This window comes from Podarcis pityusensis (genome assembly GCF_964106645.2).
Source record: "Podarcis pityusensis genome assembly, chromosome: 3".
NCBI lineage: Eukaryota > Metazoa > Chordata > Lepidosauria > Squamata > Lacertidae > Podarcis > Podarcis pityusensis.
The window spans coordinates 43,996,879-44,141,057 of record NC_138026.1 but is presented as its reverse complement, the minus strand read 5'-3'; the positions used below and the strand labels follow the sequence as shown (position 1 = coordinate 44,141,057).

General features: G+C 41.5%; 1 protein-coding gene across 1 annotated transcript; it reads left to right on the top strand.

Moving 5' to 3' along the window:
- Positions 1-100,073: 100,073 nt before the first annotated feature.
- LOC308473035 (integrase/recombinase xerD homolog) lies at positions 100,074-100,907 on the top strand (the record flags this gene model as incomplete). The annotated part of the gene is made up of 1 exon (XM_080998284.1): positions 100,074-100,907. The coding sequence occupies one exon, from the start codon at positions 100,074-100,076 to the stop codon at positions 100,905-100,907; it is 834 nt and encodes a 277-aa protein (XP_080854410.1).
- Positions 100,908-144,179: the final 43,272 nt, after the last annotated feature.

The following is a 144,179-nucleotide window of genomic DNA, read 5'->3' as shown; positions in this document are numbered from 1 at the left end:
AATAATTCATCAATCCCAAATTATCCCTTCCCTCCCATCCCCCCGGACATCCCTCAACCTACCTCTCTGGTTTATTTTAACATAATATCACTTCCTGCATAATACCTTCTCAAACATTTTTTTATATTTGATCTTACAATTTATATACATTTTGTTACTTGTAAATGTCTACTCAAAACCTGCTAATGAGTTCAGTTCTTTGCACTGTTTCTGTAGACAGTTTATTTTGTTTTCTGTTCAGCATGTGTTTTTGTTTGTTTTACTTTATTTCCACCATTTCTAGACTGTTTTTCACCATAGACAGTGATAAAGCAATCCATACAACAATCAAGAAACAATACGTAATACATTTTTTACAATAAAAAACCACAGGTAGAAACAGAAGTTAAAAAAATAGCCATAATACAGCTTACTGAAAGTGCCTGCTGAAATAGAGAGGTCCTTGTCAAGTGCCTGGAGTTCAATAGGGAGGGGGCCTGTCTGATCTCAGCTGGGAGTGAGTTCTACACAACTGGGATCTCTATACTCAGTGCATGACTCTTCATACATATGAACTGTTTGTTTATTTTTCATAATTGTGTTGTGAGTTGCCTTGTAGAGTCTACAAATATAAAGGCAGGGTAAAAATCCTGGAGATAAGCAAGGAAACAAATAAATGTTTGGAACAAAGACCAGAACTATGGGAGGTGAAAATTTAACTGTCCTGCCACAATTAGCCATTCCTTTATTCAGTCATGAGTGTACACAGAATGGAAGATGGCAGATCTCCATGGATGTGGAGCTGGTTTCAGGCACAAAGTCTGTTGGCAGACCAACTCTGTGTTGCGTGTCGAGGTGCCCAAGACACCCACCAATAAAACACAATTGACACTTAATTTTTGTTTAAGGTTTTTGGCATAATTTTGGCCACAACTTTATTAAAATACAAGAAATGTGAGTGGTTGGTTAGGCATTGGTTGTGACTATCTGACGGGGACAGACTGACATTCACCCGCCCGTGAAGTCAGAAAGGGAAAACATTTTGGGGAGAGAGACAGAGCTGGGTACCATGCCCTCACCTCTCCCCAAATGCTCCCAGGGGCTCTTGCGTGGCCCTAGCCCCTTGACAGGGGTTCGGACAAAAGCATGGCGAGCCCCTGGATTCCTTTAACGGAATACCCTTGCAGCAGCAGCATTTGGAGGGGCAGGCACAGCCAATCCATACCCCTCCACCAACCATTTCATAAAACCAATGCCTAACTGAAACCTTACAAGTTGTGACGATTTGCTACGCAGTAGGCAAAAACCAAATGGCACCAGCCAATCAGCCAAATGGACAAAATTCCTACTGGGTCCCTGCCCCAAAAGCAGATGACCCCGTGACAGGCATAGCAAGGTCAAGTGAACAACCCTGAACCAAGGGAGGGAGGGAGGGTGATCCGATGCACACAGACTTGATGCCAGCAATGAGTGAGGCGTTTCTCATAGCTGAATTTAAGACAACAATATTTAAGAGAGGAATTCTTATTAAGGTGTTCTACAGCAATAAATTGCTAAGCTTCAGATCACACTGTGGGGAAAATAAATTATCACAATCTACAATCTGTAAGGTTGTATGAGGATTTTTGTATTTGTATTCAGTTTGAATAGAGATTATATCTTCTATTTTTTAATCAAATGATTTTTATCAACCTGAATTGTAATCTTGGTTTCTTTGGACATGAAGAATCAGTGTTTGTTCTTGACTGACATGAGAAACAGGCCTGGCATTCAGATATTCATTATAGTCTCCCACCATTTGACCTAAATTGGAATAACTGACGTTGTTTAGCTTCAAGCGATTAGAAAGCCATTAATTATCTTTATAGTTAATCCTCTCTCTAGACATATAGAACTATAAAGTATCTATATAACTAAAAGTACCTCTATTAATTTCCCACAAAACACTAGAAAATATGAAGAATACTAATGATAAAATATAATATTGGTAGCCTAAAATAATATGGCTTGGAATATGCAATGGATCATGACCCAATGTCAATGCCCCCGTCCCATTGGTTGAGGTGTGGATTCTGGTGTAATATTGAATCTCAAAGAGAAATACACCTTGTGTCTCCTCCATCCACCTCTCTCTCTCTCTCTCTCTCTCTCTCTCTCTCTCTCTCACACACACACACACACACACACCCTAACCTGAATCTAATGTACAGGATATGTAAATATTGTTTCTGGTAATAGCAATAGGTCTTTGTGAGAATATGGAATTAAGTGAGGAAATGGTGAAGCTACATTGGATGTCACACATTTTATGACTTTTACCTTACCCCCTGCATTACATGGGATAGGACTGGCCTGCCCTAGAAGTCAAGCATTTAGTGTTGTCAGTCCCATGTTGTAGATGGGATTCAACAGCAGAGATTCAACAGGCATCATCACTCTTGACTTTCAGGCATCTCTGGAAGACCTTTTCTAGGCTGACAGCTGTTTGTAGCTGTTTAATTTTGTGATGAGCCAGTCACCTTGAAGATTGTTCTGTATTGATTTAGAAAGCTTGTTTAGGTTGCTGTACACTACCCCAATGTTTTGCAAGAGGGCATTCTGTAAATGCTTTCACAGATAAATATAATAAATAAATTTGTTGTTGTTGTTTAGTCGTTTAGTCGTGTCCGACTCTTCGTCACCCCATGGACCAGAGCAAGCCAGGCACTTCTGTCTTCCAGAAGATAAATAAATAGTCCACTCTAACCAAATTTTCTTCTTTGTCACAACTTTTTCTATCCCTGATCCACCCATGGATGGAGATGATAGATAGATGATAGATAGATAGATAGATAGATAGATAGATAGATGATAGATAGATCTAGCCCAAGATAGATAGATAGATAGATGATAAAAAAATAGATAGATGATAGATAGATGTATATTCTAATAAATGAAAATCATAGATCCTTTGAGCAGAGTTAACAAGTGAAAGAAACGGAGGAAATGGCCCTTTCTAAGTAAAGTACAGTATGATTAATATTGATTGGCTCTTTGTTAAACTCTGCCCAAGACTTGGTGCTTAGCAAGTAATACTTTGCCCAAATGTGTCACACTTCTCAGAAGCAGCATTTTCATCCATGCTGTGATGGGGAAAATTCTCTTTTCAGAATCAGTTCAGTGATCATGACCTATCCTGGTGAGCCGTACCAGTGTGTTTTGTGCTTTATCACGTCTATTGAACCTAGGGATTGGGGGAGAAATTTGATTCAGTTCACATTTAAAAGCAAGCCAATTTGCATTTTCTTAAACAATACAAGAACTGAAACTCAGCCATTCTATAAAACCCACTAGATGACCTTGGGCTAGTCACAGTAAGCCTGATCTACCTCACAGTGTTTTGAGTAAAAATGCAGAGGAGGGACTACATTGAAAACCACATTGAACTTGAATTCTAAATAAATAAAACTAATGACATGCAATTCCAAGACAAAAGAACAGAGCGACACACCGGCAGCTCCTAAGGGAGTGCTGTTTAGGCAGGATCATGTCCAGTGATTCACATGGAACATTCACCAAGTGTGTAGCCTATTTGTGTAGAGGTACACAAATCTACAAGTGTATCCTGTATCAGACAAACCTATGTGGAAGTACAGAGACAGTTTGTATCTGTATTCAGTGTAGTGTGGACAAGGCTACTCTGATACCTGGATGAGTGAAGAAGCCAGAGGAAAGGAAGGTCAAAGAAAGGGATTGAAATATCAAGGGATGCCAAGAGACAGTGCACAAGCAAAGAAACTATAACTTAAAAGGTTTAATGTTGCGATAATGAAGGAAAGCTTGGCCATGCCTTACGATATGGCACACAGGAAGAGGAAGAGATGCTCCCCACGCATTCCACTTGGCACATGTTACAAGTCCCTCCACACTGAAGCTATGCCATACCTTTGAACCCTCTTAAAGATGGGTGTCTATGCAAGGAGCCCGTGGCCATTTATACTTAACTCAGATGTCCGGATGGCTACTTCTTAATCGTCTTCACCGTTTTCTTCTGATGTTTTCTGGTTTGTCTTCCTATACTTTATATTAGATCATATGTGTGAGGGTTGCTTCATGATTTTGTACCAAAACACTTAGCAAAGATTTAGCTTCTGCCTCTCTCAAATGTGTTGCTGATGCTGCCGGCTGTGTTGGTGTTAACCGTGTCGCTTTAAATAAAATGTCAGAAATAACTGAAGTGGCAGATGGAGACATTTATAGGCTGCTATAAATTACAATAAATAAAGATTCAGTTCTGTGCGCAAATGCTGTGTGTATAGTAACTGCAAACTCTTCATAAACACGAAACTCTCTTGTCTAAGTTGATTCCTTCCCCTCCAGTTTCCCTAAATCACAGCCATATTAATTCTCTTTTACTGTATAATATAGGATGCAATTTCAAGAGACATTTAGCCAGTTTTTCTGCACAACCGGATGCAGAAGAAGAGAAATTTTATTTTGGCACAAACGCTTTTAATCCCCTTTTATTCATAGAAGTTTTTAAAAGCCTGCATGCTGCAAGTGGATTTAAAGCATTTGAACTGTAATTACGATCATTGCAGCTGCACCATCTGCATCTTTCAGGAACCAGCAAATTGAACTAATCACCAATAATTGTTTCCAAGATATTTAGCATATCTTATATTTAAACATCAATGCATAACAAAAGTTTATATTTGGCCATTCATCACCACTCTTTGCTTTTTCCAGCATCCAAAGTCTCCACTAGGGGGCTAGTTTGAAACAGGAAGATAATCTTATCCAGTGCAGCAGGACTCCTTTGAAGTACTGTTTCAATTTGCTTGTTTTAAAAACTGTTTGAAAGTCTTGGGTCTTGACTTTCCCTATAACCATCTACGGTGTAAACTCATCACATAGCACTGAGTGTTTTACACTAATCATTCTCAGAATACGACGTGAGAAAGGGAAGTATTTTCTAAATGAAAGAAAATTCCCTCCCTTATCAGCTCTAAAGCAGTTAGAGAAGAATGGGAACACTTTATTGCTTCAAAGTTCCACCACACCTGATGCAGAAACCAAAAGATAGACCCCGGTTTTTAGCATAATGTTCCTCACACACAGCTTGGTTCTGGTGTTTAAGAGCCTGAGTTCTAAGAGATGGAAGAGAAATATGCTTGTGTTTTAATGACAAACTACTTTATTCTTACTGGGACACGGGTGGCGCTGTGGGTAAAAGCCTCAGCGCCTAGGACTTGCCGATCGAAAGGTCGGCGGTTCGAATCCCTGCGGCGGGGTGCGCTCCCGTCGCTCAGTCCCAGCACCTGCCAACCTAGCAGTTCGAAAGCACCCCCAGGTGCAAGTAGATAAATAGGGACCGCTTACTGGCGGGAAGGTAAACGGCGTTTCCGTGTGCTGCTCTGGTGCCGGTTCGCCAAAGCAGCTTTGTCATGCTGGCCACGTGACCCGGAAGTGTCTGCGGACAGCGCTGGCTCCCGGCCTCTAGAGTGAGATGAGCGCACAACCCTAGAGTCTGTCAAGACTGGCCCGTACGGGCAGGGGTACTTTTACCTTTACCTTTTTACTTTATTCTTAGTTCAACTGAACCAAGGTGCAAACTGAAGTTGCAATGAAATCCTCCAGCCAAACTGTGTGTACAAAAAGACACACAGAGGGAAGTGCCATTATGATGCATAAACTGGTGAAAGGAATATACAAAAATGCATTGTAGTATGGAAAATTGCTTGCACACAAAATGTTGTATTAGGGGAAATTTGCTGATGAATTTCAATTAGGATTTTTTAAATGGCAAATTGCTGTGGAATATGGAGATCTGAAGAGTAGAAAGTAACATTACTCTCACTTGGACTTTTGAAAAAACAAAAGCAAAACCCCAAACAAACCAAAGCACTATGGTACAATATTGTGCACATTAAAGAAGTGTTAGATGCCTTTTAGATGTTCTCCCAGATGTTCAGAATCCCATTATCTTTGGACAGCTTCCATTCGTTTTGGAGAATGCTTAAATCACCCAGGCACAAGTGAGGTTATTTATGTGGCTCTTCCCCACAGAATCAGCACCCCCTTGGTGTACTCCTACTCCCACGAGGAAGGTCCATGTGACTGCCTACCTTATTGATCATGGACGTGAACTCCTGGGTCAGCCTTTTCTAATCTGGAAGCCTTCCGGTTGATGTTGACTACAACTCACATCATAATTGTTCATGCCAGCTGCATCTGATGGGATCAACGAAAGCTGGAGGGCCCCAATTTATAACAGCAGTTCGTCACATCTAAGTGTCTATCACACAACTAGCTCCGCAGTCCTACCCAGATACGGCATTGACACAGCTCATTGTTGTCAGATGTTACCTGTAGCGGTAGCTGGATTTCACTAACCAAAGGCATTCATAATAACTCCTATCTTTAGGTTTGGAAGGAAAAAAATTATCATAATCTCCAACTAAAGAAAGCAACAAAACCCCTTTCTTCATTCATGATAAGCCTACTTAATTCATAGGCACTGATAAGGTTATTTATAAAACCCTTTTAATACAAAAATTCTTTTAACAAAGCCACTGCCTTTAATTTGATATTTTAATAAAAAATATAAGCTAACTTGGGTTAATACTCTCCTAGGTAGGATTTTCTATTGAAATCTGACTTGTGCTCTGTGCCTCCTTTGACCATACATGGGAAAAATCTGTCAAGCATGACCTAAAATTATAAAGTACTGATTTTGTCAGTGCATAGCAGGGAAAAAGAGTTGCCTGAATCTATCATTAAACATCATCATGTGATGTAACAAACAAACATGGTTGCCCCATCACATCTACTTTGACCCTAACAAAAAGCAAATCATAGAATTGCTCATATCACAACTATGCCAAACAAGGATCAGTTATATGCACAAGTACAGGATGCCATAGGTCAAAGCTATGTTGGCTAAGACCTATTCTGTTGGTAAAGTTATCCTGTGCTTTAATATAACTCAGCTTTTCTCAGTGCTATTTTTCTAGAAAATGAGGTGCCAGAACTCACCATCAACACCTCCCCTCTTCTCTTATCATGGCAATGGTGCCCACCTGAGAGGTGCCAGAACTGAGTTCCTGCAAGTTCTGGCTTTTCTGAAGAAGGAATAAGAACTAGAATTTTATCATCTGTGCAGATTTTTTTTTTAAAAAAACCACCTTGGCCTGACAAGATCTCCTTTCCATTTGATAGCGGGAAACTGTAAAGCAAACTTCCATTTTGTGACTTAGCTTTACATTTTCTGGGTTAAACTTGCTTTGCAGTTTAGTTTTGTTTCTTTTATGAACACATTCCTTCCTTTGACTTTCCCATTCAGGTTTTCAGTATTCACTGACTAAGCTGATGATGTGTACCAATTGGAGGCGTATCTATTGTTGGTGAAAAATCACTTCTTGTTCCTTAGATGAAAATCTTTGGTTCCCACCCCCTGCCCACCCCCAGCTTCTCCACCAGACGTGCTCCAGATGAGTCTCATGTCTGATTGCCTTTGGTTACAAATTCCACACACTTTGCATAATGTAACATTCTCCTGACGTACCAGACAATGCCTTAATAGTTGCATTGATTTATCATGGACTTAGACAATGGTAGAATGGGTGGGAGACAAGGAGGGTAAATTTATTGCATGGTTTGCAAACTATTCATCCCTGACCAAAGACATTAGTGTTTAATTCATGCTCTACATTATCAGCATTGTCTAGAGTAGTATGACACAGTGTTTCAGAAACATATGTTTAAATAGTCTTTGAAACATATGCAAGATGTCTTTCAGAGTTGTCCTGTGAAAGGGCTGGGAAACCTGTGGACCTTCAGATGTTGCTAGACTGTCACTGCCACCAGCACCTGGCAGCCAGGCCAGTGGTTAGGAATTATAGGAGCTGCAGTCCAGCAATCTCCAAAGGGCTCCAGTTTCCCCACCTCCTTTCCTACAAGGGCCCAAGGGGTCAAAGAAGGGTGAGGGTTCATCGTAGCTTTATGAGCATCTCTTCCTCTGAACACTCCTACTGGTTAAGATCAATGACATGATTTGGGTGCTGATCTTTATTGATATTAACTTGACATCCAAAACAGGTACATTTCTTTGGTGGTGTCCCAGTAATGGGATACTCTTCCTAGGGAAGTCTGTCAGGCTAGCAATTTGTGGAGATTTAGAAGGCTGGATATATATATACACACACACACACACACACACACACACACACACACACACACAGTTCTGATTACTTCACTTGGCCTTTGGTGCTGTCTGATCTTATTATAGTGGTTGCGTCATGTTCCCCCCGCCCTCCTTTTAATTCTTTTACCTGCTGCTGCTGTTATTAATTAGTGGTAGATTGAGATTTGTTGTTATGGTTTCAACTGTTTTTAATTGGATTACTTTGTTCTAAACTGCTTTGAGTGCCTATGGCGGAAAAGTGACTCATAAATATTTTAAGTGAATAAAGGGAAAAATTGGCTTTCCGCAATTCTTTCCTATTCAAGTAGAGGCTTCCTTAATCACTGATCAACAATATATAGGCACAGTGTAAGAATAAGGCTCTTAAATTAGGTTACATATTCTGCACAAAGTAGTGGGGTATCTTTTCTGAGGAGCCTTTTACAATGGAAATAACATTAGAGGTGAACCACCAGCTTGAACTGCATTGAACTCTAAAATTATGTGTTCCATGTCCTGTGCAGAAATTCAGCTGAACTTGTGAAGGCATAAATTGTGGAAAGGAGCAAGTGTGCTGAGCCCATCCCCAATGTTCCTGTCCTCATCTACTCCACCTTCAGCTTTTTCTTATTGAGTGGCCTGAAGGAGGCTTCTAAACACGACTGTGAATAGAAACCTCCCCATGGTCAGGAGCTTTCTGTTAGCGAGGTAGCTGATCATGGGGACTATTCAAAGTGCCTCTGTTAGACCTTTCCATTCAATGTGGGAAAGTTGCAGTTGAACAGGAGGGAGCAGCATGCCTGGGGATGTTGGGGCAGAGCTGGCACATGGCTCTCCTACTCAGTCACCACATGTTTAGCTGAACATCTAAAGAGGGCATATTTCTTTATTTCATAGGGGGAATGAGAGGCGCCTAGGCATGTTCCATGTTCATCTGTGCACATTTCCATGCTAGGTTTAGGCTGATTGAGTTTATACATCACAGAATAAGTCCTGAAGCAATTTACAGCCAAAGTAAATAAAATAAAGGGAAATAAACATATTCAAACCTGCAGCGTTTGGCCATGTAGTTGGGGCTGTGTTGCTGACCTGCCTTTCCAATGCTGCATGTCACTGCCACTTATGAAGAGGGTGAGGGGCAAGGCAGCAGGAGCAGAGCATAGTGTGGGCACCAAAGCAGAGCCAATCCACTGCTCTCACTGCTTTGTTGTTGTTACAGATTCTTTGATTAGGGCTCGAACCTAAAACTGACCCAGCTGCAAAAGGGTAAATTGATCAATTAGGACTTTCTGATTGGCTAGCAAGTTACGACGCAAAGTAAGAATTGTAAATAAAAGGATCAAGGAATTGTTTGTGAATTGCTCTCTGCCATTGCTCTGCAACTTGCAAAGATGCCCGGCTGTAACATCCATCTATAGCCGTCGTTTCGTCCTTTGAGATGGAAATCTTCACACATCTTCAGTACGCAGATGCTTGAAAAGACTTTGACTACCCTAACTGAGTATTGTTGTGAGTATGTAAAGCTAGTTAGATTATACAACGTTTTTATTTTCTTGTTTGTAAGACTCAAAAGAAGTGCCTGTTGATTTTCAACATGTTTTGTGTTATTCTTTTAAAATAAACTTTTAAAGATGAACCTGTTTGGTATTTGTGCCTTTTCCGAGGGAATAGCTAAATCCTAGCCTTCCGCTTAGTTACGCTCTACCGTAGAATTTCTGTCTGCAAGTCTGTGGATTCAGCTTGTAGAGGGGGGGAATTGCCAGGTTAATGAGACACACCCTTCTCCCTGGGTTGTGACTCTGGGTTCCCCTGGAACAAAGGGAGTGGTGGCAGCCCTACCGGTGTTATTTCGGTCTGTGTTTGTGAAAAGTAAACCCTCGCCAACCTGCGCAAGAAACCTGGTCTGGCCGGAGAGCAAAGACAGGTGATGGAGGGGCAGTTGGGGGCGAGCGGCTTTACTACATGCTTTGTTGTTGTTTAGTCGTTTAGTCGTGTCTGACTCTTCGTGACCCCATGGACCAGAGCACACCAGGCACTCCTGTCTTCCACTGCCTCCCGCAGTTTGGTCAGACTCATGTTTGTAGCTTCAAAGACACTATCCAACCATCTCGTCCTCTGTCGTCCCCTTCTCCTTGTGCCCTCCATCTTTCCCAACATCAGGGTCTTTTCCAGGGAGTCTTCTCTTCTCATGAGGTGGCCAAAGTATTGGAGCCTCAGCTTCACGATCTGTCCTTACAGTGAGCACTCAGGGCTGATTTCTTTAAGAATGAATAGGTTTGATCATCTTGCAGTCCATGGGGCTCTCAAGAGTCTCCTACACCCCTGCTATTTCTGCACCACACTGAGTTCCCACTGGCTTGCCCTTCCCACCTCTCTTGGCAAGGGGCAATTACCCATGGTGTTGGGAAGGCAGGCCAGCCACACAGCTCAACCTGCAGCACCCTGCCAGCTACTACTGGATTTTGTAATGCAGTGTATCATTGGCACTGCCCAAATGCCCAACAAAACAAAATTAACTTTGATCACAAGGTTGGCACCAGGTGGGCCTCCCTGGCGACAGCCTTCCATAAATGGAAGGTTACTACAGAAAAACATATTCTATCACATTCTTTCTCAGGAATGGAATATTTGCAGCTGACCTATACTTGTTTAAATCTTCTGACTTTAAGGGTGGTTTCTTAAAGAGTGGTCTCACTGCTGTCTCTATCAGATGGTCTGGAACCGCTCTGTCTCTGAGAGAGGCATTCATTATCTCCTCGGTTCAGCTAAAAGTCCTCTCCCTGCCAGATGTCCTTGACCACAAGGGTCAAGAACAAAAGTCATCACGTACCTGTCCAAGAACCTATGTAACATATGGAATATTGTGTTGCCTACGTAGATCCTGTGTGGTTATTTTCCAACCCCAATTATATCCTAGCTTCTACTGAAGCCTGCTTTTGTGTCTTTTGACAGATTTCTCCTCTGCTACCCAAACAGAAAGTTGCTCATATGGGAATGATTTATGGTAATGTCTGAGTAAGCTTCAGAGCATGTATATTGAAAATGGGTTGTTTCCACAAGCCTTGGCACAGGCACAGCTAAGCTTCGTGATCCTGCTGTTAGTTCTTTGTCTTATCTCAAAACAAGTTTTGACACTTCAGGTCTACAACTCTCATGGGAGAAAATCTTAGAAATCTGTAAATAAGTTGTTGCCCCCATGATAACCACCACCCACAAAATGTTAAACATTTCTGAATCTTCTTAGATCATTTCATTCTTGGTTCTTTCTTTCTTTTTTTCTTCAGAATCCTCCAGTCTCAGATCTTTGTTCATGTTACTTTTTGAATCCCATTATGGGCTTGACCTATAGCCCTTATATGGACAAGCGTTTCCATTAAGAGTCTTGTTAACATAAAGGAAATTTGAAGTTCTGCACCTGTAGCCCACCTGTTAGTAGCTAGAATTAGTAGCTTTGATTTTCAGGAGAAATATTGTTATACACACACACAGCCTCCTATCCCCTTAAATGCCTATTTACTTACTTACTTACTTACTTACTTACTTAGTTGAATCATGACTGAGAAAACATTATTTAAAGTACTATAGAATAGGTAATGGGAAAGAATTTCAGAAAAAGGCAGTTCTTGCCACCCACACTTTTATACTTCAGCCATAACCTCTTGGACATGCCCCCACCCCAGAAGGGTAGACCATGGGTCAATGTGACCCTTGGCCTGGGAAATATTTTCCAAATGCCATTATTGCATTTATTTCTGACATTTATTTCTGTCACTGTGGCAGCAGCATTCATTGTTATTTGAATTCTCTCATGCACACCAGGCTGTGAGAGTGGATCATGCACTCTTTATAACTTTCTCTTTCGGTCTCAGTTGATGAAGACTTTTACTGTTACGTCTGACATCATAGAAAATCATCTGAATTTTGCACCGTTACAAAGGAAGCATGGCTCTTATATGATCTGCTTTTTAAAACTAACGAATTTACTATAAACTTTAATTCCAGAAATGCTTGACTGACTCACAGATGTGGGGAGTATGAACATTTTTTTATTCCTTAATGTGGATTATTTGGTCCTTTCAACAACAACAAAATAAATAGAAAAAGCAGAAGAATTCCCTTTTGTGCACCTCTAATGATTTTCTACATGAAATATATACATTTCAAAAATCACTACACATATATATCTAAAAATCATTACTTTTAATCCATAAGTGCCGGTGGGTATTTAAAGAAAACAAAATAAATGTAGAACAGCAGAAACACTAGGGTTTTAAAACAGCTGCAGGGCATAAGCAATAACTGCTGTTCACTAGGCACTGTGACACACGTTTAATAGCCATTTAGCTTATGAAATTCAGATTAAAAACAAACACAGTTGGGTTTTTTAATTTTAAAAAACACAACTGTCAATTATTACCAGAGGCCAGTGACTCTTTCAAAACATGGCAGGAAAGGGTCCCGGCACTGCCTGCATTCCAAGCCTTTACAGAGTAGATGAAAATATCAGATGACTTTTTCACAAATTCAGCTAATGAATGCTTTTTTGGATACAGGGCTGCACACACACTGAACATTTAAAACACATGGCTTTCCCCTCAGAATCCTGGGAGCTGTGGTTTCCCCCTAACAGAGCTATAATTTCCAGCACCCTTACTTAACAAGCTACAGTTCCCAGGATTCTTTGGGGAAAGCCATGTGCTTTCAATATACAGTGGTACCTCAGGTTACATACGCTTCAGGTTACATATGCTTCAGGTTACAGACTCCGCTAACCCAGAAATAGTACCTTGGGTTAAGAACTTTGCTTCAGGGTGAGAACAGAAATTGTGCGGCGGCGGTGCGGCAGCAGTGGGAGGCCCCATTCGCTAAAGTGGTACCTCAGGTTAAGAACAGTTTCAGGTTAAGAGCGGACCTCCAGAACGAATTAAATTCTTAACCCGAGGTACCACTGTATGGTGTATATGCAGCCTAAGTCTACTGCATGGACATTGCTCCCTGGTAAGCATGCCTAGGGTTGCATCCGTAGAAGAGATTTTACTTTCTTATTAGTATCATCCCTTGGTTTATTTTTCCCCATTTTAGCTCTGCCTTGTATGGAATAAAATGTTTGCAAAAGTCATAATCCATTATTATTTCTCATTCTGACATACAAACCACAGCGTGTTTGAAAGTGAGCAGGGATGAACAGACATTGAGTAATAGCTTTTAAGAAAAGAAAAGAAAAGAAAAGAAAAGAAAAGAAAAGAAAAGAAAAGAAAAGAAAAGAAAAGAAAAGAAAGCAAACTAGTTTAAACAAGCAGAAAAAGCAGAGATGGGTACAACTCAGAAGCTAACTCCTAAAAGCTAATGCTCTGAGTCTTTTCTAACTCTTTACTCACTCTGCTCATATCTCTGCCTTTGTTTAAAATTGTCACTTTCCTCCCTCTCAGTGTCTCTCCATCCCTGATTTACTGAAACCTCAGTCATTGCTTAAGATGTCCACTTTTGCCCTCTCAGTGAAGCACCATTTCTGCTTTACTCAAACCTCTGCCATTGTTTAAAACCACAGTTTTCCTCTCAATTTTTTCCCATCCCTGTTTTACTCAAACCTCTGCCATTGTTTTAAACCACTACTTTCCACCTCTCAGTGTTTCTCCTTTGTCATGGCCACTGCTGTTGTGCAGCCTGCCTTCACTTTTGCTCCTCTCCCCTCCCCTTAATGCAAATCCAGGATTGTGACATGGCACAGCAAGTCCTCCAATGAGGGTTGCTTAATGGCATCCTTACATGTTTCTTATATAGATGATTATATAAAGAGTTACGCCATGACCTTTATGTTTAACTAAGCTCTCTTTCTTTACTATCCTGTATGCAAATGGAGAACTCATTTTCCAATCATTGATCCTTATGTAGCTAAAAGAGCACCATCCAATCATAAGAGTGAAATATCAGCAGGGTTTACAGAAGTACCAAAAAAAAAACAACTTGGGGAAGAATCCTAATAGGGGAACCCAAAGCACCCCAATAAGGATTGAGTATAATAAGTGACCACAAAATGCTGAGTGAGAAGAATGAACAATCAAGAGGAGGGGAAATGGAATGAAGCATCCTGGAAAATGCAAGGCAGGCTGGCTGCAACCCTAAATGGGAGCTCTCCACCCTGCAACATTTTGTCGCAGGTCTTACTTATAAAATGTGTGCACCCGAGCCGTGGCATGGTGTGGTGAGGCACAGGGTTGGTTGCCCTGGGCGCAAAATTGTTAGGGGCGCAAAATTTCAACACCTGGTGCTACCTCAGTACAGCTGTGCGCTTCCATCGCTGGGCTCCACTGAAACAGCTTCTTCATGCCAACCAGGAAGTGACCTCTCCAGACAACAGAATGACTCTTCTTAACTCTGCAGCTGCAATCTCCTGGGTGATGCATGCATGCTCTGTCCGTTTCCCTTCTTCCCACCCTCCTCCATGTGGCCCTGACCTCTGGCAACCCATGTTATGCCACTGCACCAAAGCAGGAAAGACAGGAAGTGAAAACAGGAAGACATTCTCATTGAATTACTCTCATTCTAGAGTTTCTCTACAATGGAGATTTACCAAAGACCAAGCTAATTTGTCTTCTGAAAGTGGTGAGAAGACATTATTATCCACACTGGGGGACCATGAACAGGGTATAATAGGTAGTATATTCTTGTTACCTGCCTTGGGTGCTTTTGATGGGAAGGGCTGGGCTTAAGCCCAAAGAAAGAAATAATTTGCTGTTGCTCCTGTTCTTTCTATGCACCATTTCCCCCCATGGTTTTAAGTGTGTTGACAAACATTTTATTTTAAGCCCTTTGTCAATATATGTGCACAGGAAGCCAAGATACCATTGTGTTATCCCTCCTGAGCTTTCCAAATCACTTTCTGACTCAGGGAATTAAACTGGAGAAATCAGTCAGTCGTTTGAGAGGTTGCAGATGTTAGAAAGATAAAGGTTGTAATGCCACCTATCTATGTACCACAATGCAAAGCCCCTAGACACCCTGCTGATATTGCCACGTTATAATGACTTACTAAGATCAATAGTGAAGTATAGCTGCATCAGTCCTCTATATCAGTAAAGCAAAAGTAGGTGATCACTACATAACTGAAGCTTTTTTAAAAGCAAGTTCTGTATAATAAGTTTGGCTAAAGCCATGGTTCTAACGTTACAGCTGAAGTTTTCTTCTTCTTCTTTTTATATAAAAAAAACCAGCATTCTAAGTTCAAAGGTAAAGATCATTTTCAAAGATGTGAAATATGAATAATCTATACCAGCTTGCCCTCATATGGGGGAGAGGCAAAGAAAGCTACTGGTGGCTAAGAAGGATTAAGGTGGTGGGACCACATAGAATAATAGAATTGCATAGTTGGAAGATACCTCAAGGATCATCTAGTCCAACCCTCTGCAATACAGGAATAGCTGACTAATGTTGGTATAGCTTCCTGGTGGAACACATGCTTTTCACACAGAAGGCCTCTGAGAAAATGTTCATACTCTTAACAACATTATTTCCCCTCCACTACAAACTTATTTCAGTCAAGCAGTAACCTTCAAAATCAGTTCAAAACACTGTTTTGATCAAAATTCAGAGATCCCACTGCCAAGGAATTACACCAGCTTTATTAATATTCTTTGCTTAACTCAAAACCCCTTGGTTATTTTGCCTGAACTGGAGTCTCCAAATCTGCCTTGAAATTTTGCTGGAGGTGAAATTCGGGGGCAGTTCTATTTAACTGGCTGTAAACCACATGAAAATGTTACACCAAGGGTTTCCTTTCATTTGTGGAAAGGGCTGTGATCGGGGTGAGTGCGTGTGCTTCTCCTGGAGGAAGAGGGGCAAAATAATTTGCACCAATTCCCCCTGTAGTCCCCTGCGCCACTCCTACACTGTTCAGGATGGTTCCCCAACCATCTAGAACTATTTTTTGTAATGGTGTACAGGGGGCTGAAACAAGAGGCATCAATAGATGAGCATCACCTCCCCACTATCCTTCATTCCATGAAGAGGAAGAGTTTGGATTTGATATCCCACTTTATCATTACCTGAAGGAGTCTCAAAGCGGCTAACATTCTCCTTTCCCTTCCTCCCCCACAACAAACACTCTGTGAGGTGAGTGGGGCTGAGAGACTTCAGAGAAGTGTGACTAGCCCAAGGTCACCCAGCAGCTGCATGTGGAGGAGCGGAGACGCGAACCCGGTTCCCCAGATTACGAGTCTATCGCTCTTAACCACTACACCACACTGGCTCTCTGGCAGAATTCCACTAATGGAGACTCTGATCCAAGCATCTCTAGATTAGCAACAAATGTTGGGCCAGTTCAATCCAATACGATACCTTCTACTCTTTATCAGGCCATGAGATCATTGTAAGATGTGCCGCAAACATATTCTAAAAGGATAGTAATTGGAATGGGATTATTTGATGAAATGGTCTCTAGGAATTGCATAGGGTTTCGTGGGTGTATTTTTATTTTTATTTTTTTGCTGTTGTTAATCCCATATGTGTGTATTATGTAAAAATATTCCTCCCCCTGTCACCGATGTATCCTTTTAACAGGCTTCACTTGTAACGACAACAATGAAACCATATGGATGGAATAAACAAGTGCTCCTATTGAGTTCCCCAGTGGGCAATTCACATCAGCCTCTGTGTCTAAATGACATAAAATAAAATTCAGATGCTTGAAATGTACAGGCAAAGGCAGCCAAGGAAGAAAGAAGGAGGCACTGATAAAATATATACGGAAGAGGATGCTTATAACTACTCCATGCAATGTCTGTTGCTGCCACTTTATAAAACTAAGTGGGCAGGCAGCAACCTCATTCTGTTTCTTAGGCCTATAATGTTTGGGAAATAGGCTGCGTTGCAAGGCATGCTTTGGTACAAAATCCATATGAATTCTGCCATGCAGTAGTGTAGAATACAGCTATCAAGCATAGCTTGATAAAAGGTTAGCTTGAGAATTCTGTTCTCGGCTTCCAAGTTTAAAATCAAGCATACACTAGACTTCCAGGTGGAAAGTAGACCTCCATGTTTGCTGTTAGATTGTTTGGGTTCACAGGACCTGCAGTCTGAAAAGGCACCAGGCTAGGGAAGGCTTATCTAAACTATCAACGCTCTGAAGATTTACAAATGCTTCTTTTGAGGGTAAAAAATCACACAGAATATAAAAGGATGAATGAGGTGGCAGGCAATTCCAAGCATACATTCCGGTTGTCCACAAAGAATTTCCAGGATATCTACCTTTTGTCTCCCAAGTCACAAGACATCTGTAATCATTAAGCGTTTGCCTCTTTTAATGAATCATCAAAGAAAAGCCATAACAAAGAAAGAAAAATATACAAAAGCGTATTAAACAGGGGGCTTTGCAGATGTAATTAGAGAGTAGGTCGTGGCCTTCATACTGAAGCATCAGGCCAAGTTACCCTTCTGGCTTCTTGAACTCAGACAGAGAACTTTGACCTCTGCTGACCAGCACAAGAGCTTAGCGTACTTATTAGAAGTAAAGAATGATTTTTGTGTGTTTAATGTGAACAATATATAAAGTACAGGGACACAAATACATTCTAAGCACTGTTACGGTTAGCCTGTGTCAAGTAGTTGTCCTTTATTATGCTCCATAATAGTAATTAAGTAATAGTTTTTGGAGTTTAAACTGTTTCAGAGTTTATTACTATGCTCCAAAGCCAATTACAATCTTATGGTATTTCCTGTATAAATAGGGTAGCAGTGCTGCACATATATTAAATATATAATTGCTTTACGTTTTGTAACGTACAAATATTTTATTACAGCAACTAATATCCTCCTCCTATTCTTGCTATTACCATTTAGAAATTATTTAGTGCCAGCATTGCACAAGAGGCTCTTAAGTGATGCAGTTCCTCGTCAGGGGGTTTTCAAGCTGCAGGAGATTGACAATACAAAATAGCCAGTTTCCTTTACAGTACAAATCAGCCAAATAACTTCTATTCTATTTCATAACTGCAGAGCAGGTCAGCACATGACCAGGACCAGGATAACTATTATAGTTAAACATTTCCTTATAATTTATTGTTACCAATACCACCATACAAATGGGGTGTCCTCAAAATTGAAGAGGTCCTTCGAAAACCAGCAGAGGTTCTTCTTAGGACACCAGGTATTAATTGTTGATGGTGTCATTTGAGATATTGGAATATTCACCCACTGAGCAGAACCCAGATTAGTGAGCTTTATTTGAGTAGCCACTCAGAGGCAGAACTCTCAAAGAAGCCCCCTACCCCATATAGCTTGGAGGTTTGGGTGAAGGTAAGCTACGCAGGTGGGAAGGGTTTGAAGGCATAATTCACCTTCTCCTATGGATGTAGGAGTATGTCAATTTCAGTTTTTCTCCTTTCTTGTTTTTCCAGCCTTAAGTTCAGTTTTCCACATAAGCTTGTGATTTTTTTTAAAGTGCTCATAAAAATTATAATGTGAATATCTCCTAATGCACACATTTAGGGAAGCTTTTAATGTCTGATGTATTACAGTAATTTTAATATTTTTTTGGAAGCCGCCCAGAGTGGCTGGGGAAGCCCAGCCAGATGGGCGGGGTAGAAATAATATATTATTTTTATTTTATTTTATTTTATTTTTCTATGAACTTTTGCCTGATATAACATTTTCCCAAGCTAATTTCCCCTAACATCATGCATTTTTGCAAGTTATTTTCACTCATATATGCCCTTATATGCACACTTTACCCTACACATTACTTTTCTGGAGAGCTGCATTACAAAAGTCTGAGAAATGCAAATTTTGAAGGATGGCTGTGCTTCATGTATTGCTTTGGATAGTGTGATTCAGGTAGGTTTGCCTTCAAACGTGAACTGAATCAAATTTCTGTCTGATCCCTACCTTCTGCCAAGGACGGTCTTATTTCAGCTGCTGCTTTTTGATTCTCTGCCACTGGCGCTACCAGTCAGGACAGGACGAGCAGAATGGAACAGAGGCTGCCTTCCTGCCAGGTCCTTCTTCCTCTACAGCAGCATCTGTCACCTGCAAGTGGGAAATTCCAGCACTTGCCAACAGCTCAATCAAATATTGACACAGCAGCTCTCTCTACTCTACCATATCCCTTTCTCCCTAGCAGTTACCCAAGACTCCTGTCTCTAATCTTTTCCTGCAGCTGCCCACATATGCCTAAAATGTGGCCTGCATTGACCTCTGTTAGACATGGCTCTTTTTCCAAAATGCTAAAGCCTATCAAGAAGCTTTCATATGGATCATTGTTAAAATTGAGAGAATGGTGAACTCTGCCAAAAATATAACCCCGAGAAATACCCAGGTTACACTAATAAGAAGCAGGAGGCAAAAGATTTGCTAAGAAAGAGAACATACGGTGTATTCTGTCTAACTTCAGATCCTTACAATATTCTGGGGAGGGGGGAGCAAGATTTGCAACCCAAATGTATGAATGTGCTTACTCAGAAATAAAGTCAATAAAAAAAACGCACCAGCAGTAAAGCAATGCAAGTATAAAAACAGGAGGGTGAAAGTGGTAAGCTAGCAGCAGTAAGATGTCTTCACAAATTAAGGGTGGAAAAGAATTAAATAACTTTTGCCTCTTCCCCAAAGACAACAAAGCATTCACAGGCAAAATTCACCAAGGAGGGGCAGTTCTTTAATTCAGATTCTTTCTTTTATATCTCCCTTTCTCTCAAAATCTTAATCCATGCAACTCACTGAGCCACATCTGCTTAATCTCAACAAGAGCTGTTGCTTCATAATAGGGTAATTTACATAGGGGTTATGTTCCAGGGATCACACTGAAAGCCAAAATTGTGTATAGTATAGTATAGTTATGTTCCAGGGATCACACCGAAAGCCAAAATTGTGTATAGTCAGGTGCAATGGTGGGTGGGATTGCCAAAGTCTTTTTTCATGGATGCCCGCCTCCTTTCCACCCCTCTTTTTTGCCAGGTGCATAAAGCTGAATGCACACAAGTTAAATTTGTGCAAGTGGTGGGCTTACTGTAGTCTCTGCCGACCAGGGGTTGGCAACCTGAGCCGCTCTGGATGTTGTCGGGCTGCAACTTTCCTCAACCCTGACCTCAAGCCATGCTGGTTGGGGCTGATGACTTGGAGTTCAGAACATCGGGAGGGGCACAGGTTCCCCACTCCTGCTCCACACTGTCCAAAAGTGCATACTGTCCCCTGGAGATATTGCTGGAGTCCTGGCAGTCCCCACCAGCATGGCCAATGGATAGGGATAATGGGAATTTTAGTCAGACAACATCTGGAAGGCACCACTTTGGCCTTTAAGTAAAAGCAATTGTTCTAGGGATTCTAAAAGGCTTTCCTGGACAGGAACCCCATTTCTGCCCTTTGGAAATGACATCAATGGGAAATGTAAGTTCTCCACAGGAAGGAGTACTCAGTCCAATTTCTTTCAGTACTCACAAGCAAGCAAGAGCTGAAAATCTGGGGAAGATTTCCAAGAGATAGAAGGGCAGAACTACCATTTTTTACAGGCATATAATGGCAAAGAGCAGGAAATGTGAGTTTAACTGAAATGCTGTTCAGGTACCAGGTCCAGATTAATACTCCTGATTCCCACTTTCCCACCCAAGGGAACAGAAATTGAAATGCCATTGGCCAAAAAAGGAAAAAGTATTATGGCTCAACAAGAGTGATGTGCTACTGATCTGCAGAGTGCTTGCAATCAAGTTCCTTCATTATACCGCTATATAGTAAAATATAGTAGTTGGAGATTAATTTTATTTAAAAGTGACAAAGATATAAGGTTGCCAACTTGAATTTTACTGATCAGGTTCCTGAACCCTTTACAACAGATAATCAATAATTAACAGCACCTGACATGCTGAAATGAGCTGGTGGGGGGTCCTGATTGATAAACAGCAGTCTGGGTGATTGGAGATTTAATACAGAGCTTCTTTTGGATATCTCTTTCATATCATGCTCTTTTCTAACATTGCCCAAAATGATGAGTTTGCAGTGCTGATCTCTGGGAAATCAGTACCCAGAGCAATCATTAGCAGATCATCTGTACCATGCAGTTAGTACAGCATAAGTGGAAATAGATATATTGATAGTGTAATCCTATACAACAAAAATGAGAAATAGTGCTCCAGATACTGTTGGACTACAACTCCCATCATCTCTGATCATTAGCCATGCTGGAGGGCTGCAGGTTCCCCAGTCCAGCTACATGCCTACTGAGAAGTAAATTCCAGGTAAATATGTACAGAATTGCAGCCAGAGCCCCTCAGAGATAAATCAACTTCATATAAAATTACTGTTGATCCCAAAGCATTAACCCCTTTCCATTGATTTCTTTCCCCCGGTTTTCAATTTCTGCATATGGGAGTCTTTTCCACATGTGTTCTATAGTCACACTGTGCTAAGATATATCATTTGTCTGATAATAAATGTTGGAAATGTAAGGAGGCTGAAGGGACATTCTTTCACCTCTGGTGGACTTGCCCAAAAGTGAAGGCCTTCTGGGAAAGGATCTATAATGAGTTAAAAAAGGTGTTTAAGTACACCTTTCCCAAGAAACCAGAGGCCTTCCTACTGGGCATTGTCGGCCAGAAGGTGTTAAAGAAGGATAGAACCTTTTTTATGTATGCAACTACAGCAGCAAGAATTCTTATCGCAAAATACTGGAAGACTCAAGATTTACCCACACTGGAAGAGTGGCAGACGCAATTGATGGACTACATGGAATTGGCCGAGATGACTGCCAGGATCCGAGATTTGGGAGAAGAAGCAATGGAGGAGGATTGGAAAAAATTTAAAGATTATTTACAAAAATTTTATAAGTTATATGAATGTTAAGAATTCGCATGATTAGGGAAATTCAGCTCCAGCAATAAGATTAAGGTATGGGAAACTAAGCTATATTAATGAAAGGACTAATGTTTAAAAGAACATTATATATGTTATTTGTGTAAATTGACAATAAGCATTTTAAACGTAAACCACAAGTATTTGAAAGAACAAAAGAATGCACGAAATAAGGTTATAATTTGCTGAAAAACTTTATTGTAAAGAACGCAAGGTGAGGGAGACGTGGGGAAGTCCGGTTGGTTATGGAAAAATGCTTTGAAAAGATGATTTTCTTCTTTTTCTTTTTCTTTTCTGTTTTTTCTTTGTATATCTGACTTTGTATTTCTATTTGGAAAAAATGCAATAAAATATATATATAAAAAAAAAATATAGTCACACTGGTTTGCAGACAGATGCTTGAATTTCTTGATTTACATGTGTTACATATAGGAAAACCAGCACAGTGATGAGGAAATGGTTCTTATAGTACCACAGCTGGTTGATTCATACTGTAACCAAAGCATTATAGAGCGCATAATTCTGTCCCTTATCCATATATGTGAATAGATATATTTCATGCAGATATCATTTTGAAAAGATACCAATCAATGACAAGGGAATATTTTTTCAGCCTAATTACACACAATCTAAGCCTTTGTTGCTGGGGAAATCATGATCATTGCAATCCATTTCAATATAAGAAGACACAGTTTGAATTGATTTTATGGAAGGAGGTGGGTTTTTATTACTAAAAACAGTTGGGCGGTGAAATCCTATATTCTAATTTAACTAATGTTTGTGCATTAGCTGGTTTGTCTACAGTGATGAGGCTGCTGATTAGTATGGGATGTGGAATGCATTGCTATCTTACCACTGCTATCCTGGGTAGTGGGGTAAAAAGAAGAAGACAAGTGAGGTTTTTTGGTCAGGTCCACCATAGCTGTGACAGCCTGGTTGGGGAGACATAGAATTCTCCAAAGTACAATACCTGTTTCTGGCTACAAGCAATGGTATTATTACAGCAGTTAAGGAATACATTAGTGTATAATTGCAACAACAATAATCATTTTCAAACTTCCAGTTGTGACTTTCACAGTAGCACAATTTTCAAAATTGAGAAACAGAAGCATTATTGATAAATTCTATCTCTTATTTCTATGATGCATCTCTGTGTAGTGTGAAGAACAGATGTTACTAACATAGCCTGCGGATTGTAGCTCCTCATATATTTCATATAATTTCTTTATAAAGATAGGTAACAAGTGGAAATCTGAGAAAACTTGCTATAATACTTCCATTTTCGTTGGTTATAGGTAAGGATAGATGAATATGCCAATGTTTGTTTCCCTTGGTGTCTAATTTTTCCGATTGCAAATTCAGTTCTTCACATTTTTGCAACAATTTCTCATTTAAAATTTGCAGCAATTTCTCATTCAAAACAAATCTTCATGAAAAGTACCAGCATTTTAGCATGAATTTCTTCTAATGTATACATATGTACAACAATTGCTCCAGGAAACAACAACACTCGGTATGATAAAAAATGAGATGGAAGAATGCAGCGACTAAAAATATTGAGAGAGAAGAAAAAGAAGAAAGTGATGAGTAATTATGGTAATGCCAGCTTTTGAATTAAATCTCTGGTGAGCTTTAATAAAGCAGTTTCAGTTGAGCAGTATGTGGCCCCATAAAGAATATAGGACACCTCCTGGTTACACTAATCCTGCCCATTGCCCAATGTTGAATTGTTCAGTTTTCCAGCCTCCCCACCCCCACCCCGTTTTCTGGCCCCATGAGCTTCATATTATAATATAAACGGTATCCCTTACTGCAGCTTCGTAAACTCATGTTGTCTGCTGTTTAATGGCTCTAATAATGTATAGCAGTCCACATATTTTCCGTTATCTGGCAGAGAGAGACTATCTGCCCCTCGATCAAATTTGCTCAGACAACAACTGTGAATGTTCACACTCAGAACAGCTTGCTGTCCCATGCTGAAATTGCAATATAGCCTAAAGATGATACAGGTGACAGTTATGATCCTGATTCCCTGGCCCCTGTGGCCATAGCACCAGATAACTTGCTGAGCAGAAAGCTCTGACAGAAAAATTGGAAGTCGCTGAGGTGTGTTGCTGTTTATTAAACATCATGTGCAATGGCAAGTGTTCTGTTCATGTGTGTTTCAGTTACAATCACAACAGAGTCTGAAGCAGCAAAGCTGTTCAGTTACTGGACTAAGGGATCGGAAAATGGGACTCGGTGATGTCCTGAGGTCTCAATCTGGCAGCGGGCTGTAGATTTAGGGGAAAAGTAAGAAACATATGGAATCATAGAATTCTGAAGTTGGAAGAGAGTTGGAAGGGTCACCTAATCCAAAAGGCTGCAATGGAGGAATCTCAACATGCACACACAGTCCCTGGTGCTGCTTAGCTTTGCTAGCAGCTTTATTGCTGCACCACTTATGTGTTTAGGAGACAATGCATGTGGAGAATGCATGGCAAGGTACGTACTGCAAGTCTGGGAGACCTTTTGGGGCCAGCAGTTCAGATCTTATATCCCCACCCCTGGAGGGTGGGCAGGTGGACATGGCCACCCACCTGTCAACTACCTGAGGTCATAGTGACATCAGGTGATGCTGCACTTTGAAGACCCAGTTGCTGCGACTTCAAAAGTCAGTGATGGGAATTTGAAATTCTTTTTGAAAACAACCTCATACTGCTCTTTAAACCTCCAGTGATTCCTGCCCACAGGAACTTAGTGTCTTTGGCTACATTCACCCCATTTAAAGCACTATTACACTACTTTAGCATTGGTTCCCCCAAAGAATTCTGGGAGCTGTTGTTTGTTAAGCTTGTTGAGAGATGTTAGGAGACCCCCTACTCCCTATTCCTCTCACAGAGCTACAATTGCCAAAATTTCCCTTGAAGATGGATTGATTGTTAAACCAATCTGGAAACTGTAGCTCTGTGAGGGTAACAAGGGTCTCCTATCAGCTCTCAGCAACCTTAAGTCTTCCTCATCTCCCATAAGTCTTTGGTGGGAGCTTTGGCTGTTTAAAGTGATACCACAGTGCTTTAAATTTATGGTGTGAATGTAGCCTCTATGTCAGTAGTAAAGAAGACAAAATGCTCAAAATGGTTGGAAGTAAAGAAAAGAGAGGAAGGCACTTAGCAGGTCAAGATATTACTTTTTCAGCAGGAAAAAATTGAAACAACTACTTGACTTGCTTAAAGCAAGTAGGAAAGAGGAGGGAAGATTAAAGCTGTGAAGCAGAAAACAGCGGACAGGAGCAAAACAGATCAGTAGCCAAGAGGAGACTGGGTTAAGAGAGAAGGTTATTAGTTGGAGGAGTACAAAAGAGAAGGCACATCACGATCAAAGTCTGAAGAAAGGAAGAAGAGGAAAATGAGGGAGGAGTAAGTCTTGGCATGATGTTTGAACTCCAGTGATGGGAAAGAGGTGCATATTGATGGTGTTTTAGAACTCAACATATTTCAATTCATTCTGCGTCTATTTGAAGTAAAAATAACTTTGAATTAGCTGGTGTAGGCACAGTCCTATCATCAATTATTTTTCTTCTCAAAGAAGGATAATGTTACATACACTGATGGGCAAAAGGAAAATTATCACTAAATGTGTGTAATACATGAAACTTCAGCACCCTTTACTTCTATAAGGCAGCTGGCTGTGCGCACCATTGATAGATTAGCATTACACAAAATTTGTTCCTTTCATGTGTAATTTATCCAACACTGCATTTATCCAACTGGGATTTATTCCTACGGGGGAAGGGGGGATATGTGTCTTATCCCAGTGGGGAGGGGAGTAAATTGGCAAGAAGGGAAATGGCAAGTGTTGCAGATTGCAAACCAAAAGAGAAACATTCATTAGGTGGCCTCTGTTCAAAAAGTTCAAAACAAAAAGTTGAGAAGACTTTCTCCCTTTGATAAGCTTTGTCTTTCAATCCATAGTTCCTTTGTACGAAAGATAAAATGTCCCTCAAAAGAATCACAGAACAACCTATAACATGTCAGTCTCTGCAGTTGAACGATAAGGATATGTAATAGCAGGTCAATATAGTACTATTGATTTGGGTTGATCCTGCATGTAACCATTGGTCAATAAGTTTTTTCCATTAATGACTTTATGAGTGTATATTGCACAGCCCTTCATTCCATATCTTCCAACTTGGAAGGCATTGCTATTGTTACTACCATACATTTTTTGTGAGCAAAGTGCCTTATATGGTTCATCCTCACAACATCTGTAAGATAGGATGAAAAAGAAAGAGAAGAGCAAGACCATCTAATGAGTCCATATCTAATCGGAGGATCCCAGACTAATTTGCTGTTTGGAACATAACTATTGCACATCTCTGATTTTTATATTTTGGACTTTACAAATGTGCCAAAATGCATTAAAATATGTATTTGGGGATAAAGGATAAAAGACACTTAGAAATGTTTTGTGGTATATTTAAATATGAATTTTTATATGTAATTGAAGACTAATGAGAAAATAGGATAGGATGGATTTCATCTATAAGTCTATTCCATCCCATTTCTTAATTAATCTATGATTTTCCACAGAAAAGAACATGCAAAATGGACATGGACCAGAGATAGACTGATACTGCCTTCCTTAAATGAAATTATCCTCTATCCATTACACTTTATTGTCTCAGATGTGATAGATTCCCCAATAGCTGCAGAGTGCAGTTGCTTAGACAAATAAAATTTCTGCAAAGAAAACATCTTCAGAGTTCATTTATCTATCTAAAATTCTTGTATACCACATTTTCATTAAACACATCAAAGTCGTTTACAACAATTATATATACACACAATTAAAACCACATAAGACCACCAGCTACCTATTACACTTAACTATGTATACCTCTAATGTATAAGTAATGTATAACCTCTATGTATAACTAAGTAGAGACATCACCTTGCCAACAAAGGTCTGTATAGTAAAAGCGATGGTTTTCCCAGTAGTGATGTATGGAAGTGAGAGCTGGACCATAAAGAAGGCTGATCGCCGAAGAATTGATGCTTTTGAATTATGGTGCTGGAGGAGACTCTTGAGAGTCCCATGGACTGCAAGAAGATCAAACCTATCCATTCTTAAGGAAATCAGCCCTGAGTGCTCACTGGAAGGACAGATCGTGAAGCTGAGGCTCCAATACTTTGGCCACCTCATGAGAAGAGAAGACTCCCTGGAAAAGACCCTGATGTTGGGAAAGATGGAGGGCACAAGGAGAAGGGGATGACAGAGGACAAGATGGTTGGATAGTGTTCTCGAAGCTACCAGCATGAGTTTGACCAAACTGCGGGAGGCAGTGGAAGACAGAAGTGCTGGCGTGCTCTGGTCCATGGGGTCACGAAGAGTCGGACACGACTAAAGGACTAAACAACAACATGTATACTTCAGAAGGTGGTGGGCTCTCATTCATTGGACGTTTTTAATGGTGGTTGGATTGCCATTGGTCAGGGCATCTTAACTATATTTCCTGTATTCCTGGTGGTTGGACTGGATGGCCTTTGGGTCCCCTTCCAAGTCTACAATTCTATGATTCTATGACTTGGCAGTTATAAATGGATTTGTTTTTTTCTTTTCTTGAGAAGTTCTAAGTATAATTATGAGTTTAATAGCACAACAAACTGTTGGAAATCTGAGAGGCATTTCAGATCCTTCAGATTCCATTAAGTCCATGCTTTCCTGGTCAATACAGCCTAGCATTGATAATTCTGCTTTCCTTTGTTGCTCAATAGCTATCATCATTAATTCATGCATGTAAATATATTCAATTCCTATTATTAACCATAATGATGTTTCTCAGTCATAAAAGAAAGCAATTAGTATATGTAGTCTATGAATCACTACTTTTTACAGCATTTTTAGAATTCACGTCTCAGGCGTTTTAATCCTAAATAAAGATATCACATTGCAGCTCTCTGAATGGGTCCTAAAAAAAGATCTCATTTGCAAATGCCATCACACTTGAGTTTCAATGTCAGATGTGGTATTTTTCTTAACCATTAGCAATGCAGTTGGCTACATCAGAGAGAGAGTGTGTGTGTTATGTGTTTTTTATGGTTTAATGAGCATGTTCTCAGAATGTAGCAAGCTTCTGGAATAATGATGGAATGTGCTTCTGTGTTCCTTTCCTTGACTCTTTGTGGAATGAATGAACAGGGAAGCAACTTTAAACCTGACTTTCTGCCCTGAGACAGAAGGCAGCTGGAACGTTATATGATGGCGATGATGATAAGGAGGAAAATTTGGGGAGTTGACTGTTTAAGGTTATGCTCTACCTCCTCTCTTTCAGTCAAACTGGCCTGGAACCCATTCACCCTTGGTAGGATCTTGCTGGTCCTCCACTCCCACATCACTGTAGGATCTGGCCCAGGATCTGATAGGGCTCCTTCAATTATGTCACCATGTCCAGGGTAAGAGGAACTTGTTAGGTAGGCTAGTAATAAGTGAGTAGTGGCAGGTTCAGTGCAGGTTAAAAGTGGGCAGAAGAGAGAAAATTGTTGAGCACCTCAAGACACCTTGAGGAGGTGAAGAGGGAAAGACCTACTCAGGCTCAGGTTTGGGGGCATGAGCTCACTTGAGATCTTTCTGACTCCCTCAATGAAAGCTTCAAGGGTAATGTAATGGTTATCAGGAGCTAAGAACAGGGAGACAACTACTTTTGGGACCCAAGTCAAAGGAGGCAACCCTGCATTCTGAAAGCATAAAGGGAACATTCTAGCACCTCATATGAATAGAGAGTTTGGGGTAATAACACTATAGATCCAGTTGAATTATCATTAATACAAGTTGTTGCTCATTTCAATTCCAACAACAACAGCCAATCTCTCATCCCTTCATTTAAAAATGTAAAATATTATGTCGTGCGCCTCAATCTAGCAAAAAATCAGGTTCTGTCAATGCAAGATAAATGAATACAGAAACTCATCTGTGCACTATCGACATGGCAATATGAAGTGGCTTGCCATCTGCCTTCAGGACTGATAGTTGTTGTGCATGGTTACAGTTGAATCAGTTGGATCCCTAGAGGAATACAAGCAAGAAGCAGTTTTGTCACCCTCTTTATTATAAGAGCTGGTCCAGTTTCAACTTCCTGGGGTGAAATTAGGATTTATGTAGTACTAGTGATTCTATGTGTACAAGCTTTTATCTATGCATAGATTACAGTACCTTCTTCATTAATTTATTTTTGAATTGATGTTCCTTACTTATTATTTGCAAATACTTTGAGATGCATGGAGTTGCTTTTAAAAACACGTTTCTTGGTAAATGGTTACAGACTGCTCTATCAGAACCTAATTATGATTGTGGAGCCGGAGAATAGATTGCATTCCCTGTACATTACTAATGCTCTTCAAATCCTCATTTGTCATGTTCAAGGTTATGTAGAGATGATGTATAAGAAACTCAAATGCTTTTACTGCAATCATTCCCACAGTTCCTGTCTATAACAGACAGCCTTCTTAAACCCCTGGATAATGTCAAAATTAAAGTACCATTCAGATGGGATTATACAGAAGGTATTAAACCTGAAAGAAAAACCCTGAAGATGAAAATGGACTGCCTAACCATAAATAATAATTTAATGAAATGTCTCTTAACTAGATACAAACTAGCAGCATGGGACTATGGAGCAATACATACCTAACACCAAAGTCTGTATAGTTTTTGGCACACTTGGGAACAGTTCCAACAGAGAAGCTATAGGTCTCTTCAAATATGTACCAAAAACATGCATAGATCCAATAGACCTTCTCCACCATTTATCTTTGAAATGCTAAAATCTAATGCTTGTGTTTTAGCCTTAAGTCACTGGAACTAAAATATATTGAGGTCCTAAGATAACACTGGGGATTATTCTGTCAATGGTGGTGACACCACCGATAGGGATGAGCGGATCAGCCTATGTCGAGTCCAAGTCACTAATGCAATTGTTTGCCCTAATTCCATTCCATCCCATTTCTGAATTAATCTGCATTCAGAACAACAACAGGCACAAATAATTTAAATTTATATTTCTTCTCAAAATAGATTTTTTAAAGTCTATCTGCAATTTTTAAAAAGTATTTCTAATAATGTATTTATCAAATTTATATCCTGACCTCCTTCCCAAAGAAGCCCAAGGTAGAGATGAGATGTTTTCCCATCTCCATCAGTTGGGGGGGGGGCGGGGCAGGGGGAGGGGAAGCTGCAGCAGAACTAAGACTTGTGATGTTAATTGTATAGCCCTGTACCTGAGATCTTTAATCCAAATCAGAAAGGCTGAATGCCTTACAGCACCGTGAGGTTTCAGTGAATAGTGGGAAAGGTTTGCAAAATTGTAAACAGTGTGTTTCCTTTTGCTTGCATTTGTCCTGCCCATATACATATACTGCCACTATATTGGAACTCTGGGTTTACTTCATATTTCTGTGTGCCCCTTGCTGGACTTGAGCAAAGGCCTCCATGCTCACAGCAATGGAAGGTGCAGGCTGTGTGTGCACTTATGTGTATCTGAACCTCTCTCTTTTGCTTAAGTAACATGGTAAAACTTACTGAAGGAGACTGTGAACCTCCAGCCGCCAAACCATCCTGCCATGTTTGACCCACAAAGCCAGTTGGGCAAAGCATAGCACCAAGCATTGGGCTTGTAAAGCCTTTGTTCCGTGCATCTGAAAGTGCCCAACAGCCAGCTGGTTGTCATGGAAATTGTCAGAGGCTTTGACAGGTGTCAATCACCTGGTGTGATTATTACATCAAATGATTGACAGGGGGTCGACCCTTGCTATCTGTCAAAGTTGGCCCATGGTGAGATAGGGATTTGGCCTGCACAGCCAAAAAGATTTTTCCACCCATGCCTTGCTGTGTATGTGAGGTCCAGGGGATCCATGGGTATACGATGTAGATTTCGTATAGAGAATAATTTACCAGAAATGTGCAGAATGATCCCTATTGCTCAACAGAATTAAAACATCATAATTCACCAAGTTTTGGTGTTTGGGTTGGGGGGACCCTCTGGATCAGATTTTGGAGGTCCATTGGGAGAGAAGGAGGAATCCATGATACATGAGTGGACTCTAGTATGTGACCCTAGACACCCTACTGCCTCTCAGTGTCGGCCCCACATCTACCACTTTAATGGTTTCATGATATCATACTTACTTTATAGGGTTGTTGTAAGGGTTCCCGACAGAATGTATGTGAATAAGTTGAAAACTCAGTTTGTGGTTCGAGGACCCGATCCCCGCTTTGTGGAATAAAGACACACAGACACAGAGTATAAGGTTAATGGGCAAGAAAAGGCCATAACTTTATTGATTACAGCAAGTGAGAAGGTATTGGCTTAGGCATTGGACCATGACAGATTGACTCCACCCACTCAAAGAGGGGTGAGCCCAAAGACGGTTTATTCACCAGAAGGTGGAGCCTGTTGATGCTAATACAACTATAAGCTCTCCCCTGATGTTACCGAGGGTCGTGCCATGGCCCCCCGCCACACAGGCATCGGACAGGATCCACGACCGCCGGATTCCTTTAACGGAATACCCAAATTTGAAGGGGTAGGTGATGGCTGCACCTAGGTAGCCCTTCCACACACCAACAACAGGGAATGATGACTCCTAGCTGACTCGCGACGAGAAGGCGGAAAATGAGGCGGAATGGCTGGCGCAGCAGTATCTTAAACTGCAAACCACACCCCCTCCAAGCCGCCCGGTTGGGGGCTTACCTGTGGGCCTGGTGTGCCAGCCAAGGTGAGTGGGGCAGAGAGCATAACGCCCCCTGCGTGACGCAGAAATCGCATCCTGCCCACAACACCTCCCCTCTTGGATGAGGAGAGGCTGTATCCAACTAAATTCTACTCAGAGTAGAGCCATTAAAAGTAATGAGCCCAAGTTACTCATGTTCATGTGTAGAACTTAGTTGGATTCATGCTGCAGAAGAATATGAAAGATTATGTTGATGCTGGTTGCAAGTTATAAAACCATTTTGTGTTTTCCTTTACTTGCTGAAAATTGTTTCAGAAAGGGTTCTTAAAATCCAAAATTGCTTCAGAAAGGGTTCTTAAAAACCAAAATAAGAGAATGAACCATTGAAACGTAGCCAACACAAGGATGTAAGAGGAAGCATAATTTGTCACCTTTGCTGGACAAAACAACAACAGGTAGAGCTATTTCAAGTTCTTTTTGTTGTTGTTAGATTTCCTGTGTTAATTACAAACTTGGGTGATAGAATTAAAAGCCTTTCCTTCACAATAGCTCTGCCTCATTTCTCAGTGCCTCTTGTAGTCTCTGCCTCGCATTACAAAATTATTATGCTGTTCTCATGAATTTCCACATTCATTGGATTTCTCATCGCCCGTGTAAACCTCACCTGCCATTGTAGACGGTAAAGCAATTAGGTGAAAAACCTCAATAGTAAATTAAATGAATTGGAATTTTTAAATCTCTGAAAAGATAAATAGCTATGAAAGGACAGCAAATCAATACAGAAGACACAAAGCTGAGGAGAAATAAATAGGGGGAAAGTCATGGTGTTTTGTATAAGAAAATGGCTTTCAGCTAAGTTGTTTTTGGGTTTTTTGTATCACATCATTTTATACTGAAAAACAAAAAAAGATCCCAGCCATGTAATTTAGATGTTTTGCTTGATACTCAGCATTCAGTTTTAGTTGCTATGAGCCACAGCTTTTGCCCTCTTCAGGCATTCTTTCCTCTGTACAATTACCATGGCATGAGGGGTAGAGCGAGGGTGCATTTCCTAATCCTGCCCCCTCTGTTGCATCATTGTCCTGGCTCCTACAGTGTGTTGGGAGTTGAACTTCTTCTATGGATACCCTTTCTGACGCATGCAGTGGGTTCCCTGCATGGTTTAGGGCCCTGATACAGCTATCCACTCATGACATATTGGTTATGATACACATTGTTAAGCTATGGGATATGTTTCTACAAGGTGCAATGGTGGCCACTAACTTGAATGGCCTTAAACAAGGATTAGACACATTCATGGAAGATATGGCCATCAATGACTACCCCCACTGTTAGAGTCAGGAAGTGTCTATACTAGTTGCTGGGGATCATGAGTGTGGGGAGCGCTGTGGTACTTGGGCCCTGCTTGTGGGCTTCCCACAGTTATCTGGATGGCCACTGTGGGAACAGGATACTGGGCTAGATGCACCTGTCACCTGATCCAGCAAGGCTCTTCTTATGTTCCAAAGATAAGAACTTAAGACGTGTAGGAATTATTGCTGGGTGTGGAGCACACTCCCTGCCTTCGGGCAGCCTCAGCTGTCTGCACGCATGACCTTGGGGTGCAGAGCACATTCTCCCTCACAGATAAAGCCACAGCTGTCTGAACATCTTGCCCTCTGTCTAACCTTTTGTGGTCTTAGTAGTCTGCCGTGCCCTGTCTGTAACCTTTGTCTCTGAGACCTTTGTCTCCTTCGTCATACACTGTGCAAGGGGAAAATGACACGGTGGAAACAGGTGCCAAAATAACTTTGTACCACCCCACGATCTTGGGACTGGAAGATGTGTAAAGGTCACAGCCCAAAATGTATCTGCCTGGGTTTGCATATTGTGTCAATAAAAGGAGCCTCCACAGAGCTGGCCGGCAGCTTGCTTGCAGCTTGCTTGTGCAAAGCTCACCTGCATTATCAACTCCTGCCTCATGTCCTTCACTTTAAGATGTGCCCTGCTTAATCAAACCAAAGACCCCAAGGAACTCAGAGGAGCATACATGATCCATAATACTTCAGCGTTGTTCAGGTTGTCCCTTCTGCCTTCCTTATTCTCTAGCCTTTAATAAACCAAACCATGACGGCCCATTTAAACAGTAAAGGGGGGGGGGTAGAATCTAACCATAGCCAACCAGAAACTCAACAACCAAGAAGGGCAGAGTAGGCAGTAAACAAACAAAAATTCCCTTACAGAAGTGATTTAGTAGTGGGAATTTAGGAATGTGAAGTGTTGGCGCAGTGGCAGCTTACCTACCCATTCAGCTTAAAAAGCAGGACAAGCTAGTTGTCCATAGAGTTGAGTGACAAGGACTTCGTTTTGTTCCTGTTCCTAAATTGTTTGTAAGACGAAGCTTTCCCCCGCTCCCTTATTCTACTCCATTGAGGAATTATGTGTGGCTATAACAGGACTTCATATTCCTTTAAGGTTTACCTGACATCTAACGGGCAGGTTGTTGCCTCTGCAGCCTCTTACGTTTCCCCCATGAAATCTAATGGAGCGATGTGACTTCACAACATAGGATATGGCAAGCTGTCCGGAGAAGGATTTGAGGCTTTAAATCTCAACTCTCCTCTTAGATGGGCTTTAATGAGTGGCTTTCCAAACATGACTTGAAAGAATTTTGTTAGCATCTATTGAGGATGGGATGCCAGGATAACAATAACATAATACTTTTAACTGAATCATCACAAAGTAGCAAGCAAGTGTTTGGGTTCCTTGGAAGTCTTCAGATGATGCCCACTAACAGCAAATAACCATTAAATACCACATCCCCACCACTGCCCCTCCAGGCAATTTGCTCCAAGCAATTGCTGATGCATGAAAGAACAGAGAGGTCTTACCAACCAGTCCACTGTTGCATGTGTCCCTGCAAGTCCTCCCTCCACCATCCATGTGCTGGGAGGAAAGTATGAAGAGGGGAACCTGTCTGACCTGCATATCCTCTGCTGTGAGTTAGACCCTTGCATATGCTATCCATAAGGGAGTTGTTTGGGTGGTGTACAGACCATTAAAAATACAAAATGTTCTACAACAGAGGGAAGGGATAGCAAGGGTAGCACCAACAGTTATAAACCTACTCCCTTTTTCTGCATAGTTATGATCACATGGAGAAGAATACCCGAGGGGTGCTCTGATCGGCTCTAAAGGTGGATGTAAAAATCTGGATTACTGTTGGCTTGTACATTTTTTTTGGCATCTTCCTCAGTAGCCCTCTATGGAACTTAAATCTGCTATCCATCAATCTCAGTCTAGTTTAATTGACAGAGCAATCCTATCGATATTTGCTCAGAAGTAAGTCCTGCTGTGGTCCCAGGAAAGAGTGGCCTAGATTGCATAATATTTTGTAGCTGTTTATGGCATGAAAGCTGCTGTAAACAGATTCGCCCGGCACACTTCCGACCAGGCTTTTAGCAGAGTTGAAATACAGTCCGCAACAAAGTGTCGGGAAATCGGCCCTGAGTCTTGATTGATGAGCAACACACAATTGTTCTAGGCAGATTACTTTATTGTCTGTCATGCTATTTACAGAGATTGCTATGGATCCCTACAGCTCTGTTTGCATCCTCTCAGCAGATCAAAACCGAAACTAGGTCATTCTCACATAAGGCACCGCAAATGTCCATGACTTCACTGTCTTATCTTTGTACCTGTGTAAACAATCCATCTTACATGCAGAAACTCACGAAGACAGTTTTCTGAAAGCAAATGACCAATACACCCAACATCTTTCCCCTTCTTCATTTTATGACACTTCAAACCATACACTTTTGCATGCCCCTTCTCATTGCTTGAAACTTGAACATCTAGCCTGAAGAGAAGTTATTGGAAACTCGCTAACTACTTGGTGACATTTTTTTGCCTATCCGAGATATATTGCATTCCTGGTGCGCCAATTTCAGTAAACCTCCCTAAGTGATAAGATGGCTGAGAAAAGTACCAATTACCATTGCCTGATAAGCTATTGGCCCCAAACTTAATATTAATCCTCTGGGAAGGTGCTTGTTATCTGGACAGTAGTTTGGCACCTTGGGATATGAATCTCACACAAATGTATGTTGCAAGGAAAATAGCTGTTGCTTTTAAAGTCAAATAAGTATTTTAAGGAGCAAATCTGCCTCAAATGCAAGAGAATGAAATGACCATCCCATTGCCTTTCTTTCTGGCAGGTTCTCCAGAAGGTTTTATGAACAGTTCATCAAGATTTTTTGGTTAGATTTAGTATGTGTAAGCTTCCCCACCTTTAACCTTATCCCTTAATTTCTCCCCTTCCTACCTTTCTTTTAACCAGTTTCATTTGTTGAAGTTAAATATCTCTGTTCCATTCTCCTCTGACTGTACGTCACAAGCCAGACAAGAAGTATTACAGGTCCAACCTGTCCTATATATTATTTATATATAGAAGCATTTAATGGCTCCATATCCAACACACACGGACACACACACAAATGTTACTTAGTTCTTTAGTTCAGTGAAAATGGATACCACTTTCTAATGGAAAAGGTGAGCTTTCATACCTCTTTGACAAGAATAACAAGAGAGAAAATGGATTATAAAAGCAAACGTTATCAAAACCATCTGAAATGAAGAAAGCCCTCCTGCTTGATTGGCCAACATGTGCATTTACTGAAGTAAAACATTATCTGCAAAGGAAACTATATAGCGGTTGAGCTTCTGACACATGGTTGGTGGTCACTTGCCGCAGCTAAACCAACACCAGTCCTTTACACTTTTATAGTACCTTATCATGAGGTGCCATCACAAAGTACTTTTCAATATACCATTAAAGCTCCAGGTTAATCCATTTTGCAGAGGGGTTGCTTCACTCAGATCTGATAAAATTCACCCCCAAAACAATTTACCTAAATGAATCAAGTTACAGCAGAGGTGTACAGCAGAGATGCTCAAAACAAATGCACCTTATTGTTTGTCCTAAACAAGTAGAGGAATGTACGTGGGAACAAAACGTAATAGTTTGTTTGGCTTTGGCAACTGTCTGTTGGAACTTATGTTCATTACGTTGCTCAGTGTAAGGATTTGCTATTTCTGCAAGACATCTGTTAGCGCATCAACTTTATCTTGCTCCAAGATGTGTTTGCATCTGTGAGAGAGCATAAAAAGAAACAAAATTTGTTATCTTAAAGCTTATCATCTCAATAAAGCCTCATTCATAACCTTGCCTGTTTGATATTTAGTGTTATCATTGGAGCAGGGCAGGCTGGTCTAGTAAAGCAAGCAGGGCTCAGCCCTATCAGGTGAAATGGTCAGCATTTTTGTTAAGTCCCCCTCCCCCTTATCTCAAAGCCACATGCTTTCCTGTCCCACACATTGTTCAATGTAGAGAAAGTCCTGGATACTTTCCTATCAATTTCCCATTCTCTGGCTAATCAGCTCTCTGAACCACACAGCCAATCACAATCCAAAAGTCGTGCTATGGTTGATTTTAGTGGTGTGTGTTTTTAACGTTCATTGTTAATGTTTTTGAAATCCACAGTGAAAAATCTTGAAGTTATACAGCAATATAGAAAATGTGCTTTACCCCCTTAAAAAATAATTAATAGATAATTTGCTCATTATCTATTCAGGGAAGTTTTTACTGTGTGACATTTTAATGTACTTTTAATCTTTGTTGGTAGCCACCCAAAGTGGCTGGGGAAACCCAGCCAGATGGGCGTGGTACAATTATTATTATTATTATTATTATTATTATTAGTTATCTAAGCATTATGAAAATACCCAGCATTGGGTGCACTAAGAATAAGATTGCAATAAAAAAACAGCAAAATACCAGTCCAAAATAAAACAATATGGCATCAGATATAGAATGAAAGTAATTAAATATTATATTTCCTCTCAGAGCTGAGGATTTTACCCTTCCAAGGAAGAACTAGAGTCATTCTGCTTAGGATACTTAGTAGCAATAGCTATAGCAGTTTCCATCCTGTCGTTAATCTGTTGAGAAGAGGTTTCTAGAACTCATTCAAGTTTCACTTCATATGCGCTTCTAATATGTGTCCAAATCAACCACAGCATAGATTTGCCTTTTGGAAAAGATATATTCCATATTTTTCCAAGATATATTCCTTATTTTTTGCAGACAGGAAACTTTTCTCGAGCCATACAACAGGAATACCTCTGGATTGCGTTAATTCAGAAGCTGTCACAATTCATTCCAGTAAAACGCACTGGCAAAAAGGTAGACTTTAAACTGCAGGCCTTCATGGATCACTGCCTTGCCGTGGCGAAGGGGCTTGAAGAACTCAGAGAAGCTATGAACTATGCCGAGCAGGGCACCCAAGATGAACAGGTCATAGTGGAGAGTTTTGACCAAACGTGATCCACCTGGAGGAGGAACCGGCAAGCCACTCCAGTATCACTGCCAAGAAAACTCCATGGACAAAGACAACAGGCATATAAAAGTTATGACGCTGGAAGATGAGCCCCTCAGGTCGGAAGGCGTCCAACATGCTACTGGGGAAGAGCGGAGGACAAGTACAAGTAGATCCAGAGCTGATGAAGCGGCTGGGCTAAAGCCGAAAGGACGTTCAGTTGCGGATATGCCTGGCAGCGAAAGGAAAGTCCAATGCTGTAAAGAAAAATATTGCATAGGAACCTGGAATGTAAGAACCATGAACCTGGGTAAGTTGGATGTGGTAAAAAATGAGATGGCAAGAATAAATATTGACATCCTGGGCATCAGTGAACTAAAATGGACGGGAATGGGCGAATTCAGTTCGGATGACCATCATATCTACTACTGTGGGCAAGAAACCCACAAAAGAAATGGAGTGGCCCTCATAGTCAACAAAACAGTGGCGAAAGCAGTACTGGGATGCAATCTCAAAAATGATAGAATGATCTCAATACGAATCCAAGGCAGACCTTTTAACATAACAGTAATCCAAGTTTATGCACCAACTACTGGTGCTGAAGAAACTGAAATTGACCAATTCTATGAAGACTTACAACACCTTATAGAAGTGACACCAAAGAAGGATGTTCTTCTCATTATAGGGGATTGGAATGCTAAAGTAGGGAATCAAGAGATAAAAGGAACAACTGGCAAGTTTGTCCTTGGAGAGCAAAATGAAGCAGGGCAAAGGCTAATAGAGTTCTGTCAAGAGAACAAGCTGGTCATCACAAACACGCTTTTCCAACAACACAAGAGACGACTCTACACGTGGACATCACCAGATGGGCAGCATCGAAATCAGATTGATTATATTATCTGCAGCCAAAGATGGAGAAGCTCAATATAGTCAGCAAAAACAAGACCTGGAGCTGACTGTGGCTCAGATCATCAGCTTCTTATAGCAAAATTCAAGCTTAAACTGAAGAAAGTAGGAAAAACCACTGGGCCGGTAAGATACAATCTAAATCAAATCCCTTATGAATACACAGTGGAAGTGAGGAACAGGTTTAAGGATTTAGATTTGCTAGACAGAGTGCCTGAAGAACTATGGATGGAGGCTCGCAACATTATACAGGAGGCAGCAACGAAAACCATCCCAATGAAAAGGAAATGCAAGAAAGCAAAGTGGGTGTCCAATGAGGTCTTACAAATAGCGGGGGAGAGAAGGCAAGCAAAATGCGAGGGAGATAGAGAAAGATACAGGAAATTGAATGCAGATTTCCAAAAAATAGCAAGGAGAGATAAGAAGGCCTTCTTAAACGAGCAATGCAAAGAAATAGAGGAAAACAACAGAATGGGAAGAACCAGAGATCTGTTCAAGAAAATTGGAGATATGAAAGGAACATTTCGTTCAAAGATTGCCATAATAAAGGACAAAAGTGGTAAGGACCTAACAGAAGCAGAAGACATCAAGAAGAGGTGGCAAGAATACACAGAGGAATTATACCAGAAAGATATGGATGTCTCGTACACCCCAGGAAGTGGGGTTGCTCACCTTGAGCCAGACATCCTGGAGAGTGAAGTCAAATGGGCCTTAGAAAGCACTGCAAATAACAAGGCCAGTGGAAGTGATGGTATTCCAGCTGAACTATTTAAAATTTTAAAAGATGATGCTGTTAAGGTGCTACACTCAATATGCCAGCAAATTTGGAAAACTCAGTAATGGCCAGAGGATTGGAGAAGATCAGTCTACATCCCAATCCCAAAGAAGGGCAGTGCTAAAGAATGCTCCAACTACTGCACAATTGCACTCATTTCACATGCTAGCAAGGTTATGCTTAAAATTCTACAAGGAAGGCTCAAGCAGTATGTGGACCGAGAACTCCCAGAAGTGCAAGCTGGATTTAGAAGAGGCAGAGGAACCAGAGACCAAATTGCAAACATGCGCTGGATTATGGAGAAAGCTAGAGAGTTCCAGAAAGACATCTACTTTTGCTTCATTGACTATGCAAAAGCCTTTGACTGTGTCAACCACAGCAAACTATGGCAAGTTCTTAAAGAAATGGGAGTGCCTGATCACCTCATCTGTCTCCTGAGAAATCTCTATGTGGGACAAGAAGCTACAGTTAGAACTGGATATGGAACAACTGATTGGTTCAAAATTGGGAAAGGAGTACGACAAGGCTGTATATTGTCTCCCTGGTTATTTAACTTATATGCAGAATTCATCATGCGAAAGGCTGGGCTGGATGAATCCCTAGCCGAAATTAAGATTGCTGGATGAAATATCAACAACCTCAGATATGCAGATGACACAACCTTGATGGCAGAAAGTGAGGAGGAATTAAAGAACCTTTTATTGAGGGTGAAAGAGGAGAGCGCAAAATATGGTCTGAAGCTCAACATCAAAAAAATGAAGATCATGGCCACTGGTCCTATCACCTCCTGGCAAATAGAAGGAGAAGAAATGGAGGCAGTGAGAGATTTTACTTTCTTGGGCTCCATGATCACTGCAGATGGTGACAGCAGCCACGAAATTAAGAGATGCCTGCTTCTTGGGAGGAAAGCAATGACCAACCTAGACAGCATCTGAAAAAGTAGAGACATCACCTTGCCAACAAAGGTCCGTATAGTAAAAGCTATAGTTTTCCCAATAGTGATGTATGGAAGTGAGAGCTGGACCATAAAGAAGGCTGATCGCCGAAGAATTGATGCTTTTGAATTATGGTGCTGGAGGAGACTCTTGAGAGTCCCGTGGACTGCAAGAAGATCAAACCTATCTATTCTTAAGGAAATCAGCCCTAAGTGCTCACTGGAAGGACAGATCGTGAAGCTGAGGCTCCAATACTTTGGCCACCTCATGAGAAGAGAAGACTCCCTGGAAAAGACCCTGATGTTGGGAAAGATGGAGGGCACAAGGAGAAGGGGACGACAGAGGACGAGATGGTTGGATAGTGTCTTTGAAGCTACAAACATGAGTCTGACCAAACTGCAGGAGGCAGGGGAAGACAGAAGTGCCTGGCGTGCTCTGGTCCATGGGGTCACGAAGAGTCGGACACGACTAAATGAGTAAACAACAATAACAACAAACTGCAGGCTAATGCTGCAATCCTAACCCCACCCTCCAAGACTCAGAAGAGGTTAGTCTCTCTATTGCACCAGATATCCCAGCTGTGCCCAACTGGGTAAAAAGCTGCTGCTGCTGGCAGTTCTCCCTCTGTCAGCTGCAGGCCAAAATAGGACATTTGGAGGGCAGGATGCAGGAGGTTTTGGATTCACTGGATTCAAAGTCCAATGAATCCTCAGGAAGGATAAGTTACGATTGGAATACAGCACGGGGAAAAGTTATCCCTTCCTTCCCCGCTGCCTGCCATAGTTCTGATCACACACAGTGGCTGCTTTTAAAAGAGAGTGAGAGGTGGGAGATCCAATCCCAGAACTTCAAAGTCTTATCTACTTCAACCCTGACTTATGTTGCTTTTCTAATATGAAGGATTTCAGGAGGTGTAGGAAAGAGTGTGGCCACATTCCCGACCTCAGTTGAGACCTACTTCTAAAAGACAAGCTTATGCGAGGGTGATCAGATGATTGCTGAAGTCTCTCTTGAATTTGAGGCAAGGTGAGATTTCGAAGAAATTTTTCAGAGGCTGTGCTGCAGGGCTGGAACCATTGCTAGGTATCCATATGGTGTCATTTGGAATACTTTTCTTAGTTTTTATCATTTTTATTAGGCATGACAACCTCATCCCTGATAGGTAGTGAGAAGCTACTGCTTATTACATAGAAAGCTACATTAAAAAGCATGACTATCATAGCAATATTGGTTGCTACCAACCTGAACCTTATTCTGACCTGTAATCTACAGGTTAAATGCTCACACATCCTATTAACAGGGCTCTGTACAACAGAATGTATTCTAATTAATTATGGTTTGATGGGAGACCATTCTGTTTCACTTTTTTTTAAAAGGGCTTTCTGATGAGGACTCACAATAGGAATCAGATTTAATTCTTTAAACTGCAAGATTGATTACTGCAGGTTTTTTATAACTCAGTGGAATACAACATTTTTATTAATGATCCGGAAGAAGGGATAAACAGGGCATTAATTACATTTACAGATGATACTAAATTAAGAGGCGCTTGACTCACCAGTGAGAAATGAGAAATAGAAAGGGCTCTGAGAAGGTGAGAAATAAAGTATGAGCAGGAAATAACAACAACAAAAAAGCCAGCCTGCAAAATTCCAAAGAAATGCATTGGGGGATTACTAATCCAAAATGCAGATATAGCCAATAGGTGTGATACCCATGGAATGTGGGAGCATAAGTCTTGAAATGCATAGAAAATTGGTATGTAGGTGCATATCATGATTGCTTTAAAGCAATAATCAGGTGATTTTGAATATGTCCCATATGCACATGCTTTTGCAAGATGATAGCCCCTTTCCATATGGCAATGTGAGATTGCACATCTAGAATACTCAAGCAGCTCTGGGCACCTCATTATCAAGAGGACATCAAAAGTTGGAAGGGATTCAAAGGAGGCCAATACAAGTGATTAAGCAGCTGGGGGAAATGATTTATGATGGAGATTAAAAGGACATAAATGTACCAGATATACCATATAGCAAAATTATGACTAAAGCTACGATCCATAATGCATGTACTCCTGAGACCCACCCATAGATTATGTATTCCGGCTTCTTTTTGCAGACAACTGTCATATGGCTTTTCCCAGACATTCAAGACAAATGAGTTCCTTGATTTCATGCATGCATGGTGTTCTTCATTCAATGACTGCAATTACAAATTACTTTTTAGGTGACATTATTGTGACAAGCGGCATGCCCAAGCGATGTGCATGCATTAGATGACTCATAAACTTTACATTAATGTAGACTTAGCAGTGCAGAGAAACCTCTCAGGCAAATCTTTCAGGCACTTTCCCCCCAAGCTTTATAGGGCTTTATACACCAGAATGAGCTTCTTGAACTTAGCTTGGCAGGAAATTGGCAGCCAGTGCAATTCTTTCAGCTGGAGATTACAAGCAAATGAACAGCAATGGACTACCCATGCCCACAATGAAATGTCACACCCATATTGGTTAAAATTAACATACTCTTCCTGCTAGCTTCCAAGTGCCAGTCTGAATGTTTGGTTTAGTGTTGATGCTGACCTTTAAAACCCTAAACAGCTATGGCCCTGCAAACCTCAAGGAGCATCCCCATCCCCATCATTCAGCCCAGACACTGAGATCTAGCTCTTAGGGCCTTATTGCAGTTCTCTCACTGCTAAGTTACAGGGAACCAGGCAGAGGGCATTCTTGGTAGTGGCACACACCCTGTGGAATGCCCTCCTGTCAGATGTCAAGGAGATAAAAAAATTACAACCTTTCAAAGACATCTGAAGGCAGCCCTGTATCAGGAAGTTTTTGATATTGGATGCATAGTTGTGTTTTTTATACTATGTTGGAAGCTGCCCAGCATAGGTGCCAACACTCTGGGGCCCTGGGTGCCCAAGCATCCACAAAATTCCCCATGAAGGGGCCAGGCACCCACAAATTTTGGTGCCAGAGCCATGCACGCTGCATGACACCCACAGCCCCAAACACCCATGGTCGCAGGGCCAAGCTGTCACTCCTGCTGCCCAGAGTGGCTGGGGCAATCAAGTCAGATGGGTGGGGTATTAATATCATCATCATCAGTGGAACCTTTAATTCTAAAACAGTTTTCTTCCCTTGTTGGGTGCTGGTTGCTACTCAGTTTATAGCATGGATAAGACAGAAAAAGACATGCTCTTTGTAAATATTGCTTTCAGCCAGATAACCACAAAGGAAACACTGAAGCTTTATTTAAAAGGTTTGCTCCATTGGGCAGCATCCATCTGTCTCAAAGGACAATGGAGGAGTACACCTTTGGGGGTGAGGTCAAGCTGTTGGAAGGTTGCAGCACCCGCTGTAGCTGTAGAAACAGATGTGGGAGAGACATGCTTTGTTGGAGCTGAGGCAGATGAAGGAGCCCCATTGTGTTGCTGCAGGTGCACCACAGTGTTTATTCTAAGCAAAAAGTCCTATTACTTGAGTTGACTATGTTGGGGGTTCATTCATGGGATATTCATTCATATCCATGTGAAAACTCGCTGCTTCTTTTTAAGTTTACATCCGTATTGCCACTCTTATACTGTGAGGAAAGCAAGTCAATGCCCTGCTTGATGCCAACTGCAATGGTTGGCAACCAAACACTTGAAGCAAAGTCTCCTGCTTGACAAACTTGGTGCAATAAATCACTGTCAACAAATTACGCTGCCAAGCATCGTTTGCCATGAATTAATATTGCTCCTACAGACAGGCGTTTGTCATTTCGAATTATACAGTTCTGAGAACTGAGCTCTTGTTGTTTTCTTTCTGCTGAAAATCACAAGATTAGGAAATGCAGCTCAGTCCCAAACATATATAAAACACCCCTCCCTTAAAAATATCTGACCATTTTAGACTTGTTAGCCATACAGGAAGGGGGCTTGCATAGTCACGAAGGGTATAAGCGGGGAGATCTCTGTACGCCCAATCACACAAATGATGTCATTGGGATTGAAACAGGAGACCCTTGCTGATGTGGAAACATTGTCTGTGGTTTCTAAATGGCTTCCAGTATATGTCCTTTCAATTCATCCATCTGTACTGGATCATTTCCTAATTGAGCCCGGCAGGGTGGTGGGTGCTTGCTGATTCCTCTTTCTTTGTGCTAACTCTGCTAGTTATTTCTTCTTCCATTTTATCTAATAGAATCTTTTGCTTTGGCATTGAAAGACATGATTAGCCTGGAGCTGCCTACCAATCACTTCTGTATCTCTGCAGATTAAATCGAAACCCCAACACAATGACCAGAATGCTGCACAGCACTAGTGTCATGAATAAAGCCAAAAGCATTGCATAAAAAAAAATTGGCATATATCAGTGCCACTATGCCAGAAACAACCATCATCTGCCAGTGACCTTTTATTTAGTCCAAGGTTGCACAAGATTTGGTCAGCAGACAGTAGCAGCTGGTGGGGCAGCATGGCTCACCTATCTTCTGAACCCCAAGCATCTATGCTGGTTCCTGAAAAAAGAAGGGACAAGGCATGTAGAGCAAGCTATGGGTGTGGCAGTAAAGCCAACCTGGCACTCCTACTGCCATGCCCATACCCTACCCTGCTCCATGAACCTCTGCCACTCAGCATCTGGCAGCAACACCACCCCATCTGCTCTGCCCTAACAACTGCTACAGGCAACAAACCATCTGGTGGATGTGACTCAGTTATTTATTGGCCTTATTTAGTAGCTCTAGCAGATTTCATTACATCCCTAGCATGATAGGCCTCACTGCACTCTCACAGTGTGGCATCACTTACCAGCTTGCACATTTGAACTGGGCTGGTGCAGCATGTAGTAGAGTCAATTTTCATCATTTGGCTTACTCAGAGTGCTCCATTGGTCACATAACTCTTCATGCTTTTCCTGTAGGATATACGTGTACAGTTAGCATGTTACTTATGCACATGGCATTAGGTACATGAGCTGAATAACCGCCCTATCCTATTGCCTCCAGTGACTCAGAAGTACCGAATAAATGTGCAGCTGTAGAAGCAGCAGCTGCAGCAGCAAATGGCTAAAATTGAAAGCACTGGATTTTATATCACAGGCATGAAATTTTCCTGCTCGCATAGACTTTTTAATATAACACAGCACACAACAAGAGTGGAAAATACAGTAATACACGTTGGCCTCGGCTAGTGTGGCTTCCTGTGATATGCATGTATTGTTGCAGATGCCTATTTAAACCAACTATAAAATATTCGAGAGAATTAATTATGACACAATGCTTTTCTACAAATCAACATTTGTCTGTCACACATCAGCGCTCTTAATTGGCATGGCTGTGAGAAGGGTCATCCAAAAACTGGAGGTTTTCAATAGCTGCTGTTGAAAACCTACAGCTGGTGAGCTGACGGGGATTGTACAACTGAAGCATACTGCACCTCTCTTCTGCTTTCTACAGAAACTGTCAAGGAATTCTTAAGTATATATTTCTTGTCTTATTTGGGAAATTGGCTAGTCATGGAAAGTTTAAAAATATTTCTTCACCACAGAGCAAGAGATGGGGGTGATGAGAGTTTCCTGTAAATTATTCTCTCCTGACTATTATTCCAAGTATTCAGAGAAGATTTATAATATTTCACCATGACACAACACAAAAGCTATTTTTAATTATTATTATTATTATTATTATTATTATTATTATTATTATTGCAGGCCCACAGAACAAATGCAAGAGGGGCAATCTTAACATAAAGGTAAAAAAGGTAAAGGACCCCTGGACAGTTAAGTCCAGTCAAAGGCGACTATGGGGTTGCTGCGCTCGTCTCGTTTTCAGGCCAAGGGAGCTGGAGTTTATCCACAGACAGCTTTCCAGGTCATGTGGCCTGCATGACTAAACTGCTTCTGGTGCAATGGAACACCGTGATGGAAGCCAGAGCACACGGAAACACCGTTTACCTTCCCACCACAGCGGTACCTATTTGCACTGGCATGCTTTTGAACTTCTAGGTTGGCAGGAGCTGAGATAGAGCCACACAAGCTCACCCCATTGTGGCAATTTGGTCCACCAGCCTTCTGATTGGCAAACCCAAGAGGCTCAGTGGTTTAGACCGCAGCACAACCCACATCCCTAATCTTAACATAACCTACAATAGTAAATATATTATGTGTACAACTTCAGATAACTTCTGTACTTTATAGAGAAAAGCACAAACACACAAACGTCTCATTCAGAGTTCGTTCCTTACATTACTGGCAACCAGCTGCATACAATACAGCATCTGGTAAACGATACTCACCCAGATGTCACCTACATGAAGGAGAAAAACAGGCAAAGATTTCTTTTGTACCTCTTCATACTAATTGTAAAGGAGCAGGTCAGTCTCACAGAGGTAAGCACCATAAAGCCTGTGATCCCCCTCTGGCCCACTAATGTATCATCTCAGAAAAGTCTCCCTGAGGCTTTGCCCCACTTGGTTTCTCAATCACCATGGTTGCATGTGCAAAGTTAGTCAGGTAAGGTAACTTGAGCGAAGGCTGAACTCAACTTGCTACATCAAAGCGGGCTGGGAGGTGGGGAGATCTAGCTATGCTTTCCTGCACAGCTGCAAAAAATTGACACCTTACTTGTACATATCTTGCCAACGAGGCCATATGACAATTCTGCCTATACCGCCCTCACTTCTATATGCAAGAAAGGGAGCAAATGCTAGTTACGGCTAGTAGGAAAAGATGGGTCATTTCATCAGTAGCTGACAAAAGAATGGTTCAGTTCACATCCTTAGCTCTGCTTTCCTTGCCTGCTTCTAGTTTTCTGTCTCTGAAGGTAATGGATCAATCAGTTGTATTTACATCTGACACACACACACACACACACACACACACACACACTGCTTGCTTTGCCACATCACATCTTTGGATCTAGGTGTCATGTTAGGAACTGGAGGAGGAAGCTGAATCTTGTAACACAATCATTTATATTGACATACAGGACAGCAGGCCTGTCTCTCTGAAGAACGTGGAGAACTGAGGAGGCAAGATCACTCTCAAAACCCATTCCATCTTAAAAGCCAAGGCTAAGACTTGGCTTGCTGCCATCGCTGCTGCTGTTGTTACAGATGTAGAATTTGTCTGAAGTTTCAGGCTTGGAATTAAATTGGGTATCGGTCTTTCTTCTGGTTCTTTCGCACCTTCCTTGAAATCTAAGAGAGAGAGAGCTTTCCCCTAGTCATAATTCTGTTGCTTGCTACATTGAAATGCTACTATTTATGCATGGACTAAGTAAATCAGGGAGTGGCCAGTCTGGTGCCCTTCAGATGTTGTAGATCACAGCTGCCACCATCCCTGACCATTGGCCGTGTTGGCTGGGGGTGATGTGAGTAGTAGTCCTCAATATCTGGAGGGCACCATTTTGGCTGCCCCTGTACTAAAGTATCACAAACTAGGATTCTTGAATGAATGTTCGTATGGTATCAGCCTGAGTTGAGAACTCATTTTAGCTCCCTCTCCCTCGTTGGAATTTCAATTAAGCCACACCTTTTAAGACTACTAAACTGCTTTGAATCAATAGCACGGTGAGGCTTCATTTATTCCCAAATACTGTTTCAACCTTTATTTAGCTTGGTGAGTCATTACATTGGGTTCTGCAGTGTCTCCCATTGAAGATGTACAAGTATTGATTTTTGGGTGTTTATCTTTTTTAGAATTCTCTACCAGTGTCAAGAGAGCATGTCAAATGTTTTTTCTTCTTTCATTTTTGTTCTTGATGTGATGTATATGTTTCTTTGGACAGTTTACTTCAATTCTTTAATACAACTGTGGATAGAATGCATTAATCATGCCCAGCAACCCATAAATTTGTCTTATATAGCTCTGATGTTTCAGGGCAGTAAGTAGCAGCCATTATCCTTAATGCCCAAACAGATTTATTCAACTGGCTAGTGAAAAGTTGCAGTCATTAAGCTTGTTTTCTTTAGAATAAAAAGCTAATCCTGTTAGCTATTATGTCTCCATAGAGGACTGCAGAAATGCAAATACTCAATATGCTGGACAGGTATCCAGTATCTATCTTGACCTGGTTTTGGATCTTGTAGATGGGATTCCTTATTAACATTAATTTGAAAAGAAGCATCACATTTGCTTTGGCAAGGAAACCCCATGGAAATGGGCAAATTTTGAAAGATAAGATCATGTGGAACATACTGATTTTCCCAGAACAAACTAAAAAGGAAAGGTCTGTTTGCCTAAATCCCCTTGAATTCAAAGGGATCTAAATGTCAGCTGCATACTGAAGTTCTATTGGTTTTCTTTAAAAGGGATTCTGTTGCACCTAACATTGTTTGGATTGCCCCCAAAGCATTTAAAATCTGGATTGACATAAAAAGTATGTATACCTTGCAGTTTGAAATGCCTTGCAGGCTGGGAACAACAGCTACCTTCCTAATTTCTGGGCAGGCAAAATCATTCTTAAAAATAAAAATAAAAAATCAAGTAGAAGAAACCTAAATGTTTCCACTACTTTGAGCCAAAGCCTCCAATTTGGGAGCAGAATTTGGGGGTTCATGAATCTCCAGTACAAAATATATGTTACAGTACAAAATATCTGGTGACCTCCAGGTGTTTTGGACTACAAATCCCACCATCCCTGATTATTGTCTATGCTGCCCAAGGTTGATGGAAGCTGCAATCCAAACTACAGTCACACCTTGGAAGTTGAACAGCCTAGTTCTCGAGCGTTTTGGCTCCTGAATGATCGAAACCCAGAAGTGACTGTTCCAGTTTTCAAACATTCTTTTGGAATCTGAACATCTGACAAGGCTTCTGCAGCTTCTGTTTGGCTGCAGGAGCTTCCTGAAGCCAATCAGAAGCACACTTTGGTTTTCGAATGTTCTGAAAGTCAGACGGACTTCTGGAACGGATTCTGTTTAATTTCTAAGGTACGACTGTATCTGGACTGTTATGTAGTGTAGTTTCACCCTGGGCCAACAGGGGGATACTGTATATAGTTTTCACTCAGGTCTGTAGATAGTTTTCACTCAGGTCCGCGCCAGTTATTTTTGGCGGGAACTCTGGGCTGTTGTGGTTACAATGTTGATAGCCGGCTGCCTATAAATACAGGCCGACTGAGCTGTTCGCAGTCAGTTCTATTCCAGCTTGCCATAATAAAGAGCTACTTGAAGAAATCGCTGTGCCGGCTGCTATGTCAACCCACGACCTAACACTGGCGACGAGGATGGGATCGATGGACATCAGAGCACAGCCAGATGCGGCCAGCCTCTGAACTGAGCTGAATCACTGAGCTGAATCACAGAGCGAAATCACTGAGCGAAATCACTGGGCAGAACCAATTCAGAGCTGACTGTTCTGGCTGGAGCACTGTGTTCCATCCATCGCCCTTCACGCCGGCATCGGAATCATGGCTTCACTTGTGCCTCTACCGCCGTTTGCGCCAGCCTCTGAATCATGGGACTCCTACCTCGCTCGGTTCGACTGCTACCTCCAAGCCAACGAGCTGACAGCAGTATCACAGGATCGGAAGCGGGGCCTATTCCTCAGCCTCTGTGGGCCTGAGGTGTTTGAGACGGCCCGAGCGTTGGTTGCGCCTGAAGCAGTCCAGGCAACACCATGGGACACGATCCAAGAGAAGCTCCGCAACCACTACGCACCAAAGCCGTCCAAGATTGCTGCCCGCCATGCGTTCTACCACCGGAACCAGGCAGAGGGGGAGTCAATCAACAACTACACCACCGCCCTGCGACAGGCTGCAATGCACTGTGAGTTCCGAGACTTAGACGATGCCCTGATGGATCGAATCGTCTGCGGGGTCCGGGACATCCTTCTGCAACGGCGCCTCCTAGCCAAGCCAGACCTCACGCTACAGAAAGCCATTGAGGAGGCTGTGGCCTCAGAAGCTGCTGAACGCTCCGCCCAGGAGATCCGCAAGTCCAGCAGCCCGCGTCTTGCTAGGGAGCCAGTTCCGGTGCATCATGAAGAGGCCAGCAGTGAGGAGGCATCCTCCAGTGAAGACGATGACGTGCACCAGACAAAGCGGGAGCGCAGGAAGTTCCAACTGAAGTCCAAGGGCCAACCGGAATGTGCTGGCTGCGGAGGCAACCATTCCCGTGCCCAGTGTCGATTCAGAGACGCCATCTGTAGGAAGTGTTCCAGAAGGGGCCACATCGCTAAGGTCTGCCGATCGGCTCCGTCTGACACCCCCCCTTCATCGACTCGCAAGTCCAAGTCTTCACTCCAGTCTGCCAAGGAAAGTTGTTTCGCTCTCACCAACTGCCACTGCCCGTCTGGAACCACGATTGGCCAAACCGACTCGCCTACGCGACGCAAGCTGAACGTCACGGTGCTCATTGAAGGAGCTCCATGTGACATGGAGATCGACACCGGGTCTGCCCTGTCCATCGTGTCATGGAGCACCATCAAAAGACTGGTACCCAGAGTGTCCAAAAGGCAACTCGACTCTCACCGCGTACACCTGAGAGACTACCAGGGAAACGACATTCCCGTGGTAGGCGTTGGCCGGTTCCGGATCGCCTTCAGGGATTTTTCGGGCCTGCTCCCGTTGGTGGTGGTCGAAGGTCAGCGGCCAAGCCTCCTAGGGCTAGACTGGTTTGATGCCCTCGGCCTGGAAGTCACCGGCATCAACTGCATCTCTAACGCAGAGACTGAGGGTCTGGTCAAAGACTTTGCCGAGGTTTTTGACGGCACCTTGGGCCAATATACAGGTACGCCCATCTCCTTTAGCCTTGATCCACAAGTCGCCCCCATCAAGCTAAAGCCACGCCGGGTTCCCTTTGCTCTCAAGGCTAAGGTGGACGAACAACTGGACAAACTGATCGCCCAAGGAGTTTTGGAGCCGGTTGACCACGCAAAGTGGGAAACCCCCATCGTCACGCCTGTCAAGCCAGATGGGTCGGTGAGAATCTGCGCTGACTACAAGTGCACGATCAACAAGGCACTTCAGCAGCACGCTTATCCGGTTCCTGTTGTCCAACACCTGCTGCATTCTCTGGGTGAGGGTAAGGTCTTCGCTAAGCTGGACCTTGCCCAAGCCTATCAACAACTGCCAGTCGATGATGCCACTGCTGTAGCCCAGACGATCGTCACCCACCGGGGGGCATTCCGTTGCCGCCGGTTGCAGTTCGGGGTGAGTGTGGCTCCTGGCATCTTCCAAAGCCTTATGGAGCGTCTCCTGCAAGGGCTTCCAGGCGTGGTACCATATTTTGATGACGTCTTGGTGTCTGCAGACTCACACCAGCAGCTGTTCGAGCGCCTCCGTGCCGTGCTGACCAGGTTCCAGGAGGCCGGGCTCAAGGTAAAGAGGGAGAAGTGCCAGATCGCCGTTCCACAGGTAGAGTTCCTGGGCTATCTTATCGATGCCTCCGGTCTTCATCCAACCACATCCAAGATCCGCGCTATCCAGCAGGCCCCCACTCCAAAGAACAAAACGGAGTTGCAGGCATTCCTGGGGCTGCTGAACTTTTATAACATGTTCCTGCCCCACAAAGCCACAGTGGCTGAGCCTCTTCACCGACTCCTTAGCACTAAGACGCCTTGGGCCTGGGGTCATCGGGAGACGGCGGCCTTCAACGCGGTCAAGGCTCTCCTTTCTTCAGACAGTGTGCTGGTACAGTACAGTGAATCCAGGCCGCTGGTCCTTGCCTGCGACGCCTCACCTTTTGGCATCGGTGCTGTCCTTAGTCACCGTTTTCCAGATGGAAGAGAAGCACCGCTCGCCTACTTTTCCAGGACACTATCTCCGACGGAACGGAATTACAGCCAGCTCGACAAGGAGGCATTGGCACTTGTGGCTGGAGTGAAGAGGTTCCATGAATACCTCTATGGCAGGACTTTTGACCTCATCACTGACCACAAGCCACTCCTGGGCCTCCTCGCCGGTGATCGTCCAACTCCACCGGTCCTCTCACCACGCATGCTGCGATGGACTGTTTTCCTGGCTGCCTACCACTACCGGCTCATCCATCGCCCGGGGAAATCGATGGGCCATGCCGACGCCCTCAGCCGTTGCCCTCTTCCAGCATTTGTGGAGGACCCGGCTCCAGCTTCATCGCTCCTTCTGATTGAGGATCTTCCGGCAGCGCCTGTATCGGCTGCCACTGTGGCCTCCGCATCTGCCCAGGATCACACCATCAGCCGGGTGCTCAACTGGGTGTGGAGGGGGTGGCCACAAGGGCCCTTTGCATCGGAGTTCCAGCCCTTCGCAACCAGACAACATGAACTCTCAGCTCATCGCGGCTGTCTGCTGTGGGGAGACCGCGTCGTGATTCCCCAGGGACTCCGTCAGCGCGTCCTGGAGGCTCTGCACGTTGGCCACCCGGGAATTGTCAAAATGAAGGCGTTGGCTCGGTGTTACGTCTGGTGGCCTAATATGGACGATGCCATCACTGCCTGGGTGTCCGCCTGTCAAGCGTGCCAGGAGTCGAGGCCTGCACCACCGGCAGCTAAGGGACACACCTGGGAGACGCCAAAGACACCCTGGTCGAGGGTGCACATCGATCTGGCTGGCCCCTTTCACGGCCGGACCTTTATGGTAGTGGTGGACGCCTATTCCAAATGGCTGGAGGTCGCCCTGATGCCCTCCACCACTACCGAAGCTGTCATCCGGGTGCTGCGGGGCCTGTTTGCAACGCATGGGTGTCCTGATGTCCTTGTCTCTGACAACGGACCGCAGTTCACGTCAGGCACGTTTGAGCGGTATCTTTTGGGACTGGGCATCCGCCATGCCCTAACGGCACCCTTTCATCCATCCAGCAACGGGCAAGCGGAAAGAATGGTGCGCTCGACAAAAGAGGCACTGGCGCGCCTGGACCGGGGAGACTGGCATGAGCGGGTCGCCGAATACTTGTTCGTGCAACACATCACCCCTCATGCGGCCACAGGGAGGAGTCCTGCTGAACTGCTTATGGGCCGCCGCCTCAGGTCACCGCTCGACCGGCTACACCCAGACTTTGCCGTGGCTGAACCCCCAGGCTGTGCCAACGCACCACGGTCATTTGTCCCAGGAAACCAGGTCTTTGCCCGGAACTATGTGGGGGACATCCCTTGGGTGCCGGCCACAGTAGTGGGAGTCACTGGACCTCGCTCGTACCAGGTGGCACTCGAAGACGGACGCTTGTGGCGACGGCACATAGACCAGCTTAGGCGCAGGGTTGGGGACTTGGACACTACCGAGGTGCCCCCAACTGCGCTTGCGGCTCCAGAAGAGACACGTACAGATGGCGAGGCCCCACCTACACCTCCCTCGCAAACTGCCAGCGTGGAGCCGAACCAAGCCGTTTCAGAACAGACTCAGACCACTCCACTTGCGGAGGCTCCACTCACAGCAGCGGATCCAGGGGAGTTGGTTCCAACGCCACCTAGGGTCGCACCACAGCCTTCAGCGAGAACTGTGTGGCCCTCCGGACTTGGCTACCAGTCCCCGGCGGTCTGGCAGAGTTTCCAAGCGCCCAACTCATTTAAAGGACTATGTTGTTGGACAGGTATCACTGTTGGTCTAAGTATGGGAAATGTAACCGATATGCTTTTGTGCCTAATTGAACCATTACGCGTAGTGCTGTATATAAGGAAACCATTACGATTGTAACTAACGCCTTATCTTGGTGGGGAGGGGTGTTATGTAGTGTAGTTTCACCCTGGGCCAACAGGGGGATACTGTATATAGTTTTCACTCAGGTCTGTAGATAGTTTTCACTCAGGTCCGCGCCAGTTATTTTTGGCGGGAACTCTGGGCTGTTGTGGTTACAATGTTGATAGCCGGCTGCCTATAAATACAGGCCGACTGAGCTGTTCGCAGTCAGTTCTATTCCAGCTTGCCATAATAAAGAGCTACTTGAAGAAATCGCTGTGCCGGCTGCTATGTCAACCCACGACCTAACATGGACGTTGTCAGGTTGGGGAAGGTTGCCTTACATAACTGCAACACCTATGCCATCACCTCAGAAGTGCTTGGTGGTGCATGGCTCTACACAGTTGGATTCTTATGGTGAACATCAGACAAGAGACACTCACCACTCAGAGCAAGCAACTTCCAGTTGTAAAAGATGGGGAAAATATAAGCTGTGCTTTCAGGATACAGGAGACTAACCTATGTTCTCATCATTACAGCTGAGAGAGATTAAGAAACCCGCCTGGTGAGCAAGCTTGTTTCCTTTAAAAGGAAAAGTTCATCAAACTCAGGGAAAGTGGTGTGAGTTTATAATTAAAGTCAATGAAGAATTTAGAAGGTGGCAGGGAAATTAGACAGCAGGGGCTGAATACAAATCCTAAACACAGTGCCTTGGCAATGGTCCTGTAGAAACGAGAAGATTAAGGCATTGATTCTACAAAGACCGTAAGCATGCATTTAGCTCTAAATATGTAAGTCTATCTCTATTTAGCAAAGCACTTAGGCATGTGTTTAACTTCAGTATAGGATATTCAGGTGTTTAATACTAATTGTGTGCTTAAGTATGCTGCTCAATGAGGATATGTGATGCTAACAACTGGTGAAATCGATCTTATCACCCAGGACTTAGACTTTTGACATCACAAATAAGATTGGCCGGCCAGCTGTGTAGTCTCTTCCAGTCCGCTGGTGAATATTGTTTGTAATATTCAAAAGTAAACTTGCATACATTAGGGATGTCAGGAATTTTGTCTGATCTGTGTTTTTTAAAGTGGGCAGTCCTTATTCACACTTCCCAAACTAGTATGTGGACTGCAGTTATCGTTTGCTTTTCATGACAGTACAGTTCTCAGCTCAAAAAACCATATCAAAATGCACATAAAAATGCATTGATGAAAAATATATATAATGTGCATTTCAGGGCAAAACGTGAGGGGGAAAGCATATTCTGTACAAAAAAGAGTTAACAATAATATGCATTTTCTTTTCTTTTTTTCCTTGTATAAATTGCAGACTAATGCCAAATGAGATGGGATTAATATATAAACATACTCCAGTCTTGTTAGTGGGGAAAGCAAAAAGAGATAGATGAAAGAAAGGAAACAAAGGATAACTATGAGTACATTCTGCTACACTTACTTGGAATTCTCCTTGGATGGGAATGAAGAAGCTACTGAGCTAAAACATAACAATAACAATAATAATGTTATTATTTATATCCCACCAATTTGGCTGGGTTTCCCCAGCCATTCTGGGCAGCTTACAGCATATCTGAAAACATAAAACATCAAGTGTTAAAAACTTCCTGATACAGGGCTGCCTTCTGATGCCATCAAAAAGTTGTGTAATTCTTTATCTCCTTGACATCTGAAGGGAGGGCATTCCACAGGGAGGGTGCCACTACCGAGAAGGCCCTCTGCCTGGTTCCCTGTAACTTCGCTTCTCACAGTGAGAGAACCAGCAGAAAACATTTGGAGGAGGACCTCAGTGTCTGGGCTGAGTGATGAGGGTGGAGACGCACCTTCAGGTATACAAGGCCGATGCCATTTACGGCTTTAAAGGTCAGCACCAACACTTTGTTTTTTTTTTTTTTTAAATATTTTTTATTGCTTTTTTTCCAAATAGAAATACAAAGTCAGTTATACAAAGAAAAAACAGAAAAGAAAAAGAAAAAGAAAAAAATCATCCTTTCAAAGCATTTTTTCATAACCAACCGGACTTCCCCACGTCTCCCTCACCGTGCGTTCTTTACAATAAAATTTTTCAGCAAATTATGACCTTATTTCGTACATTCTTTTGTTCTTTCAAATACTTATGGTTTACGTTTAAAATACTTATTTTCAATTTACACTAATAACATATATAATATTCTTTTAAACATTTGTCCTTCCTTTATATCACTTAGTTTCCCATACCTTAATCTTATTGCTGGAGCTGAATTTCCCTAATCATGCGAATTCTTAACATTCATATAACTTGTAAAATTTTTGTAAATAATCTTTAAATTTTTTCCAATCCTCCTCTATTGCTTCTTCTCCCAAATCTCGGATCCTGGCAGTCATCTCGGCCAATTCCATGTAGTCCATCAATTGCGTCTGCCACTCTTCCAGTGTGGGTAAATCTTGGGTCTTCCAGTATTTTGCGATGAGAATCCTTGCTGCTGTAGTTGCATACATAAAAAAGGTTCTATCCTTCTTTAACACCTTCTGGCCGACAATGCCCAATAGGAAGGCCTCTGGTTTCTTAGGAAAGGTGTACTTAAACACCTTCTTTAACTCATTATATATCATTTCCCAGAAGGCCTTCACTTTTGGACAAGTCCACCAGAGGTGAAAGAATGTCCCTTCAGCCTCCTTACATTTCCAACATTTATTATCAGACAAGTGATATATCTTAGCAAGCTTGACTGGGGTCATGTACCACCTATATATCATTTTCATAATATTCTCTTTCAAGGCATTACATGCCGTGAATTTCATACCAGTGGTCCATAACCTTTCCCAGTCCTCAAACATAATGTTGTACCCAATGTCCTGAGCCCATTTTATCATGGCTGATTTGACTGTCTCATCCTGAGTGTTCCATTTAAGCAGCAAGTTATACATTCTCGAGCACCAACACTTTGAGTTGTGCTTGGAAACATACTGAGAGCCAGTAAAGATCCTTTAGAAACGTGTTAAATGGTCCCTGTAGCCGTTCCCAGTCACCAGACTATTTGCTGCATTCTGGATTAGTTGTCATTTCCAAGTCACCTTCAAAGGTAGCCCCACATAGAGTTCATTGCAGTAGTCCAAGCAGGAGATAACTGGGGCATGCACCACTCTGGCGAGACAGTTTGAATTTGGGGAGTGGATTTGAAAGAAGATCAGGCAATGGCACCGTGCAGGTGATCTGGTGGGGAGGAGATAAGAGTGAATAGGTGTTGTCTTCTAAAAGAGAGAGAGAGACCCATGGGCTGCTGAAAATAGTGTTAAGAAGGATGTGTTCATGTGCCAAGCACATTTGCAGCCTCATTTGCCCAACAGGCACTCCTAGTCTGGAGATTTAATGGCTCTACACTAAAAAATAGCTTGGAGAAAAAGCAACAGTAGTGGCACAGTTTTCATCCCCAGGACTATACATGAATTGGATAACATAATGCACTGGATTGAGTGAAACTGATTCATTCAATAGAATAATGAAGAACACAAGCTGAGAAACAGGTGATGCAGTTTTTGTTTCTTCTTGGCTGGGATTCATAAGTGGAAAATAGGAAAAAAGGGTGGTTGAGCCCAAATCCCAGTGAGCTACCTGTGTGATGAAGAATAATGGTGTGGCAAATAGAAAGGATACAATCCAGTCCTTGGAGTGGCAGGTATTGAAGTATGTGTGGAATTGGGGCATTTAGACATTATGGAATTGTTATTAGAATTATACATTGTTAACAGAGAGGTTACCTTTGAAATGTGACTATGAATTGCCATAGTTGAATTCTAGTATTTTAGTTTGCTGAATTGTTTCCAGTCTTCATTTCTTTTCTACTCTCCAGTTAAAGTCATCAGAGGCTGGTCCGTTAGAGTAGGGGTCACCAAGCTGGCAAAAATGGAGGCCTTCATTGGTGCCCCAGATTTGGAATTACTTTTGTATGCTTTATTGTTTTCTTAATGAAAGTCTCCACCCCTTCTAGAAAGTAAGTTATGAAGCATAATGCACAGGTACCCTTCTAAGCAATTTCTGTTAAAAAACGAGCTTGGCTGCCCCCACCTGTTAGTGTTTCCTGCTTGATATGAATCGATGGAGATGGTACCAACTTTTGACAGTAAATAGCAGCTGGGTGGTGATTATTCAATTTTCAGTAGGAAATTGGTGTGAGGTTCTCTTCTAGATCAGGAGCATGCGCCATACTGTATGCCCAGAACTGTTTTTTTCTCCAAACAAAATGGTACTGAGCGATCCTTTCAAAAAGCATGCTTATGGCAACACATTTGATTCTAAATAAGGATAAATTAAAAATGACAGAGGAGATTAGAGACCATGTGCCAACTCATGTAGATGGTAGCTGAATATTACAGGAGTATGTGGGGGCTGATGGTGATTTCATTCACATCAAGCAGCAGTAGATGGATGGTGGGGCAGAGGTACTTCCCTGACCTCCCGACAACTGAGTTGCTGCTGCTTATGGGAATGGGGAGTGGGAAGGAGTGAGGAGATTTGCACAGTGCAATCACAAGAGTAGGAGCATCAGATTGACCACACTGGTGAGTTTGTGCCACACTGACCTCCCCTTGTCACTCCACCATGCCATCTGATGCTTGATGCCAAGGTAATATTTGTGAGAAGCGGCACCTACGTGTGAAATGCATATGCACTGATACTGTAATTTAAGTTCAATGGGATAAAATCAGGCCAAATCTCTATTGACAGCAGCATTCCATGTTGATGGAATGGGTTTGCTGGCTTTGGATCACTCCAAACCTGTATGATGGGAGTCGGCCAGTGTTGAACCTTGTTGTGGTCAAGCATGTCAAACAAGCAAGTCACTGGGGGACCAGGGTGCAGATTCCAACCAGGCAGATACTGAACCCATGCTTGGGTTTGCCATGGTCAATCCTCCCCTTAGGCCCCTTATGGGGGGCTCTCTATGCTATGTTGATCCTGACCAATCAATGCCATTTTCGCCTTCATACAAACAATGTTCTTCCGCCTAACAGAGGAAAGCCATAATTTCACTGAGGCTGTGAGCTCCAGGGGAAACAGCCTTATATAGGCTTTTCCCTCCCCCTTGCAGCAAGGGTTCATGGGACAGCTTTTTCTCATCACACAGAGAAGATACTGGAAAAAAACCTTGCCCAGTATTTTGCTGCAATTTATGGGCCACAGCACCGCCAGGCAAAGGTGTCCTGTGCTTATTGGGCACAGAACGGAGCTTCTCTTAAATACAGAAAGTTTACAAGTTGTCTACACTTAGGCTGGAAATAAGAACATAATTTTAGGCTGGAATCCTAAACACACTCATGAGTAAGCCCCACTGAAGATAGCCTGGACTTTGTCTGCATAAACATCTTTTAGGGCTGTGCTGTACAATTAGCACAAATGTCTCTGTGGCTTTCCCTTGAAGATACTGAGTTTTGCACATAAGATTTAATAATCTGGCAAAAAGTTTCCATTCTCTTTCTAGAAGGGAATACAGAAATAAAGCTTCCATTTCACATTGTAATTGCTAGAGGAACAATGTTCACTGATAACATTTCAAGTTTGTGTGATTAGTTTCCCATGCTTCTATTATTTACAGAAATAGGCATTTTCATTCAAATAGAAAAGTCCTTGAAGCTCCTGTTTCAGTTGTAGGTCAAACATATATAAATATTAATGGAATATATCGGCAATGCCTAGTGGTTTGCTCATAGGCCACAAAATCCAACACAAACCAATCACAATAGAGGCATGGGGAACCTGTGGCCCTCCAGGTGCCGAACTCCCATTAGCACCTGTCAACATGACCAGTGGTTAGGGATTATTGGAGGCCAACGTCTGGAGGTCAACAGATTTCCACTACTAAACCGAAAGATCCATCTTCTTCCTAATTTCTGCCCCACTTCCATGTATGTGCCTAACCTTGTTTCTTTCTCTGAATTTAATCAGGCTGATTTATAACTCCAGCTCAACATTGCTCCCTTTAGTAATTTGCTCGTGTTTTAGCCTGCCTCTTTATTAAGAAGCTCTAGTCGAATTGTATTAAGACTAGTTCCCTCATTAATTTTAACTCCCCACCTTCTGACTTTAAAATTACTTACACAGTGCCATCATGAGAGTTTTGTAGCCATAAAATAATTTATTTCATTTTTCTCATGACAGAGATAATGGGTTCTTAGTGAAAAGAACACGTATTTTGTTCTTAATATAAAATAGCCAAGGTTTTTGTTTTTTTTAACTAACAGTTATTCATGACCCTAAAACATTAAGACTCCACTGATATCAATTGGAATTTTTCAGTGGACAGATTCCATCATAGATCAGTGCTTTAACTCTGTACTTCATAGGCTCCATGTCTTCAATCATGGCAAGGAAAACATATATAAAACATTATATATATATATATATAATCATCTGATAATGCAAACCTATGCATGGCTACTCAAGTTGAATGGGTATCACTCCTAGGTAAGAGTGTACAGGATCTGTTTATTTGCTGATACGTTAATATCATTTGGTTTAAAATGGTATGGTTTCTTAGGACCATTTCGGACATAAGATGACCTCTGCAGGTGATTCCTATGCTTTGAAGAATCATGGATGTGTGTCACAGGAATAGCACAGTCACATACTCTGCAAAGCTGAAATCAGTAGGAAAAGTTATATAGATTGGTTCTTGTTCTGAAACAACTTGACATCAAACACCCATCTACTGGGTAACATGTACTCAAATTTAGCTTTGCTAAATGCTTTTGGTATGACCTGACAGAACTCGAGAAAGTGTACTAATTCTCTGGACTACCTGGTATAGTCTGTCAGCAGTTGCTATATGTTTTCCCCTCACGCACACATATAGACCACCTATTACATATTATGAGTCACTTCCTAGTTTCAGTTGTATCAACCTACTTTGTCACCAACTTTTTACCTGTGTGATTTAATGCCCCCATTGACTCATTTTCCTGGTTGTTTGCTTTATTATCGATTTCCTCACTCTCCTTTATTTGTTCAAAGCAATAGCTTGCGTGAACAATGGAAAAAGCTTTATTTGTCTTTGGAATGATCTAGCATTTTCAGAATCTCTCCGTTGACTCAATAGTTTTGTACCATAAACTCTGGGAGAGGTTTTTAATGATTTCTCAGATCACCCTGCCACTGTGGGATCATATGCTCTGCCTTTCATCTTTTTCCTGGATCACATGGAAGCGCCTGCTTTGGGCTGCCTGCGAGGTTTGTACTGTCATGTACCAATTCAGTAAACACGCAGGATGTGAATATCCATTTGTTTTAATTATCCACATCACATAATCCCACCTTGCTCTTTTGCAAAGCTTGCTTAGAAGCTCCTTGCTCTTTCTTCTCATGTTCCGTGTTGAAGGTTGTTTGAGGTAGAGTTTATTCATATTTTAGATATGTCCTCGGGGTTATAATTTGTTCGGCAGTTGAATTAAACAGTGTTCTAATTCCTTTGTTCTATTGCCATTAAATAGGGACTTTCCCCCTTTTCAGAATCTCTTTATGTCAGGAGTTCTGCACACACAAAGATGTCGACTTAATATATTTTTTTAAGACACTCATAGCTTGTTCTTTGGGGCAGGAACATTGCCTACTAATATTTATATGACACATTCATTTCCCCCCCAAAAAATATTGTAAGCTAGCAGATTTGCCATTAGTGTTCACATTTGCTATTCTATAAGAAAGATTTCTAGATTATGGAATAGTTAGAATGATTATCCAAAAAAGGGGGGTTCATTTGATATTGCAAAACCAAAAAACCAGTTTGAGCATCAGCTATGGAGACGGGAATCCGCACCGGAGTAGTTCTTAGTAGTTCCACCACTGTACTTTGCAAAGTCTTATGAAAAGTGTAGAGCATCTTGTTGCCCTCTGCATTTATTGAACTCCTTAGCGGCATCCCAATTAGTGTGAGCTGAACTAATGGCAGAGATGGAGCAAAGGTTTTGCTGTCAAGGAAACAGTCTTCCAACGTCCAGTGCTTCACTTTCTTTTTTTCATTTTTCTCCTATATGGAGAAAAATAAGAAGGTGATTTCAGGAAAGCTACTACAGATTTATTAGAGACTAAAACTGGTCCGTCTTCCTGCTGACCCAAGATTTTGAGCCAAGTTCAAACTTTCCCTCGGCCACAAAGCTTCCTGGGTGACTTTGAGCCAATCACCATCCCACAGCCTAAGCTACCTCACAGGGATGACAAAATGGGTGGTGCTGGTTAGAACTATGTATGGCTCCTTGACCTTCTTAAAGGAAAGAAGAACTAATAAGGATGAGGATGATCACCCTCACATGGCTGGCAGCAGTTCTCTGGGCATCAAGCAGGTGCCTTTTTAAGCCTTGCTACATAAAGTGGAGATCACTGGGGCTGAGGACTGAACAGCATATGAAACATGAGTCCTGCAGCTTCATTCATTATTGGTAGCTGCAGCAGTTGCTTGAAAAGGTTACACACATGCCACCCCTGTCAGAAATTCTAGATACAGGTGCTTTCCTTGGGCCTAAATTCAGCTGGGATAGTTAACTCGTTGACATGTAGTCACAGGAAGGGTAAATGCAGGAGCAAAATTAACCTTATTCACAATATTTATGGATCCACCATGGCTTCATTTAATTACCTGAATTATTCAGCAGCATCGTATAAATATCCTTCACACGCCAAATAAGGTTGCACTGATTACCATATTAAACAATCTTGTTCATCAGGTGAAAACTAAGAAGCTATATTTAGTGCTCTAGGGGCAGACAGTCAAAACCTCAGGCAAGCAACTGCTTGCTTTTTTTTTTTTTAAGCGGCAGAATACAATTATCTCAAAGCAGGGCTCAGGATCTGCAGTGCTACGGACAGAGCCGGTATGTGACACAGGAAATTAAAAAGTTAGCAACAAGCGTTGAATATGGAACGAAAGCCCTTACACAATTTGAGCAACTGATATGAATCTTTTTCAGCAGGACAAGGAGTCACCCCTCCTCGCTTGCATTAATTATGTATTTGGAACTTATTTGTTATGCATGAAGAATGGCGAAGGTAGGCAAAGACTTAGCCTGCTGTTCGCTGCAGTCATGTACCTTCAAGTACAGAGAATCCTTGTTTACAAATATTGTGAAAGATTAGTGGAGTCGTTTAACTTCTTGGCTTCATGACAAAGATCCTCACTGCAAAGTGTTGGATGCTGAAGGAAGTCAGGTTTGTTTTTCTTCACCATTATGGAATACTTAGATGTTATCAAGGATACACTGAAATTGTTGAGAGTTCAATGAAGTTTGTTTCTCTGGGGAAGCGACTCAATTCTTTACTTCACCCACACCCTGGTTCTGGCATCGCACATTCGGAAAACAGGAGCAACAACAATCCTTCCTCGTGGAACGCTATGTGTAGTGGTAGGTGAACAATTCAAAAATGCAAAACATGAGCAACCCTTGAACTGGTCCTTTGCAAATAATGATTGTTAAAATCTCAGAAGAATCCAAAAATGGGCAAACTTTCCATTTCCGTTTTTCTTTGTCTCTAATTTTCCAGTCGTAAGCTCAGCACTCCAGATTTCTCTATCAGTTCGCTTTTTTAAAAAACAAAACAAAATACTAATGAAAATTCATCAGCATTTTAGTGAACATTTCTAATACACCCATTGCTATTTCATTTTGCATAGTGTGCACAGTTTTTTCAAACCAACCTTTCCTAATTTAATGCACTTTGTATGCTATTTCCACTAATGCATACATTTATATGCACACTTTATCCTAGTGTATGCATTTTTGTACCTTTTACTTGAATGGAGAAATGCACTGCAAAATTCATAGTAGTACAAATTTCAAAGGATGGCTGTGTTTCAGTTTGTGTATTTCACCCAAGAAAGTGTGAACTGGATAAGTTCAACAATAAATGTGTGAATAAAGCTCCAACCCAACGCTGATGTCAGGTTCCAGACACAAAGTCAAGTTGAAAACCAGAACAGTGTAAAACTATCTAACCTGTTGCTTTGGCAAAGCCTCCCAGCAAGCTGAAGTCTGGCTTTACAACTACAAACTAGATTTTTTACTTATTTATTATTTGTACTTTTTCGTTACTAATTATTCTATGTATTTTATTTCTGCATGGTCCCAAAGAGGGCTACAAAAATTATATTCGAACACATAAAATTTACATTAAAATAAAATTGATGGAGGTCATTTTTGCCCCCCTCCATCCTTCACTGTGGGAACGGTGGCTATCCTTTGCTCCACGGAGGTGTTATGTGAAATCCTTACATGAACTATGATGATTCATAATATTGCCTTAGGCAATATTGAAACAGATCTTTGATAATGCAGTACTCAAATGTGTGCATTCTTGGGGCCACAGTACCTTCCATATGCTGATAAAATTTCCCTTGACATCGGTTCTAATTATATGAAAATATAGACTTGCTGTATGGTCAAACAATTTTTACATTAGCACACAAGCAACTAAAGAAGCACAAAGGTTCCTGTATAAATCAGCAACTGACACCTTGATCCTGTCAAACAGAATTCGTGTGTGTGTGTGTGTGTGTGTGTGTTACATTATCCAGCCCAAAATGGATGCTCAAAGCAACGTTTAGCACAACTGAACAAGCATATTTATGTTTATCTATCATAACCACATTTTAGGGATGGCTCTGAAATTCTACTTATTTGGATTTCTTCCCAGAATTATTTCAGTGCATATTGCTGGACAACTGAACGTTGATCACAGATACCAGAAGTCAATTTGATATCTTTCCTTAGCCACAACATCTTTCCTTAGCATGTTATTACAGTATTCTGCTACATATAGATGTTTGCTTCTGTGTGGTTCATTAGGGACTTATCTGAGGGCAGGGAAAGGGTTTTCCCTTCAACTCCTAGGATACTTTGTTCCAGATGTAAGCTATTTGATGAGACAAGATAGCACTTTGATTCAAACAAGTCAGATGTAGATTAGAAAAACTGAAGAGTTATAATTCTTCCCAATTTTTAAGTGGCCACTATATTTATTTTATTTCATGGTTAGCCTCTGATCAGCTAATTAGACTGTATCACAAGCAGTACCAGCTTCTAGAAATCATAGGGAAAAGTAGCAAAAGGGGGATAAAAAAAATGGTTTTGTCACATGACTTTTGGCCTTTTTATATGAATTATAATCAGGATACAGGGGAGAAAATGACTTTTTAAAAGGCAAGCATGTAGATTAGAGGATAACAAATGTGGGTGTTTTAATTTAATACTAAATATTTAAAAGAAGGCAATACTGCAACATACAGCAGTAAAAAAAATCACTATTTTTAATCACTCCTGATTTGTTTTAAAAGGAAAATTAATAATTCATTAATTGAAAAATTGCAAGCCGGGAAATCAAATGACAGCAATGATGGCAAATGGAAGCAAAGTTACTATTTCTGATTTCCAGCACAGGGATTAGGACGACAGATCCCATATTTCCCAGCTGGAAATGGTGAGCTTTTTCCCTACACAGAAAGTCAAATTTCCACCAGGGATTCTGGGACTAGTGGTCCAAGTATTTGGTGGGAATATACATTCCATCATAGACTGGCAGCCCTGAGGTGGCATGTTTTCACTACCAATTTAATACGTTCCCCGACACGACAGCCCTTCTACCTGGGAGAATGGGATAGGTTCAAATCAATGACTTAATACCACCCTTATTCTTATGGTTCTGTCCTTTTGCAAGCTTTTGATAACAATGAAGTCATGAAGTTGTTCCAGTAAATTTATGGAGAGGATTAGACAAATTTGTAGTGACAAAGCTATCAGCCGCTACTAGCCGTGTTGACTACATTCTGCCTCTGCTGTCAGAGAGGCCTGGATTGTGAGCTACCACCTAGCTCCTGGTGTTCTAGCAGTGTTGCCTTCTCCCTCTCCAATGGTCACTACATTGCAATTGGAGGAAGTCATGATGGCTTCCTCTGCCCTTGAGCTGGCACCATCAGAGAAGGAGGCAACCCAGTCTGGTATTCAGAGAGCAGGCTTACCTCACAACCGTCTACGTATAGTATTTCTACCTGTGGTATATTTTGAGCAGGTTTTCTACCAGGGAATCTTCCTGTATTTTAACTGCGAAGGAAGAAAAACAACAACAAATCTTCATTTGATGCAAATCAGCTGGAAAATTCTAGTTGAATCATTCAAACTGTGATTATTCTGTGAGGATTATACCCTTGGAAGGATAAGAAATGACATCAATCTCCTCTACAAATAGCTCAAAAAATGTGGGGAGCTTTTATCTGTATATTTTCAAGCTTTTCAGGGCTCATCACAGCATGAACCAAAAAAGGGGGGGTTATATAATATTTCATTAGGTTGTTTAGGTGTACTAATAACATGGATGAACAATAGGTTCAAATGAACCAATTACCAAAGGACCTCACAGGCAGGCAGACACAGTTTTCCATTTTCATAATGGCTTGGTCATAGGGAGCTAGTTAGTAAAACTGTAACAGTATTCACAAAAGGTATTTTGGAAATCACCACTGTGTTAATAAAGAGGATTCAGCTTGAAAAACAAGGCGCAATGACCTTATAACCAAAAACCAGGCTCTGCTCTCATTATAAAAACAACCTTGGAGCTAATCATGTCAAAACCTGCAAAGACTCCCTGCTGGGGTAGGGTATTTACATAAAATAATAACAATATTGAATATCAAAGTACTATTCCAGACAAGATAATATGAAATTCTAATCTTCCATCTTTGTTGTATAAACAATTCCAAATAAAGTCCATCCACAAGGGCCTCAATACATTTTCCATTTCAGTGCAGTAATGATAAGAGTGGCCTGTTGACTTTAACTAAGCCACACAAAACTGGTTGATTGACGTAACCCACATTGCTACAAAATCATTGCTCCTTAAAATGCCACTGATATGAAATGTGAAATATACTCGGTTCAAGTTATTGCTTTATAGATTGTCAAACACAGGGGTCAGCAAACTTTTTCAGCAGGGGTTCGGTCCACTGTCCCTCAGACCATGGGGGGGGGCAGATTATATTTTTTTGGGGGGGAGGGAATCAATGAATTCCTATGCCCCACAAATAACCCAGAGATGCATTTTAAATAAAAGCACATTCTACTCATGTAAAAACACCAGGCAGGCCCCACAAATAACCCAGAGACACATTTTAAATAAAAGGACACATTCTACTCATGTAAAAACACACAGATTCCCGGACCGTACTTGGGCCGGATTGAGAAGGAGATTGGGCCGCATCCAGCCCCCGGGCCTTAGTTTGCCTACCCATGGTCAAACAATTTTAAGAAATCAAAGCATATTTATAATAGATACTTTTCAGTTCATATTCAGACATTTCTGGGTCACAGGAGCTTAGTCCACATGTGAACTCTCATTCCAAAGAGATAAAGCACATAGGTTCAACGTAGTATTGTGTAATACCTGGTCAGTAATCAGATCAATAATGGGAGAAATACGGATCTAAAATTCTAATTTTTTCAGTCTTTCCAGAATGCACTTTGTGGCAAAAGAGAATCCAGATCAATAGGAATAATATTAAGTATAATTTAATAATTTAGATAAAACGTGTTCTCCATAGCAGAGAGCGCGTGTTGCGGTGGGGGATACAAGCCACCCATTGTTGTTGGGCAGAATTGTGGAGGGACCCAGGCAGTGAATTGGTTAATCGGGTCGCTGGGGAGAACTGCATGTTGCCAATTTTGAAGGAGGGGTCAGAGGTTTTAAATACTGGGCACCCAACTTTGAGCGTCCTCTTGGCTGCTTGCACCGGATCACCCGCCCACCCTCCCTGTATTGGGGGGGGGTTGTTCGCTTGACCTTGCTATGCCTGTCATGGGGTCGTCTGCTTTGAGGCAGGGGCCTGGTAGGAATTTGTCCAATTGGCTGATTGGCTGGTGCCATTTGGTTTTGCCTACTGCATAGCAAATCGTCACAACTTGTAAGGTCGGTGGTTAGGTATTGGTTCAAATTGGTTGGTGGAGGGGTAAGTGCCTGCCCCTCCAATGGTGGTGCGGAAAGGGAATTCTGTTAAAGGAATCCAGGGGCCTGCCATTCTTTTCGTCCTTGTCCCTGGCATCGGACTTGGGCCGGCAAGCCACCAGGAACATGAGGGGAGAAGTGAGGGACTGAGGCCCAGCTTCATTTTCTCCCCAAAATTTGTTTCCCAGGCTGGCTTCCGCCGAAGTCCGGAAGTTCAGTCCTGTCCCCTGGGCAGGGACAGATAGTCAGAACCAATGCCTAAGCAACCACTCACTTGGATGTATTTAAATAAAGTTGTGGCCAAAATCATGCCAAAAACCCAAACCAAAATTGATGTGTGAGTTATTGGGGGGGGTGGCTTGGGGACCTCGACACGCAATAATTAGGAATAAAACACTGTAAGTACTTAATGTAGAATGAATCTTGCAGGGTCTGATTCTTTATTATTCCACATTGGGTAATAAAACAAGCTGTATGTAGAAGATGCATGTATTTAATTTCTTTTTAGGTACTGTTTATTTTAATCATTTTTTAAAAAATAATTTATCTGTTTTTATCTGTATTTTTAATGTTTTATTTTATAAGTCTGTAAACTGCTTAGAGGTTTTCTTAAAATCCAGTGGTATATAAATTTTGTTAAATAAAGAGGAGGTAGAAAGACAATAAAATGCTTTTAAAATTGCATTTCACTCCTTGAAGATTTTGATCTAAGTTGTGGCATTGCTGCTCATTATATATTATAAATTTCATTACATTTACTTTTTATCTTTTTTCATGTTCTACGTGTGTTTCTTGTAATGGGATATAAATATAAATCATTTATGATTACCATAATGCTCAGATGCAGATGCTGCAGTTCCTAAATGATTTCTGGTTTTGCTGTGAGAGTTTTTTTAAAACAAAACAAAACAAAACCAACCCTACAAATCATTAAACATTTTAAAGGATCTCTGACTCTGATGCCCAACACTACACATTCAATATATAAAAAATACAATAAAATCTGTGAGTTGCTTTAGCAGAAGCCCATAATTATACTGGACATACTTGTCTCCCTCTGCTTCCACAAACATTTGGGTCCTCTGTGAGGAGCTCTGGTGTTTAAAGGAACCATGTAATCAAGGACTACCATGTGAGTTTTCAGTTCCAGCATTATGAAATGTGGTGTGACTGAGCCACAGGAAGAAGACTAATCCCAAACCTTCCAGTTGCATTTAGAGGGAAATTATTAAAACCAATATATCTGAGCTCTGGGTCTATGGTCTTGATTAGTAGCCCAGGCCAAGAAGCACATAACATCAGCTGCTGAAGGAACCATCAACTGCTTGAGAGAACTGTCTGGCATCTCCTCCATCACTTGGGGGCTACTTAGGATATTTGTGCCTTGAGGGAAAGTACCTCTGACCTTGCCCGAAATAATACTGTTTTTCCAGAGTATAAAATGGCTGAGGGTCGTGTTAACAAAACCATTCCCCCCCCCCAATGTCTTGGAAATGGCGATTAAATAGTTGCTTGTGAATTTTCAAAGCCATTAGAGCATTAAAGAACAATTGCTCCTGATTTCTGATTCTTGATTGTACTGGGAAGCTGTAACTACTGTGTCTTTTCATGTAAATTGAAATCTTTAATTGCTCTTTGATCTTTGTATAACCTATTTGCTTTTCTCATTAGTGGCCCTTAGCTAGAGTCCTCAACTCACAGAGATTTATGCAGCTAATGATATTGGCGGGGGGGGGGGGATTACAAGTTGCTGTAGCCTGCAGCCAATGTGAAAAAAGATGTTCCCAATGTAAGATATCTTGCTATTCTCATTTTGTCAATGGAAAAATAATATCAAAACTTTTGAGGGGGCTGCTGGTGCTGGTGAGACACATACAGTAACAAAATAATAAGATCTGAACTGTGATAGGTAGTGATTTACTTCTTGCAAAGGTCATTTCTATTTCATGTGTCCAAACATATTGCAAATCTTGGCTCTAGCACACTCAGATGCTTTCATGGATAACAACAATTGGCCATCTTCTGTGTAACTTATTCTGGTATTGTGCTTACCTTCACCCTTTCCTGTCCCTTTTCAATCTGGGAAAAGCTGTTTCTACAAAAATCAGAAACAGTGCCAAGGATTCATAAACTAAAGTAATGAGCCACACTAAATCAGAACTTTGCATGTGCTCCAGCATACATATGGAACTCCTGAATGCAGATGTTGTCCCATTCATTTTAATGAAAGCATCAGATCTGTGTCTGGGAAGGAATATTCATGCAGATCTCCTGTCCAAAGGAAGAGAAGAGAGCACCTGCTGATGGGCAAAGGACCTCTCGGTGTAGTGTTCTCCGGCAATTCTGAAATCCATGCTATATGCCAGCATTCCTCAACCTGAAGATGGACTACAACTCACATCAGCTTTGTCCAGCACAGCTGGGCTGGCTGAAGCTGATGGAAGCTGTACTCCAAAGAAATTGAAAGCACCAGATTGGCAATCCATATACCTCTTATAATGAGACACTTTAGCCTCTAGCAATTACTGCATTAAATTGTGTCGAGAAGTCGTATCCAGAAAACCTTTTGGACAATATAGAAAAGAACGCCTACAAGCAATAACATCTTCCTCTAAGGTGGAGGTGGGGAACTGGTGGCCATACAGATGCTGTTGGATTACAATTTGCCATCATACTTGATCACTGATCATGCTGGCTGCGGAGAATAATGGTAGTTTGAGTCAAAAACATCTGGAGGGCCATAAGTTCCATAACCCTGCTCTTAAGACATTGCTGTAGAGGCTTACACTAATTGGCTAGATATATTCTGTATCTTCTTCTGCACCATCAGCTTTGTTAAATGAGGCTGTGCGCGCACAATATTTTATTCTAGAATCAATGGGGACTGAGTACTTGTTTTTCTTTGTTAGTCCCCACACAATCTATATCTAGTACATATTTTTTGTTTCTGAAAAGTGCTTCTTGAGAAACTGGTTTCATTCCAAAAATTAAAGCTTGTTGCAGATTGATTCTGCATTACTCCACAGTGTGTCCATTTGACATCAGATGAAAATAAATGTAGGTGGCCCCAGAAATCAGGGGGAGGTAGGTATCCACACTTCCCCAATGATGTTGGGGTGGATGTAGCCCAATCACAATCATCACTTCATTCTTCATTCACCTGGGGCATGTTCAGGCAGAAAAGGGTGTGGATGACCTAATTGAGGGGAGGACTTTAAGTGTGCATCAAATAGCTATGCCCACTCTTGTGGATGGCAGGATATGGAATCAATCTAGGTTGAAAGCAGCATGTTGAGGATGAACATGAATAATTCTGGATTTTTTTAAAAAAACTCCTTTTTGTGCTATAAACAGGTTAGTGTATAGTACACATCCTAAGATTAGCATGCTTGAATCTTACATTGCATTGCTCATGCTATTCTTCATTTTCCTCCTTGTCTTCTTTCTCCTCTGAAGTGCTATTGTCCTCCTCTGAAGATTTCTTAAAGGCCAGAAAACTTTCTAAATCTAGATGCTGATTCTGTAAAAAAAAAAAGTTATTTAACTTATTTAACTTAGCCTAGTGTTCATCTATTACAAACTTCCTGTAAATACACTTTCCCTCATGTATCTTCCAAGCAACTTACATTATGAACAAGCTAGTGAAAATTACAGTCTATTCTTTTTGGAACAAGGAAACAAGATGCTGTTTTTGATCTCTTAATATCTTCCGTATGCTTCTGTGAAGACAATGTGGTGGTCTCGGGTGATTAGAATCTGTAAATCAGATTCCTGGAAACCTACAGTGCAAGTCCAAGCGAGACTAGCTTATCCTTCTTTGTTCAGATGGAAATAGCCTAAGCTCTTTGAGATGCATGGTTTGTGGGTCTTTTGGATGAAATTATACATGGTCATTATTACAAGAACTACATGCAGAATTTTGCCCAGCTGCTATGCAGATTTGTAACACTTCTCTATAGTGATATCAACCATATCTTTAGAGAATTCTATATTCCCTTGATAAAGTAAACCATATTGATTGAAGCAGAGAAAATATAATTTGGGATTGTATATACTTTATCATAATATCTACAATATCCCAGAATACATCATAGATAATAGTGGTTATTTTATAATGCTCCTGCATATTATAAAGTTGAGCATATGAAAATCTTTTTTTAAAACACCAGTAACATGTTAATAATGATAATGGGTTGGATCCATTCTTTTGTTCTCAGAAGGGATTTTGATCTAGCAGAGGCTTCCATGAATGGAAGCTGGATATAGATTATTTTCACAAACTCTGCCTTTCTCCTGCACCAACTTCCATGATATTCCAGAGGGCCTCTAAGCCATCTGGAAGGTGGATGTGGCTGCAGAGGGAAGGGTGATCAGTAAAAAAACACCTCAATTCCTCTTTTGTTTAGTGAAGTGTCTTCTGGATCAAATAGTAAAACAATGTAAGACACAGCCCAATGTATTTTTATATATCAAAAGAGGCATTAGATTTGCTTTCTTGTTAAGTGCACACATCTTTCGTATAGACTACATTTAATTCATGCACATTTTCTTTAACTGCTGTTTGACTCTCTAAACTATATTATCCTGATAATGGTTTTTTATTTTGTTTTTTGTTTTAACACTCTTCCCAGTTCCACACTGGACATCATTGGATATGATCCAGTGACCGCAAAGTGCACGTAGAACTCCATATGTATATTGAGCTGTTCCTTTTTATGAGCTGTGAGAATGCTCTCTATGCACTGTGTGGGGCGTACAATTCTAGTAAAGGCCTGGTGGTATTTTGGAAGTCTCTGTGGGGCTTTGGATCATTCCCACATATACAGCAAAATGTGGAGTACCTTGTGCGGAGTCACACCAACAGTGGAATCAATGGAGAATGCTGCGATCACTGGAATTTTTGCATGTTTAAATAGCCCTAGAATCTGGCCAACTGTAAATAAATTGCTAAAAATATTCATGGTCATACTGAATTCTCATAAAGTTATATGAGTTTATTAGTACAAAGAAAATCTGAAACCTATAAAATAGTACTGAACATGGTAATGTACCTTATAAAACGTACTCATACCTAGAACACTCTTATCTTTAATTAGGTGATTTGAACACAGAAAAGACAGATGGAAGGACACCAAAAGTTATGAGGACGATAGAACAATTTTCATTAGGGAGGCATTTTGAAAAGTACAAAGCGTACTGCATAGCTCAGATACAGATCACTTTATTGCAACAGTACTTTCCACAGGCAAAACCCTCATTTGGTCTGTTCCATTCTGAATGGTTTTATATGTTTTACAATCGTAATCATTGTATTTCTTTTTATAATGGTATGTTTGATTATTGTCACCTGCCCTGGAACCTAAAGGTGAGGGGTGGGGTAAGAAATCTTAGAAATAAATTAAATCCTTTTCCAGATAATGTCAGAACAGGTATTTATTTAACTCTGCTGAACTGTATCAAATAAAAGTCCCAGAATAATAGAGTTAATACCTGTGTCCAGAATCCAACACACTACTTGGGCTCATGTAGTTGCTGGCACTAGCACAATTGAATGTTTCACATTTTTTCTAGAAATATATCTCACCAGCCCCGCCACCAAAGGCCATTTACCAGGCTGCATGGTACTTTATGTCAGGGTCCCTTCAAAAATTATTTGCCCGATGAGAAGTCAGGGCTCTTGTTTGATTATAACCGCTCTACTGTCTCCTTGGTGTAACAGAACAAGTTTCCAGGATCTTGGCTGATGTCTGAAATGCTGCACTTACTGACTTCCGGGGGCGGCGCGAACGGCAATGGCGGTCCTCTTCTGAACGGGAGAGGAGGCTCCGCAGGCAACGGGTCGTCCGCTACGGCGAAGCGGAGACCCATTCTGGAAAACCCCTGGCGGCAAGAGCCGGGGGTCTTGAGGCTCGGTGGGCGCCTTGAGCGACCCTCCAAGCGCAGAAGGAACCCCGTAAGGGGCTCCGGAGCGCGGAGGGGGGTTGCGGCGCTGAGAGCTGTTTCACAGCCTGAGGAGCGAAGCCGCGCTGCTACTGTCGGTGAGCGCTGATCCCTTTTCCTGCTAAATTACGGATTCGGACGAAAAGCAACTAACTTGTGAGTAAAAGACTGAGTCACTTGAATTTAGAGACTTTAAAGGGAAAATTTAAATTGGCTTGAACTTGGCTAAGCGGAGAGACGTGGAAGCAGGAAGTCCGTCTTCCGCAGCCATTGAACTTGAAAAAAGCAATCAGCTGGAGGAGTGGAGGCTGAAAGAAAGAGATCCTAAGTTTTACAGATCTAAGCATCTATCGAACTTGCATCTTAAAGTAAAGACTTTAAGCTAAAGATTTGGGATTTTTACTTGCACTTGACTTTCCTCCTTTTATTGGATTACAAATTAGAAGGTGAAACCCAGAGTCAGGAGCTGCCTGAGCACTAAGGGAGCTGTCAGTACTGCAGATTTGGATACTGTATATTGGAACTTGAAACAATCTGAGGGTATTGAGACCTTTTAAATTTGAAACATTCTTTTTGGAGATAAATAAGCACTGTCTGTAACAAAGTGACCATTTATAAACTCTGCTAAACATTTGTATATGAAGGTTCTTGGACATTAAATTAGACTCTGAAAGACATTTTAAGCTCCCTCTAGAGGATTGGATTAAAACAGTGACTTTACATGCACATTTTACTTTCGATTCCCTTGTTGTTTGCTTGCTCTGGACCTTTCCATTCCCATGGGAATAACTCAGTGTGACCTTGACTGACAGATAACGTTGGAATGAGTGGCACAAGAAAAAGAGGGAGAGCTAAACAAACAACTTTAACAACTCTAACCTCAGCCTCACAGACACGTAGACCATCTGTACCTACTTTGCCCTCAGAAGTGGAGGGAGAGGGCGAAGCAGAGCAGTTACAATTGGAAGATATGGCCTCAGGAGCATCTGTTTCTGTTCTAGACAAAATTTTTGAAAAATTGGAAGCTTTGGACAAGAAAGTAGATGCGCAATCAGCAAAGATTGACAAAAACACAGAATGTTTAAATAAATTAACTACACAAGTGGTACAGAATGCACAAGCAATTGGACAGTTAACGGAGGCCTCAGCAGAAAATCGGAAATTGGCTGAAGACACCAGACAAAAATTAGAAAATTTAGAGCAAGAGGTAAGACCACTCACTAAACAAGTTGGGGAACACCAGATTTATCTCTCCATGATAGAACTGCGAAATCGTGAGAACAACTTAAGGATTAGATCACTACAAGAGGCAGAAGAAGGACATCTAACTGAGTTTTTGACCAAAGAATTCTCCAAGTTCTGGAATTTGGAAGAAAAGGACTTTAAAATCGTGTCAGCTTTCAGACTTGGAAGATTCATAAAGAAGGAAAGGCCCAGAGACTGTTTGATAACATTGAGATCAAAGGAGGAAAGGGATAAGATCTTGGGACTACATTTTGTAAAATCACTGGAGGTTTTGGATAGAAGAATTGAAATCTATAAAGATATCCCAAGACTACTGCTGGATCTTAGAGCCGCCTATTCTGAACTTGTTAAACTACTAAGGAGCAACGCAATTCCATTTAGGTGGGAATTTCCCCAAGGAATATCTTTTACCTTTAGAGGGAGAAAGGTTAGAGTAAGAACACTGGAAGAGAGAGACAAATTCCTGTCTACATACGGAGAGGACCTTCAAAAAGGAATTGAACTACCTTCTGGGCCTGAGGCAACGCCAGTACCAACATCAGCACCTGTGGAACCTGAAGATTCTGAGAACAAGATACCACCCCTTGAAAAATAACCAGATAGTTCAGGATGTCTCTGCAACTGTTGAGCTGGAATATTAATGGTTGTAACATTCCGGAAAAAAGGAAGAAAATATTTCATATATTAAAAAAAGAACAATTGGACATTATTTGTTTACAAGAAACACATGTGACGAGGCTCCACAGAAAAGTGTTAATAAATAAAAGATTGGGCCAGGAATTTGTATCGTCGGACAAAGTCAAGAAGAGAGGCGTGGTGATATATGCAAAAGAGAGCCTGTCACCTAAATTCCTATTTAAAGATGAACATGGAAGAATTTTGGCTATTGAGATACAATATCAAGGAGAGAAACTGCTGATATTAGGAATCTATGCACCTAATGAAGGGAAATCGGAATTTTACAAGAAGTTGCAGGAGACAATGCTGGACTATCTAGACTACAACAACATCATAATGATGGGAGATATGAATGGGGTCGTATCAACCAACATGGACAAGTCACAAAGTCAAAATGTTACAAAAGACGGCAGACTACCTAAAACCTTTTTTGAAATGACTGACAATATGGATTTGATTGACATTTGGAGGACAAAGAACCCACTAGGAAGAGAGGGAACATTCTTTTCTGAAGCCCAACTGACCTGGACAAGAATCGACCAAATATGGATTTCTAGAGGCCTGGCACCTAAGGTCAGAAAAGTGGAAATCTGCCCAAAGACCTGCTCCGACCATAATGCAGTAAAGATGGATATGACACTATTACCAACTGGATCCTTTAGATGGAAGATGAATGACAATTTGTTTAGAGATCAGGAAATTACCAAGAAGGCCCAAAAAGTTTTGAAGGACTATTTTGAGATAAACATGAACAATATGGTGGAAAAAAGAATAATCTGGGACGCAAGCAAAGCTGTAATGAGGGGATTCTTGATACAACAGAATGCAGTAAAGAAAAGAACACAAAATGAGAAAAAAGATAAGATCTTGGATAAAATAAAAGAATTAGAGAAGAAATTAAGAGTGAATCCGAAGTCACAGCCAACTCTGAGAGAAATTAAACTTTATCAAACACAATATTCTAAATTGATAAATCAGGAAATTGAATGGAAAGTTAAATTAATGAAACAAAAAACGTTTGAGTCGGCGAATAAATGTGGAAAACTGCTAGCTTGGCAGTTGAAGAGAAGACAAAGATTAAATACTGTTACAAATTTAGAGGTTGATGGAAAAAACATCCAGAATCCAGTGGATATCAGAAAGTGTTTCCAGAGATATTTCAAAAAATTATACACCCAAGGGCCGCAAGACGATGTTGAGATTAAACAATTTTTGGCAAAAAACGGACTATCTAAATTGTCACAAGAAAATAGGACAATCCTGAATTCTAAAATAACACGACAGGAGATCGAACAAGCCATCCAGAACATGCAACTTGGCAAATCTCCAGGACCAGATGGGCTGACCTCCAAGTATTATAAGACATTAAAAGACTATTTGATACAACCTTTGATGGAGGTCAGCAATGAAATTATGGAGGGGAAGAGGGCACCGGAGTCGTGGAAGGAAGCGTTCATCACTTTAATACCAAAGTCGGAAGCTGAAAAGACACAACTTAAGAACTACCGTCCCATCTCTCTTTTAAATGTGGATTACAAAATATTTGCAGACATTTTGGCAAATAGATTTAAAAAAGTTTTAAATGAAGTAATTCATAAGGACCAGGCCGGCTTTCTCCCAGGTAGACATCTGTTTGCTAATACAAGGAACATTATTGACATTTTGGAACTTTTGCAAACAGACATAAATACAAAAGCAGTTTTAATTTTTATAGACGCGGAGAAGGCCTTTGACAATATCTCCTGGAAATTTATGATGGGAAATTTAAAAGAGATGGGAGTGGGACGGGGTTTTGAGAATGGGATTGAGGCGATATATTCAGAACAGAAAGCTAAACTGATAGTTAATAATGTGGTTACAGAAGAGTTTAAAATTGAAAAAGGGACACGACAAGGCTGCCCTATTTCCCCTTTGTTATTCATTTCGGTTCTGGAAGTGCTATTGAACATGATTAGAGGGGATCGGTTGGTGGAAGGAATTCAGGTCGGTCAGAAACAATATAAATTAAAAGCTTTCGCAGATGACCTGGTTTTGACCTTGCAGAAGCCAGAGCCCAGTACGAAAAGAGTATTACAACTGATTAATGACTTTGGTCGGGTGGCTGGATTTAAACTAAATAAACAGAAAACTAAGGTTTTGGGGAAAAATTTGACTGATACAGAGTCAGAACGGTTTCAGAATGAGACGGAACTTAATGTGGTTAAAAAAGTAAAATACCTAGGGGTAAACATAACAGCAAAAAATCTAAGTCTATTTAAGGACAATTATGAAAAATGCTGGACAGAAATTAAGAGAGACTTAGATAGTTGGTCAAAACTGAAACTTTCTTTGTTAGGCCGAATTGCTGCCATCAAGATGAATGTATTGCCAAGGATGTTGTTTTTATTTCAAACACTTCAGGTCTTGGACAAAACGGAGTGCTTTCAGAAGTGGCAGAGAGACATCTCTAAGTTTGTCTGGCAGGGCAAAAAGCCCAGAATTAAGTTTAAGATATTAACCGATGCAAAACAAAGAGGGGGCTTTGCCCTGCCAGACTTAAAGTTGTATTATGAAGCCGCAGCGTTCTGCTGGCTAAAAGACTGGCTACTTCTTGAAGACACTGATGTGTTGGATTTGGAAGGGTTTAACAATGCCTTTGGATGGCATGCATATTTATGGTATGACAAGGTTAAAGCAAATAAGGCCTTCAAGAACCATATTGTCAGAAAATCATTGTTTAATGTCTGGACAAAATATAAAGACTTGCTGGAAAATAAAACACCAAGGTGGCTTTCACCTTTGGAAGCCAAGGCCCGAAAAAGACCCAATATGGAGGCTAAATGGCCAAAATATTGGGAAATACTAGAAAAGGATGGAGACAATTGGAAATTGCAGAGTTTGGAGAAAATGAAAGACAAAGTGCGAGATTGGTTACATTACGCTCAGATTAAAGAAGTTTTTAAAAATGATAAGAAACTAGGGTTCCAGGTGGAGAAATCGAAATTAGAAACAGAATTGTTAGAACCAAAGATTAAGGTACTTTCAAGGATGTATAACTTGCTGTTGAAATGGAATACACAAGACGAAACGGTTAAATCGGCTATGATAAGGTGGGCACAGGACATTGGGCATAATATTATGTTTGAGGACTGGGAGAGGTTGTGGAGTAATGGATTGAAATTTACTGCATGTAACGCTCTGAAAGAAAATGTAATGAAAATGATCTATAGATGGTATATGACCCCAGTCAAACTTGCCAAAATTTACCACCTGTCTGATAATAAGTGTTGGAAATGCAAAGAGTGTGAGGGAACGTTCTTCCACCTCTGGTGGACTTGCCCTAAAGTGAAGGCGTTCTGGGAAATGATTTATAATGAACTGAAAAAGGTATTTAAATATACCTTCACTAAGAAACCAGAGGCTTTCCTTTTGGGTATTGTCGGCCAAGGGGTGGCAAAGAAGGACCAGACATTTTTTATGTATGCAACAACAGCAGCAAGGATACTTCTCGCAAAACATTGGAAAACTCAAGATCTACCCACACTGGAAGAATGGCAGATACAACTGATAGACTACATGGAACTGGCTGAAATGACTGGCAGAATCCGTGACCTGGGAGAAGAGAGGATCGAGGAGGACTGGAAGAAATTTAAGAATTATTTACAAAAGTATTGTAATTTGAGTGAATGCTAAATAAGATGCTAGATCAAAATAACTGAGCACCACTAAATTTAGAAGTTTTTAAGAAAATAAGTAAGATTGTGAAATTTAGCTCCTTACTGAGAATTATAAGATTATGAAATATAGAAGGGATATAAGAATTTAAATAAGATGATAAATTGCTGACAAAACGTTACAACGATGAAAGTGGGAGCGGGAGATGTGAGGAAGTCCAAAGAAAATGTGAAAATATGTTAAGATCAATGTTATATTGCTTATTATGTTTATCTTTATTGTAAAACCTAATAAAATGCTTTAAAAAAAAAATGAAATGCTGCACTTACTCACTACTGGCATCAATAAAGATTTTTACAGCATATAAACAGGTGGGGAACTTAGACTAACATTCCTTTGAAAGCCTAGTTAATTAATACATTTGAAATAAAAATGAGTAGAAATAAGAAAACTGTACATTGCAATTACTACCCACAAATTTTACAATGAGTGTCAGCTTTGAGGAGACTATAAAGAGGCTTACAGCTCTATAAGAACACAAACCAATTACATTAAAATTGTGAATAAAATGTCTTCCTGGATGAGAGTGTTTTAGAAGACAATAAAGTTAGAAGGACTTTTCTTTTGGTATTTTGTCTTTAAAATACCATTGAACATATTTCCTAAAATAAAAAAAAAGGAAAACTGATTTATTCACAGAGTGCCTCTTTTGCTTTTTAACTTAATTGCAGCACAACTCTGTGGATGACTACTCAGAAGTAAATCCACTGATTTCCATTTAGGTTGCTTTTATGTTTTCTTCAAGCAGAAACAGCCTTGCAAAACATTCAAGTGCTCCAGCTTGCTTCCATTGGAGGAAGCTATTATGTAACATCATCTGAGGGGTATGTAAGATGGTTGGAGAAAGCTGCAATGTATTGCAGAGCAGGGTGAAAGTTGATTTAAAACCCAACAACTTTATTTTAATTTAATAAATTTATATTCTGCCTTTTGAGAATGATGAATTCCAGTATCTTAAAATTCAAATCCATTTTATAAAACCTTTTATGAGTCAGCAGCAATGAACAATAAGTACAAGCCACAGTCAGCAAAGAGGGGGGGGGGACACATCTGACACTCCTCAGCCAGCTTGTAATTTTAAGGATTATGTTAAGTGCCCAGAATTCCACCCTTGAACATTTTGCTAAAAGTCTCCCAATTTCTCAAAAAGGCATGAAAAATGTTCACCTCTTTTTGTAAAATGTGATAAAATGAACAGCCAAGCCAACCATGTATTTTTCTCTTAGTATTGTTGGTATCCATCTGTCTCAAGAGACAATGGAGTTGTGCCTCCGGGAGTGAGGTCAAACCTCTGTTAGCAGCACCTCTCTGGGGTGCAAGCCTGGGCAATGTGTATATGAAGGTCTTGGGTTGCTCAGACAAGAAGACCCCGCTCTTAGCCTCACTGATGTGGTCCAAAGGAAATTGGAGCAATATGTCTATCACTAGCTTGGCTGCCAAAGTTGCTGGAAGGACGCACGTAAAATGCCACCCAACTATCTTATAGTCAATTGAAAATTTGGGGTTTGTAACTTTGGGGTTTGTCTTAAAAAGGCTCAGCAGTTTTCAGGATGTCCTGGATTTTTCTTTTTGGAATATGACAACCCTACATCTTATGGCATGGGTAGGCAAACTAAGGCCTGGGGGCCGGATCCAGCCGGATCGCCTTCTAAATCCGGCCTGCGGACGGTCCAAGAATCAGCATGTTTTTACATGAGTAGAATGTGTCCTTTTATTTAAAATGCATCTCTGGGTTATTTGTGGGGCATAGGAATTCATTTTTTGTTTTTGTTTTTCAAAATATAGTCCGGCCCCCTACAAGGTCTGAGGGACAGTGGACTGCCCCCTGCTGAAAAAGTTGGCTGACCCTGTGACTTAGGGACTGTACTCCAGACTTGTGTAGGGTTTACGCCTTAGCCTTTTCTTCTCCCGAAGATATCCCACAAGGCAGCAAAGGTTTCGACTTTTCCTTCTCCTAGATGGGCTACTTCCCAGGTTGATGAGCCCCATCTACCCCTCTCTTAGTATACCCAGTCATCAATAGTACAGAATTGACTTTTACTGCATATATATTCCTCATGTTGAATTCTACTACCAAATATACTTACTTGTACATCAATGACCTTCTTGTTAATCTTCTAAAGTACAACTCCTCCCCCCTTTTTATTTGTCCCTTACCACCAGTGACACAAGTGTTTTCCAGGCTGAAGAGCATCTCCTCATAGCCCCACACAATCTCCAATATTTTTTTAAGTCCGAAGCAGAATGTGTGTTTCTCAGATCACATTTTCTTATTAGGTGGCTTTGACAAGTCACTGTTCACCTTTAATTCCCAGTCTGTAAAATGAAACCCATAATTACTTTTCTGACAGAAGTTGTGAGGATGAATTAGATCTAAATTGCAAAGCACTTTATATGCAAATGGCTGCATGCTAACTCCTCTCGCACCATAACATGAGCACTTGGGACAGGATGTAGCATCTATTACACCAAAGCTACAATATAAAAGAACAGTTAAGCACTGTGGGAACTTTACAGTGAAATCACAATTGAGTGCAAATCACAACAAAGTTCAAATGTATGTAATTACAACAAGAATACATTCCCAAATCATCCTCAAAATTCTGTATATATTGCTCCCGAAATTCATAAGATATTCTCTAAATATATAAATATTTACAAAATGCTCCCTACCCACCCAATTGAAATCTCTGTTGGACATCCAGCAATATGTTGTTTCAAAGCTTGATATTTGAGAAACGATGTGAAATGTGGGGTTAACTAACCATGATGTCAAAGGCAACTATGTATGTGGAAATTGATAGAATTTGATAAACAATATGTAACAGGTAAAGGTATAGGACTCCTGGATGGTTTAGTCCAGTCAAAGGCAATGATGGGGTGTGACGCTCATTTTGCTTCAGGCCGAGGGAGCCAGCATTTGTCCACAGACAGTTTTCTGGGTCATATGGCCAGCATGACTAAACCACTTCTGGCACAGCAGAACACCGTGACAGAAGCCAGAGCACATGGAAACGCCGATAATGTAACAACTTTGAGCTGGAAACTTCAAATGCCAGATTTTGAGGATGACGTTCACATTCAATATAAAAATTTAAAATTTAGCACTCTGATTTTGAGTGGAGATACTGAAACTATTGGCAAACATTAAAAAATTAAGAAGACAGCATCTGCATTTAGGAAAAAATTCTTCTACAATAATATAAATGATCTGGTTTCTATTGCACTATACTGTAATGATTTTGCATTTAGTTTTGCATTTTTAAGCAAGCTATGTGGCTTTGTTATACCCTCAAACCGTCTCCATAATAACAGGACATTCCTGGAATTACAGAAGCCATCCCAGCTTCTGATTTGATCCTGGAATGTCCATGGCTATGAGCCGACACTTGCAGTGGTGCCGCACTCTTGCGTGACCCAGCTGACATGTGTGACACCAAAAGACACCATGTCCTGATTTCATCAGGGAAAAGTTGGAGGGTTAGAGCCATTGGTTATTTGAGTGAGAGGCAATCCCATAAGACAGTGGTGGCCAAACTTGGCCATCCAGCTGTTTTGGGACTACAACTCCCATCATCCCTAGCTAACAGGACCAGCTAACAGGACCAGTGGTCAGGGATGATGGGAATTTTAGTCCCAAAACAGCTAGAGGGCCAAGTTTGGCCACCACTGCCATAAGACATAGGGCACATCATTCAGTAGGTTACCCTGACTCTATGGATAGACTTTTCTGAGGGTCCAGGGAGTTAGACAAGGAAGGAAAAGACTTTCATAGATCCATTGGATACAATGCTGAGTGTGCTTTCACCTTCAAATATTTAGGAAAAGATTCATACAGAATTAATATGTATTCACATGAGGACATTATTCCCCCTGCCCACCATCACTCTTTTAATTGGTCTGAGGAATGGGTTATCTGAATTCAGTGGAGGCCTTTTGTCTTCCTCTTGTGGTAAAATAAGCTCACTCTGGAATTTAGTCACCAGATGGCTATGGTCTATGGCCTATGGAGACCATTTCTCAGTGGTGTCCTTCTGTAAAGAAGACTGTGTTGTACAGTGTATACATGGACACATTTACATAAGAAGACATGTAGAGCCACTCATGGTTGCAGTGTAGAATTCTTTAATGCCTGGGTCTACCAGTGACTGTGAGTCCCTTTTAATAACACAAGCAAGCCAACAGCCTGTTTTTCATCCACTCTGAGATGACAGTCACAAAGGCTTTATCACTGACATCTTGAACACACACATAAAAAGTACCTGTGCCAGCTAATGAAAAAGCTAAGTGACTATTTTTTTATATAAATTAACTAGGGACCATATTTAACTTCTCAGCGTTAGTCATTTGTGCTACAGCCTGGACTTAAGCCAGCGACTCAGCAGGAGAAGAGTAATAGTTATGCATCAAGTGACCACAGGTTCCATATATGATATTTTGAAGAGTGACAGAAATAATGAATATAATTAAAGCAGCATGAAGCCAAGGCAAAGATAATTAATGTGCAACCTAGAAGGTTCTATGAAGTCTCTACCATGAAAAAAAACTTTCACTTAAAGAGTTTAGTATAATCTGAACTAATTAACTTCCCCTTTCTCTCAAATAAAAGAAATGATTTTTGGGCTAGGCCTTGCAGATAATGCTGACAGTAAATACTAAAAAATCAACAAAAACATTTTTAAAATGTTTTTTAAAAATATTATTCTTTTAAAAAAGCAGTTGTTCGTTGCAAAAGAGGAGTCGGATTTGATCAATCTGGTTGCTGTGTTGTTGGACAGCAATTTAAACCTGCTCCTTCCATTAATTGAAGGCATTTTCTTTCATGGAGGAGCCACTGATGCAAGCTGAGGGAAGGCAGCGAGGAGCTACTGCCATTGACTCCTGACGTAGCCGGAAGCCTTTGTATGGAAACTTTCAATACTTCCATTCTGTTCATGGGAGCAATGTGTGATGGAACTACAACAGTAATAAAACAACTAAAGAAAGCTGAAATGTAATCAGTGAAAAGAGAGGCCAATAGGTAGGTTTAAAATGTGTATGTAAGGCTGATTTATGTAACTGTGAGAGCACACACATTTCTCAAGGACATTACAAAGCGGGTTCATTCTGCGGATGAGAAACCATTTGTTTCCTCTGTGCACTTAATATTCATAAATATATTTTCCTGAAAACATTCATTTAAGACAAACCACATTCATTTACTACACACCAAAGACCAGATTCATCTGATAATGAGCAATTTGGTGTAATTTCAAATATAGCAAATGCAATATTATTGCAATTTGTAATTAATAAATGGAAACAGTTTTATTTTCTTTTAGAATTATTCTTTATCCTTACTTGATTAATCTAATGTGAAGCATTTCACAGTATATTATTTTAACATGCATTGTGCCCACTTGGCTTTAATAGGCCCTAAAAAATACTGCTGATGGGTGACATTGAATGTTCCAGTCACAAGTGACTTGCAATAAATCCAGTACAATTAATACTGAATATTTACAGGTGAGAGGTGCAGACTGATACATGAAGGGCAGTATATCCCAAAAGTGAGCAATGAAGTTTTTACAGACGAAGACTGCAGGGCTTTCTTCACCATCCACAAGTGTTTTGGATATATCATGAGGATCAGTTGAACACAGCTGATAGCTCATGAACAACCTTAGATTGATCTGCTCTCATTCTTGGAAAGATTAATTCAGTATCTGTCTAATTTAAAGTATCCGATTTTATGCAATTATTACATCCATTACAACAATGACCATAATTCAGTTTTGAGCTATGTTTTCAAAGGCCTTGGACTGTTGAAGAAAGTGGCAGGGGAAGTGGCTCATTTTAAATTCCTGCAAGCTGGAACACAATTAAAAGTGATTGTGATTAGTCCCATTAACGTGACTGACATTTACTCTGTTGTCATTGGACAGAGGGCTAACTTCCAACACTGCAGGTAAATGAACAGTAAATGGCAACGAGATGTACTTATTTTATATTACAATGATAGCTATGAGTTTAAGACCTGAATCTAGAAAAATATAGAAAGGTCATGGAATCTCCTTCCAAATGCCTAAGCGCTTTCCCAGACATATGCATGTAGCTGTAGCTGTGTTCCAGATTCTTGGCTACCTGTCGCAGTGACAAGGTCTGTCCCTGGATACCTAACTTGAATGGTCTTCAAGAACATAGAAAATTGACACCTTTGCTGTGAGGGGAGTAAGTGCAGAGATGCAACATACGATTTTGTGTGTGTAGGGAGGTTTTGTATGGAGGAATATTCAGTCATGTGAGTCTCCTCCCTTTTGTTCTGTAGTGATCCAACCATTGTGACTGTGCTATGTGTGAAATTGGAGGTCAAAGACTATTAAAATAGAGTTGAGATTCATACATCACCTATGCTACCTGGCAATTTTGGCTGCAACCTGTCCTACCTGGCAACTGAGGCTGCATAGTTTTGGACTGATCCTTGCAAATTTCCCATTGGAAGCAGGGTTAACAAGCTATCCATATCAGAAAGACATGTTGGCTTAGCTCTTAAACTGCTATTCCATTCATAAAAGGGCAGCAATTTGCACCAATTCTCTCCCTGCTCCATCTGCAGCTCCCTGCAATATCTTATGCCATTCCCAAAGATTCCATTATCTCAGAGTTTTGTTTGGGTTTGTATGTAGGACCTGCAGAGGAAAGGGGGAGAGCATGAACATTGCTTTGTCCATGGAAAGAAAAGTAAGATCCAAGCCCATGAAAGAGATAACCCCAAAATATTCATTTCTCCATCTGAGATATTGTTTGGCTGGGATCAACACAGGAATAGGTCACACTTAATATTCCCATTCTTTTTTTAGGGGCATTTAATTACCAGGCTAGGTTGTTTAATCAAAATACCGCTGTGAAATGTATTTTGTGTCATTTTATCTTCTTATCCCCATGCATATTTTTCAAACGGATGCACTGAAATATATGTCGCATGGTAATACGATCAAGAATGATGCAGTAATACCTCGCACATCATATCACAATACACAGGAAATTTGAAATGTAAAGAAATGGAGTGTGTAACTTATTGCTGGGGCGGGAGGGCCACTTCAGGTTTTGCATATGTTTGACACTTAACAGCAGACCCCAACCACATTCTGAGTTGACTACCAAAAGCAGAAAACCGTCCTATTTAGATAAGGAGAGAGAGAATAAAACTTCAAAATTTTGATAGGTCAGTTCCTAAAAAAGGCATGAAATGGAAGATATTTGATCTGTTAATCTCATTATCCCCATTTCTTTCTTTTTTATCAGATTACTTGATGGCTTTAGACAAGACACAATCTCTTATCACATGTGTGCTGCTTTGAGGTCCCTGGAGAAAAAGGTGAGATATAAGTGCAATCAATCAATATCTTAGGAATGGGGGAAATAGATGAAATCTAGCCATACGCATACAGTTGGAATTTAATGTCCACACCCACTTTCAGTAACAGTAGGTTGATGGGATGTTTTTAATACAGTGGTACCTCGGGTTACATACACTTCAGGTTACAGACTCCACTAACCCAGAAATAGTACCTCGGGTTAAGAACTTTGCTTCAGGGTGAGAACAAAAATTGCACGGTGGCAGCAGTTGGCCCCATTAGCTAAAGTCTGTGTGAGTTTTTGTTTGCTTGTTCGTCTGTAAGTCACTTTGAGTTGCCTTTGGCAGGAAAATGTGAGCAGTAAATTTAATAAATGAATGAATAAAATTCATTTGATGCAGCTGGGACACACATCCCTCTGCAGAATCATTTGCCACTTGGAAATAATGCCATACCATGTGGTACAGTCCTGGAAGTGATGTTCTCCTGCATGTGTGATCAGCTTTCAGGTGACGGCTGTCGATCAGTTGTGTGTGGGAAACCCGATATGAGTGAATAATGGTAAAAGACTTGGGTTGCAGAATACCAGTTACACAAGTGTTTGATCTAAAATACAAAATGTAATGTGAGGCATTATGAAGATCCCTTAGGTAACTTACCCATATTATTACTACTATTATCATCATAATCACCATGATCATCAGTTTTTATTAGTATGCCATTGTTACATTGAAAAGTTTGTGAACAGAGGCTTACGCTGGCAATGCGAACAGCAATACATAGCAAAATTGACAATCACAATAGACAATTCATAATAGCAGCAGTAGAACAGCGGTATATATCTAATCCAATGTCAATAAAAGGTGGTGGTGGTGGTTTTACAACCAGCAGCAAATGCAAACAAAAATGACATCTCAAAGCATTTCAATGCTCTTAAAATAATAATATCTCATAAAAACAGTCTAGTAATCCATTCAATACTGATGTGATAGATTGTAAACCATGCACTGGCTTTTGCAGGCATGACCTATGTATCCCTTTCCTATTGATCAAGATGGTTTATTACTCTGTGGAATTACAATCCTACACAGCCTGAGATATCGCACTATCACTAGAATTGCCGAAAATAGACTGTATTATACCATGAATTATAAATAACTGTATTTTTATTTACTTTCTTGTTTTGAATAGCCAAAAAAAGAAGTAGAAGAAGACGAGGATCTGGCATCTTTAATGAAGGCAAGAATATAATGCAAACTGAACCCTGTAAACAGTGAAATACTCTGCAGAAGAGCAAAAGGTGTGAGTTCAAACGGGTATGATGTTACTTGAGGTGAAGAATAAAATAGATTGTTTCCTTATTTTCAGGGAGAGCATTTGCAAAACACCATATTGTTTAAAGTTTCAAATCCACAGCAGCTGAAGACTAATAATGAAATTTAATGAGCTGTCTCGGTATGGGGGGGGGGGGGGAGTTGACTCACATCTGCAGTACATCCATCTGCAAATCATACAAAGTACAGCAGCAGAAAAATCTTCCTCTTTCGCAACCTAATATGGCCTTCCAGATACAAGTGGCATTCTTAAGTGTCAACCCTTTCTCTAATTGCGAACTCAGGCAGTGAATACCAATGACTACGTCACCAAATGGGGTGGCTGAAAAACAAGAAAGAGCTATCAGTAGACTTGGGGGGAGAACAAGGTTTGCAGAAGTAGGATTTTGCCAAACCACAACCTTAAAGGAGCAATCCCTACCACAACAGTGCATGCTTAGTAGCTGTGGAATGTTAAATGTCAGGGGAGGGAGATTTTTGGGAGGTGGGGCAGTACTGTAATTGGGAATCCTGGAGAGGGATATGGCTACCAGAAAGGAACCTAGAATTTGAGTACTCCTGCTAAGGGGTGAGGATGTGGTTCAATGTTTTGTTGCAGATTCCGCTAGGCTGCATCCACACGACAGCTTTTTCCATTTTCCTGACATTTCCCTAACTGTTCATTTCTGCATTGTTATACTTGAGCTTTCACGTGACATAAAAGCCACTTTACAGTAGACATAGTGCAAGTCTAGCACTCATTTCCATGATATTTCCAAACAGATATTTTCTGAAAGCAAATAACACAGAAATGAATGCTGAACTTATGCTATGTTTCACTATATTTCCAGAAGTGACATCACGTGGAAACTAAAATATAATGCAGAAATATTGGGGCAATGGAGTAAGCTACCGTGTGAACGCCAGTTGTTGCTATACTACAATATAAAATACAGTAAAGGCTGATGTACACAATATCTCCAAGGTAGTTTCTACGCAATCAGCATTTTCTTCTTTTATCCATTAAAACTGTATTATGCCACTGTTGATGCATTGGATCATATGCTGGCTTTGATGACGCTGGCTCTATTCCTGGGAATTGTGCTTTGATGTGATTGTTGTCTATGTGGATGCTATTTCATGTGCCAAGCATCTTTTGGAATGGGTCACATACATAAAAAGAACTAGTTGCTATCCATCAGCAGATTACAGCTGTTCCATACTAACATGTTGCACTGCCATTATTTAGCAGATCGCCAGACCTTTGTGAGGAGCTGGTGCACACAAATTGCTTTTTATGTGGAACTGCACCTAAGCTGTTTGTCTGTTTTTGTGTGGCAAATGCAATGAACTATAGGTGAACCAATTTACAATATTTACTAAATGTTAGACGTGTATGTCGCCTCTCTCTGGGGGCTGAATGATATGGCAAATTTGGGAACTATCCCCCTGAAATGTGAGGTCAATGTGTCCTCCCCATAGGGTTGCCAGATTTTGAAGAGCAAAAACGAGGACACATTTGCCAACTTCTACTTTTAATTGTGGATCGCTATCACGACTCTCATTTTACATACCCATGAAGAAGAGGACGTGTCCAGGAAAAAGAGGACATATGACAACCCTAAGACGCCACCATTTGCTGTTGTCTATTTAGACCACACATTCTAAACAGGAAATATCCAGATCTCCATATGGGTGGCATCCTCCTTCTTCATCTTCTCTCCTAAGTTTCTTGAATTTGTGTCAATAAGAAAGTATTCAAAGAGAGAAAAGTGTAACCATCTGGAACACTATGGCAAGAAATAAAGCCTATTTATAATATCAATTATCCCTACAGGGTATGAATTTCCTTGTATTTTGAAGATTTCATAGGGGGGAAAGAGAAAAAATAGTTTCTCTCCATGTTGTCCAGTATTTGATTAATATCCTAGAGTTTGCATAGGTGATAAATGAGGTGGAGAAGAGAGCCCATAGTGTTCTACCAATGAAACAGAAACCTACTGAGAGCAGCAGGAAAATTAATCAAACTTTTTGGATAAAGTCAAGAGAAAGCAAAGCATATTCCCCATCTGATGACAAAACAGCAACGAGCCAAAATAATTGCACTAACAACAAATGTGCTGGTTTATAACGCTGCTGAGATGCTGAAAGTAAAGATGTTACAACAGCACTGGTTAAGCTATCACTGCATTGTCTTTCATCTTGTATAGGCCAGTTTGCCCATACTCAGTGGGAGAAGTTCAGGTGAACATTCCACCAGTGCAAGGATTTCAGCTTCGCAGATAGAAAGGTTCCCCACCCTCTGCACACTGTTCTGTGGGTTCTTCCACCCCCAATACAATTTCAGTGGGTGTGTGGGTGGGGAGACAGGGGAAAGTTCCATTGTGCAAATCCTTTACAGAGATTCTGCTGATGGGACTCATTCGGTTCACCCCACCCAATTGGTTTAAGCCAGTGGCACCGTTTACAAGTCCTGGAATCCAATATGGTTTAGGGTGTCAATGGTAGGTGCCATCTATTGGTTACGTTTACTTGCTGTGTAGCTTCTTTTGATATTTCTGTCCTGAAAACGTTGCTGGTGTGGCTACATGACGTGCTTCGATTTGGTGACAGTGTTTGAAACCTCACTTTAATTGTCAGGTCGACGCTGCAATTTGCAGGTTCGTGTGCTATGTATGCTTTGGGATCCATATAGAACAATGCCTTCAAGAGCTGGACAGATCAGATGCGGCAGGTAGAGGTGCATTCCTGCTGGCTATTATGAAGGCAAATAGATGCATTTCTACCCAGGATGTTGCTCCTAACCTTAAGGAAATTTTTAAAATTGCAATAATATGGTAGAAATAGCATAAGATAAATGAGTTTCTGTATAAGGTTGTCATCATAATATATCCAGGTAATAGAGAGTTGGGGAGGGGAGGTGCTGAGAAACTCAGACATTAAAAATGAAAGGTGTATTAGTTTCATAAATCATTTTTGCCACAAAACAACAGAAGACATAGAATTTATTTTCACTTATTAGTAGTGGCCCATTACCTCGTTATGGATTCTCTTCACCATGTCACTTTTGAGTGATAAGACTGCTTGCCTTGCTTAGTGCAATGTACACACCATCCTACCCTACACAAACACACCCTTCTTGATGTGCAAATCCTCTTTTGGGGAGGATTTAATTTCAACAGGATCCCATCTGAAGTCTCAGTTTGGGTCACAATGAGGTGAATGTTACTGAATTTATCACTGAGTGTCTTCAACATACAGGTCTAGATAATACTCGCAAATAACAAGAGACACATGTGTCCTATTTCTTGGATAATTGCATCTTCATACTTCTGCCATTTTTGACTGACATAAATGTTAACTCATTTTGGAGGGTCAGTCTTAGTTCTGTGGCCCTCTGTTGCCCTCCCAGGAATCTCTTGAAGATATTCAACTATAGAGGCTAATGTTCTTAATGCTACCTACACTGTGCACTTGTTAATTTAGAAACCATGCTAGAGCCCTACCAGACTTACAGCAGGCTGAATTTTGGCAGGAACAGAGCCAGGGTTGTGGAGAGAATAGTTTCCCCTAGCACCTGGTCTAAATTCCCTCAATCATCCATTGTTCCTTAAACTTACACCACCAACTCTGAAGATAGATTCAGATGAGTGTCCTGAACAAGCATGGCAACATCATTGTGATGTCATGCAGTTCACTGTGGCTGCTGATTGGATGAGTTCACCCATGAGGCTCCTCTAGGAAAGGTAGCGGCAGCTGCGGCGAATAAAGGGATGGGGAGAAATAGTGTCAAAGAAGCTGTAATAGGCCAAAGAATGGTTTTGAACAACAGACCTGTTCCTTCTCATTAAATCTGTACTTAGCCACAAGCCCTCCTCCTTTGTTCTGTCTAATAGCCAACCACCCTTTTTATCCTCCCTGTGTTGGACTTTTATTGCTTATTGTGTATCCCTGTAAAATTTTGGAAACAGCAGGCAAAATGCAATTGCATTTATCTTATTGGATCCTGTTTGGTGGAAACGTCCTTTAATATGTCTGTCCTCCTGTGGCAGTAAGGGAGATGCACGGAATGAACACTTAAATTTGCAATCCTGAATTCACTACTTTAAAAGCAAATGTGGCATTTATTTTCTGTCTGATAGAATTTATCTGTGGGGTGTGAAAAGTGCACAGTTATTCATCACATTTCCTTCCTTTTTTGTCCATATTAATGATTGCACACCCTCCAGGTGATTGCATCCTCTTTCTGTCAATGTACATGGGGGGGGGGGGAATAATGTGTTTTTTCCTATTAAACATCTTGAAGGAAATATATTTGCAGGCATGCTACCCTCCCCTCGCCATAATGGAATCCATTTTACAACAGTGAATGCAAGCTACAAACTTTCCATTGTTATTATACTGGGATTCAGTGCCAATATATTTTATCAAAACGTAGCATCTGCCTTGTAATGCAGCATGTTCTGCTTTGGTGACAAAATGGCAATGCACCAGTGACACCAAATGCAGTGACAGATGGGCTGATAAAAATATTGCTTTAGGGGAAGAATGGGGGAGAGCTACTTCTCCTAACTTTGCGTGCTGCCAAGATTAAAATATTACAGGTGATCTAATTGGCTTCCTAAGAAGTTTTTAGACGATGGATTTCCACGCATTTTACCTTTCCTCGCTAATTCAAAGAAACCTCATCCTTTGATTCAGAAGTCTACTGAGCTGGAGAGAAAAAAGGAATTATACATTTGCCTCCCTCCACTACCACCGTACTGTGCTATGCTTCCTGAAGGGTAGTAAATGTGCCTTGTAAGCTTTTTTTTACCTATTGCTCGTCTTAAGACTGTTGATAATTGTGTACTGCAGTGATGTGTGTGAGCGTGTATATATATCCTACTGCAGCGTTTTTGTGATTCAGGCATTTTTCATAAAGTTGTGCAATTCCTCCAGAAACTTGCTTTGACCTTATTGGATTAGTAGAAAGTGACGCAAAGTGTCAGCCGGCAGCAGAGTACAAAGTGTATAGTATTGATTGGGGGACTTTGGAAATGGCAGCCCAACCACTTGCATCCAAACAGCTAACCAATCTACTCCCAAATACACCCTATGTTTTGCTTGTATTACCAAAATTTCTGGAATAATTTTATTACCCTCTGAGGAGCCATGGGCAGAGTGGGGGCAGAACACAACATTAGTTGCAATAAAATACAAAGCAACAATATTGGGATTTTAACAGGCCACAACTTTATTGATTACAGATGTCAGCAGGCTTTGGCCATAGGCATTGGGTGTGTATCCTAAAATCAACCAGCCTGACTGCTGGTTTATGACTGGCAGGGTTGACCAAGGTTAAGGACCACCCTATGATGTGCATCAAATCAGGGCAATGCCCAAGGCCACCATTTTGGGGTGCTATGGCCCATCTGCCCCTGAGCTACATGTCTGGACAAGAAGCAGCTCCTCCAGGCTTCTATTAAGGAGATATCTTTTAACCACAGAGCTTAGACTAATGATCCAACCCAATGTCTTATCTGCTAGTAAGTTGTGACAGTTACTATGACATAGGCCAAACTTTCAGACAAGAACCAATTAGCCTAGAGTCAAATTCTTCCCTGGCTCCTAATACGGTGACCAAATATTAATATTAAAAAAGAAATAATGTTATTTCCATATTCCCAGATTCCCTCATTTGTCTAAGGCCAAGGGTTCTAGTATGCCAGAAACAGAGAATTATAGGAATAAACTTCTTGGAATCTTAAACACATTTATCTGCAGCTCTGAAAGTGCAATGAAAGTTATATCCAAGGTGGGCCCTAGTGAATTGTACAGACACAATAGCTCGGAATTAAAGAATTGCAGCCCACGTTGGAATATAGCAAGCTGCCTTATTGTGAATCAGACCATTAGTCCATCTTGCACACTATTGACTACAATGGCTGGCAGGTGCTCTCAGTGGTATCAGATTTGCCAATGCTACCTGGAGGTGCCAGGAATTGAAGATGGGACTTACAAGAAAACAATTGAGTTCTGCATCTGAGCCATGGTCTCTTCCCTGAATGACACATGTTTGACCAAGTTTATGTCTCCTACAGTTTCCAGCTGGAAACTGCCTGCAAAAACCGAGAAGATAGCTCATATCATATGGTACCATTGAAGATTCTGGGAACCACTCTCTGTTTGGACCGGTCTCGCCCAAGGCAGAAAATGAACTGCTTAAGACAGTGAAAAAACTTTGCATTGTCTCTAAAAACACGATTGGAATTGATGTGCACAGTTCTGTAGAACCATAAATATGGTTGCAATGGAACCCAGATGACTCCAGTAAGTGAGCTGTGGCATCAGCAAAAGACTGAAATCACCCAGAACTGGGAACACATTCCGTTCAAAGTTCAAATCAGAAGGCTCTTTCAACATTCCAGAATCTAATTATATGCATTTTTGGAATCACTTGTCAAAAAGATGAGTGTTCAGGGCTCCTAGAAATCCTGCTGCACAGAGATTTGGTGTAGGTCTAGTGGGAGGAAGTTCCATAGCAGTGGGGCCACCATGGAGAAGGACCTGTCCTTTGTGCCCCACCACTTTTCTGACCTAGAGGGTAAGAACACCAGGAGAGCCTTCAAAGCAGATCTCAAGGTAGTATGGGTTAAGGCAGATCAGTAAAGCGTGTTCTCCATAACAGAGAGCACGTGTTGCGGTTGGGAAAAACAGGCCACCCTGCAGTGCCGAGGCAAATTTGGAGGAACCCAAGGCCTGTAAATGGTTAAATTGGGTTGCTGGGGAGTTCTGATTGTTGCCAATTCGGAGGAGGGGTCAGAGTCTTTAAATATAGGGGCCAGACGTTGGACGTTCTCTTGGCCGTTTTGCACCGGATCAAGGAGCAACCCGTGCTGAGACGGTTGTATTGCCTGCTAATAATTCTAATTTTCGTGGCCTAGCCACCCTTCCTCCCTTCTCCCGCTTCGCTGTTTTTATCCCTCTTTCCTCCTAATTCTCCTTTATCCTTCATTTTGCCTTAGCCTACCCTCCTTTCCCATCTCGTTGTTCTTTCTACTCCTGTTCATTTCCAAGGTGGTAGATAAGGGGCTGAGGGAGGGGACCCCCCCCCAGCCCGGGGAGGCCTGGTAAGCGTTGCGGCCGCCATCTGGGCCGCGAGGGTGCTGCCCCCTCCACCCCCCTTTTTTTTTTTTTTCTTTGCTTTAACCCCCGTCGTCTCATCGCCTCCTGGCACCCTAGGCCCGGTCTCTGGTCCGGAGGCCCTGAGGGTTTCGGTGGAAGGGGGTGGGCCGGCGGCCGCTCACTTTAGGCCGGGGGGCCAGCCGATTACTTTCTGTGGATCGCGGCTCCGCAGCCGCGGGTCGCGGCGCGGCTCCTTTCCCCCCCCCCGATCCTATCAGAGTAGGATTACGGCCCCGGCTTTGCGGGGGCCATTGCCGCCTCTCACCTGTTTTCCGGGGCTGTTTTCCGGGGCCTTTTGGTTGAGTTCGCGGCTCCGCAGCCGCGGATCGTGGTTGTCCGCTTCCGTGGGAGAGCTTCGGGGCTGCCCCCTTTTAGGCGCGGGCGCACCTTCCCTGTCCTTCATTGGCGGGGATTGCGGCTCCGCGGCTGCGGAGCGCGTTCGGCCCCTCTCCCCCTCCCAACCCCCATTTCGCCCTTGTGGCTTACCTCCTTGAGTGGACGGTGAGCGCTCCCGGCCCCGGCTTCGGCGGCGCGGCTGCCGCGCTCCCGCCTTCCGGCTTCTGGGGGTAAAAAGGAGACGATTTTGCCATTGGCGGGGCGCGGTGGAGCGCTTGCTTGCGCCCGGCCCCTGAGGAGCGTTGGCGGCGCGGCTGAGCTGCTGGCTAGCCGCGCCAGCGCTCTTGAGGCCCGTGCAGGCCTGAGGCCTTGGCGCGGCCTGTAAATCAACATCGGAGGACCTTCCTGACTCATCGGAGTCCTCCATTTGTTTTTTTTTGTTGTTGTTGTTGTTGTTTTTTTTTTTTTGCTGCGCTTGCCTCCCGACTGCTTGCTGGCCCTCTAGTGGCCGTTGGGAGCTATTGCGGCTGTTTGCTCGCGAGCTCCCCCAGTGGCTCAGTGCTGCACTCCAGCCGTCCTGTTTTATTGAATAGGCCAATGAGAGCCACCTTCTGGTTGACCTAGGCATTGCAGCTTCCTATAATTCACTTGGTATAGGCCCACCTGGTGGCTTAGCCCGGTATTGCACCTCCTCTCATTGTGGAAAGAGATATATAAATAGGAATTGTTCCTTGAATTTTAAATTCAGTTGTATTTATTCCTTTTAGTTATTAGTTAGGCACGCACTATTTAATTAAGTTATTGGTTCTTTGAAATAAGTCGCTAGTAGGAACAACAACAGTACGTCAGTATTGGAAAGCGATTGGGCCAGCTGTTGTCAATTCCTCTCCAAAGTTGAGAGTTCTTCTTGGTTTATTAAGTGCGCTTCTTTTGACTTTCATTGTCTTTAAACTAGCAGGTATGGCTCCAAAGAAAGCTTCAACCCGCTCTGGCTCATCTCTTACCGCAAAACGGCCTATTAGAGGCCCATCTCAGGCGCTGCGCTCATCGGCTCCAAGACAGCCAGTGGGGCGGGTACAGTCCTTGGTGGCAAGCATGGCCGGTGACCCAGAAGCCTTGTCTCGCTTTGCGGCGGATATGGACGGTTTCCTGCAACAATGCTCCAGTCAGCCATCCACGTCTGCAAGGCCGCCTTATCCAACGGGGGCATCGTCACCGGTGTCGTCTGCATCTAGCGAGGATGGGAGAGAAGGGTTATCAGCTGGGGGTGTTAGAGTTGATTCCCAGTTAACCCAGCCCCATTACTCACCTGCTGCCCGAGGCCATTCGCCGAGGCCAAGTCGTTCTTCCAGAAGGGCCTCAGGGAGGAGGAATCCTGCGGCATCTGTAGGCCGCCGGGGCAGGAGTGCCCACCCTCCCGCTGAGGTAGCATCTTGTTCTGGCCTTTCTCACGTTGTCTCTTCTCCACCGGCTCCAGGTTTAGCGCAGCCGAATCTTGATTCTGAGTCTTCATTGGAAGACTCCTTACCGGTTCCTGCCAGAAGGTCTTCAGGCGGAAAACGTCGCCGCAGGAAGTCTTCACGGAAGCACGCCAAACGGAGGAGGGATGACACTTCTTCCTCTTATTCTGGTACGTCATCTTCGTGTTCTGATGATGAGGCGGGGAATTCTATGGAACTTTACTGGGGTTTTGGCGAGACAGCTTCGGGGCTCCCGCGGTGGGCTTGGGAACGGAGGGCCAACACTCATCGGGCAAAGTATGGGGCCGTTCAGGAATGTAGGGATGGTGTGTTGGTACCGGAGGTTAAGGTCTCTACCAATTCTGCCAGAGACATTATCCCAGGGTCGCACTTGGCGACAAAATTGCGGTCCAGAATACTGAACGGCCGTTACGTAGATATGTTCAAATTGGCCCCACCCTCAGAGGATCAGGAGAAGAGGAACTCTTACAGAAAACGCTCTGGCGCACCCACTATAGACAGGACATTTGAGCATTGGCTCGACTGTTTCCAGGTCTTCGCTGGTGTAGTCACGGCCGCTTATCCCCGGAGGTCTCTTCATTTGATAGTTTACCTGTCTATTGTTCGCTCAGCTTTCAACAAAGCTGGTGAGAAAGCAGCGATCAAATATGATGAGAACTTCAGGCGCCGTGCGGCCAGGATCCCCTCGGCCCGCTGGGATCGAAAAGATCTCGACGTTTGGACCACTCATGTGGCCCCACTCATTGATAAGAAGGCGCAGGAACAGCCAAAACCAAGGATAGGGGGTTTTAAACCTAGGCGGCGCTTGTTGTGCTGGGACTTTAATAAGGGGTCCTGTCAGCGTCAGGGGTGCAAGTATGCGCACATGTGTGAAAGATGCAATGGTTTGCATCCCGCATCTTCTTGCTTTGGGGGGCGGCGGCCCTTTCGAGGGGGAAGGGGGGGTTCTCAGCAACCCCCCAAGCCAGCTCCTCCCCAGTCAGCAACAGGAACAGGAAAATAGTACATTGACCTCATTGGCTCAGACTCCTGTTCGTTTGCCGGCCCTGAAATTGTGGTTGCAGTCTTACCCCGACAGGGAGGCTGCTTGTTATTTGTGTGATGGTTTTTCTTTTGGTTTTCGGATTCCGGTAGCCATGCCACCCGTGGCACGAAATCCAGCTAATCAAAAATCTGTTCGTGAGCTACCTTTGATTGCTCGCAAGAAGATAGCAAAGGAAGTGGCTATGCATCGTATGGCCGGTCCTTTTGGTGATCCCCCATTTCCTAATTTGCATGTATCCCCTTTGGGTATAGTGCCAAAAAAGGCCCCTGGTGAATTTCGTTTGATTCATAATTTGTCACATCCAAAGGGTACATCGGTCAATGACGTTATTCCTCCGGAGCTTTGCTCCGTGAAATACGCTTCGCTGGACCAGGCGATCAAGATGATTCGACGGTTCGGCCACGCGGCATTATTGGCAAAATGCGACGTCGAATCGGCTTTTCGCCTTCTGCCAATTCATCCCGACGATTTTTGGCTGTTGGGTTTTAAGTTTGAGGGCAATTATTATTTTGACAAAGCTATGCCTATGGGCTGTTCAATTGCGTGTGCCGCTTTTGAATCCTTTAGCACTTTTCTGGAATGGGCCCTCAAGTTTAAAACAGGGCTGGGCGGAGTCACGCATTATTTGGATGATTTTTTATTGGCCTCGGCGTCGGACACCGGCGATTGCGCGGTGCTGCTGCAGGCCTTTGCTGACCTTACGCAGGAATTAGGGGTTCCGCTTGCCGCGGATAAGACGGAGGGGCCTTCGACTCAGCTCACTTACCTGGGTATCCTTCTGGATACGGTTTCTCAAACTTCTAGCTTGCCAAGTGACAAGCTGGTAGCCCTCAAGAAGATCATAGAGGAATTGCTTCCTCTGAGGAAGGTTTCACTTAGGCAACTTCAGTCCCTGCTGGGACACCTGAATTTCGCGTGCAGAGTGGTGGCTCCTGGGCGCCCCTTCTGCTCACGCTTGGCCCGACTCACGTCAGGGCTGAAGGCCCCGTATCATCGGGTGCGCCTCTCTAGAGAGGTAAAGGCTGATCTTGGAATCTGGCTGGAATTCCTGGAGGAATTCAATGGGGTGTCATTATGGCAAGACACGTTGAACTTGCACAATGACTTCCAGGTACAGTCAGATGCGGCAGGTTCCCTAGGATTTGGTCTTTATTGGAAGGGCCGATGGTGTGCTCAGCGTTGGCCGCTTGACTGGCAGGGAGGAGAGATTACGCGGGACCTAACTTTTCTTGAGTTTTTTCCCATTGCAGTGGCAGTGCATTTGTGGGTTGAGGAGTTCAGGAACCGTCGTATCTGCTTCTGGACCGATAACCAGGCGGTGGTGACCGTGCTGGCCAAACTGTCATCACGCTCCCCCAGGGTGTCGGCCCTGTTGCGGTCTTTTGTATTGCATTGTTTACGTTATAATATAGTTTTTTCGGCACGTTTCATTCCTGGGGTGTCTAACGAAATTGCTGATGCTCTGTCCCGTTTTCAGATGGAGCGGTTCAGACTACTGGTTCCAGAGGCGCGGATACGTCCGGAATATTTCCCGGATCATCTCTGGAACCTTGGCAGCAATTAGTTCTTCAGGGAGTAGCGGCATCTGTTTCCCCTTCTACCTTGAGATCGTATATGAAAGCTTGGGCTGATTTTTTGGCATTTATGCGTCAATCTGCCAGCGAATTGAAAGGGGTTCCACCCACTTCTTCGCAGGTCTTAAGATATTTGGCGCACTTATTTCAGTTGGGACGTGCTGCTAAGACTATTAGGATGCAGGCAGCCGCAATAGCATTTTTCAGTAAGACATTTTATGATAAGGACCCGTGTGCGAAGTTTGTTGTTCGCAAGGCCCTGGAAGGTTGGGGCAGACTTTGTCCTGCACAGCCAAAAAATAGGCTCCCCATTTCATTTGATATGTTGAGCAGGATGCGCAAAAAATTACGGGTGGTATGTTGGTCTGGGTATGAGGCTCGCCTCTTTTCGGCTGCCTTTTCTATTGCTTATTTTGGAGCTTTAAGAGTAGGGGAACTCGTGGTCGAAGATCACGGAGATGGTAGTTCTAGGGGCCTTTTTATCCAGGACGTGCAGTTATCCCCTATCGAATTGCGAATTACAATTAGGCATTCGAAGACGGATCAGAGGGGTAAGGGGGCCCTTATTCGTCTCCCTGCTACGGGGGAAGCAGGCCCTTGCCCGGTAAAAGATGTTAATAAATACCTGGCGGTGCGCGCCCAAGGGGATGGGCCTCTCCTAAAGCACGAGAATGGGTCGCCCCTGTCAAGACACCAGTTTGCAAAGGTGATGCGAAAAGCGATTCTGGCCTGTGGTGGTGCAGCACAAGATTTTGCCCCCCATTCATTCAGGATTGGGGCTGCAACGACGGCAGCCCACTGGGGCTTGTCAGCCGCCAGAATAAAGAATTTGGGTCGGTGGAAATCGAACGCCTTCAAAGGTTATGTTCGCTGACAATTGGTGTCTTACATTCTTTCTTGTTCCTTTTTATCAGGTTTAGCGGTGATCCGCATTTGGATGGTGGGGCACAGTATCGTCCATTGGGCTGGCGTCGCAGCACGGCAATCTGGATTGGGTCCAGATCTCGGCCTTCCTCCACATATTCGTTTATCTTGGCTGTCCAGACGTGGGATGCGCTGGTCGGAGTTCCTGCCAAGTATCCGGAGGCAGTTGCTCCTGGAGGGGCCGCCAGCTGCTATTGTGGTGCAGCTTGGTGAGAACGACCTGGTGCCCATGGACTGTTTGTCACTTCGTGCCGCAATTTTGGGTGACCTGGAGACGCTGCGTGCAATGGTGCCGACAGCGAAAATTTTTTGGTCAAAGCTTTTGCAACGCTGCGTTTGGAGGGGCAGTCGTTGCCCAGCTGCTATTGAAAGGGCCAGAAAACGCATCAATTCTGCTGTGGTTAAAAAAGTTTTGGAGCTTGGTGGCGATGCAATTTCCCACCCCGAGATTCTTTTTGAGAGGCCATCCTTTTTCCGAGCTGATGGCGTGCACCTTTCCGCTTCAGGGAATGAGGCTTGGATTGGTGCGGTGGTGACCAAGCTGAGGTCTTGGTTGGGGCTGTGAGTGGTTTGGCGGTGAGCTGAGGGCTCCATGGCGGTTAGGCATTGGTTAAATTGGTGCTTGGAGGGATAAGTGCCTATCCCTCCAAATGATGCGAAGGGAATTCCGTTAAAGGAATCCAGGGGCTTGCCATTCTTTTCGTCCTTGTCCCCGGAGTCGGACCTGGGCCGTGCAAGCCCCACCGGAACATGAGGGTGAGAAGAGAGGAACTGTTACCCAGCTTCATTTTCTCACCCAATACTTGTTTCCCACGCTGGCTTCCGTTGGTGTCCGGAAGGGCCAGCTCTGTCCTAGAGGGCAAGGACAGATAGTCGGAACCAATGCCTAAGCAACCACTCACATTTTTTGTATTTGAATAAAGTTGTGGCCAAAATTATGCCAAAAACCTTAAACAAAAATCACGTGTGAAGTGTGAATTTTTTGGTGGGTGGCACTGTGGGACTCAACACGCAAATAGCGTGAGCCCAAACTAGCATTTAGGTTTTTCAAGGTCAAAACAAGTACTTTACACTGGACCCAGAAACACATTGAAAATCAGTGCAACTGATATAATAAGGAGTTATGCTGACCACCAGTAGGATTCTGGAAGTCATATTGTGAATATGTTGAACAGAAGAACTCCCACAAACAAAATCTTCATCTTAAAGGGAGTGAATTTCAGTTTATTGACCTTCATGAAGTCCATTCTTGATTCGAAGAAGAGGTTCAAGTGCTTCCACAGTCTCACCTGAATCTGATGGGGGGGAACAATGTTGAGAGTCATCAGCATATTGATGGCACTCCACTCCTAATCCCCAGATTGTCACAGAATATTTGCAAATTATTTGAGCCTGCTGTTTCAGCTTCTTAGGTTTACAAAAGAAACCAAGGAACAATGTTGAAATTCTAATATTATTAATAGAATTTGTCTACTATTAACTTTAAATCATGCTAGAATGCTTCTTCTCATTCTGCAGCAATAAGAGACTTTCTGTATGAGGTACCAGGGGTGTGGGGGGAATGAAGGCAGTGGTGAAATAATACCTAGCATAAATGAATAATGGAGATTTGAAGACAAATAAATAATAGCTCAGAGTAGTGGGAGAAGATTGATAGAAATTAGAACTGTGAAATACTACTGGGGCACTAAACTATTTGGGTGAATTTAGAATCCCCGAGGTCCACAGTGGTGTAAGCTTAGCTGTGGATAAAAAATAGATTTACAGTCTTTCCCACCACCTGCCTGCTCCTGACGGTTTGAATAATATAGACTAATAGTCCAAAACCAAAGGTGCCATTCAGCTGTCAAAGCATTTGCAGTCCTCTCATTATCATTAATAGGAATAATTTGTGCAAAGAGATGTCTCATAGATCAAAATGGTATGGTGCCATTTGCCACATGACTGAAGAATGGCTTCGCTTAAGCAACTATCTACCCCTTACCTCAACAGGCACATCCCTCAAAATGATTTTTTTAATGCACCGTGGCTGGTATGAATGGAGTTATTCCCTGATCCTAAATCAACAACATAAATGCATAAAGCAAAAGGGGAAATACTAGTGTGTGGTTGTTTACAAAACATTGTATGAGGTTAAATTTAGTAGCAGAGGAGCTTGCACCTCCAAATAATTGTAACAAATTACTTTTTTGACCTAAGCATATCCCACTTCTTGCATCTGCCTTTGACTCCTATGAACAGAAGAGCTCCTTCCATCCAGCACAATCTTCTGATCCAGCAGCCAAATCCCACTGATGGGATGGGTGATAATTTTGGCTGGTTCTGCCTTGCCCCTGCAGCTTATGGCCCCATGGCCTCTGAAAATCTACTCCCAAGGGTGAATGAACTTACCATAGCAGTGTGAGAGGTGTTTCCAAGGGGGGGGGGGAGCTTCTTCCAGTGGGACAAAACTATGGGTCCAACCCACAGCACATATGCAACTTAAAGCAGAATCATCACCATCTGTTTCAAACAGTAATCAAAACCACATAAAAATAAAGAAATGACTACCATGCTAAGGTAATCAAGGCAAGCATTGGGGCTTGTTAGATGGAATGACCACCCTCCCCTTGTGAAGCTAAGCACATGCAACCCTGCACATTACTTCCCTCTTTTACTCCCTTTGTCAATTGTTTCCTCCTTGTTGAACATTACAGTGTAAGCTGCTTGGGACTTGCGCCTCCCCCAGAACCGTAGAACTGGAGACTTGGAACGTACTCCAAGGATCATCTTGTCAAACCGCCTGTGGTGCAGGAATCACAGCCTCCCGTATAAAGTACCGTAAACGTTGATAGTGTTTCATATAATAAATATTGAATATAATAATGAATGTCGAAAAGGAGTACCCAATTGTTGTCCTTCTCTGATGGAAGGCATCCACCCATAAGAACAGGGAGAACATGTTTGTCCTATTTCCCCTGCACTCAGTGTCAGCACCTTGCTCAATCTGTTCTGGAAGGGGGGAGTTGTACAAGGAGGGGGACTTCTGGAAATTGCCTCCCTTCCCATTAGGACATTAGCTGGAAAGAGGAGTTGAGAAGGTGTGGATGGAGGAATTTGCAAGAAGCTATTTGGGAAATAATAAGATAGGTAGGAAGATGATAGACAGAGATAGATCAATAGAGAAATAGATGATAGATATAGACACACACACATTTCTCAAACACTGCACATTATAAATGAACAGCACTCAAAATGTTCAGACTTGTTTACGGAGTGAATATGTAAAGATAAGTAATATATAGAAAAACTTTCCCACTCAAATTCTGCCTTCCTCCTTCTTTTATATTTAAAAAGATGCTATACCTAAAGGACTGCCCGCTTGGTGTGTTTAGTGTTGCTCCATATTAGTAATCAGATCACTGCTTCCCTTTCTTGTAGAATCTTTACACTAATGAAAGGAGTAATACAGACATATGCTGACATGCATTGCTCCCAAGGTGCCTTCTGAACTAGCCAGGGGATCCAAAGCAAGAACAGACAAGGTATTTCAGTTTATATTCCCAACTCATCTATTTCAATCGAGGAATGAAAAACCTTCAGAAGAGTTACTTTGGTTCTGAAGGCATAGAATGAAACATAGCAGCAGTGAATTTGATACTCGGCATTAAAGAACTTTTTTCCTGTCTTGAGCAATCTACAATAGGATATACCCTACATAGAACCGATTTCCAATGCGTATGAGGAGGCGCAGGGGGTGAGAGAGGTCAGTGAAGCATGCGGAGTAATGAAATGACCTCACCAAATTGAGAAAGGAGATCACTTCTGTGTTTATTTTTAGACGATGACTTTGTTCCTCATTGAATTGTGGTATTGTGTGTGGAGGGGTCATCAACTCTCCCCAAAAAATATTTTGGGAAAAGTCTTAATAATTTCACAAAGTTGCTTTATAATTCTTAGAAATAGGGATGGAAGAGAATTTAATTATCAGTATTAGGGAGAGAGGCCTGCATTTTTAAATGGGGTGAGAGGATTCACACTTCCCAGACTAATACACAGATTGGAATGTAATAATCCTTCAGACTCTGCATGTCTATGAATGTTGTGATATAGTTATTTATTTAAAAAAAATCCAACAGGGCCAAATGTACCAAAATGCATATTTTAGGATAAAATGTGTTGAGAAATGTACACATTGTGATAATGTACATATCTTAAATACATAATATGATAAAATGTGGATTTAAATGCACACTTAAAACAACAATCCAGACAGAATGTACTGGTGAATTTGCAGACTTTGGCAGAAATATCTCAGGTCTATGTGAAGAATTTAATATTTAATGCTTTAGCTGAAGACAACAGACTTCAAGTGGGTTGAAAATGGATCAAGAGATGTGTCACTTCCAATGATTTTTTCCCCTTCACATGTATATTTATTAATTAAATTTATATACTGCCCTTCGTCTGAAGAATACATGGAAGTTTACAGTATACCGTCTTTTTCGCGCCCTAAGACGCACCTGACCATAAGACGCACCTAGTTTTTAGAGGAGGAAAACAAGAAAAAAAATATTCCGAACGAAACAGTGGATGTATGATTTTTGTGGTTCATGCTGTGGCCACAGACATGATATGTGATTTGACGGGGAGTTTGGGGTAGCCCAATGCAAAAATCCTGTGAATCCATGTGGATCCGTGCTTTGTAACCACGTTTTTGCGCCATTGCGGCCCCACGAAACAGTGGATGCGTGGTTTTTTTGGTGCAGGCTGTAGCCATGGACATACTATGTGATCTGATGGTGAATTTGGGGTGACCCAGTGCAAAAATTCTGAGGAACCATGTACTTTTACCTCCCCCCTCCCAGGCAGCCTCCTTTATCTCTAGAGTCCCTTATCTCCCTCCCGATCCCTTGCCGATCAGCTGCTCAGCGGCTTTGTTTCAACAGCCCCTTTCCCCTTGTTTGCCTTAGTGTCTTTTCCTTAGCTGGAGCAGTTTTTTGCTCCTGATTTTCTTCTAATTTCTCTCCTCATTGCTTTAATCTTCCTGTCTCCTCTCCTTGCAAGTTCGCTGTCTTTACCTCCCCCTCCCAGGCAGCCTCCTTTATCACTAGAGTCCCTTATCTCCCCTCCTGATCACTTGCTGATCAGCTGTTCAGTGGCTTTGTTTCAACACCCCCTTCCCTCTTTCTGAAAACAAAAAACAAAAAAAACCCCGATCTGCTCTTTGCCCCTGGGCAATTTGGCTCCAGGGACCATGCATTTACTCCATAAGACGCACAGACATTTCCCCTTACTTTTTAGGAGGAAAAAAGTGTGTCTTATGGAGTGAAAAATATGGTACATTGGTGGGGGGTTTTGTTCCACTGTCACCTTTGAGCTAGTCAAACAGGCATGGCATATTTTTGAAATGATATGAAAATCTACAGACCTACTTTACCAGAGGTAAAAAAATTCCATAAGCAGAGTTCCACTTCCAAACCACTAACCATGGAACCACAGGTCAAACAGCCTTTAGGACTATGTTCAGAACAAAACTTAATGTGATACAATTCATGGTAGTTTTTCTTTAATGGATAAATGTTTTAATACCAGAGATACTTTATATGTTCATAGCCCCACAAATTTCGTTTCTTTAGTTATGTATAAATAATATTGCTTGAAACAACACCTGATGTGATATTTTCCTCTTCTGCAAGTGATATTTAAATAACAGATGTAAATATGCACTCACCTTAAGCCCCCTCAATCTCATGCCTATATTTGCAGATGGAACTCATAATTTTATGTTTTAATTAAATGTAGAATATTTGCCCAGTGATTGCACATGAAACATTAATGACAAGTGTGTGACATAACTGCATACTTATTTATTTTTAATAAATGCAATCCACAGTCTTAGAGCTTGTGTTGACATCACACACCCCCCCCCCCATTTTCTCCCTCCAAGTTTTATTAATGTTTTTCCAACCTGTTTCTTATTTCATTTGAAAAATAATCCACCATTTCTACCAGGAACACTTACTGGTCAGGATTACAATTAAATGAGTAGCTGACATGTGATGGAGCTCAATAATGAGAAAAGGGTGATATATACCTTACGAAAACAGTATTGTTGCAATCATTAAGAGAAAAGTCACAGGAAAATCACTTTTTTATTTTTGGTAATTTTTTGCAGGCGTAATGTACCCTTCAAATTATCCAGTTTAAGTGGAATGGCCACAACTCTTACAATTTGTCAGAGTATTTCTCAAGACATTTGAGTCCTAATTTTGATTCATGTGGAATACACACATGCATGCTGAATTTGGGTAAGCTTGTCCCTTTAAAATAACCATGAACACAGGCTCAATCCTTTGTCCATTATTTTTTCAAGTGACAACCACTGAAAAATGCAAATCATAGTATTACAAAAAATCTGGAACTTCGTATGTTTTGTTTGTCGCAGGACATGACTGTGATAAATGTATTTTAGGAATGAAGTAAATGAACACAAGAATTGTCCTTCAACATTCCTCTAAAGAGATATTCCATCCCAGGAATATATATGTGCTACAGTTAGTTACCATATCTGCATTATTGCTACAATACATTTTTATTAACAGGTCATTGTGGGAATCGTGAACAATTTCTTGGTGTGATGAGTGTACTCTGTAAATAGGATCTAAGTAGCAAAGTCTGGATCTTCAGATAAGTTTTCCTTTATTTTAGGATATGGACCCTCCTGCACCAAACCCCTTATTCATTCATGACTTGAGCTGATCTGGCTTGCATTACTGAGACTTGGGTGTGATGCCTTGTGTACGCTCTTCGCAATAAGTGCCTCTGCTCAGTCAGAGATATATACTGTTCTTTATTTTACATATGTACAGGCAGCCCATTACAATCATGCATCTGAATCCTCCGGTTCAGATTTTGGGAGTGGCCTACGCCGGCTTCTCCTCCAACAGAAAAGGCGGGGAAGTTTCATGTGATGCTTCTCTCTCCCCCCCCCCTTTTACTCTCTCCTCTCCTTGGCAGACGGAATAGGCATTGCCTCACTATCGGTGCCAGAACTTCCTGTGCGGTGCTGGGGCTCTGCTTCAGCATCTGACAGCCTTTCCGCCTCCTGGCTTTCCCCTCTTTCCTCAATCACCACTTCCTGCCCACCTCCCTCTGCCTGTTCCTGCTCCTCCCCGGCATTCTCTGGCAGTCCCATGAGATTGGGTGAGTGAGCTGGGTCCGTCTGACCTTACCCAGCTATACTCATTTGGGTACTCGGTACAGCACCAGGCTAGATTGGGGAGGTGGGCAAAGGTGGGTGCGTTGCTGTTGTCCATAAAAGCACCATCTCCTTTACCAGATTTGGGATGGGCTTAGAGCAGGCTCCCTCAGTCTCGCCCCTCCAGATGTTTTTGGCCTACAACTCCCATCATCCCTAGCTAGCAAGACCAGTGGTCAGGGATGATGGGACTTGTAGTCCCAAAACAGCTGGAGGGCCAAGTTTGTCACTGTCACTAGGCTGGCTCAAGACTTCATGGCCTCCATGACAACCATTGAGCTTTCTCCAATGGCCATTGGTCCAGCACACCAGGCAGGGCACATAGTTGTTGGATGCCAATTATCTCTTCACGGTCAGAATATTCTTCCATGCATTTCCAATACAGAAGCTGATACTGATATACAACTAGATATGCATATGGTTGCACATTGCAATGGTTGTTGTCGAAAACTGAACTATCCAGATGTGTTTATAATGGGGATATGTTAGTTGGATTTGACTAGAGGTAGTAATTCTGTGCTGAATCCAGTAAGCAACACAGCTTTTCTTGGGCGCTATTATAGCTCCTATTTCCCTCTATTTTTATTGTGCTTTTTGATTACATAGAAGCCTAGCTACCTTTCTGCTCCTTTTTTACTCTTTCCTGTGACTTCTTGCATAGCTTCATGCTTTGTTTTGCTATGCTATTTTGAAGAATCCCATTATAATATATCTGCTATGATTGCATCCTGTCCTCCTTAAGTAGCTTTCCAGCAGATCATAATATTAACAGATAATATTAGGACATTAACTTAAGAAGTCTTACTCTGAGATATGTGGTGTAAGAAGTGATAAAAATTATTTTTCTTAATTTCTCTTTTATCGTTCATTTATGGGTAGAAGTCAGCTGTGCATACATTTTAATATCTGCTTCTTTTTTCTTCATTTAAAATCTCCAGTTCTCTAATACTCTATAATGAATGGTACTTTCAATGAATTCCTTTATCAATTATAATGCTCATTGTATTCTGAGAAAATAAAATTGCACTCTGAATAAGATAATGCTTTGAAATTATATGTGTGAAGGGGGAGGGTCATAGCAACATATGCATATATTTTCTTCCAATTGTAAATTTGTGGGGTGCGACTGGTCAGCTGTAGCCCTGTGCCAGGATTTCTGCATGTGCAATAGGCTGGGGACTTGGTGAACCCTCAGAACAGCACAAATAGAAGGGGTGTGTGTGTTTGTTTTTTACATTTGAAGGTCAGCACTATAGCAATCCAATCCCTTATCCTTAAAAAAAAAACCAACAACAAATGAGTATTTTTATGTTTGTGTTGGGACTGCTGCTGAAAAAGAGGTTTAGCATACTAAACGACACTTGCTGTGATTGTGTGACATCATAATGTGTGCCACTGGTGCCAATTCCGGGGGGTAATGGGGGCTTTAGCCTCCAAAATAATATATTTGAGGGGGGCAGAGCTGATAAGCATTGGCATTCAAATGGTGTGCACGCGTCACATCTTGTGATCAATTTTGCAGGGTGGGACTTACCTGCCCCCACCATATTTTATTCAAGTTGGCACCCCTGTTCTTCACACAGAAAGGAGGCAGTGATGCCCACCAACATGGGTGGCTGTAAAAGAAGATTAGAAAAATTCATGGAGGATATGCCAAATAATGGCTAAACTATGGCAGAGGCATCATGGTTTTGAATTCCAGTTGTTGGAAACTCCGGGGGGGGGGGAGCACTGTTGAATACATGTCGTGTTTGCAGGTTTCTCACAGGTATCTGGTTGGCCACATTGAGAACAGGATTTTGGACTAGATGGTCCACTGGCCGTATCCAGAACTTCTATTCTTATGCTTTCATGGTTAACACACTTTATGATAAGATTTTTAAGGATTGCAGGATATGCCTTGTTTTATTCATACCTCTCCACCATCTCACTGTGGAAATTACACCATGTCCCCTCCCCCAAAATGTCTGAGTCCAAGTCTGCACACATCTTGTACGCATTCATACTTGTCTGATCATTGCAGTGTCAGAAATCTGGAAACAGGCTCTCATTCAGTTCTTTGCTGAATGTGTTTGCCTATGTGTTGTAGCTCCACTTGAAATTAGAGACCATCAATTCATTTCACATAGGCCAATGAGAGACCGCAAGCTTTCAACAACCCTTGCAGCCAATTTCTTCAATGGTTTTGCTTAACACCAGGAATGAATTTGGTGTTCGTTTACAACTGACTTGAATCAGACTTGTTATAATGTCCTGAGAATGAAAGAATTGGTATCGTATTTCGAACACATCTAATAGTCCTCATCCTCCAGTCTTGAACCATATGTTTTAAAAATGTAAACCTTGGCTTCCTTGGATTGCTGCTTCACATTTGACTGTGCTCTTTCCCTCGGTGAGGGAGCATGTTTTTTTCCTTTTCCTTTTCAACATATAAAAATCAAATGGTTCCAAATCTGAAGTATAATACAATGGGACCTTTCTTCTTTTTCTTTTCAAATCTTACGTTTGTGATCTTCAGAGTGTGTATTGTTACATGCAAGTTACCACTTCATGCTTCTCCTATTTCTGATTAATGTACAACAAAATTTGGAATGGATTAAGATTTAACTTTCATATAGAGGTATAGTCCTTTATTGAAATTGCAGATTTTCATAATCACCCACATACTTTTAATGTACTGTTTAAAAACCTAATGTTCCTTTTGAAAGAGGAAATTTTATTCTGTCATTCCTTACAAGTTCTTTGTTTCCCCCAGGAAAGGCTCCCCCCTCACCAATGAATGTCTCTCATTTCAATGGAGCTGAAAATATTTGGCTAATTTAGTTGGCCTATAGAGCTGAGAGGGTGAATTTAAATAGGGTTTTTGATTTTCGAAGCTTTCCCTTGTCAACGTCAGCTAATATTCTTCCTTCGACACTGCCTGGCAGTTTGCAAAATACTGCTACAGACACCGTCTCAGCTACTGCTCAGTCGATTTCATTAAGCAGCTTCAAAAGAACCCCTGCGAAAAGGGGAACGGATAAAAATGTACAGTATTTATATTTCATGTATTACCCAGCTTTTGATTTCCTTGACATCTTAATAATGTCTTGCAACTCCAAACAGAAATCATGTTTGGCAGACTGCAGCTAAATGGTGGAGGGGTTAATTATTCATATCTTTTTTATTGTTCTGCAGCTTTCATGAGCATAAATATGTCATGCGACAAAAGCAGGATATGGAAAATATGAGGTATCATTTAAAATCTTACCAAACCTTTATCCCACAAATTTCACTGCGGCACAGCCATTTTGGCGTCATCCCATCACCCCATTTATTTTTACCAGAAAGGACTTTGGATTGCTTGAGAGACATGTGAATGTATTGAAGGATGAAATTTTTGAGCGTATGAGGCATTTTGCATAAATCCACAGGATTCTGTGGTAGTGTATTTTGTAGATTGCACCATTCAGGTGGGATCATGTTTGAAAGTCTCCCCCACCCATCGAAACAAAACAAAACGCTTTGACGCAGGCAACTGGGATGTCAGAAAGAAGGTGTCTGGCTTACCTTGATCCCTTAAGTGCTAATTGTTCATGAGGGAACTTTCAGCCACCCACACAGTCTGAATGGTACAGCCCAGGAATAAACAGAAATCTTCTCTTTCGAATGCCTTCCCCGATTTTGTGGTTTCACATTACTCAAAGTTGGTATCAAAGCGGCACTCCTCATGTCAGAACTGGTTCTTTCAGGTTATTTTATAAAAGAATTTGCATTCTTTCAGAAAGCCAACATAAAAAAAAAAACCCCTCACAGGATTTTTCTTAAAAGTTTTCCAGGGAAGCAGGCTATTTTTTAAAAAAATATATTTTTAAAACATTGTTAATCCACAGCAGAGCACTGACTGCAACAGTTACAAAAAGAAAAAGCCATTATCGCCTTTTGTTTTTAACTTTGTTTAGTGCAGCTAAAGTACAGTGGCATTTACCAGGACAAAAATAAATAAATAATGAAAAATTAAATAATAATTAACAAGAGTTAAATAGACTCACTTTCCCTGAATTATTTTATATATTCATTATATAACTGCTTCCTTGGCATAATGGAATGTTCATGACTTGGCGAAGATCTTCCAAAGTAAGATCATTACACCAATTTATACCAGTCTTCCCAATTCACCTCTCTGGGTGCAGCTTTGGCAAGTTGCATAGGGGAAAAAACCAAACCCTGAGAGGCCGTGGAGACAACGAGCAGGGGTAGAGCTGAGGGCAGGTGTACCAACTGCAAGGGGAGGGTCCCAATGATTTGGTTGTGCAAATACTGGAAAACAACTGCAAATATCAGTTTAGAATACAAGGACAGATAAAGAAGGGTTGCAAAGGATTAGATTGGTTTTAATTGGTTGCAGTCAATAACCTTATGGCAGAATTAAACAGAAAGCGGTAACTTCTGTGCTTCCCTTTCATTTCAGGGGAAATGACAATACCATATCCACTTAATCATTTTATAGCACTTTGGCATGTGTTGCCCACAAAGACTACAATATAAAATTGAATGCACTTCTTTGTTTCTTCTTGCCTTCAGTGTATGTTAAATAAAGTTACACAGAACCCTCTGAATACATCTCCGTGACATAAAGCTTAAGGAAATGAATCCATAGTGAAGACATAAAGCTTAAGGAAATGAACAAGCTGTTTTTGTAATGATGCTATGCTTGTGGAATAGCATTTATTGTGTGTGTCCCCCACTTCTTTACGTAGGAAGCATATTTACTAGGAACAGTAGTTAACATTTGATTTATTGAGATGGTTCAATTTTTCATTTATGCTGTGCAGTAAATCATTTGGAGGGATTAACTTTACATTTCTGAGCACTATATATTAAAAAGGTTCTTCAAAGCTAATCCTAAAAGGATTGTGAAAAAGCACATCAAAAAGCAGAGCACACCTTGTGTTACGGGAGTTTTCCAACATTGCAGGGCTCTACAGAGGTGGAGGCAGCAAATTACACCACTTGGGTTTTTTGAAGTGTTTGCAGATAATCAAAAGTCATCAGCCGCCTGCATGTATCCTGTTTGGGAGGGGAAAAGAAGTTTCAGTTGGATATCAGCTTTTCAAATGGTTTCAGAATTGCATGGGGGAGGGAGGGGGAGAAAAACGCTCCTTATGAATGATACAGGAAATGTGCTGGAAATCACAAGCAAGAACTGGCAACAAGGACAAATGTTCTTCTAGCATGCTTGCCTCTACAGCTGCAGTGTCTTTCAGCCTGATTGTCATTTGCAATTCTATCATCTGCTTTTCTCTCCCAACCTTGTTCTTGTTCTAATTGTATCCTTTCAGTTCTGTGGTGCCTCTTATTTTCACATATTCGATCCAGCATCCCTTGGCATTATAGAGAAGGATGGGCTGAGCCTTTTGGCATCACCTCTTCTGCTGCATCCACAAATTAACCCATGTAGTCCTACCCATAGAGGGCAAGAGGACTACAGAAAATGGCCTGCAGAGCAAATAGCTTCAGTAAACTTAAAAACTATAGTCTTATTCCGGGGGGTAAAAGGTGAAGGGACCCCTGCCCATTAGGTCCAGTCGTGACCGACTCTGGGGTTGCAGTGCTCATCTCGCTTTACTGGCTGAGGGAGCCGGCGTACAGCTTCCGGGTCATGTGGCCAGCATGACTAAGCTGCTTCTGGCAAACAAGAGCAGCGCACGGAAACGCCGTTTACCTTCCTGCCGGAGCAGTACCTATTTATCTACTTGCACTTTGACGTGCTTTTGAACTGCTAGGTTGGCAGGAGCTGGGACCAAGGAACAGGAGCTCACCCAGTTGCGGGGATTTGAACCGCCGACCTTCTGATCGGCAAGTCCTAGGCTCTGTGGTTTAACCCACAGTGCCACCCGCGTCCCGTATTCGGGGGGGGTACACACACACTATTGCTTTCATCACCCTGCATGAGTATTCAAGTTTCCCCATTTCCATTTTATACTATGGCATGAGAACACAGTACACTCCCCTAAAAGAGAAATGAGTGCTTATGGTAACGTCCCCACTCCCAACATATACAATGGACTGACTGTATTGTTGATGTCAAATTGTCATTACTGTCAGTTAGGGATTATGAACATGCCTCTATCTGTTTCCATATCCATTCACATTTTTACTGGGCATTTTCCATTCTGCAGTAATTGGTTTATTTTGTACAAGTCTGTGTTCCATTTTGTCACCCACCCATGCAGAAATATATGTATTTTTATGTGACATACAGTAGACATGCATATCTTAGCCACCAACAGATATTTACAAATCGCTTACTTTCCCTGCATGTTCCCTTTCAAACTTAATTAATTTATAGAGAGCTAGTTCTGTTAGTTTTTTTTAGAAAAAGCAACAGAGAACAGCCTAGTGGTACCTTGCAGATAAAATTAACGAAATGGCTAATGGCCCATCACAAAGCCATCTATGGCCACAAACCTAACCATATCTCCTCAGAAGCAAGTCCCAGTGAATTCAGTGGGGGTTACTCCCAGGTAAGTGCAGTCATTGTCACTACCTTGATTTCACATTTTAGTATAAACTTGCCATCTTATCTCATTTCTTTCACTCAGGCATCAGGGAGGGATAGTTCAGTTATAAATCAAGAAAATTGGAGGGGGGAGTTGAAATTTACTTCTAAGATGAAGGTTTAAAGTAGGCAAAAAAGGGCAGTCAAATTTAGATGGTTGGCCCCAGTTTGACAGTGAGGTACAGACAAAATCCACAGGTAACACAACAGATTACTTCTTTACATGTGAAAAGAACAATAATGAGTGGTACAATCTATTGCTTTAAAAAATTCACAATAGGAAGCTTAGCATGGCTGAAATCGTAACTCTACTTACTTGGATGTAAGCTTCACTAAATTCAGTGGGGTTTACTTCTAAGAATACATTTCTAGGATTGTAGCCTTAGTGCATATAGGCTGCCTTTGACAGCAAACAAGACTTCAGAAATAAGAAAAGCAAAGAGGCATCCGTGTAACACCTTGTGTTATTTGCTTCCCTATGTGTTCTTTTTCAAAGTAAATTAAGCAGTTAATGGTCCATCAATTAGCCATCTCCCCACCGGGTTCAAAACCTCTTTTGAGCTTCCTGACAACAGCATTAGGAAATGTCAAACAAACTTGCATGTCAAGAAATATGGCATTAACTACGTATGACCTACACACTTAAACAACAACAACGTTGTGGATGAATGCAGATTGCATTTGCTTCAATGAATTCCCTTCCTGAACACTGAGCGAATACGCTAACAGAGGGAATTGCCATATCTACACCTGCTTAAAGCGGAATTATCCAACTAACTTACTGTCAGGCAAAACCAGCCAGCGAGCCTTCCTCTTGGGACACCACACTGTTCAAAACGAATATTGCTCAAAGCATCTACCACAGGTGTAGTTCTTAACATGCCACAGCCATTTTTGATTACTGTTCTACAGGGATCTATTATGGTTCTTTATTAAAAGGTTAGGCAATGTAGCAGGCACATGCACTAATGCAATACATGTATAACCAATGCACAGGCTGGCATTGCCCATTATCTCTTTGGATCAGAGGAGTGCTACTATTGCAATAGGACTATAACTTGTGGTCCTGCTGAAGTTGCTGGAATACATCCCCCATCTTCTCTAACCACTGGCCATGCTGGCTGGAGGACCACCCCTACTAGAGGAGGTTATTTCATTTCGACACACTTTGTGCAAGACTTTTCTGCTGCTGAAATTCACTGGACCTGAGTATAAGGCATCATCTGAAATGATATAAAACATTACATGTTATGAAAGCTTCTTTTTAATGGAGAACTACTGTTGACTCTAAAACGATGGGATCGTATTGCTGGTTTGCAACAACTCTATTGCTGCTTAATACGTAGCAGCAATCCTTTTGGGAGAATGCAAAAGCCTCCCTTCTCTGTGGTGGCATCCTAAATCAGTTTGTCACCCCAGCTCCTAAATCCCCAAACCATCTTAAAAATCAGGTCTCCAGGGTAGCGGTGCTGCCGCTGCATCACCAATTGAAGAAGAAAAAAATTCCAATTTACTTTCCCCTTTAGATCTGCCCGGAGAATGAGTCTACATCAAATTGGTATGATCAAGGAAGATATCGCTTGCAGCAGTCTCTCACAAGTTTCAAAATGACTCACAAGGGTTGAAAAGCTGTATGTGCATTGGTAATGAACAAGAAAACAGCAGGAAGAGTGGAAATCAGCAACCCCAGCTTTCCCTTATAGCTCATAATGTTAAATTTCCAAACAAAAGGAGGTAAATAGGAAAATGTAAATAGAATAGATATTTCAGGCATAATGAGATGGGAAATTGAGTTCAAACTATAAGTGTTACCAATATCAATATGCCTTAAAACGGGTAGGCTAGTGTACTAGATTTTCTTAAAAAATATGTGATTAGCTAGTTATGGAAAAACAATGCTTATCCATTCCTGAAATTTTCTACACTGTAGTGAAATATCAGGTCGGGGGGGACGGGACACAAGGGATTGTTTTGAAATGAATATATACATTTTAATAGATTCTCTGTTAAGTGACAGGACTAACCCACTCTGAAGAGGCATATAGGGTAGAACGGAAATGTTTCAAATGCATTTTATTGTGAAACATTTTGCTTTACAGCATTTATTCCATATGTCTTATCTACCGACCACCCCCTGAACTTATTTTGCGTCTAACAAACTCCAGGGAGACTTCGGTCACCTCTGTATCACTACCTTTAGAGCACATATAAAAACATGGCTCCCCCCCCCCAAAAAATCCTTGGAACTGTAGTTGCCTAAGGATTGTTGTTGCTGGCATCCTTTTTGCCTTGGCAGGCAATGAAAGAGTGCCCTTTCAGGGGTGAAGTCAAACAGTGGGAGAGTTACAGTGCCTGCTGTGGCTGTAGAAACAGATACAGGACATGTTTTGTTGCAGCCAGGGAAGATGAAGTTGTCCAGTTGTGCTGATGCAAGTGCACCATGGCGTTTCTTCTTTCTGCGCTCCTCCCAGCAGTCATTCCTCGTCTGGTCACTGCTATGGATACACAACTTGACTGCCTGTCTCCAGGCGCTGTGGTCGTTTGCAAGGGATTCCTATACACTGGTGTTCATTTTTGCCAGCCTTCATGTTTGCAGTATGAATTATTGCAATTATGAATTATTGTAAGCTCTGCCTGGAACTCGAAAGGGTGAGATGACCACATGGTCTCTACATTTGCAATACATAAAATTCATTATGCAGCAAACTACATGACTAGAGCATGTGTTTTGCATGTAAAAGGTTCCAGGTTAAATCCTTAACTTGCCCAGTTAAAGGAATCAGGTAGCACTGATGGGGAAAGATGTATGCCTCAAACCTAGGCATAAATCCTGGGCTGGATTGACAAACAATGTGGCCTGATTTAAGGCAGCTTTCTGTGTTCTACACATCACTTGTTTGCAATAATTTATTACTGTTTTCTTTTAAAGGTTCTACCTATTACAAGCAGTGTGGGAACTGCAGCCTACTCTGGAATAACAGTTCTGGCAATGTTGTAGCTATTTGCATCAAAACTTCCTGGCTGAAAAATATACAATATAAATCACACCATCTAACTCCTACACCCACATTGTTGTGGGTGGGTGTTTACAATTTACATTTGTGTTCTTTTAGCATTTGGAATTGCTAAAAGTTTCATTGAATTATTTCTCTTTTCAATTATTTTATTTTCCAAATATTATACCCCATTTTCCGTTCCACAGAGATACCCAAAGTGACCTACAAATAATAATAAAAATGTATAAAAGAATCAATTCAATATTAGCCTAGTGTTACATTGCTGTTTTGTTCCCAGTTTTAAACTAGATTTAAACCATCCAGCAGGACACTGGCTAGCGGGGGGGGGGGGGGGGGAGGCGTGTTTCAATTTTTTCTGCCATTCACCCAAGTTTTCTTTTCTACAATCAGTATTCTTCATCCTCTACTTTGTGTGACAAAATATGCTTCTGCATTTTACTCAATGTTTTTTAAAAGTGTAATTTATGAAATATAAACTATACTTCTTTTTAATGTTGGAAGGCAGGGAATTGAACAATTATATTAATTTCAAACACATAATGGACAACCAAGCAAAGCACTCTTTTTGTTTGTTTTTTTAAATAATATTCATTGGGGGAATTTTTTTTAAAAAAAATTGCAATAAAAAAGACAATACAAAAAAATAAAAAATAAAATAAAACCATCATTCTCAAATTCTCCACTTTCATTACCTTGTTTCTTTGACCTCCTCCTCCTCCCTTTTCTTGTATTCTGATTAATAGTTATCGCAGCAAGTCCTTTTCATAATTCATAATATTCTGTCATTACATTACCTTAATCTATTTTCATCTTATCTTATAAAAACCCTTAAAGCTTAAAATTTTAAATCTTATTTTTACCAACTTCTCATAACCATAACGTTTTACATTACCTTAATCTATTTTCATCTTATAGAAATCCTTAAAGCTTAAAACTTAAATCTTATTTTTACCAACTTCTCATATTCATAACATTTTTACCTAATTCTTTAAACATTTTTACAAGAGCCAAATAATTTCATTTCAACATTTTTCTAATATTCATCAATTTTATAAAACAGTCCTAATGATAAAAAGAGAAATAAAAACAATCCAGTCTTCATCCAGCGTCCCTTCCTCCTGGTCCCGGGTTTGTCAGTCCTTTTTATCCCATTGATCTAGCACATTAACCTGGTAATCTTATATCCGAGGCCCTCAAGTCACTTCCATGTCCCTTCCGCAGCTCTTCTTCATGTTTTCCTTTCACTCGTGGGAACTCCAGCTTGCTAATGTTTTTGACCCTTTTCAACAAGTCGGCCCCTTTTCCATAGTCCAGACTAGACTCCATGTAGTATTTAAAGACATGTTTCAGATTCCCTCCAAAATTGAGAGCTCCCACTGCTCCAGACATCTGACGGCCCATTGCCAGACTCGAAAAGTCCATTTTAGGGGGTCTATCCAACCCCCCATTTCCAAACCAAGCCAAACCAAACTTTATCTTTCCAAATCTGGCTTTTTCCAAGTTCATTTGTCAAATCCAAAAGTTCATGTTCCTGCTGGGCCGCAGCTCCCTCCATCTCTGGCGCTCGAGATTCAGCAACATCCTCTTCTCTTAACTGTTCTGTCATGGCACACTCCTGTTTTGGTTCCTGGGTGGGCTCCACATAGTTTTCCACTACCTGTTCAAAAGTTCTGACCACATTAGTCATCAAATCAGTCTTCTGACTTAACTGATCCAATAGGGTATTTACTTTACAGAGAGCACACAACAGTGCTTCTGAAAACATTGTCCTGCAAGGTCACAAGTCCTTTCCCACGGTTGTACTGTGGCAGCTGCAAGCTCCCTGGAATTAGTTACAGTTTCACAGTCCCCCTCTAGGGGGAAAACTTCTGGTTGTTCTTTCTTTTAAGGACAATAGCAACAAAGTTTCTTTTTTAAACTACTTTGTCAATATTTGTTCCTTTAAAATGCGAAAGGAAACAATGGGATCACAATGTTACTCTTCTTTTAGCTATCTGTCAAAGACATTTGTCTCTGGTCAATGAGCTTCAAACGTCAATTCTGACACCCCGCTCCAGGATCAGGACGGTGGAAAGTTACTTTACTTTAAACTCACTTCTGCAGGTTTAAACAGTCCAAAAAAGGTCCCCATTCTTCTCCTGCTACCGAAGGGGGGTTCAACAATTTTAAATGATGAAAACCAATCCTTTAAAAGTGATTTTCTAGGCTCTAGTTTACGTTGTCTTTGCCTTATTCTGACTACAAGGAAACGGAAGGCTGACTTCCTGTTTAGACCTTCCCGTTTCAGTACCAAATTAAGGTGAATTTTTTAAGTCCAATTCCTTTCTGCTTGCCAGTTCTTGTTTAAAGTCCAATTGTTCAATGTTTAAGTACTCACGGGTGATTATTTTAGATGCCAAATTGTCCCAGGAAAAAGGCAGCGCTCTCCGGCAACGGCTATGCGGCTTCACTCCATGGAAAAAGCAATTGACTCACAGCACCGCGCCACTTCCCCCTCTTTGCTTCGGAGCCCGTTAGTGGGTTCCTTTGCGGGTTGGGGGGGCGCTAAGGGTGCCCGCCGAGTCCCACGGTCACAGGCTTCATCCGCCTGTGATTTCTGGAAGGGTCCTCGCTTCGCCGTAGTGGAAAGGACCCGTTTCACACGGAGCTGGTCCCTCCAGTTCAGAGGGAGTCCGCCATTGCCGATGGCGCCACCCCGGAAGTCCGCAAAGCACTCTTTTTGGGGGCAGCAGGGAGGCAGCGTTCCAGATTAATTTTCTTTCCTTCATTTGTTGTTAAGGTGTCTATACTTTCTTTGTTTTGTTTAGCCCCCAAAAATCAAATTGATTGTGCATAGATATATAGATATGGATATAGATATAGATATAGATAGTCAATGATATCCAAACATACATTTTCTCTTTTTTTGCACAAATAATTTCACAAATGGATTTGCATTTGCCACAGTCACTAAAAAATAAGAAATTGTTTCTGTGGACTACTGAAGCAAAGGCTCTGGTTCCTTTTGAAATCATTGGAACTCACTTGTAAATCATCCTGTTTGGACTATATATCTCCTAAAGCCATTAGCTATCAGTTGGGGGAAAAATACATCTATTGCCTTCTTTTCCATCAGTAGCTTTTGAAGGAAACTATTAAAAAACAAAACAAAAGGACTGTCTTCACATCTCCCATTTGCAGGGTAAGAATGTTTGATGAGATAAATTGAGATAAAGCAAAAGGCTAGTCTTCGGCTATTATCCCCAAAGAAAGCTGTAATTCTTTGCACATCATCTTACACAAAAGTTCAAAAGCAACACACTGTGTGATGATGAGTAGTCACTCTTTAGTAATCCTGAAGATGACAAATACTAATAATATGCTTTCTTCCCACTTGATGGAAATTAGGGAAGAAGGAAAAAAACTAGAAGAAAATTCGCTACAAGTTAAGTGTACTGTAGACAGGAACAGGTAGAGTTTGCTTGCTAATTCTGCACTGATTTAAATATACAATAATGCAGTTGTGTCAAAACATTAAAATAAACACCCACAATTAAAATATGCAGTAAAACAAGTCCATTATTATACAGATCACAAATATGCACCCCTTCTGAAACTCGTCATTCAGAAATATAATATCTGTTTAAAAGAAGAAATTTGCATATAATATTTTTATACCAGAGGAAGGAAGAGCCACAGATACAATTCTCTACTCTAACTCACTGAATAGAGTCTTAAGGGCAACTGCAAAAGGGCAATAGCTCAGTTTATTTATCTAAACTGAATATAAATTTTACTGAGGTAATTTAGCAATTCACTTTTTAAGAGCTACTCAAGTTTTTGATATAATTTTATACCCTCTATAAGAATCTGTTGCAATCATATATACCCTATATTTCAAAATTATTTTGTGCACATTAATACAGCTACTGATGATTTCTTTTTGCTGTTTCAAACAGGCTTCACTGATTATCATATAGCAACATGGGTCTGTAAGTTTTAATTAGGAGTTTAATCAACTGAATCAGAAAGCTGATGAATTAGCAAGGGCAAATTTTATTTGATGGGTGCATTGTTGTACTCAACAATGAAAAATAAAAATAAAAGAAATGTGGCTTTTCCTTTTGGCAAAAAGTGACTATATATATATAGTCTATATATATCTCCTTCCACATTTCTTAAATGCAACAATATTGAGTCTCATTTACCTGAGACTTCATTTACTTGAGTAATGAATTTGGTAATGAAATGGTAATGCAAATGATCAGGCAACTGAAAATAGATAACCTCTTTTTTTACGTATTAGACCATCACCCCTGCACATAGTGATTTCACATTTTGGACTTTCCCACAGAGAGACCTGTGTTATTTATTCACTGTGTTATTTATTCACTTGAGTTATTGCAGAAGCTAGCAGTGGGGACAAAACGATGAGCAATGTGGCCAGAACGATGAGCAATGTGGCCAGAAAGCAATCAATCATTTAAATTAAATTACAAAAAGACAGAGGAATGCAAATAAAAAGTCTGTAGTTCTAATTTATTTATTTGCAAGATTTATATACTGCTTAATAAAAAAATCCCACACAATTTACATATAATAGCAAAAATATTCATTAAAAATAAGTATTTTCTTTTTAAACTGGAGGCATAATAAAACAGTGAAAATGTATATTAATCAATACTTTTACTTGTACTTTACTAATGTACTTATTGTGTTAGTACTGTGTTTTAATTACTTAGAAAACAATTAAAATTCACATTTTGCATAAAATCTTATTAATTATTTTGTGACATCATTATTTTGACTGGTCCCCCCCCCCAAAAAAATGACCTGAATTTTTGAATTTTATTGATATTGATGCTGCATTTTATGTTGTATTTTATGCTATTTTATGCTGTTTCTAAGTCACATTTTAATCAATGTTATATATTTGCTGTTAGCCGCCCCAAAATATTTATTATTATTATTATTATTATTATTATTGTTATTGTTATTATTATTAATTATTTTCTGCCATTATTGAAACAATTTCTTATGGACACAAGGAGTCCTTGGATTTGGATAATGGATATTGGGAGAGTTTAATTGGTGCTTAAAATTCTAATTGCAATGCACTTGATTCCCGCCCCCCCTTTCCTTTCATATAAACCAAGAAACTTAGTAGCCAAAATGTACAATTTAATACTTCTTTCATTCTATTTATTTGAGACATTTCTATACCACTTAATTATATACTTTCCTAAGTGGTGTACATAAAAACATAAAAATGCCTGCTGAAACAAGAAGTCTTAGTCTGCATTCAGACAGCACTATATTTCATTTTCCCGATGTTTCTTTACCTGCTAATTTTCATGTTTCAAGTGATGTAAAATGTAAAGCGGTTTAGTGCTTACATCCATGTCAATGGATTCCTGAAAAAAATCCATTTGCAACCCTGGAAACCTAGATCACAGGAATCTTGCTCACATAATGATTTTTTTTGGCAGAATTTTGGCATATGTTGTGATGAAATGTGGAGGAACAGAAGCACACATGCCTTGAATATTATTATTATTATTATTATTATTATTATTATTATTATTAAAATTTGTATACTGCCCTTTATCCATAGCAACATGTCCAATGGCATTACTGTTGTGCCATGCACCACCCACTGGTGTGAATGAATGTTAGTGCAACATAGTGGTATATCAATTGAAAAGCCACAGTTTCTTAAGAAACAGGAACTGCAGCATAAAAGGAGTGTTAGATATCTGGGCAAAAGCACTGGTGAAACTAACACCATAAACCCCACATCTGAATGCAGCCTTAATTATGCATTTGAAGTTCAGCAAGGAGGGGGCCTATCTAATCTCACTTGGGAGGGGAGATGCACAGGGATGAACTGGCCACACAGAATGCACAGTGCACATGCACATCATTCATGCTACAAGCCTTGATGAATCACATGCTCTTTGGGAAAAGGACACTGTGAGTCCTTAAAAGTCCTTAAAATTAATTATTTTGCTTAATATGTAACCCTCTACTTAATATTCAATGAGAGCCTAAATTGACTGTTGGCCCTCAACGAGGTTTTTTGACCAGTTACAGTTTGTGTTGGTTTCACTTTGCTTCTCCGTTCTTAATAAGCCTAGACGCAGAGAGCATTATCTTAAGGACATGAGCAAAATGGAAGCAAACCTTGCATATTTTCTTTGACTGTGACTATGTGTCACTCCTCTCTCTCTCTCTCTCTCTCTCTCTCTGCCTCATATAGGAATGTTTGTTCGTTTCTCTTTTTTTCTATGTATTATTCATCAAAACACTTTGATACTTAAAAGCTTATTACATGAGGGAAGGCTAATGGTAAATTCATCAAAGTGGAACTTGGCTTCTATTTTCTATGGAGGAAAGCTATTTATAGACTTGGCCCCATGAATTCTCTTTGGAACTCTTGCCCTGTGTTGCTGCTTTTTGTAAAATCATACATTTCCTTCTCATTAAAAAAAATCCCACTACAGTATTTAGGCCTGAAAGGTCCACTTAAAGAACCATGTCCCCATATTTTGTCATTTATTTATTTGTCTTACCCATGGTTCTTCATGGAGCCTCAGGGTAGGCCTAAAACAATATAATCTATCATTATAAAAACAGTTTTATAACGTTACAATGATAAAACCAGATAAAACTACTTTATCCAGAATTGAACAGTAGAAATTCAACAAAAGAGTTTAACTGTAAAAAGCAGTAAAGACAGACATCTTTGTATACAAAGATGACAGTGCCCCCACTCCCCCGGGGGGAATTTTTAATTGTGCTGTCATGATTATTTCCCCCTTGTGATCATATCAGGGGAATACACAATCCTGTTTTCCCTCATGATCATATCAGGGTGCTTATACACAATCCTGTTTTCCATATTGGTTTGTCACAACTTTGCTAGCCCACCCTCCCCTTGACTTTTCTTTTTAAAAGTTCTTAATAACTCAGACCTAGCCCCATCCCACCAGGCCTATACTTCCTCAGGTTTGCTTTGCAAAACCTCTGAAAGTCGTTAACAACGTTGAAAGATAGAATGCAGCAAAAAGATGACAATGCAATAAAAGAAATCAATGATAAGGTATAGTATACACAAACAATAATCAAACACAACCAAAGCACACATACAATTTCACCTGAGCTTAATGGTCTCCCGGGTCCTAGTCTGAGACACCTAACAATTACCGTATTTTTCTCACCATAACACTCACTTTTTTCCTCCTAGAAAGTAAGGGGAAATGTCTGTGCGTGTTATGGAGCAAATGCCTACGGATGGCGGGGGGATCTGCTGCATTCGTGAGCAGAGGATCCATGGTCCCCCTTCCTTCCCTCCTCCGTGGCTCACTTTGAAACAGCAAAGTGGGAGAAGAGCTGCTGGGTGGGGAGGAGAGAGGGACAGAGAGCCTGCTTGCTTTAAAGGAGCAAAGCGGGAGAGGAGAGGAACTGCTTACACGAGTCCAGAGCTGTTTTTTTCAGCGAGCCGGGGAGGAGGGAGAGAACAGCTCGCTAAATAGCAGCAAAGTTTTTCGCAAGCAGGCTCTCTGTCCCTCTCTCTCCCCACTCAGCTGGCTAAATAGCAGCAAAGTTTTTCAGTGAGCCGGGGAGGAAGGAGAGAAGCAGAGCCTTTAAAGGAGCAAAGCGGGAGAGGAGAGGAGCCTTCTCCTCTTATACCCCTCTTCTGCATTATTAGCAGCATCCTTCTCCACACACCCCACACGTGCTCCTTGTCCCTTGAGTGTTTTTCCTTCCCTCCCCACTTAAAACGTGGTTACAAAGCACGGATCCACATGGATCCTCAGGATTTTTGCACTGGGTCACCCCAAATTCACCATCAGATCACATAGCATGTCCATGGCTACAGCTTGCACCAAAAAAATCACGCACCCACTGTTGCCTGGGGCCGCAGTGGTGCAAAAATGTGGTTACAAAGCATGGATCCACATGGATCCTCAGGATTTTTGCATTGGGCTACCCCAAACTCACCATCAGATCACATGTCTGTGGCCACAGCATGAACCACAAAAATCATACATCCACTGTTTCGTTTAGAATATTTTTTTTCTTATTTTCCTCCTCTAAAAACTATGTGCGTGTTATGGTCAGGTGCGTGTTATAGAGCGAAAAATACGGTACACCATAGCCTAGGTGCAAGTATGGAGGATGTCTGGTTTTAAGTACATGTCAACCCTAGCTTCCAAAGGTAGAACTCAGAGCACATCCCCTCCTCAAGGATCTCAGCTGGTGGCCAGGTTCATATGGAAGCAGGTGGAACTTCAAACTATTTTAACATCCTGGCTGTTAAAGATCTGTAACATTCCTTTATGGATGGCTCCAGTGCTATTTTTCTAGAAAAAGAGGTGCCAGAACTCACCATGATCACCTCTCTCTTTCTCATAGAATGGCAATGGCACCCACCCGAGTGGTGCCAGAACTCACCTGGGATGTGCCGTAAGTGAGTTCCAGTGAGTTACCCCTGAAAAAATTAGGGGGTGTCTTATACACGGATAGTGCCGAGGGTGGACTGTCGATTGGTTGTTGCCCAAAAAATTGGGGGCGTCTTATAGACAGAAAAATATAGTAAGTCACATATTCGAAATTACTTGGGTCCAGGATACTACCTGCCTCCGTATGAATTTGCCCACCAACTAACTGATTCAGATTTCGTAACAGGAAGGAAACAACGAAACTGAGCCTCTGATAAAATCTGGAGATGGTTCAAACACGGGTGGGGAATAAAATGTTAATGCTCCCATTTTAAAAGGAATCTTTTTGCCCCTGCAAATCCAGCACAGTTCAGAATTAACTCGTGTCAAGGGCTCTACCCTTCACCTCCTCCTTCTGATCAGGAGCCTTTTTTCGGATGAGTGGGCATTCATAGTAGATAAAGAGCCCTGTAATCACTTAACTTCCTTTTAATTCCGCTATTCTTTGACACAAATCTCTTTACAGTGGAACGTTGCATGCGTATTGGTTTGTGCCATTTGTGAATTTCCCCCTTCCCCCTGGCTTTAATTTCTCTTTATTATTATTATTATTATTTTGGTAGCAGCTGAGCTGTAACCCCTTGGAAGTAAGGAATTGTCATGGAAATGCCAGAAACCCCTTTCTCTGAAAGCCTGCGACTGACATCTCTATATCTGTAATAATGAAATGCAGCTTCACTCAAACAGGAAGGGGAGGGGGAAATCTTCCAGTGTGTATACGAAAAGCCCTACATGGACTGTGAGTTTGTCACTTTTTCTTTTTCTTTTGGTCTTTGTTTATGTGTGTGTGTGTGTGTGTGTGTGTGTGTGTGCCCAGACTATAGCGGGATGCCATTTGATTCAGGCTGGGTTAATCTTTCTGGGCCTAATCAGTGGCCTTTTGCACTGAAACATGATCTGTGTCTTTCCTAGTATTTGTATGGCAGGCAGCTACACAGCAGCAACTTCTGTAATCCCTTCTCCCACAGTCAGAGCTACTAGAAAGGCTTAATAATATCCCAGAGGCAAAGATGAAACCGTATCTGCACAGCTACTGTTTGCTGTAGAGAGCTTTTGAAGTCAAGCTTAAGATGTCTTTATTTCCCTACCAGAAAGATTTCTTCTTTCTCTCTCTCTCTCTCCCACTCTCTCCCCCACCCCCCGACCCTGCTTTCTTTCTTTCCTTCTTTTTTTTTTTAGTTCCTTTTTTCCAGTGTTGTCATGATGATGGCTTTCTGCTTGAAAAAATATTCCTATGCTCCCATAAAGCACTAGGGAATGAGAAAAAGCTTTTCATCAGAGGCTTCAGGTATATTGGTAAGTACAGTTTGTCACTGCAGAAACCCGCAGCCGTACTAGCAGAAATGGCAATTGAAAAAAGGGAGGAATGAGACTCCGGTTTGTTCCTTTATCAAATTCGGGAAGAAGCTACTACTTTCACTGGCATCATGTTCCTTGGCATCATCAGCTTTTTGCTTTTAAAAATAAAATCTAAATTGATTTTTGTTCTGTGGCATCACATGTAGACATGTTTTCATAGTGAAAAAAGAAGAAGAAAAGGGACATCTTTATCTGTTGATACCTGGATGAAATTCAATATTAATTTCTCCAGTTGCCTCAGGGTGGCGACTGATTTTCTAGGAAGACAAACATTCACTTAATCATAAGGACATAAGAAGAGCCTTTTGGATAAGTCCTTATGGTACATCTCTTCCAGCATCCTGTTCTCCCAGTGGCCGCCAAGATTTGGTGGGAAACACTCAAACTGGAACTGAGCACAAGGGCACTCTCCCCTCCTGTGGATTCCAGCAACTGGCATTCAGCAGGGCCGTCTTAAGCATATGCGGCGCTGGGGTAGAGTTCTTGAACTTTTTTAGTTAGGGGGGAACCCCAAAGTTGTTGAGCACGGCAAAGCTAGCCTGGCCAGCCGCCTCGACACCAACAGAGGGGTAGTGGGGAGGCAGCAGAGCAAGACCGAGGCCAGGCACCTGGGGTGAGCAAAGAGAGCCCAGCGCTACAACCGTTGAGCCCGAGGCGGCAGCAGCGGTGACTGAGTGAAGCCAGGCGCCTTGTGTGAGCAGCGTGTGCTGGGCAGGCCTCTCGACGGCCCACCAATCCCAGGTGTGCAGGCGGCGGAGCCAGCTGGCTGCCTCAGCGCCTTGCTCGCCCGCAGCAAAAGAGCTGTGGCGCTCTGAAAGGCTCTGCTCCACTCGGCAGCAGCTGTCGGCTCTTTCCAATCCCAGGACTCCAAATCTTGGCCCCAGACTCTCGGCCTGGCACCCCTGAGAGCCCACATGCCTATGGTAAGACGGCCCGCCTGGCACTCAGTCTTGTTACTTGCAATTCTGCTCTCCGTTCCCCCTACTTGCTTTTCTCCTTTACCTGGTATTTAGGGGATGTGACCTTAATCTTTGGGTTCATTTGGTATCTAACCAATATTTTTGTATGGTTGGATCACGGAGTGACACTCAGTGATAGCCATCAGTGCTTACCGCAATAGCACCTCTACATGATAAATATGTAGAGAAAGAGATTTTATCATACTAATCTGGTGAAGTTTGGATAGCAGCAATTCCTCCCTGTTCAAACAGCCTGCCTTCAGAGACTGATGGAACACAATGTGTTCCTGAATGCTTTGGGGTATTTTCCAGTGGCGAAAGCTGATGACCCTGTTGGAGCTCTAATCTTCAAATGGCAAGGTGAAATGAGTGGTCAACACAATTGACCCACAAGTACCCTCTCTGGCATTGTAGAACCTCATTGGTATTCTGGGGAGCTATGGGCTATGCAGCAATCCAGATGAAGATTAGAGTGCAAGGGCACAGGTCTCTCTCGGAAGCTGACCCAACACCCCTTAGTATACATAGCTGTGCCTACCATGTGGCAATGTGAGCTGAAAAAAAGGTTCATTTCACAGCTTTGTGCTGTATCTTCTAGTAATCAGTTGGGGGCGTCCCGTGGTGGCAAGGTGGGCATGGTGCAAACCCACTGGCAGGAACCCCAGATTAGCTCCACTGGCCTGCTTGCATGATGCTGATTTAGACACTGCTTCATCCCTCCCTAAATGCTGTGGCGCGACAGGTGATGGGAGATCAGTTAAGAGCTGACACTCCACCACACTGATCACTGCCGGAAAAAAGATGCAGGTGTTTTTAGATTTTCCATTATACTGAATGAGGAAATACATAACTTGATTTAATACAAGATTTGGGTAGGTAGCCGTGTTGGTCTGACACAGTAAAAATATTTTTTTCAAAAAATTAAAAATGTCCAGTAGCACCTTAGCGACCAACCGCACACGAAAACTTATACCCAGAACAAACTTTGTTGGTCTCTAAGGTGCTACTGACAGTTTTTTGTTTGTTTGTTTTGATTTAATACAGGGCAATTTAGGAACTGAATTACAAATCAAAAAGACAGTGCACAGAGCAGCTCAGAAACAGATTGAGTTTCTTTTTTTAAAAAAGGCACAAAGTAAGTCTTGGGGCCTGTGTATACGCTTAATATTCATTCAAAGATTTTATACCTTTATTAAAAGAGAAATTGGAAATGCTAGAACATCAGTAGTGGAATATAGAAAGCATGAGCATTTTTGTTTTCCAAAGAAACCAATTTTGGGGGCTGAACTCACCACTCAGTTTTTTTAACCTATGTATATTTGGCTACAGTAACTGTTGGAGAGGCTCCACTGATGGATGAAGACCTTGTGTAGAAAAGAACTCATATTTATGAAACAATAGGTCTGCAGTGTAACACCGTGGCTATTTACTGTGGCATAGTCTTGGATGGATGGACAGATGGAAAGTGAAGCACCATAGATTTTCAGTCCAGCTCTCCATTGTATAATGGCTCACTTGTGATTAATGCTCTTTTCTCTGTGGCAGAATCTGAACTGCATGTCTCTTTCTCTTTCAAAGAACGGAACATTTCCAATGTCAACAATAATTATAGAAGTTGAATTGGGATAACTTCATGGGGGAATACTGGGTTTCAGTACGGATTCCCGAGGCAGGGAGGAAGGACTTGGACAGAGGAGCACAACTGGAATGTTGTCCATCTGCTTTAAGGACTTGGCATCATGATGTCCACACACAGAGCATGCTTAATGTCACTCTGAAATTGCATTATCTGTCATGGCCAGCTGGATACTGCTAACTACTCGGCTACGAAATGGCACTCTGATGGCTTTGTCCTGCTGCTGCAGCCATCCATTTCAGTGTGTATCCACTGGCAGCGAGTCTTGCTCCAGGGCTCCAAGTTTCAGAATGACCTGGCAAGATTTGTGAAGCACGGTATGCGTGAGTTATAGCTAGCTAGACTGGGACCCTCTTGATGAATGAGAACAATTCAAGTCAGTTAAGTGCCTATTTGACAACCTGTTTTGGCTGTTCTGTTCTGCCACAAGGAATACATTTGGCTTTCTTGAGAGTGAATCCTCAAGGCTGCAGGTAAGGGCTAAGGAAAACAAGGATTTTGAAAACTCATATTTTTGTCGGATTCTAGAACTCGCACTCATGGCCAGTTCATGTGCACATAACCAACATGGCCCAGTTATCGCTAGGAGCCTATACCATTTTCTCTGAAAATGCTCCCACATGAAAATTTCTGCACAGCAAAAATTAAAAAATCCATTACATTGTGAAAGTATTTTGGTGAAACACCTACCCACATGAAACCTGAGGTGCTATAGACTGCAGGTAATATTATTCATATTTGGAACATACTTTATTTTGTGTGGGTGGGTGGTGGCAGTAAGAGATCAGGACTTTATCAATTTGCTGCTATGTACCTCCTATCCAGAGGTCTGGAACTTGTTTCAACTGGAAGGCCATATGCTCTCATGGACAACCTTCTGGGGGCCACCTACAAATCATGGATGTGCCAAACATCCAATAATAATCACCTTGGTACTAAGCAGCACCTTCAGTGCTACTCACAGGATTGGTAAATTGCCATTTACCAATTAATCATTGCAGCTACTCCATACCTTTTTTAAAGGCAGCTTAAACTAGGATGCGACAAGAGTGGCAGAATTCACATCAGCTTGCCATGTAGCTACAGAGGTGCTTTCTCTGGTTTCTAGCTTAAAAAGAAGGGCTAGGCCCAGCAATCTTGCATGACACTTCTGCTAATTGCATTTCCCCTCCCTCTTTCAGCTTAATGAGCCCAGATGGCTTGAAGCCTGCCCAAAAGGAAGGCATCTGTTGCTGAATCTTAATTTAAGGTGGCCGTGGCTAGTACTAGTCCCAGGACATCGCCTGAAGGCTCCTGGTGTAGTAATCAGGCTGAGTATGGACAGTACCTGGATGGGAAATGGTCCAGGAACTCTGTGCATACCACCTTGAATATCATCATCATCATTTATTGTATTAATCACCTTTCATGTAGGTCTCAAGATGATTAGCACTAAAAACAACAACACAATTAAAATTAGGTTTTAAAACAATGCAAATAGCCAACCAAGTAAAAAACTTGCTGTTTCCCCACTAGCCCAGCTGTACAAGCTTGTTGAAACATAAAAGCCCTCAACCATTTCCAGTAACTACAGATATTAGGAGCCTAGTGTATCTCAGCAGGGATGCTGTTCCACAAAATGAGGTGGCTACAGCCCTGCTCTGAGTTGTGGTGGAGTGGGGTTCGCTCCACTTTAGGGACTTCAAAGAGGTACTTTCCTGCAGAAAACAGTGGTATTCTGGCTATGATGGGGATAAGGCAATTTCTCATGTATGGGAGAAAGGCAGCGCACACAGAGAGAATAATAGAATCATAGAATTGCAGAGTTGGAAGGAACCATAAGGGTCATGTAGTCCAATCCCCTACAATGCAGGAATCTACACAGTATACATCCTCACTTGGACCAAATAGTGGATTAGCTTTCCCTGGGCCAGGTTCTGCATATAGGTCACCATTTCTGAATCTTCACTATAGTTCCTTATATTTTCAGATCCCTATAAATACTCCAAAATTAATTCAGAGATTAATTTAGCTTCTTTTTGTTTTTAAAACACATTGGTATAATGGAAATGGTGCCATTTTTATCACCTTAGCATGGCATATTAGAGCCGAAAGAGAAGGAAGTCATGTGACGGCCTCACTAAGAATTCATGAAATTGCTTTCCGCCTCAGTTCTTATTTCAGCAGACAGCATAAGCCCTGGGAAGGCATGGCTCCACTTATGGCAATGCAAGCTGCGGCTTCAGCTTATACTTTCAAAGATACCTACAGGGCTCTTTCTAATCATCTCATTCTCCCTGCTCTTACTTAAAAATTTTCACTGATTGAGATGTTACATATCGTTCCGAGTGGTGTTAACTTAATTATATCTTATCTGTGGAGGATTTAAGCATGCTGGTGTGGCTGACATCAATTATTAAATAAAAGGGGAAAATGATCTGTAGATTGGGATGCCCTATTTTGAAGTCTCCCCCCTCCAAAGCTTGCCCTTAACTTCAACTTTTCTCCCCTTTACCTCCAAACATTAAAAAGAACAGCTTCTTACCTGCAAATTAATTTTTTACCCCACCAAAGTCAGGCTCATAACACAAAAGGACACACACTTGATCATGAATTCCATGGCTTGTTAATTAATGCTGGGTTTGGCACACACACACACACACACACACACCATAGAAATTCAACTTTTTCCTTTCAGTGCAGCTATGTAGAACAGAAATGGCAAACCCTCATGGTTGCTTTTAGCAAAGTGTTGATAAGTACACAGAATAACTTACCTATAGATAACCCAGGACACACAACATTCAGCTACAGGGCTAAGGGAAAGGATACAGTATATATCCATTTAAAATTCACCAGTATAAATATTTAAACAACAATTTCAAAATTGTGCTGACCCTTAAAGGAAGTACTTAAAGTATATTTGCAACCATACCTGAAGATCATTCATTAGCAGCAGAATATATTTTCATGGGTTTAGGACTTTCCTCATTTGGGGTCTCAACTTCCCTGATCTGTGCAATGTAACCTGTCACTCACCATTTACGTTATGGGCATGCCAATAAACCTTTGAGCAGACATTTAATTGCCTGGGCATAGGGGCCACAGGGGGAAGTATGATCACTAGCTAAAAGTTGATAATGGAATGTTAAAAGGATAGCAGAGTCAACCATTCCATTTAGCCAAAAAGAAAAGATGTCCAGAGAGAAAATTTCTGTATAGGCTTCAAGAAAACAAACAAGTTTCAATCCTTGATATGTTTAGATAGTGGAATTTCCAGAGTTGTCAGAAATGGTGGCTCTCTCATTAGGAGGAGTGAAGTTAGCCTGGTAGTGGGACTTGGTGGAGGAAAGTTCAAGGCTGTGCAGGTGTGCCAACTGGAATGCTGGATTCACCCATCCATTGTGTCTAGTAGTGCCAACTTGAATAAACTATTAGGGAGGCCCAGACAAGCATCGCCCTGCATAATCGATCACATGTTGCAGTGCACGCACACCATTTGAGTGACAATGGCCTTCCAATTGGTGTGTGTGTGTGGCTCCCCTTTTATTGGAGGAGCCATAGACCCCATGGCCCAAAGGAGTCGGCTGCCATGACTGTGTCCACGCTGTCCTAGCTTTGCTGCCATGTGGCCTTGCTCCCAAACCATCTGAATAATCATCAGTGCTGCTGCTGTTGGGAATGTAGCAGAGCGTGGCACTGCCCTTCTATGCCAGTTGCTCCTGAAGAACAGCGTGGTGGTGATTCTCATTTGCAATCCAACTTACCTAAAAAGAATGTGAAATTTGCCACGGACATTCATGGTTTGATTTCAACCATGGAGTTGGCAGGAGCTGCTGGTACAGAGGAGTGGTGCTGCACCACTGCTGCTTACCAGAGTGGGGTGAAGCATGGCAGTGGCAAGGTCAGGGCTTCTACTGACATACCTGTGCCGCCCCAACTCTACCACTGCCGTGCCCCACACCCCTTATCATCCCAGTAAGTGGCAACTGCCCTGCCATTGGCAGCTTCTGATTGCGCTATTGTTGTTAAAAGACTGTGAGAGCTTTGTATGAGTGTTTTACTATGCAACTGGATACATGCCCACTTAGAAGTAAGCCCTATTGACTTCACTGGTGCGTACATCCAGGTAAACATGCACGGGATTGCAGCCTTGGTGCACAGTTGATCGCCCTTCCTTAAATCCCCAGGCCCTTTCCTCTTTTTATGTGTGTTTGTATCTCTTTGTCATTGTTAACTAGATTTCTGTTCAACTTTTGTTAAGTGAATAGACAACGGCAACACTTAATCACCTCATCATTATACATGATTAACCAAAATAAGCATAACAGATGTCACAGGGCTCTTGGCAGTCAGAACAGTCTGTTCTGTTCCTTTTTTTAATTTAATTATTGAGCCACTCTCTGTTCAATTTATTGAACTATTTCCTGTTCAAATTATTTATTTAACTATATGTGACTAAAAAAAAGAAGTTAAACTCCTCCACAGTGGATGCATTGCCTTGAGCAGAACCACAACTATAGGCTATCGTCTAGCTACTAACCTGTTCACAAATAATAATGAAAAATAATGATCCCAGTTAATTGAATTACTTCAGACTTAATCAATTAACACAATTAGCTTCAAACCTGGGGCAAATTTAAACCAGCACTGTGAGAAAAACAACTTTATTTTCATATAGTCCGACTCTCACTCAAATTACTTCATTTAGCATCAAAGTATTAATATTGTCTGTAGAAAATATATATACTTTGCCATGTCTGGTGTCCATATATCTTGACAGATGGGGGGACCCAGTAAAATATTAGTATTTTAAAGATGCTGAAATACCAGTATTTATTGTCTCATAAACATGTTTCCAGGAGATGTGTATTGATCCACCATAATGACATGAAGAAATAGATTAGTTTCTTGGAATTTGTTCTAAGTACTTTGGTTGAGGTACTTCCCTACTTTATGGACTGAAGCATTGATATAAGGAAATGATATTGAATATTAAATATTGAACATGTTGCAGCTTTGCTCTGCTTCTCTAAATGTCTGCAGCCCTACCCCCCCACCACCACCATAACCAAAGTTATTTTGGCTTCCCCTGTGAATGTGAACAGCTTGTCAGGTGACGTTTTTCTTTCAGAGATCTTCACCTCATAAGAAGAGGGGGAAGCAAGCAAATGCATCAGAAACTTGCCAAACAGTGCTTGAAGCGGCCCTGAGTGTTTATTTTCTCGCAAGCATACTTGAAAGCCACTGCTAAACATGTTCAATATTTAATATTCAATATCATTTCCTTATATCAGTGTTTCTGTTCATAATGAAGAGAGGTAACTGAACTGCAGCACTTAGCGCAGATTCCAAGAAACAGACCTTCGTCTTGATATTATTACGGAGAATCACTATGCAAGCGGAAGAAAGAACGAAAGAAAAAAATTAAAAAGTGATTTGGACATCTGCTACTTAAATCCCTTCCTAAACTGCCAAACAGAATGCTTAGAGTTGTTTTTAGCAATAGGAAAAATACACAATAAGTTTGAAGACATTGATAACACTTAAATGGAACAGCTCTTCAAGCACTTTGATGAGATGAGGTACCGTGCAGATGGCTTCCATCATGCGAGTCTTTTTCTGTTTATAGTGCTGCAGGTGGTGGAATGCGAAATGGAGTATGTGGAATAAAGGTTAGAACTGAGAAACTCTCATACAGTTTTAACAGAATAAAATCTGTCTCCAGGGAATAGTCTTGCTTCTTATCTGCACTGCCATCAGGAGTTGTGTGAAACAAGTTTGTAACAAAAGAAAACTTGGAGCTCCACTCACTTGCAGATTTTTCTGAAAGATATATCGCTTTTCCTGATCTAAAAGTATACAGTATGTCTAAGAAAGGGGAAGGGAATACTTAAATAATTATTCTTTCAAGCTTAGATATTATTATCTCCCAAAGTGCTAATTACTTGGGATTGGACTTATGTGTGTGTGTGTGTGTGTGTGTGTGTGTGTGTGTGTGTATATAATATATATATATATATATATATATATATATATATATATATATTGGCCTATAGTTCATGAGACATTGTGACAGCAAATACAGTGGACACGGGTTGCGAACGTGATCTGTGCGGGATGCACGTTTGCAACCCGCATCTGCGCGCACACAGGTTGCAATTTGGCACTTCTGCACATGCACAAAGCACGATTTAGCGCTTCTGTGCATGTGTGACTGCCAAAACCCAGAAGTAACCCTTTCCGGTACTTCCAGGTTTCGGCAGTCCTCAACCCGAAAAAACGCAACATGAGGTATGACTGTATTATGCCTAGAATATCTAGGATTCTGCTATTGATAAGTCTCAGTGGAATTAAGACTGCAGTTCTAACCATCACTTAGTATAATGTAGTACTAGCACAGCCCATCCTCATGACCAAGATACTTCTGTAATTTAATTTAATTAGAAACTCCCCCCTGGCAATTTTTGCCTCTGTAATTGCTTCTGATTCAGCAAGAGATGCAATTACTGAATTGTCCCTTAGTTGGCTCTTATTTTTTTCAGTTCCTTTCCCCAACTATGTTGGGAGCCCAGAAGAAGGAGGAGGAGGAGGAGGAGGAGGAGGAGGAGGAGGAGAATGTTATTCCACAATAATTAGTGAGAGCATTTATAAACAATGCCACTAGAAAGTCCAAGAGTAGAGGGTGGAGTACGATACTGCAAAGAGTCCACCAAGGACACTCTTTCCAGGACCTCTCAAGCCTAGAACCAGCCCTGGCAAGAAGGAATCTTCTAATTAAAGCTGCAGTGGCTTTGAAACACCTTAACAGTGTTTTACCAGTCACTCAGGGCAGGCTGGAACTATATCATTGAACTCAACCTGTAAAAACCCTGAAGTGCCCAGGTTCGACAATAATAATGATAGACTTCATTTTCATAAGACCGTCACTGCTGAAGTACTCTTAGGCAATTTGATAGAAGATCCAATAGGAAACTAGCTTTCTGGTACAGTCTCCTGCAACTTCATTCCAGAATGGGGAAAATAAGAAATTGTTTATTCATTTACTGTAGGCTACTTTTTTTAGAGCACTAATGGCCGATTACAAAAACAATGAACAGCACATTCATTTCCTCATGAAGCCCAAGGTTGTATATCTGTGGTTCCCAAGTGATCACTCAACCATTTGCCTCAGCAAGGCGGTGAACTCATGTGCCTTCAAACCATACTCTGGAACCTTACCTTTCATGTACAGAACATTGCCTTTGGTTCCAATAAACACACCAGATGTGTCAACTAAATGCAAGTTGATTTTAAAACAAAACAAAAACTGCATACTTTGTGAGAGGTAGATGTCAAAAAGTAGTTCCTCACTTCAGTGGGCAGAAGTCTAAGACCTATAGGGTGAAAGACCCTGCTCCCAGCGATCACTGTTTTAATACAATGTACAGAAGGCATACAGAACGAGATCTGTTTTCCCAGTTACTAGTGTATAGACTTTTATAGACTTTAAAATAAGCTCCTATCCAGCATGTCAAATCTTTATCTCTTTCTCTCTCTCTTTTGAATAAATGGATGGATGCAGCTAAGAAGTAGTCCTGTGAAATGCAAAGATCTAAGGCTTCTTGGGGTCACACCTTGGAAGGCGGCTTATTCATTCCTTTGCTCCTTAGCCTTCCTTAGCTTTTAATTCTTACTTTTGTAGGGTTGCCACTGGGTAAGCTGCTGGCTTTTTAGCACCTGCACATGAACTCATTTGTTTTTAAAGCCAGGATTTGTGAAATCAAACAACTCAAGGCCAAATTAACTTCTTTGATCTGAATGGCAGATGTCATCCCCAAAGTTTTCTCGTCTCATATACTGAACTCTCCTTGATGTCAACGGAGAAGGAGGAAAAGAATATTAAGTCAGTGTCTCTCGGTTCATCAGCATATCATGCAAAGCTGCCAAGAGGTCATGTTCTTTGTTTTCTTTTGTTACCTTAGAACAAAGGGAAGATTGCTTAAAATTTCATATTTTGTTGTAGCATATCTTTCTTTTCTCGCCTTTTTCAGTTGCTGGAGACATGTAGGAGAACTTTCTGCAAAGTCTACATAAAATTGCAGCCTTGACTGACAGTTGATGTACAAGAGCAGAGTCTGATGTGAGGCCGATCATTTTTATTCCATTGACTGCTCTGAGCTTTGGATCACAGGTGACTCCTCAGTACTTGAAGGCAGTGAGGAAGAAATATACCAAGAAAACAATACAGTGCAGTCCATTTATACCATACCTTTTGATTGATTTAAGGTGAAAGGCATTGCATATTTACAGGAAATATGAAGCTAATGCTGAAAATGGCACCTTGGCATCACCTGCTGCCCCTTTGCTGTCAGAAAGGCTATTGGGACATGACTCAATGGCCTTCCTTGTGCCATTCTGATTTTCAGTGTTTCCTGCTCTATGCTGTTGCGTTAACTGTGGGTTTCTTATGCTTTCAGGTATGGGAAGTAGGATGTATCGGGTCAGGCCCTGGAGGTTTTTGGCATTAGCTCTGAAGAAGGGTATGTGCGCATTCTGCTTCATCACTCAAAGATTGACTTGAGGGAGGATCTTGACACTGCCAAGAATGGCACCCATTGATTTTGCATTGGGGCTGCATGATAGTGATGGCTGAAGTGGGTGAGGCAGAAATCAAGGCAAGATGCAGAACTGAAACCTTTGGTTTCTATGTTTGCAAGGGGCTCAAGCCAACAATAATTAATTGTTGATTATTGGCTCTGTTTTTGCAAGGGCCTGGAGAATGTGTGAACACCTGAAAGTGTTAATTCATGGTCACAGTATGGTGGGGGGCAGCCAATGAGCTCATGGCACTCAGTTGGGGCTGCCCCAGCATGCTAGGGTCCAATGGTAGAACCACAGCAACATGATATGGGATTGCTTGTTGTCCTTGCTGTTCAACTTGGAGGAAATGTTGCACCTTCCACACATTTTACACTGAGGGCTCAGTGACTTTGCGACTGCTTAAAGGCAAGGGTTTTGGGGTCATCAGGTGGCAGTGCCGTGGGGTAGTCATTGTTTAACCTAATTTTCTCTCCAGACATGTTTGGTGGGGAGAGGGTGAGCCTAGGTGTCCAGATAGAATTTTTTTAAAAGTCAATTGATGGGTTAAAATTCACCTGTTTGGTCCCCAGGGAAAAGTCATTCTTCACCCTCAGATGCATCATGCATAGGTCCAAACCTTGGTACATTCATTTAGAATGATCAAGAAGCAGGCAATGTGTGTCCAAGTTGAACTCAGGAGTGGGGTTCCAATTTTGCTAGGAAATAGACAGGGAGGGTGAAGACATCACTAGTGCAAAGTACTGCAACTTTTAAAATCTCTTTTGATCAATGTCACCCCAAAATAAGGGATTTTAAAGGGATTTCCCCCCTCTTGCACAGGCACTAGGATCCTTATATTCAATCCTATACACAGGCCAGGGTGAGATCCTAACCCCACTTACCAGTGAGTAAGATGCATTGAATTTAACAAGGTTTACTTTTGATTAGCTATGATTAGGGTTGTGTTAGTCTGTAATGCTGTGCACACTTACCTTGGAGTAAATTCAACTGAATTTAATGGAATTTACTTCTGAGTAGATGCTGTATGCATGGATTTCACTGTTTATATAGCAGCTGAAAGAATCAGGCTGCAGTGCCCACTTACTTCAGATGAGATTACAACATTGAACACAGTGGGTTGTTCTTAGTAGATAAGCCCAGCAAGAAATACTGAACATCTTCTCTTGCATTTCTACAAAACAGGTCTATCACAAACCTCATGGTTGCTTGACTGATGCAGGCCAAAACCATTAAGGAAAGAGTTCATCTTTTCTTCTGTCTTCACAATTTACCTTACAAAATAATTGTGATAAACTACAGAGAGATCTGTAGCCAGGACCTGAGCTAATGTATGCTGGGATATATATAACTAATTTAAATTCAGCACATCAAATCCTAGAAATCTTACAAGGTTTGCAAAAAGCACTGATCCATCAAGCTGTTATGATGTTCCAGTTCTGTGCTCTGATGAAAATATTATATAAAAGTAGTTCCTTTGAAATTTTCGATGCTTTGGAGGGAAAAAAAATACTTGGAAGATTCCATGAAGAACAAAGGGAGAAGAAAAAGTTTATTTTGGCAGCACAACACTGAAAATCCAGAGAAGTACTGCTGCACTATTAAGTTCAGCCACTGTCATAGAGGGAGCATTTCAGTAGTGGGCAGGGAGTAGAGATGGAGGAGAAATTTGTTTGAGTTCACATTTAAAGATGAATCTATCAAATTTTCACTTTCTGAAACAGTATGAGAATTGAAACAAAGCCATCATTCAAAGTTTGCACTGGTCTGAATTTTGCAATGCACAAAACAATGTTTACAAAAATGCATGTTTTTTTTTAAAACTGTTCTTAAAGGTGAATATATTAGTGAAAGTAGCATGAAAAAATGTGTTTCTTAAGAAAAATTCACACTAAATTCTGACTAATTTTCATGAGGGTTTTATTTTTATTTTTTTGTAAATAAAATGTGCAAATTGCTTCAGAAATATAGAGAATGGAATTTAGGATTAGAAAAATGAGAAACAGGTAGAATTGAAGTGGACAAATCCTTCTGTCTCTAGCAGGGAAAGGCAATTTATCAGACTTCTGAAACTTCCTTCATGCAGCTTGAAACCTCCTTAGGAGATGCACCTTAGAAAAATATTGATTGGTTAACTTTAACAGTGAGCCTCTTTATTTTAACATGCATGATCAACATAAAGTAGCTACTGTGAGTTTTCACATTTAAAAAGTTCGGGTAGCAGATCAGTTAAAGTGATCCAATTGCTGGTGACTGGAAGACCTTTCTCTGCCTGAAACCCAAGAGAACCACTGTCAATTACATGAGACAATGCTGAGCTAGGTGAACAAATAATCTGGCATGGCTTCCTATCTTCCACTGTTCACAATGCTGGAGTCACAAAACACCAATAAAGTGGACATCTAGTCTTCCACTTACCTCGGTTCTGTTCGACTGGGTCTAACTAGCCCTATTGTCCATCTAGTGAAGCACTAAATTTTATTTTATTTTTCTAAAAATGGGGGAAATTAACTGCATCTTTTGGTTAATAATTCATAGAGCTACATGGGGATAGATGAGGTTTGACTTTGAAAAATAGCCTTTAAGATTAGTTTAGGATCAGTCATTGTTAAAATGCAGCTTTTAAAAAGCTGCAATCCTAGGCAGACTTTTTAGGAAGCAAACTCTGCTGAATGCTGTGAGATATTTCTGAGTTAATATGCTGAATAATTACACTACAAAGAGGCTGTTACCCTAATCCTACAGTTCCAGTGCACTTTAGGATACTGATCTACACTTATGCAGAGCTCACCTCAGAAGATACCCATTTGTCCTTTTTGTTAATTTTATTATATGCATGGTTTTAGGATTTTTATAGTATGCTGCTTTTATATTTGCTGTTCTCCTGTTCAGTATATAATTATTTAAGGATTTGTTGTTGTTTTTGATGTATAGCCGATCTTCCCTTCAAGGATACCAAGGCAGCATACATGAGTAACCTCATCTTCATGTTCTCCTCACAACAACCCTGTCAGGTAGGTTAAACTGAGAGTTGGTGACTGGTCACCCAGTGAGCTTCAAGGCTGAGTCGGGTTCTGAACTCTGGCCTCCCAGGTCCTGGTCATGTTGTACATAAATGTCCAGATTTTCCTCAAGAAAGAAGACAATGGAGTGAGAAAGCAAGGAATTCCTAATGTCATTTTCACAGTGAGCTGGATTAATAGACATCACTGCAGCCCCTCTGTAAATAGATCTAAAGAAGATCATCTTTACGATAAATAAGTAAGTAAGTAAGTAAGTAAGTAAGCAACTAGATACTTCATAAGCATCTCTCTTTCCTCCTTTGATTTTATTATGCAGCTCTCTTCAGTAAGCTCTTCCAATCTGTCAAGGTCATGTATGCTGTATACTAATGTTTAAAATATTTCACATATCCTTCTTTTAATGACTAAATAGAGGGTTAAAAAAAACTTTTATTAGTATGTGATTTCCATCTCTTATCTACGTCAGGGACGCAGGTAATGTCAAAAAAGAAGCAAAATAATACATCTAGGAGAGAAATGTATAAATACTTCTACATGAAATATTTCTACATGAAAAATATTGGCTTTAAAAAAAAAAGAATGTTGCATATTTTATTATTTATCTCTTTGAAACATTAACATCTGCATTTGCAGAATATGCCCTTTGCCTGTGATAAACAAGTTTGCTTGACAGAGACTGCAGACATTATTTCTGGCAGAATATTTATAAGCTAGATGTGTGGTCTCTATTATTGCTGTGTCTGTTACCAGCAGGAGTTACGACTTAAAATGTTTTCTAATTAAAATGAGTCTAGGAGCAATGCTTTATGGTATACAAGTAGTATACAGTGGTACCTCGGGTTAAGTACTTAATTCGTTCCAGAGGTCTGTTCTTAACCTGAAATTGTTCTTAACCTGAAGCACCACTTTAGCTAATGGGGCGTCCTGCTGCCGCCGTGCCGCTGGAGCCCAATTTCTGTTCTTATCCTGAAGCAAAGTTCTTAACCTGAAGCACTATTTCTGGGTTAGCGGAGTCTGTAACCTGAAGCATATGTAACCTGAAGTGTATGTAACCCGAGGTACCACTGTACATAGAATACAGGAATGTCTTGGACCCCACCCAGACAACCTGAAAGGTTCGCTATGATGATCTTTATAAGATTGAGCCATTTTGTAAGAAATTCCACCTCGCAGGTAGGGCTTTTAGGAACCAGGTTGAGGAAGAGATCAGGGAAAATGAAGAGTGCAGAGCACACCTGGGAAGCTGATTTGCTTAGAATCAGACCATTGGTCCCTCTAATTCAGTATTGTGTACACTAATTGGAAAGGGTTCTCAAGAATGTTAGATTCGAGACTCTTCCAGCCCTATCTGAAGATGCCAAGGATTGAATCTGGTACTTTTTGCATACAACGGAGATGCTCTGCTGTGGCCCTTCAATTTGAAATGTTTCAGAATACCCTGGAAGGCTGAAAAACCAGAAAGTTTATTGAATCCCTCATGAGTCCTCCATATGTGGATGGTGGACTGAATTCAGAATGACAAAGTTGTGTGGGCCTGAGTAAAGGGAGGAGAAAACATACAGCAGGAAACTCAACTCTCTGATTCTAAAACCACAACAGACCAGAAAAGCATATGAAGAGAATTTAGTGTTTGATATTGTACTGAATGAGAAAATCCTGTATAACTAGCTGAGGCTACTAGAGGCTAAACGGGCTTAAAAATAAACAAATCTGAAGGCTGTCAGATGTGTCAGATAAGTTTTATTAAACTTATTTATTTATTTAAATTTATATCCCACCTTTCCACAAGAATATGTCTAGGGTGGCTAACAATAGCAAAATATGCAGGCATACTAAAAAAAAAAAGTTAAATGATTCATGCCTTAGACTTGGTGTTTACCTCTACGGATGTTGGTGATCTGACATTAACTAAAAGCGAAACAAAAGAAGTGCGATGGTCAGATCACTTCCTGGTGCAACTGGACTTCTCCGTGACCCTTCCCCTCTGCAGGGAGGTGGGACCGATTCGGATGGTCTGCCCCTGCCACTTAATGGATCCAATTGGCTTCCAGAGAGTGGTAGGGGATGTTTTATCCCAAGTTGATGGCCTTTCAGCTGATTCCCTGGTGGCCCGCTGGAATGCGGAGTTAACCAGGGCTATTGACTGTCTGGCTCCGAAGTGCCCTCTCCGATTGCATGGAGCCCGGACAGCCCCATGGTTTTCCCCGGAACTGAGGGCGATGAAACAATCGTTGAGACGGCTAGAGCGCCAGTGGCGGAAAACTCATTCTGAATCAGACCGGACATGGGCTGGAGCTCAATGTCGAGCCTACCAAGTGGCAATGGCAACGGCGAAGAATGCATTCTTCGCCGCCGCCATTGCATCTGCAGAAAACAACAGCAGGAGACTTTTTCAGGTGGTTCGC